Source organism: Leptodactylus fuscus, chromosome 1, assembly GCF_031893055.1.
Source record: "Leptodactylus fuscus isolate aLepFus1 chromosome 1, aLepFus1.hap2, whole genome shotgun sequence".
Taxonomy (NCBI): domain Eukaryota; kingdom Metazoa; phylum Chordata; class Amphibia; order Anura; family Leptodactylidae; genus Leptodactylus; species Leptodactylus fuscus.
The window spans coordinates 18,398,540-18,542,718 of record NC_134265.1 but is presented as its reverse complement, the minus strand read 5'-3'; the positions used below and the strand labels follow the sequence as shown (position 1 = coordinate 18,542,718).

The following is a 144,179-nucleotide window of genomic DNA, read 5'->3' as shown; positions in this document are numbered from 1 at the left end:
AATAGACGCTGAACAGAATGTTTTTCTCTTCGGACGTCCTCGCTTAAGAGTTCTCAGCTCTTCAGCCTTCGCCCCCGTATGTTAAACTGAAGGAAAATGCTCATAGTGCCCGACGTGGTGACAATGATATCCCAAAAAGTTGGTAAATACAGTTTATTCACTTGTATTCGATGACAGGGGTCACCATAGTAAAGATCAAAATGGGAGCCTTGTTGTCCCCTGGAAAAGAAGGGCCTGGGGTTGTACCCTTTCCATGTCCATTGGGCCAATTGCAAAATGGAAGTCCTGCACGGGTGCTTCTGCCCAATTGCAAAGGGAATGGGACTAACCTGGGTTCAGCCAATGGCTGCATAGATCAAAATGGAACCTCTGTTGCCACTTGAGAAAGAAGGTTCTGGTGTTTGTTCTTTCCCCTTCCATGTCCATTGGGTCAATTCCAGCCCCTATAGAAAGTGGAGTCCTACAGTGGTTTGCCTACCCAATGGGAATGGAACCAACCAGGGCTCAGCCAAGGGCCCCATTGCAGCCCCATAATTTGGCTCAATCATATTTGTATAACGCACCAGGTGTGGACACATTGCACCAATAAAAGGATATGATTTGGAGCTACTCCTAAGAGAGTTGCCTATGTTGTCTGGTTTTCAATTATATTCCAAAAAGTTGGTAAATACAGTTTATTCACTTGTATTCGATGACAGGAGTCACCATAGTAAAGATCAAAATGGGAGCCTTGTTGTCCCCTGGAAAAGAAGGGCCTGGGGTTGTTCCCTTTCCATGTCCAAAAGGCCAATTGCAAAATGGAAGTCCTGCACAGGTTCTTCTGCCCAATTGCAAAGGGAATGGGACTAACCTGGGTTCAGCCAATGGCTGCATAGATCAATATGGAACCTCTGTTGCCACTTGAGAAGAGGTTCTGGTGTTTGTTCCTCCCCCTTCCATGTTCATTGGGCCAATTCCAAAATTGAAGTCCTGCAGGGGTTCTTCTGCCCAATTGCAAAGGGAGTGGGACTAACCTGGGTTCAGCCAATGGCTGCATAGATCAATATGGAACCTCTGTTGCCACTTGAGAAAGAAGGTTCTGGTGTTTGTTCCTTCCCCTTCCATGTTCATTGTGCCAATTCGAAAATGGAAGTCTTGCACAGGTTCTCCTACACAGTAGGAAACAGAATGGGATTAATCAGGGTTCAGCCAAAGGGTGCATAGATTAAGATGGGACCTCTGTTGTCCACCGGGAAAGAAGAGCCTGGTGTTTGTTTCTTCCCCTTCCATGTCCATTGGGCCAATTCCAAAATTGAAGTTCTTCTACCCAGTTGCAAAGGGAATGGGACCAAGCTTGGTTCAGCCAGTAGCTGCATAGATCAGAATGGGACCTTTGTTGCCCCCTGTGAAAGAAGGGCCTGGTGTTTGTTCTTTCCCCTTCCATGTCCATTGGGTCAATTCCAGTCCCTATAGAAAGTGGAGTCCTACAGTGGTTTGCCTACCCAATGGGAATGGAACCAACCAGGGCTCAGCCAAGGGCCCCATTGTAGCCCCATAATTTGGCTCAATCATATTTGTATAACGCACCAGGTGTCGACCCATTGCACCAATAAAAGGATATGATTTGGAGCTACTTCTAAGAGAGTTGCCTATGTTGTCTGGTTTTCAATTATATTCCAAAAAGTTGGTAAATACAGTTTATTCATGTGCATTTGATGACAGGAGTCACCATAACAAAGATCAAAATGGGATTCCTGTTGCCCTTGGGAAAGCAGAGCCTAGTGTTGTTCCCCTTCCATGTCCATTGGGCCAAATCCAAAATGGAAGTCCTGCACAGGTTCTCTTATTCAGTAAAAAGGGAATAGGAGTAACCAGGGTTCAGTCGATGGCTGCCTAGATCAAAATGGAAGCTCTGTTGCCACTTGAGAAAGATGAGCCTTGTGTTTGTCATGCTTCCATGTCTATTGGGCCAATTCCAATTCTTCTGGAAAGGGAAGTCCTGTGCAGGTTCTCCTACTCAGTAACAAAGGGGATGGGACCAACCAGAGTTCAACCTTCTCTCTCCAAGGACTGCATAGATCAAAATGGGACCTCTGTTGCCCCCTAGGAAAGATGAGCCTGGTGTTTGTTTCTTCCCCTTCCATGTCCATTGGGCCAAGTCCAGGCCCAGTAGGGAATGGAGTCCTACACTGGGTAGGAAAACCAGGGAATGGGACTAACCAGGGCTCAGCCCCCTCTCTCCAAGGACCCCATAGTAGCTGCATAAGTTGGCTCTGTCATATCTGTATAATGCACCAGGTCTTGACCCATTGCACCAATAAATGGATATGACTTAGGGCTATTCTTGAGGGCATTGTCTAAGTGGTCCCTGGTTTCCAATAATATTCCAAAAAGTTGGTAAATACAGTTTATTCATGTGCAATCGATGATCATGAAAAGTCCTCTTTACCCTCCATAGTCCATTAATGTGTCTTTTTCTGGACTTGCAGGTATGGCTGCCCTGGACAGTAAGGCTTCTGGAAAGATGGGGATAAGAGCCGTCGTCTATTACATGACAACGACGGTCATTGCCGTAATCATAGGGATCATCATCGTCATCATCATCCACCCCGGAAAGGGCACCAAAGAAAATATGCATCGAGAGGGCAAAATCGAGACGGTCACGGCTGCCGACGCTTTTCTTGATTTAATCAGGTGTGTAATTGGATTTCCAAATTGATTGGTAATTTTTCTTTAAACCGGTATCAATGAAATTTTACCAAATTATCAGATATTTCGGCACAAAAAGGGGTGTAACATTGATGAAGGGGGGCATGGCATTCCCAAAATTTGCGCCTGGGTCACTAAACCACTCTTACATCTCTTCCTGCTCCAACACTCACCCCTGCCAGTTAATAGGCGCCAATACTCCTGCGCCTTGTGATGTTTTTGCTTATTTTCGGACTACAGTATATTATTACTTTTTGTATGTTCTTTTGTATACGGTTTGTAACGTTTGGCTATGTCGTCTTTCTTTTTCGACAGAAATATGTTCCCTCCGAATATGGTGGAAGCGTGCTTCAAACAGGTACTACAATATCCAAAACTTCTACTCTTACAACATTCGGAGTCATACACCCTATTTGATAAGTTGTCAGCTAAAAACATGGGGTGTATGTTACCCAATGCGTGTTGACCAAAAGTAGGGAGTGTAACGGGAGGATCAGACACATAGGTCTGAACAAGGTCACATGGGTCTGAATTGCTACTATGTAGCGATTAAACATTGACATATGTTATAATTCACAAGGTTAGAAGCTGCATTGTACAGTATGTACATTTATTTATATTACTGCATTTTTCTGTTTTGTTTTTTTTTGCTCCTTTAGTTCAAGACAAACTATGAGAAGAAACAGTTCAAGATTCCTGTGCCAGAAAATGAGAGCATGCTGGCCTCCGTCATGAACAACATATCAGATGCCATGCAGACATTGACCAAGTTTCGGGAGGAAATTGTGCCTGTCCCAGGAGCAGTGAATGGAGTTAATGCGCTGGGACTTGTGGTGTTCTCTATGTGCTTTGGTCTGGTGATAGGCAACATGAAAGAACAAGGCAAACCCTTGAAGGACTTCTTTGACAGCCTCAATGAGGCCATTATGAGATTGGTCGCAGTGATTATGTGGTGAGTATCAGTAGTGATTGTGGTGACACTAACCTATCTATCTGCAGGGCTGGGGTGTTATGCTGGTTCTGGTGACACTAACCTATCTATCTGCAGGGCTGGGGTGTTATGCTGGTTCTGGTGACACTAACCTATCTATCTGCAGGGCTGGGGTGATATGCTGGTTCTGGTGACACTAACCTATCTATCTGCAGGGCTGGGGTGTTATGCTGGTTCTGGTGACACTAACCTATCTATCTGCAGGGCTGGGGTGATATGCTGGTTCTGGTGATAACCTATCTATCTGCAGGACTGGGGTGATATGCTGGTTCTGGTGACACTAACCTATCTATCTGCAGGGCTGGGGTGATATGCTGGTTCTGGTGATAACCTATCTATCTGCAGGACTGGGGTGATATGCTGGTTCTGGTGACAGTAACCTATCTATCTGCAGGGCTGGGGTGATATGCTGGTTCTGGTGACAGTAACCTATCTATCTGCAGGGCTGGGGTGACATGCTGGGTCTGGTGACACTAACCTACCTATCTGCAGGGCTGGGTGATATGTTGCTTCTGGTGACAGTAACCTATCTATCTGCAGGGCTGGGGTGATATGCTGGGTCTGGTGACAGTAACCTATCTATCTGCAGGGCTGGGTGATATGTTGGTTCTGGTGACACTAACCTATCTATCTGCAGGGCTGGGGTGATATGCTGGGTCTGGTGACAGTAACCTATCTATCTGCAGGGCTGGGGTGATATACTGGTTCTGGTGACAGTAACCTATCTATCTGCAGGGCTGGGGTGATATGCTGGGTCTGGTGATAACCTATCTATCTGCAGGGCTGGGGTGATATACTGGTTCTGGTGACACTAACCTATCTATCTGCAGGGCTGGGGTGATATGCTGGTTCTGGTGATACTAACCTATCTATCTGCAGGGCTGGGGTGATATACTGGCTCTGGTGACACTAACCTATCTATCTGCAGGGCTGGGGTGATATACTGGTTCTGGTGACACTAACCTATCTATCTGCAGGGCTGGGGTGATATGCTGGTTCTGGTGATACTAACCTATCTATCTGCAGAGTGGGGTGATATACTGGCTCTGGTGACTGTAACCTATCTATCTGCAGGGCTGGGGTGATATGCTGGGTCTGGTGACAGTAACCTATCTATCTGCAGGGCTGGGGTGATATACTGGTTCTGGTGACTGTAACCTATCTATCTGCAGGACTGGGGTGATATGCTGGTTCTGGTGACACTAACCTATCTATCTGCAGGGCTGGGGTGATATGCTGGTTCTGGTGACAGTAACCTATCTATCTGTAGGGCTGGGGTGATATACTGGCTCTGGTGACTGTAACCTATCTATCTGCAGGGCTGGGGTGATATGCTGGTTCTGGTGACAGTAACCTATCTATCTGCAGGGCTGGGCTTATACGCTGGTTCTGGTGACTGTAACCTATCTATCTAGGGTTTGCTGTTATCCAGACCTCAGAATCCATGATTTAGTAATGTTCCCCGTGAGTTGAGTACTTTGTAACTGACGTGTGTGATTCCTTTGTTCCTAGGTACGCCCCACTGGGAATTCTCTTCTTGATTGCTGGGAAGATTGCTGAGATGGAAGATATGGGGGTGGTTGGCGGGCAGCTTGGCATGTACACCATCACTGTTATTATAGGACTGCTTATACACGCCATCTTTGTCCTTCCTCTGCTTTACTTTCTGGTCACCCGTAAAAATCCTTGGGTGTTCATTGGAGGATTGCTGCAAGCCCTGATCACAGCCTTGGGAACCTCCTCAAGGTAAGGGCTTACTTTTTTGTTGAAATTTTTTAAGTCTCCTTTCCTCCAAATAATGGCTCTGGGAGTAGATGGTGGAGCCTGGGCCTTATACAACCCCAGTTTTGAATTGTGCCATTGGGTGCATCCCTGCCATCCAAGGTCCTGAATATCAAATCTATGGGGTAAATGAGGGCACATCTACATCTATAGGCCACCTCCTCTCCGCTAAGCCCTACTCTATCATATCATGCAAGCACAAACATCCTAGAAGATACAAGTCTTGCTGAAAGTGTCCAAAAATGTGTGACTTTTATCATACTGGAATGAACTGGTGTAAAATGTATAATAAATTACGCCAATTTGTGGACGGGCCTCAGCAGTTAGTAGTTGGACTTGGCTCCATTTCCACCATATTACCCTGCCATGTGGCTTACATGTCCTATTTATTCCCAGCTCTGCAACTTTACCGATTACATTCAAGTGTCTGGAAGAAAACAATAAGGTGGATAAGAGGGTAACCCGATTTGTTCTACCCGTGGGTGCTACAATCAATATGGACGGCACAGCCCTCTATGAAGCCCTGGCTGCTATTTTCATTGCCCAAGTCAACAATTATGACCTTAATTTTGGACAGATTATAACAATCAGGTAAATAAGTCACAGGCTTTATCTATGAGTGGGGGGAGCAGGACTCACAGGCTTTCTCTATGAGTGGGGGGAGCAGGACTCACAGGCTTTCTCTATGAGTGTTGAGGGGAGCAGGACTCACAGGCTTTCTTTATGAGTGGGGGGGCAGGACTCACAGGCTTTCTCTATGAGTGGGGGCAGCAGCAGGACTCACAGGCTTTCTCTATGAGTGGGGGGAGCAGGACTCACAGGCTTTCTCTATGAGTGGGGGGAGCAGGACTCACAGGCTTTCTCTATGAGTGGGGGGAGCAGGACTCACAGGCTTTCTCTATGAGTGGAGGGGGGCAGGACTCACAGGCTTTCTCTATGAGTGGGGGGAGCAGGACTCACAGGCTTTCTCTATGAGTGGGGGGGGGGGCAGGACTCACAGGCTTTCTCTATGAGTGGGGGGAGCAGGACTCACAGGCTTTCTCTATGAGTGTTGGGGGGAGCAGGACTCACAGGCTTTCTCTATGAGTGGGGGGAGCAGGACTCACAGGCCTTCTCTATGAGTGGGGGGGAGCAGGACTCACAGGCTTTCTCTATGAGTGGGGGGGGGGAGCAGGACTCACAGGCTTTCTCTATGAGTGGGGGGGAGTAGGACTCACAGGCTTTATATATATATATATATATATATGAGTGGGGGGGGGCAGGACTCACAGGCTTTCTCTATGAGTGGGGGGAGCAGGACTCACAGGCTTTCTCTATGACGGGGGGGGGGGCAGGACTCACAGGCTTTCTCTATGAGTGGGGGGAGCAGGACTCACAGGCTTTCTCTATGAGTGGGGGGAGCAGGACTCACAGGCTTTCTCTATGAGTGGGGGGGCAGGACTCACAGGCTTTCTCTATGAGTGGGGGGGAGCAGGACTCACAGGCTCTATATGAATGATGGGGGGAGCAGGACTCACCGGCTTTCTCTATGAGTGGGGGGGGCAGGACTCACAGGCTTTCTCTATGAGTGGGGGGAGCAGGACTCACAGGCTTTCTCTATGAGTGGGGGGGGGGCAGGACTCACAGGCTCTATATGAATGGTGGGGGGAGCAGGACTCACAGGCTTTCTCTATGGGTGGGGGGATAGGACTCACAGGCTTTCTCTATGAGTGGGGGGGGGGGCAGGACTCACAGGCTCTATATGAATGGTGGGGGGAGCAGGACTCACAGGCTTTCTCTATGAGTGGGGGAAGCAGGACTCACAGGCTTTCTCTATGAGTGGGGGGGGGCAGGACTCACAGGCTCTATATGAATGGTGGGGGGAGCAGGACTCACAGGCTTTCGCTCTGAGTGGGGGGAGCAGGACTCACAGGCTTTCTCTATGAGTGGGGGGGCAGGACTCACAGGCTTTCTCTATGAGTGGGGGAAGCAGGACTCACAGGCTTTCTCTATGAGTGGGGGGGCAGGACTCACAGGCTTTCTCTATAAGTGGGGGGGCAGGACTCACAGGCTCTATATGAATGGTGGGGGGAGCAGGACTCACAGGCTTTCTCTATGAGTGGGGGGAGCAGGACTCACAGGCTTTCTCTATAAGTGGGGGGAGCAGGACTCACAGGCTTTCTCTATAAGTGGGGGGGGAAGGACTCACAGGTTCTATATGAATGGTGGGGGGAGCAGGACTCACAGGCTTTCTCTATGAGTGGGGGGCAGGACTCACAGGCTTTCTCTATGAGTGGGGGGCAGGACTCACAGGCTTTCTCTATGAGTGGGGGGGAGCAGGACTCACAGGCTTTCTCTATGAGTGGGGGGGCAGGACTCACAGGCTCTATATGAATGGTGGGGGGAGTGTAATGGGGAGCAGGTGATGATATACGCAGTAACTGCACAGAGCCACGGAATAACAATATATAACAGTTTAATAAAGAAAGGAGGGGAAGGGAATGGGAACGGGAGAGAAGGTAAGAAATAAGTATACAGTAGCTAAGCAAAACATATAACTTCAATATGACAGTGCGCACAACAAATAGTGGTAGTTACCCCTCTAGTGTCTTTAGTTAGAACCTGCATGCATTGGCTAGGAGAGGCCTCTCTTAAAGTAAGTCAGTAACAAGGTGCACCTTATTAATCTTCCAGGCAGGGCCTGCTTTGTCTTCCAGCACACAAAGCTGCTTTAATGCTTGACCGAGCTGTATGGCCCCTCACTCTACTCACACTCCAACATACCTCTGTTTACAAGCTCACACAAGGCAGGAATAGTGAAGTCTCTCAGGGTCCTTGTTCAGCAAAGGAAAGTCCTTAATGGGCAAAGCAGCCTGCAGCAGGTCCTCCTAGCATGACATGTGTCCCCCTTCTGCCTGCAGCTTCCTGTATGCACACGCTTTTCCTCTCTGGAACATACCATCTTTCTCTGAGCTGTAGGGGGGGTTCTTTTGTGAATATTTGCCCTGCAATTTAGTCTTTCAGCAGTAGATGGCAGCAGAAGATCAGACAAATGACACAGTTATTCCATAAGCCCCTTACAGGAGCAGGACTCACAGGCTTTCTCTATGAGTGGTGGGGGGAGCAGGACTCACAGGCTTTCCCTATGAGTGGGGGGCAGGACTCACAGGCTTTCTCTGAGTGGGGGGAGCAGGGCTCACAGGCTTTATATATGAGTGGGGGGAGCAGGGCTCACAGGCTTTCCCTATGAGTGGGGGGCAGGACTCACAGGCTTTCTCTGAGTGGGGGGAGCAGGACTCACTGGCTCTATATGAATGATGGGGGGAGCAGGACTCACAGGCTTTCTCTATAAGTGTGGGGGGGAAGGACTCACAGGTTCTATATGAATGGTGGGGGGAGCAGGACTCACAGGCTTTCTCTATGAGTGGGGGGCAGGACTCACAGGCTTTCTCTATGAGTGGGGGGGGGGGGAGCAGGACTCACAGGCTTTCTCTATGAGTGGGGGGGCAGGACTCACAGGCTTTCTCTATGAGTGGGGGGGCAGGACTCACAGGCTCTATATGAATGGTGGGGGGAGCAGGGCTCACAGGCTTTCCCTATGAGTGGGGGGCAGGACTCACAGGCTTTCTCTGAGTGGGGGGAGCAGGACTTACTGGCTCTATATGAATGATGGGGGGAGAAGGACTCACAGGCTTTCTCTATAAGTGGGGGGGGAAGGACTCACAGGTTCTATATGAATGGTGGGGGGAGCAGGACTCACAGTCTTTCTCTATGACTGGGGGGAGCAGGGCTCACAGGCTTTCCCTATGAGTGGGGGGCAGGACTCACAGGCTTTCTCTATGAGTGGGGGGAGCTGGACTCACAGGCTTTATCTATGAGTGGGGGGAGCAGGACTCACAGGCTTTCTCTATGAGTGGGGGGCAGGACTCACAGGCTTTCTCTATGAGTGGGGGGAGCAGGACTCACAGGCTTTCTCTATGAGTGGGGGGAGCAGGACTCACAGGCTTTCTCTATGAGTGGGGGGGAGCAGGACTCACAGGCTTCCTCTATGAGTGGGGGGAGCAGGACTCACAGGCTTTCTCTATGAGTGGGGGGGAGCAGGACTCACAGGCTTTCTCTATGAGTGTGGGGCAGGACTCACAGGCTTTCTCTATGAGTGGGGGGAGTAGGACTCACAGGCTTTCTCTATGAGTGGGGGGGGAGGACTCACAGGCTTTCTGTATGAGTGGGGGGAGCAGGACTCACAGGCTTTCTCTATGAGTGGGGGGAGTAGGACTCACAGGCTTTCTCTATGAGTGGGGGGGAGCAGGACTCACAGGCTTTTGCCTAAATTCCGTGATAAAACAATCAGGGCAAGATGGAAAAGAGTGTAGGGACTCAAATATTATGAACTTTTCAACTCCTAGATTTTTTGTTTGTTTTAGGGGGTTTATAATTTATGTCAATGTTCTGAGTGTGTAATATATTCTTTTCTCCATTTGTAGTATCACAGCCACAGCTGCAAGTATAGGAGCCGCCGGAATCCCACAAGCTGGCCTTGTCACCATGGTCATAGTGCTGACATCAGTGGGATTGCCAACAGAAGACATCACATTGATCATTGCAGTTGATTGGTTTTTGTAAGTATTTACAAGCTCTCAAAAATCCTCCATAAATTGTTAAAGAAAATAAGTAGAACTGACCGGCCCCCGGCCCATTTTGTGGCACAGAATGTTATTTTGTGACATGGTATGATATTTTGTCACAGAGAATTTCATTTTGTAACATTTTCATTTGGTGACATAATAGGAATTTATTTAGACTGGTGTTTCCTACACCATCTTAATAAAGTTCCTGGCCAGAGCAAGGCTTACCTAATTCGTAGGCTGAGCCTAACCATCAACACTGATGGACGTGTGAGCGTACAGCTCCGTCAGTCATTGGGCCAAAACCTGCCTTAATCTATTCCCTCATGAACAAAAATGGGCAAAACTGTTAGGGACAGAAATGGAAACCCTCTGGGCACCCCAGTCGTCAAACATTCCCCTACGGAAGTTCATAAATTCTTCTGAAAGAAGGCTCTACATTCCCTAGTTATGGAGAAGAAAATGTTGCCTGAAGAAGAGCATTCAGTGGGGTTGAGGGATCGGAAAAGATCAGATCCCGATTGGCGATCGAGCAGATTTCTCGATCAGGATCGGCTGGAAAATGATCGGAAATCGGATTTTGAAATCTCAAGATCGGCTCAACCCAAAAGGTGACTTTTCCCAAAGAGAAGAATAGGGTTGAGCATTCGGGATCGGGAAAGATCGGATCCCAATCGGCGATCAAGAAAATTTCACAATCGCGATTCGCTGGAAAATGATCGGACATCGGATTTTAAAATCGTTCCTGAAATCTCAAGATCGGCTCAACCCTAACATTCGGGAGATGCAGCAGTAGACTTTGATCTGGACAGAGCTTCGGGTACTAACCAGACCAACACCATCTCCATCTCCGCACGGCTTTTGGACAAGCCATAGCTCGAGTGTTCTCGGAGTTAGCTGACATACGCTACGATATGCAACATATTGGTAAGCGTGTGGATTCTCTGGAGTCATCATGTTCAGCTCTCACACTCTATTCCTCCTCTGGCGGTGCAGAATTTTACGAGGTTCACCTGAATTCTTAAGAAGCTCAGGCCGCCAGGATGGAAATCTACGACAATCAGAAACTGGCATAGATTTCCTGTAGAACTCATGCCAGTTTTCTGGAGTGAGTTACAATATCCTTGTCCCGTCTTGCTCTCCACTCTGCTCAGCCTATTTTTGCAAAAAAAGTGGCAAGCAAGGCGCAGAGCAAACTACGTGGCACATGTTTAATGTATAAGAGGGCCATGTGCCAAAGATGAGCCGCAATTACACCCATCTATGCCCAAAAACTGGCGTTCATGGGTTGACAAATTCCCTTTTGTCCGTTTTTCGATTATTTTTACAAAATGTATTATGTCGTACAAAGTAACTAGGTTACAAAATAAAATTATGTGAATAATATATGTTATTTGGCAAGCGTTGGAGCTATAAGTCACACCTAGATATGTGAGTCGGAGATGTGAGCTTGAATATGATTGGTTAACCAACACTCACGACCTGCTCCTATCCTTACAGGGACCGACTCCGTACCACCACAAACGTGCTTGGCGACTCTCTTGGCGCTGGAATAGTGGAGCATCTGTCCAGACACGAGCTTCAGAAAAGCGATGCCGAAATGGGCAACTCGGTGATCGAGGAGAATGAAATGAAGAAACCGTACCAGCTGATCTCCCAGGAAAACGAAACCGAGAAACCCATAGACAGCGAAACTAAGATGTAGACGAGCGTCAGTGTCTTGTGACCGGAAACACTTCCATTCCATTTTGTCTTAACTTTCAAACATATCGTCTGGGATCCAGTGTGATACTGGGCGTAACCAGACAACCACCAATCACCGGTGCCACAGTACCCGCTCCTTTAAGTAATATTTTGCCAATGTGGCTCTGACCAGTTTGTGCTAACCAGGTGATGATATTGCCATGTTTGTACAAGAGTTTTATTTTATTAATATTTTTTTATCTCTTTATATGAACTGGGAACCAAGGGTGTAGCTATAGGGGGTACAATGGCAGAGACCGCAGCCGAGCTCTGCCAATATTTTAAGTGGCAGGTGATAAGTGGGGGCCTGTTACAGATTATGCATTTAGGTTCCTCTACTCAGAACCTAAGGGGTGGGGCTTTACAAAAATTTGGTAAAAATTTTCTCTTTTACAAGCGGTTAGGTATAGACATAGAGGGGTAAATACAATACTTTGGGAGCAATTGGTGAGGGGGATCCCGTTACAGCTTTCTCCAATGGGTGGAGAGAATTTGAAAAGGGCTATCCTTCTATATAGGTTCTACAACACTAGCAAACTAGGGGTAGAAAACTAGACAGGGAGAGGCTTCAATCGATTCTCAACAAAGGATGGATAGTCTGGTAGGTCCTATTGGGGAGCATGTGATGGTATGAGTCAAGGCATGGAAAATTTGCTATAGGCCACCATCTTCCTTATCCACACCAATGCTATTTCCCATGTCCGGTTGAATTAACCTCTAGTTTTGTGCCACCTCAATTTAATACCACTTACCCCTAAATTTTAAAGAGGAATCTCATCACACCAATGGCCCATAAAACGAGCCACCATAAAGTTAAAAGTCTCTTTTAGTAATCCTTTTAAATTTACTCAAAGGGTACAAAATTTGAGGACCAATTGTACAAGTGTTACTTAGAGGAACTTTTACCATTTAGGTCCTCATTAATACCTCTAACCATGGAGGACCCAAGATGTCCCTACATTTCAGAACTACTCTATTGATTCAATACGTTATGTGTAATGCTTCATTTCTCCTGTGGTGGCACTGCAGGGAAATTCAACACTTCCTGCTGTGTTCTAGGAGAACACACTGTGATCAACTTATCCTTGGGAGATTCTTTCAGTAGACAGGGATTGTCCATGGACAACCACTTTAAATGTGAGTGCTCCTTTAAGATACTATTACTGTGAACTATATACATTCAAAAGGGATATAGACTTTTTTTAAAATAAAATAAATGCCCCCTATCAGATGCACATTTGTGGGTCCCCCCCCCAAAAAAAAATAGATTTTATTGTTATTATATGATGGGTTTTGCTGGAATTTTTTCCTATGTTTACTTGAAGGCTTCGGACTCATCTCCCTTTGCCTTATAAAGTACGGTAACACTTGGTGGCAGCTAAGGCTACTGCTATTTTTTTGTTTTGATGTTATATTGATGCTGCTCAAAATCATCTTACAAGGTATTCACCATAATCTTGATGGATCTTATTCATGTCTATGGCACTTAATACATTTCACCAGTTGAGTTTTTTTCAAGGATCCACCCAGAACTTCTAGGCCTCATCTAAATTGCCTCTTGGTCCCAAGTTGGGAAAATAATCAAAAAGTTTGATTCTAATGATCCAATTATGCCATGTAGAACAATTTTTGGGGGATATTCATAGGTGGCATTTTGTGTTTTTGCTGGTGTTGACTTCTTTGACCTGCCATTGACCACATCTGGTAGAACGCGGTGTCATAAAAGACCAGCGCATTATAGTCCTGTGTACACATAGCCTGTTACAATAACAAAAAGTTAGGGTTATTGTTGTAGTGTTTTCCATAGGCTGCATGTATATGGTAATGCCCCAAGGTGGTATGAAGCAAATGTTCCTCTCGGTTCGAGAAAAAGCATCTATGGGCCACTATCTAAAAGCAGACCTAATGGGCCAATAGCTCTATATGGGCACTGCACTGTGGAATAATGCAGAATGGACCCATATTATGACCGTGTACATGAGCCCATAACGGAATCCAATGCCCTTTGGGATTTTATGCAAGGCACCATATCATCAAGTGTCAATTTTGTAAAATTTCTTTCCATCACCAGTGACAAGCGCTAAACAGGATCCAAAAAACATGGCTGCTTTCTTCTACTCTACTGCATAACACAACTATGTGATCAGACACTATGTGGTCAGCTGTTTTTGGAAGAATGCAGCTGTGTTTTTGTAATCTTGGACAACCCCTTGTATTTTTTGAATGTCATACAAATACTCACCAGACATTGAACCCAAATGTATCTCAGCCTGTGTTCTGTAAAGGTTATAGAATACCTGTTCTGTATATATAATGTGTGAAAGAAGAGATCATTTTTTTAAGTGCAGAGTATGTACTATCTCAGAAATATCTCCGTACTCTAAAAAGTTTTAACTGGGTACCTTTTTGAAAAAGAACTACAGGCATTAAACAAGTCAGAGATATACAGTACAATATAAATGTTCTATTTTGCTAATATGAATAGAGAAATACAGATCTTATTGAAATGTAAGTAGAGATATTTTTTATAATAGATAAAAAAAAAATTCTATGTACAAAACTTAACTTTAGAAAGTAACTGTGCAGGTTGTTTTTGAATTCTGTGAACATTTCGATGAAGTCCTAATGTTAAAAAAATGTCATTTATTTGTTAAAAAGTTGTTAAAAAAATCATTTGTCTATGTGTCATATAACTAACTGTTTTCATGAATCAGGTACGATAGAAGTTTCTTTCCACATGTCCTTTACTGGTTCTGTTTTCATGTACCCAGTGTGGATTGAAGAACTGTACTTTGTAGGTGTATTTTCAATAAAAAATAGATTATAAAAGAAATTATTGTATGTTTTTCTCACATTGCTTTTGGTTCCAGTACTTGGGGGGAAAAAATCAGATGACAAGAAATTGAAAAAAATAACAGAATTCTATTAATTTAGTAGATTTTATAGAAAATCAAGCAAAAGCTAAAAAAAACAACTTTTAGGATTGATAGAACATTGAAACTAAATTTGAAAAAACATATGAAAAATATCAAAAATGGTAAGGTACAAAAAAGGGAATCTGGAATGTGTGTGTAAGAGTTAAAAGTGAAATTCAAGAAATAGAAAATATAGAAAGTATAATTGTATTATGTGAAAGAATAAAGGTTGAAAATATATAAATAATAAAGTATGTGTGAGAGTCTTAGAAGAGATTGTTCTAAACATAGAAGTGATAGCTAAAAAGTTTTATAGAAAATTTGCTATAAATTGTGAAAATGTAATAAAGCAAAATAAGAGTTAAAATACTAATAATGTTCACTCAATTAAAAGAGAAGTCCATAGCCAAGGTTTCATCTATTTATATTTGACTTTATTTTCAGCAACAATTATTGGTGTAACTAAAAAGTTCTGGGCCGCATACAATGCCCTTGCTCCCCAAGTTGTGAAAACTGGCAAAGTCAAAGTAAAAAAATAAATAACACAACTTCTGTAAATGTATTATACACTTCCCAATATGATCTAACATATCATCTTAGCATGCTGGTACGATGGTAACACAAAAATATACACAGACAACCAGTAGAAAATTCAGAATAAGGGCATGGAGGACATGGAAACCCATGATAGACCCAAAAATAAATTCACATTCCAAAATTAATTTAGGCCGCATTTCACATCGCTGAATTACAGTGGTCAATTCTAAGTTATCCTTTATATAACCGCTGGGCTCCCTATCAATCACAAGAACGTGGGTCCCATCTGAGTGGCGGGTTGAGCTTGTATGCTGCTGCTCCATTAATTCTCAATGGGACTTCCAGAGATATCCAAACTCTGTACTTAGATACCTCCAACAGTGCATAGAAGTGAATAGAGCATGCCCAGCCCTACTATTTATAAGGGGCTAGGGTACCATTGATTGGACCATTGATCTAATAGTCATTACCTAGCCAGTGCATAGGGGATAACTAGAAATTTCTGGAATGCCCCTTTAATTCAGACCCCAGAGTAGACCCCAAAAGAGATTCAGACACCAGACCAGACCCAAATATTGGTTTAGACTCCAAACTAGAACCCTTAAATAAATTAAGACCGAGCCACTCTGCTTATCACATGTTGTTCTTGAATAGTCATTGTGAGATGACATGAGTTTATGTGTTGGCCCTCTTGGGTCTTCAGACCAAGCAGAAGATACCCCACCCCATATGGCTTGATGCGGAGGGCGGAGGAACTGTAAACATAACCTTGGGAAGAAGCCAGGAGGGAGAGCACATTCCCATTACAGAGTTCTTAGAAGGTTATCTGGTAGTGGCGCACAATGACTGGGGGGAACCTGAGTCCAGGGACCTTCTTGTTGTAAAGAGTTTACCTTTTAGACTTGTATTACTGTAATAGAATAGCTACAAGTAGGAATGTATATATGGCAGCCACGTTTGTAGATCTTTATGCAAATATCTGTGGAATGGAATGAAGATGTCTGTTGGATTCCTTGACGAGATCGATTGCAATGATGGATTACAATATGGGAATTTTGGATGGCTCCCCAGATCGCCCACTAATTTAGATGTGGCCCTATGCAATTAGTAAGGAGAGGGGCCACCAGTCATGAGCTCCTATATCTCTGCATACTTACATAGGTGTATGCAGGAGCCAGCAATGGTCTTCACAGATCCCGAAGCCTTGCAGAATGTAGGACACAACCCATCCCATTATAAGTTTTGTTTGGCACCGCCGGTGAAGAATCTGTCGCAATGTTGTGGTTTCCCTTATAGCCACAAAAAAAAGCTATGAACAGGGATTTAGTCTATTACCACCTACTGATCACATACATGTCCATCACATGACAATGACAGGATGCTATTCACTCATAGTAAACAATGAAGGTTCCTGGAATGACAGTCCCTCAGAAATATTGCAGCCACAGGACAGAACACCACACTGCAGCCACAGGACACAGAACACCACACTGCAGCCACAGGTCATAGAACACCACACTGCAGCCACAGGTCACAGAACACCACACTGCAGCCACAGGTCACAGAACACCACACTTCAGCCACAGGACACAGAACACCACACTGCAGCCACAGGTCATAGAACACCACACTGCAGCCACAGGTCACAGACTACCATAGTGCAGCCACAGGTCATAGAACACCACACTGCAGCCACAGGACACAAAACACCACACTGCAGCCACAGGTCATAGAACACCACACTGCAGCCACAGGTCACAGAACACCACACTGCAGCCACAAGTCACAGAACACCACACTGCAGCCACAGGTCACAGAACACCACACTGCAGCCAAAGGTCATAGAACACCACACTGCAGCCACAGGTCACAGACTACCATAGTGCAGCCACAGGTCATAGAACACCACAGTGCAGCCACAGGGCACAGAATAAAACACTGCAGCCACAGGTCACAGACCACCATAGTGCAGCCACAGGTCATAGAACACCACAGTGCAGCCACAGGGCACAGAATAAAAACACTGCAGCCACAGGTCACAGACCACCATAGTGCAGCCAAAGGACACAGAACAGCACACTGCAGCCACAGGACACAAAACGCCACACTGCAGCCACAGGTCACAGAACAGCACAGTGCAGCCACAGGTCACAGACCACCATAGTGCAGCCAAAGGACACAGAACAGCACACTGCAGCCACAGGTCACAGAATGGACAGTGCAGCTGCAGGACATAAAACAACACAGTGCAGTGCAGACATCACTGTGTGTATTATCTCTGTACTGTGACATCACTGTGTGTATTATCTCTGTACTGTGACATCACTGTGTGTATTATCCCTGTACTGTGACATCACTGTGTGTATTATCTCTGTACTGTGACATCACTGTGTGTATTATCTCTGTACTGTGACATCACTGTGTGTATTATCCCTGTACTGTGACATCACTGTGTGTATTACCCCTGTACTGTGACATCACTGTGTGTATTATCCCTGTACTGTGACATCACTGTGTGTATTATCCCTGTACTGTGACATCACTGTGTGTATTATCTCTGTACTGTGACATCACTGTGTGTATTATCCTGTACTGTGACATCACTGTGTGTATTATCTCTGTACTGTGACATCACTGTGTGTATTATCTCTGTACTGTGACATCACTGTGTGTATTATCCCTGTACTGTGACATCACTGTGTGTATTATCTCTGTACTGTGACATCACTGTGTGTATTATCTCTGTACTGTGACATCACTGTGTGTATTATCCTGTACTGTGACATCACTGTGTGCATTATCTCTGTACTGTGACACCACTGTGTGTATTATCTCTGTACTGTGACATCACTGTGTGTATTATCCTGTACTGTGACATCACTGTGTGTATTATCCCTGTACTGTGACATCACTGTGTGTATTATCCTGTACTGTGACATCACTGTGTGTATTATCCCTGTACTGTGACATCACTGTGTGTATTACCCTGTACTGTGACATCACTGTGTATATTATCTCTGTACTGTGACATCACTGTGTGTATTATCCTGTACTGTGACATCACTGTGTGTATTATCCTGTACTGTGACATCACTGTGTGCATTATCCCTGTACTGTGACATCACTGTGTGTATTATCCCTGTACTGTGACATCACTGTGTGTATTATCTCTGTACTGTGACATCACTGTGTGTATTATCCCTGTACTGTGACATCACTGTGTGTATTATCCTGTACTGTGACATCACTGTGTGTATTATCCCTGTACTGTGACATCACTGTGTGTATTACCCTGTACTGTGACATCACTGTGTGTATTATCTCTGTACTGTGACATCACTGTGTGTATTATCCCTGTACTGTGACATCACTGTGTGTATTATCTCTGTACTGTGACATCACTGTGTGTATTATCCTGTACTGTGACATCACTGTGTGTATTATACCTGTACTGTGACATCACTGTGTGTATTATCCTGTACTGTGACATCACTGTGTGTATTATCCCTGTACTGTGACATCACTGTGTGTATTACCCTGTACTGTGACATCACTGTGTGTATTATCTCTGTACTGTGACATCACTGTGTGTATTATCCTGTACTGTGACATCACTGTGTGTATTATCCTGTACTGTGACATCACTGTGTGTATTATCTCTGTACTGTGACATCACTGTGTGTATTATCCCTGTACTGTGACATCACTGTGTGTATTATCCTGTACTGTGACATCACCGTGTGTATTATCTCTGTACTGTGACATCACTGTGTGTATTATCACTGTACTGTGACATCACTGTGTGTATTATCCTGTACTGTGACATCACTGTGTGTATTATCCTGTACTGTGACATCACTGTGTGTATTATCCTGTACTGTGACATCACTGTGTGCATTATCCCTGTACTGTGACATCACTGTGTGTATTATCCCTGTACTGTGACATCACTGTGTGTATTATCTCTGTACTGTGACATCACTGTGTGTATTATCCCTGTACTGTGACATCACTGTGTGTATTATCCTGTACTGTGACATCACTGTGTGTATTATCCCTGTACTGTGACATCACTGTGTGTATTACCCTGTACTGTGACATCACTGTGTGTATTATCTCTGTACTGTGACATCACTGTGTGTATTATCCCTGTACTGTGACATCACTGTGTGTATTATCTCTGTACTGTGACATCACTGTGTGTATTATCCTGTACTGTGACATCACTGTGTGTATTATACCTGTACTGTGACATCACTGTGTGTATTATCCTGTACTGTGACATCACTGTGTGTATTATCCCTGTACTGTGACATCACTGTGTGTATTACCCTGTACTGTGACATCACTGTGTGTATTATCTCTGTACTGTGACATCACTGTGTGTATTATCCTGTACTGTGACATCACTGTGTGTATTATCCTGTACTGTGACATCACTGTGTGTATTATCTCTGTACTGTGACATCACTGTGTGTATTATCCTGTACTGTGACATCACCGTGTGTATTATCTCTGTACTGTGACATCACTGTGTGTATTATCCTGTACTGTGACATCACTGTGTGTATTATCCCTGTACTGTGACATCACTGTGTGTATTATCCCTGTACTGTGACATCACTGTGTGTATTATCCTGTACTGTGACATCACTGTGTGTATTATCTCTGTACTGTGACATCACCGTGTGTATTATCTCTGTACTGTGACATCACTGTGTGTATTATCCTGTACTGTGACATCACTGTGTGTATTATCCCTGTACTGTGACATCACTGTGTGTATTATCCCTGTACTGTGACATCACTGTGTGTATTATCTCTGTACTGTGACATCATTGTGTGTATTATCCTGTACTGTGACATCACTGTGTGTATTATCCCTGTACTGTGACATCACTGTGTGTATTATCTCTGTACTGTGACATCATTGTGTGTATTATCCCTGTACTGTGACATCACTGTGTGTATTATCTCTGTACTGTGACATCACTGTGTGTATTATCCTGTACTGTGACATCACTGTGTGTATTATCCTGTACTGTGACATCACTTTGTGTATTATCCTGTACTGTGACATCACTGTGTGTATTATCCTGTACTGTGACATCACTGTGTGTATTATCCCTGTACTGTGACATCACTGTGTGTATTATCTCTGTACTGTGACATCACTGTGTTTATTATCTCTGTACTGTGACATCACTGTGTGTATTATCTCTGTACTGTGACATCACTGTGTATATTATCCCTGTACTGTGACATCACTGTGTGTATTATCCTGTACTGTGACATCACTGTGTGTATTATCTCTGTACTGTGACATCACTGTGTGTATTATCCTGTACTGTGACATCACTGTGTGTATTATCCCTGTACTGTGACATCACTGTGTGTATTATCTCTGTACTGTGACATCACTGTGTGTATTATCCCTGTACTGTGACATCACTGTGTGTATTATCCCTGTACTGTGACATCACTGTGTATATTATCCCTGTACTGTGACATCACTGTGTGTATTATCTCTGTACTGTGACATCACTGTGTGTATTATCTCTGTACTGTGACATCACTGTGTGTATTATCTCTGTACTGTGACATCACTGTGTGTATTATCTCTGTACTGTGACATCACTGTGACTTTCTACTATGAGATCCACCTCTGCAGGTTTATGTACAATGTGATGAATTTGTTTCTGAAAATGTAAAAAATAAAGATCCTGAAAACATTTAGAACAAGAAGTAATGTATAAAGTGCAGATGTTAGTGCGATATATCATGGCGTACTGTGAGCGTCACATGAATGAATGTCCCCGGGCACATTGTGATATAATGACCACCTGCTGAGACCATTACATGGACTTTGTCCTCACTTCCAATTTCTTCATAAAAGACCCTTTTTTCCCACAATAGGATGACCTCATGTGTTCCTGCATTGTGTGGTGGAACTGTGACTCCCTCTAGAGTTCAATCATGGGCATTGCATCTACTTCTTGCATCTACTCCTTGTTAGCCCCAACAGTTTAATGTACCTCTCCAGCTGCCAAAAAACGTCAAGTAGTGCAATGCCTAAGGGAGCCTTCACACGGAGTATACGCTCCACTCATTCTGAACTCTTAAACTCATTCAGAATGAGCGGTGTAAAATCCAGATCCCATTGACTTGAATGGGTGCCGGCATACACGTGTATCACATTGAAAGCAATAGGGAAAAACGCCTCCCATTGATTTCAATGGGTAGCGCTCGTATGCCGGCACCCATTCAAGTCAATGGGAGCCGGTTTTTATGCGCTCATTCTGAACGAGTTTTACGTTCAGAATGAGCGGAGCGTATACTCCGTGTGAAGGCTCCCTTAGACTAGGTATGCAACCATTAGATATTTCATGAAAACGTAAGCGTACTCATTGGTCGGGCTACATGGCGGCCTATATCAAGTGGCTGGAGATCGCAGTGTAGTGTTTTTGCCATTACCTTTATTGGAAGTGAATGTGGCTGCGTTACAACAAGCGAGTAAGAACATCTATAAATCTGCTAATATATTAGCTAATATTTGTTCCAGCAATGATTGCAACGGATGGTTGGGTACAAAACTTAAAATAACCTGAATCGTTGGGCGATCGCGCCCTTGTGAGTCATCAAAAGACAACCACATTGGTGTTTGCTGGCAGAAATAGTCCTTTAATAGTCCCACAGTGGGGATACTCAGCATGTTACAGCAGCCTAGTAATACAGATACAGGATAATACACAGTAATATATTACAGACATAGACACACATAAGCTGAGAAGAGAAGATATACTAGGAGTCCATAGCAGCTAAGGAACGGAAGAAGAAAGAAGGAAGACTTTATAGTCATAATCATTAGTTCTCTGTGCGGAGTGTCTTCACTTGGTCTGATGTAGATTATACAGCCTGGTCGCGGTTGGAAGGAAGGACCTGCGATAGCTCCTTCTCACACTTGGGGTGAAGCAGACGGTCCCTTACAGTGCTGCCAAGTCCCATCAGGGTCCCATACATGGGGTGGGATTTGTTCTCCCGCATGGAGGTCACCACGGACAGTGTCCTTCTGTCACCCACCACCTGTACTGGGTCCAGGGGGCTCCCCAGGACAGAGCTGGCCCTTCTGATCAGCCTGTCAAGTCTATTTCTGTCCCTGGTTGATATACTGCGCCCCCAGCAGGCCACACCGAAAAAGATGGCTGAGGCAACCACAGAGTTGAAAAAGGCCCTAAGAAGTGTCCCCTGGACTCCGAAGGCCCTCAGCCTCCTGAGCAGGTAGAGTCTGCTGTGGCCCTTTCTGTGCAGCGCCTCCAGGTGATCAGCCCAGTCTAGTTTATTATTGAGGAGCACACCCAGATACTTATAGGTCCTGACTATCTCAATGCATGTCCCCTGGATCTCCACTGGGGTTGGAGCACCTCTCCGTTTACTAAAGTCCACCACCATGACATGATCCAGGACTATCCAAATGGATAGATATGATCCAAATAGCACCCTCTATACTGATCTCTATATTAGTACTGTATATAGGGTAGAGTATACAGGAAACAGTATATAGACTATATACTAATCAATACCTACTTCCCCCTATATACTGAGCTCTTCTATAGTGATCAGTATATAGGGTCCAGAATATAGAGATTAGTATATAGGAATCAGCATATAGACTACATATACTTACTTATCTCTATACTGATTTCTCGTTACTGCCGAGGACCCCCGGGGGTGCAGGCACACAGACCTTAGAACCCCACTTCAGCATCCTTTGGGCAGATATTCCTCCAGCCAGAACTCAGCTCGGAGTGGAGGAAGCAACCTCCTCTGTGCAGCTATGGCCGACACTTAGGGGCAGGAGGAGGCCGGTCACAACATTTGAGTTCTATCACTCATGCATTGTAGTCAGTGCTTGCTGATCCCCACCTGTCCCTAAACAAACATGTTGTTACTTGTACAGACAGTCACTAGACCTGATGTGTATACAATGCATAGATTAGTCGTCTCCACTAATCCAACCGGAATCTGCCTCAAAATCCACCTCTCATTCAATTCAATGGTTGTCAATAGCAGTTTATTTTTAACTAGAGGAACTCTAAGGGTGCGTTCCACCTTGAAAACCCCAATGCAGTTTTGACACAGTTGTTGCCAAAACCTCATCAAAAACCATTAGCATTTCTTTAAAGTGAAGTTTCCAGGTCCATACACTGTGCTGCAGTAAAGAAAAAACACGCAAAAAGACTGCCTCATCTAAAAAATAAAAAAAAAATCCTAATTCCTAAAGTAGATTTTTTCATCCTGCACAAATCTCAGTGTGAATATGTCCTAATAGTCTCTGGATTTGGTGTAGTGTCCACAGTTTGTCAGGTCCTAGGACTGTTAACTTTATTTCTTGATCACCGCTGCCATCTGGTGGTCACATATAGGGAACACATGTGCACTTCTAAATTGGCTATTCTTGTAATCAAATATTTTCTTTTATATAAATAAAGTTTAATGTCTGTATAAATGAGAATTTCTCTGTTTCTATTCTTCACCATGTAAAAGATCTCTACTCTCAGCTGATACATTGTATCCAGTCTAGACAATGCTCTGTGAGCTCAACAGCCTGGACTCCACACTGATACATTGTATCCAATCTAGACAATGCTCTGTGAGCTCATTAGCCTGGATTCCAGACTGAAACATTGTACCAAACTAGCAGAGAGACTTGTGCGGCTGTTGCTGATGTATCCAGTCTAGACAATGCTCTGTGAGCTCAACAGCCTGGACTCCACACTGATACATTGTATCCAGTCTAGACAATGCTCTGTGAGCTGAACCACTTGGACTCCAGACTGATACATTTTAACAAACTAGCAGAGAGATTTGTGCAGTTGCTGCTGATGTATCCAGTCTAGACAATGCTCTGTGAGCTCAACAGCCTGGACTCCAGACTGAAACATTGTAGCAAACTAGCAGAGGGATTGGTGCAGCTGCTGCTGATGATGTATCCAGACAAACTAGACCTTCTTTAGAGATTCGGATTACCACAATGAAGTAAGTGATGAGGCAGGAAAGTAAACAGACAAAGGTACAGCGCACATGAGACACATTGTGGACACAACCGGCAGGTGTAAGACTCTGAGTCTGGTCTGGAGTCTAATTTTGGGGACCGGTCTGATATGGGTCTAATTCATTTACAGGTCTGGTTAGGGGCTCGGATTTTTTAACATTTTATTCAATTCTCCTTAGGGTACGTTGCCTATAACTAGTGATAGCTAGATCATGGGGACACAGGAACCTGTTAGGCCCTGTCTCTGGCTAGATGTGGACCAAGATGGCTGACTTGGGGGCCATTGTTAGGCCACTGGCTACCATAACAAACATCGGCTCCCAATATCATGGTTCAAGGAGGCTGATGGCATGAAAGATTAAGCTATGAACCTCTTAGATGTCGCAGTTGCTATTGACTGCAGCATCTAAGAGGTTACATCACCACACAAACATTGTTCTTACTGTCCATGGCTTAATGTCTATGACTGAAGGACTGGCCTTGAATTAATTCCTGCCTGTCATGACTTGGCATCTAAGTGGTTAAATAATGTTACGTTCACCATCTGCGGCTGTTAGCGGTGTCTGCCTGGTGCCCATCGCATATGGTGCAGGCTCCTGATGGCACTATGTTAATACAGCGCTGCTTTGGGGTTTGGGATTTTAAGAAAAAGGATGCAAACTCGAAACGTATCGGCAGACTGAGATGTTTTTAACTTGTTGGTCCTGAAACAAGGCCGCAGAGGAATTTTTTGATGGATCTGTTCTCTTATCTCTGTTTGTCTTGTCACTTATCATCCTGCTTTATTCGTATTCTACTTACATAGAGAAGAACATTTCTGTATTTATTTTGCATAAACGAAGATTTAAAAAGTTGGAATAATTCAGACAAGGTGCAAATAATGTAGACAAGGTTCACTCGGAGCATGGATAGGGTCTACCATTTTAGGGGTCCTTTCACATACCGAGAGACATTGAGAAATAAAATTGAGGCATGCACAATTTTTTTCTAATTTCTTCCTTTTTCACAGATACATTGTTATAGTTGTAGCAGGACCCATGACCGATAGAGCAATGCAGGCCTGACACCTGGACCCCTCCCCCTGTTAGTGCAGGAGAATTCAAATGAATTGCCAGGCAGCGCTTACTGTGAATGCAGGAGCCACCTGGCAACTCATATGAATAGCCAAAATCTATTCAACAGGATCCCGTTACTTTCGGTGACATTGACAGTAAGGGTGCATTCACACGATGTAACGCGGCACTGATTCTTGCACGATAACTCATGTAAGAATCAGCGCTGCAAAACAGAATCCCATTGACTTCAATGGGTTCTGTTTAGCACCTTTAACACATTGAAGTCAATGGGATTCTGTTGTCGTGCAAGAATCAGTGCCGCATTACATCATGTGAATGCACCCTAAGTCACTTCAGTGGCTTACTTTCAGTCTGACTGGGAATAACCCTGGTCATATACCTAGTGCAGGGGCTCATATGTAGCTTTTAGGAGTCCCTGCACTAGCTCATTCTGGTACCCAGACTTTAGAGATTAGATAAAATTCTGTCTCATCTCCAAGTCCCCTGATCCAGAATAGAAAACTGGCTTCATTGAATTTCTATTTGTTCTTTTTATAATGGTCACTGTCTTTTTTTTTTTTTGTTATGTAGATTGGGAGCCCCATATAGGGATCACATTGTACATTTTTTTTCCTATCAGTATGTCTTTGTAGAATGGGAGTAAATCCACGCAAACACAGGGAGAACATACAAACTCCTTGCGGATGTTGTTCCTGGAGGGATTCGAACCCAGGACTCCAGCACTACAAGGCTGCAGTGCTAACCACTGAGCCACCGTGTTGGCCCAGTCACTGTCTTATTGAGAGCGACAATACTAGGCTTAGTAAAATGTCTAGTGTTAATCCCCCATTATTACTCTGGTACCCACCACCATCAGAAGTGACAGGAAGAGCTGGGTATTGTCTAATACCCAACCATCTAAACTGATGACCAAGTATTATAGCAGCCACAGACTGGCATAACTGGGCCGGGAAGGGCCAAAAACCATGACCTGGTAATGTCAGGCTTCTGCTGCTTGTTGTATCTGGCTGGTTCTGAAAAATGGGAGGAGGGGGCAATGTCATTTTGTATAAAAATAAACAATTTAAATAAAATGACATGGTATCCCCGTAGTTTTGGAACAACCTTCCTAATGAGTGCTTTAAAAAACTGTGTGCAAGTGTACCTAAAAGAATTGATGGAAGGCAAAGTGTGGTAGACTATGTGGATATTGTATATTAGAATATAAGACAAATCACTGCCACACACTCCACAATTTAAGATATAATAAATCCAAAAAGTTCAGCAGCATTATAGCAGATATCAGAGAGAGTTCGGACACTTTATCCTTCGCAATCTTATGATCTTTTTGGATTTATTGAGCATTATGCAGATACTGTATACTATGGAGATACTGTATACTCTCTAGTTGTTGTATGTTACTGTTGATATTATATGCATGTGTGTATGTATATTATATTATATGTGCATGTATGTTATGAACATATGAATGTTATATTCTTATGTAGTCACTGTAGATACTCTCTAGGACTCAGTAGTTCTGCCAAGTGCACAGACACAGAATGTAGATTATAAGCAGCATGTCAATGGAGTGAAGGGTTTTGTTTAGTAGCGCCCCTCCCGCCACTTTGGTAATCTTCGGTCCCTTGTTGCCATCTCCATAGGAACTGTTGCATCAGATAGCTCGTACCGATGATTTATTTATCAGCAAAGGACAATGAGAAAAATATGTGATGTAACCTGCCGCTCCCCTAGTGATGGCCATGACTACCACTAAGCAGTTACCTTGTAGGTTCGTTCTTTTACAGACTATCCCATCTGGATTTACCTGCAGCCCTTGTATTCCTTCTGCTTATAGCGCATCAATTGTCATCGTGTAGAGGCTGTAATGTGTCATTTATTTACTTATGTGTAAGAAAGTGGTTGGTCAGTGGCGCAATATGTAATCCCTGGTGGTCTAGTGGTCAAATATGTAATCCCTGGTGGTCTAGTGGTCAGATCTGTAATCCCTGGTGGTCTAGTGGTCTGATCTGTATTCCATGATGGTCTAGTGGTCTGATCTGTAATCCCTGGTGGGGTAGTGGTCTAATCTGTAAACCCTGATGGTCTAGTAATCAGATCTGTAATCCCTGGTGGGGTAGTGGTCTAATCTGTAAACCCTGATGGTCTAGTAATCAGATCTGTAATCCCTGGTGGGGTAGTGGTCTAATCTGTAAACCCTGATGGTCTAGTAATCAGATCTGTAATCCCTGGTGGTCTAATGGTCTAATCTGTAAACCCTGGTGGTCTAGTGGTCTGATCTGTAATCCATGGTGGTGTAGTGGTCTAATCTGTAAACCTTGATGGTCTAGTAGTCTGATCTGTAATCCCTGGTGATCTAGTGGTCTGATCTGTAATCCCTGGTGGTCTAGTAGTCTGATCTCTAATTCCTGGTGGTCTAGTGGTCTGATCTGTAATCCCTGGTGGTCTAGTGGTCTGATCTGTGATCCATGTTGGTGTAGCAGTCTGAGCTGAAATGTTTTGATTTTGATCCCTATTGGTTTAGAGGTCTAAAATGTAATCCCTGGTCATCTAGTGGTCTTATATTTTATCTCTAGTGGTCTAATCTGTAATCCCTGGTGGTCTAAAGGTCTGATCACAATCCCTGGTGGTCAGATTTGTATTCTTCTTGGTTGTTTAGTAGTCTGACCTGGTAATCCCTGATGGCATAGTGGTTTGATCTGTAATCACTAGAGATTTAGTAGTCTGATGTCTAATCCCTCATGGTCCAATGGTCAGATCGAAAATCCTTGATTTAGTGGTCTGATATTTGACCTGTGGTGGTCTAACTGTCTAATCCTTAATCCTTAGCAGTCTGGTGTTCAATCCCTAGTAGTCTGATCTATAATCCCTGGTGTTCTGATCAGTAATCCCTGATGTTCTAGTAGTCTGATCTATGATCCCTGGTGATCTAGTGGTAAGAGCTGTAATCCCAGGTAATCAAGTGATTTAATCTGTAATCATTAGCAGTCTAGTAGTTTTATCTGTAATCTCTGGTGGTCTAGTGGTCTGTTCTGTAATTCCTGGAGGTCTAGTGGTTTGATATTTAATGTCTTGTGGTCACGTGGCTTTATCGGTATTGGGGTCTATTAGTTTCATCTTTAATGCCTGTCTACCTAGTGGACTGATTGGTAACCTTAGGCTGTCTAGTGGACTGATCGGTAATCCTTGGTAGTCTAGTGGACTGATAAGAGTCCAGAATATGTACCCACTCAGTGGATGGGGTTTCCATTTTTCGGGTCTACAAGTGAACCGAATAATGGAAACCCAAATACAGATGTGAACCTAGCGTAAGTGAATTATCATATTGGGTGCTAAACTTACAGTACCGATTGCTCAGGAATGGTGGGGGCTACAGGAAAAATTCCAACTGCATTGAAATTAGTAGAGGAGCGGAGATGGGAATAAAAGCTGACAGCTGGAAGGCTATAGAAAGTCGTCTGAAGAGATTTGGGCTCTGGACAACCCAGCAGGCCTGGGTTATGCATACTAGGGTTAATGGGAATCAGGAACACAATGTTAGCACAGATAGCCGTGGTGTATCTACCATAAATGGCCAAGCATACAATCGTTGGGTGACCAGTGTTGGAAACGCCTTTAGGCTGCATTCACACAGAGTAACGCCAGGCGTCATTTGTGTGTAATTTGTGTGTCTTTTACGGCCGTCATAAAACGTTTACATAGAGTTCTATAGGAAAAGACGGCTGTAATTTACTGCCGTCATTTACGGCCGTCATTACAATGACGGCCGTAAATGACGGCCGTAAATGACTGCCGTCTTTTCCTATAGAACTCTATGTAAACGTTTTATGACGGCCGTAAAAGACACACAAATTACACACAAATGACGCCTGGCGTTACTCTGTGTGAATGCAGCCTAACACTGAACTGTAGTTACCTACAGCAACCACTAGGTGGGGCTCACTACATGCAATGTAAAAATCTATATACAGTGAGCTCCCCCTAGTGGTAACTTTAACAGAAATTCAGCTCTTTGGCTTAAACGAATGAGTCCGTCGTGAATCTCGGACTATAAACAGCTTGCTGGACACCAGTACATTTGGCGCAGGCTGAGCTTTGTTGTGCGCTCCTATGCTCCTGGTGGACGGAGGTAATTTCTTCCTTACCATTATGACACTAGGTTAATTCTCATCTTCTTGCCTGACACTGATCTGAGCTACGAAATCTCATCTTCACAACATCTAAACAGAAATCCAGTATAATAATCGTGTTACGCAGAAGACGAAATGAGCGGAAAGTAATGAAACCTCTTATTTTAATAAATGAAACTCAATAAACTGGCGACAGCGAGGATCGGGCTGCGTCTACCACCGAAGGTTAGATGTCAGCGATACCGTCTACGAGAGGGCGATTAATGTCGTTACGGGCTGATGACTCGGTCTCAATTAAAATTTCCCATGTTCACTGACACCCAAGACATAAAATACTTGAGAGTGTGTGCAACGTCTCTGTGCAGGGGTAACCTTTGCAAAAAAAAAAATAAGACAGCAATATAAATAAGACCACCAGGTGGCGCAAAGTAGCAGCTCTAAATAAGACATTCTCAATACGGAGTTCGTGTTCTACTCTTTTTGGTTATAACTAGAGATGAGCGAACACTAAAATGTTCGAGGTTCGAAATTCGATTCGAACAGCCGCTCACTGTTCGAGTGTTCGAATGGGTTTCGAACCCCATTATAGTCTATGGGGAACATATACTCGTTAAGGGGGAAACCCAAATTCGTGTCTGGAGGGTCACCAAGTCCACTATGACACCCCAGGAAATGATACCAACACCCTGGAATGACACTGGGACAGCAGGGGAAGCATGTCTGGGGGCATAAAAGTCACTTTATTTCATGGAAATCCCTGTCAGTTTGCGATTTTCGCAAGCTAACTTTTCCCCATAGAAATGCATTGGCCAGTGCTGATTGGCCAGAGTACGGAACTCGACCAATCAGCGCTGGCTCTGCTGGAGGAGGCGGAGTCTAAGATCGCTCCACACCAGTCTCCATTCAGGTCCGACCTTAGACTCCGCCTCCTCCGGCAGAGCCAGCGCTGATTGGCCGAAGGCTGGCCAATGCATTCCTATGCGAATGCAGAGACTTAGCAGTGCTGAGTCAGTTTTGCTCAACTACACATCTGATGCACACTCGGCACTGCTACATCAGATGTAGCAATCTGATGTAGCAGAGCCGAGGGTGCACTAGAACCCCTGTGCAAACTCAGTTCACGCTAATAGAATGCATTGGCCAGCGCTGATTGGCCAATGCATTCTATTAGCCCGATGAAGTAGAGCTGAATGTGTGTGCTAAGCACACACATTCAGCACTGCTTCATCAAGCCAATACAATGCATTAGCCAGTGCTGATTGGCCAGAGTACGGAATTCGGCCAATCAGCGCTGGCTCTGCTGGAGGAGGCGGAGTCTAAGGTCGGACGACCTGAATGGAGACTGGTGTGGAGCGATCTTAGACTCCGCCTCCTCCAGCAGAGCCAGCGCTGATTGGTCGAGTTCCGTACTCTGGCCAATCAGCGCTGGCCAATGCATTCTATTAGCTTGATGAAGCAGAGTGTGCACAAGGGTTCAAGCGCACCCTCGGCTCTGATGTAGGAGAGTCGAGGGTGCACTTGAACCCTTGTGCACACTCTGCTTCATCAAGCTAATAGAATGCATTGGCCAGCGCTGATTGAAGCAGAGCTGAATCTGTGTGCTTAGCCAACTACTCCACCGGTGTAGTTGAGCTAAACACACACATTCAGCACTGCTTCATCACGCCAATAGAATGCATTGGCCAGCACTGATTGGCCAGAGTACGGAATTCGGCCAATCAGCGCTGGCCAATGCATCCCTATGGGAAAAAGTTTATCTCACAAAAATCACAATTACACACCCGATAGAGCCCCAAAAAGTTATTTTTAATAACATTCCCCCCTAAATAAAGGTTATCCCTAGCTATCCCTGCCTGTACAGCTATCCCTGTCTCATAGTCACAAAGTTCACATTCTCATATGACCCGGATTTGAAATCCTCTATTCGTCTAAAATGGAGGTCACCTGATTTCGGCAGCCAATGACTTTTTCCAATTTTTTTCAATGCCCCCGGTGTCGTAGTTCCTGTCCCACCTCCCCTGCGCTGTTATTGGTGCAAAAAAGGCGCCAGGGAAGGTGGGAGGGGAATCGAATTTTGGCGCACTTTACCACGCGGTGTTCGATTCGATTCGAACATGGCGAACACCCTGATATCCGATCGAACATGTGTTCGATAGAACACTGTTCGCTCATCTCTAGTTATAACCTGGTTTTCACATAGCACCAACATATTCTGCAGCGCTGTACAGAGAACCCTCATAATTGCCGTATTTTATCACGTGACGTCCTATTTCTTGCACTGACCAGTTTCATGGCTATCTATGAGATCACTTTGGGCAACACTAAAGGAAGAAGCATGACATGGGGGGGGGGTGTATTAAATATCTCCATCAGATACTGCAATAAACATAGCACAGGGAGGTATGCTGGGAGTTGTAGTTCTGCAAAAGGTGGAGAGAGCTGTGTCCTCCAGGGGTCGCCCATGTGCAGGCACTGATCCCTGAGATGGGGTGGCAATGTGGCATGGCCACCGCTGCCACTGCTCTTCTTATTCTCCATTTTGCCCTTGCCATCCAGACACTCTGCCCCCTGCAGGTTATTTTGACGAACAATAGACACACACTAGACAGCTGGGCTCGGTGCGGAGTCCTCTTTTCTGCAGATGGCTTGGTACAGCAGATCTTACGCATGGACAAGTCTCATAGTGACATAGCAATGTAACTCGTGCAGGTCTCCAGGCTGCGAGGACGAGCAATGTTTTTCCACTATCACGAGGGAGGCCCCGCCGGTCACAGCAGGTCTGGGGCTCCCATGTACCAGATGGACATACAGGTCATTCAGTTTACCTTCTTCTCCTACCTTTAGATGTCTTCTCCGCGCCACCGTTCGCTTGGAATGCCATTTTTTTGTTGGTATGCAAATTAGTTCTCTCGCAGCACTGAGGGCGTTCCTCAGTGCTCAAACAGCACTGGGGCGTCCCCAATGCTGCCAGAGAACTCTGCAGCACCACTTCCATCTTCTTCTGGACCAGCCTCTTCACGCGTCTTCTTCCAGCGCGGGGGGGTCAATATTTAACGCATGCGCAAGTCGGCTCTGCCAGCGGGCCTCGGGCAGAGCTGACTTCACATGCGGGCAGCCATTTTTTCGTGGCTGCTTACGCTAGCATGCACAATACGCTCCTGTAGTTCTATGGCCGACGTTCCGTAGAAATACTGGTTTTCATCTGTATGCAAATGAGCTCCCTCGCAGCACTGGGGGCGGTTCTCAGTGCTCAAACAGCACTGGGAGCGTCACCAATTCTGCGAAAGAACTCTCCAGTGCCACCTCCATCTTCTTCAGGTACGGCCTCTCCCTGCATCTGCTGGGTTCAAACTTCTAGGCCTCGGGCAGAGCCGATTCCGCATGCCTGCTGGCCACAAGAAAAATGGACGCTTACACAGTAAGTGAGCGGGCATTCGTGGGCATTTGCAGTCAGCTCTGCCTGAGGCCTAGAAGTTTGAACCTAGCTCTGGAAGAAGACACAGGGAGAGGCCATTCCTGAAGAAGATGGAGGCGTCGCTGGAGGTTTCTCTCGCAGCATTGGGCCTGCCTCCAGTGCTGTGAGAGAACTCATTTGCATACCGACAAAAACTGGGATTTCAAGTGATCGGTGGCATGGAGAAGACATCGAAAGGTAGGAGAACAATAGCCTTTCTTAAGGCTATTCCTACGTGTTAGTCAGAAAAAAAATGAGTTTGAATGATCAATCAACAACAACAAAAAAATCAAAAAGTTCTGGGTCTCAGAATATGGCGACGGAAAGGAATTTTAATATAATAATATAGAGTTGGAATCTCCGCAATTGTATAAAGTGAACGGGATTTCCACTACAGGGGGAAACTCCATAAAAAACAAAAAAATTAGTAGTAAATTTTCTTCTATTCCACCTGCAAATATTATTTTACAGTTCGTTGATACATTATACAGAACACTAAATGGCGCCATTAAAAAGTACAACTCATCCCACCAGCTCCGAGCCCTCCTATGGCCATTTTGGGACAAAAAAAAGAAGTTATGATTTTTAAGAAGCAGAGAAAGACTATAATTAAAGTGAAAAAAAAAAAATTAACTTGGCGCCTAAAGAGTTAATGAGTTCTGGTATTTTTGATTGGCCTTATACAAGTTCACGAAGGAAACGGCTCCAGCTGCGCCGCATCTGTCCACGCGTTTTGCACGGATATCCCAGTTGTGACCACTAGAGGGCACCAGTTGTAATAATAATAATTTACACATTCTATACGCGACGTTGCGATTATTAGGACGCTTCTCTCTCACACGCATTTGTGGTTTGGTTGCGACTTGTGCATGGGGTTGAGCGATCGGGATTGGATTCCGATCGGCGATCGAGTAAATTTCACGATCCATCACGATTTCATCCATTGATCTGATCTGCAGGGGTGTAGTTATGGAGGTGCAGAGATAGCAGACTCATACTCGTGTCCCGGGCTCGGGGGGTTGAATGGTTCCCTGCCATATAAGAAGTCACTACCATTACGCATGGTTGTTCTGACCAATAGTTGCAGCCATAGACTGTCAGGGCATGATGGGAGTTGTAGTTTTGCAACAGCTGGTAGGTTGCTTTACTGTATGTGCTAATGTAAATGACCAGTAGTCGTGTCCATAGAGCTGAGCCGATGTCTCCTGTCCATGGTACTGAATATAGCAAGTCCTTATTATTACAGTATTTGCCTTTAGATCTGTAGAACTTGTAGTTACTATCCTGGAAGTCACGCTCCCTTCTATAATACATGGCTTTGTTAGCATGAAGTAGATCAGGGGTCCCCAGACCAAGGTTTTTGTTGCCGATCCGCAGGACGGGGGTTGGTCTCAGTTCTAAGAGACTGTCTCCTAGTAACAGTATGCAGCACTTCACGATAGTGTATTTGGTTGCCAGAGTAACTGAGCAGAAGGAACGCCTCGCCTTCTGTGATTGGCTGATTACTTCTTGGACACGTGATGCCGCCTCTTTCTGGAAACCATCTCTTGGCAGCTAAGACTTAGCTGGATACTTCGCGCTAGGCCACGTTGCTGTGGTAATGTGTAAACTATCAGGTAGCGCGGCGTCCTGTAGTAGCTACAGGACGCAGTCGCTAGGACGCTACGCTACCTAATAGTTTACACGTTACCATAGCAACATGGCCTAGCGCAAACTATGCAGCCTTGGTGTTTAGCGATTCACCATGTCCCTCCCCCATATAACCCAAGTCCCGCCCCTTCCCCACTCCCGCACTGTCGGGCCATAGAAAAATGGTCTTCCTTGTGGTCCCTGGTGCGAAAAAGGTTGGAGGCCAGTGAAGTAGATGACAGAAAACATGGCTGCAGGATAGGCTACATTGGGGCAGATAAATTATGGCAGGGTTCACTTCCGCGTTGGTGTCTGCGATCATAAAAACTGATTAAAACGAGTTGTTGATTTCCTCCGATATGCATTTGGAGCATTTCCGTTGTGTATGCGCTCTTTTGGCCGGAGACTAAAGTCGGACGTGAAGCAATTTTACTCCATCCAAAAAGTAAGGATACAGGACGGACAGCAACGAATGAGGTCTATGGACGGCGACACAAAGATGGATAACAACCTATATGTGTCCGTTTTGGAATCCGTTTTTCTCTCTTCTTTAGGGTTGAGCGATCGGGTTCTGAAAAGATCGGATCCCGATCGGCGATCGAGCAAATTTCGCGATCAGCTGGAAAATGATCGGAAATCGGATTTTGAAATCTCAAGATCGGCTCAACCCGAAAAGTGACTTTTCCCATAGAGAAGCATTGACTAGGGTTGAGCGATCGGGTTCGGAAAAGATCGGATCCTGATCGGTGATCGAGTAAATTTTACGATCGCGGTCTTCTGGAAAATGATCGGAAATCGAATTTTAAAATCGATCCTGAAATCTCAAGATCGGCTCAACCCTACTCTTCTTTCTTCTTTGCGCAGGAGCGGGGGGAAAAAATGGATCCGCCAAAAACGGACACTTTACCATTGACTGATCCTCAAAGATGACGCCTAATGGTATGACTGTGTACCAATTTTTATGATGGATCCGTGGTTTTTTTTTTAGTCGCAGGCGCGGATGTGACCATGTCTTTAGTTTTAGAGTTGGATTAGACAGTCGTAAACGGACTGTCCAAGGTGTCTGGCAAATTTCTAGACTGTCTGGGCTAATTTTACACCACTTATTAGTTGGCAAAAATTTTGGCAAGGTTTTTGAGGCTCTACCCCCTCAGGGGCAGAAACTGTAAGTGTCCGAAACACATTGTCGCAACGTACACCAGAATTCTGGTGCGTTTTTATTTGTTTATCGGGTCCCGTCATTGGCACATGCACCCCCTACCTAGTATAACACATAGGTATTACGGAAACCTCCAAGCGCTCGATATCCCCCGAAGATCGCAGGTAACGCGATGATGAATATTTTGCTTGCTCGAAACAATGTGAAGCAGCGTCTGACACGCGGTAATGGTGTTTCTATACACTTCTATTAAGGTATTTAGCCCGTAATGCTCCCATTATTAGCGATAACTGCAGGCTCCCCCATCCCGCCACAGTTTGTCAGGAAGGATTGGATAATAGCTTGAGAGCGCGGTGACAGTTATAGCTTTATTTACACTTACAAATGTACAATTGACTCATTCTAAGTGCACTTACCGATCCGTTATTGCACCCACAATGCAGGTTAGGGTAATAAACGGCGGCAGGCGTCTTTCCCAAAGTAGCATGTCGTATATTTATTAGATGGCGGCGGGTGAGACAGGAAGTAAAATGGCAAGTGGAAAAGTGGAGGTAATTATCAAATAAATCTAAGAGGCTGATAGAAAAATAAAGGACGCCCTTCCAGGGTAAATTATATACACATAATAGCATGGGCAGACAATCAGGCTTCAAATGGGTGCGCTTTAACCCTTTCAGTTAAAGAGTCAAATTCAGTGCCCATTCATTTTTTAATATACTGTTTCTGATACAAAGCTCCGAACTAAAATTCTACCTCCTGCAGCCACCACTAGAGGGAGCTCAGCTCCGTTAAAGATCATGTGTGAATTTTACATGATGTGGGCGTACGTCGGCTCTGGCATCTGCGTGTTCAACTTTCTCATCTCAAAGATTACATGTACAATGATCCATAGATCCAGTGCAGAGCATGGCATGCAACCACGATGGAATGTTAGGTTCTGATATAACTATACATTGCAACCATTTGTATTGCTCCACTGCAGCTAAAGTAGTAAATAGGGAATCGTGACAAATAGTCTTGACTAGGGTTGAGCTGATCTTGACTTTTCAGGATCGATTTTGAAATCTGATTTCCGATCATTTTTCATTCAAACCCGATCTCGATCCCAATTCCGATCCCAATGCAGGTCAATGGGATTTTTTTACTAATTGGAGATTGGATTTTAAAAACAATCCTCTTGACTACACAGCATGGAGTCGAACAATTGAACGCTTTAATTGTTAGAATCCACGCTGTGTAGTGATTTTTTTAATCCTCTGGCTACTTAGTCCCTCCTGGTGTCCACTTACCTGCAGAGATGGCTGCTCCGGTGCCCGGTGTTCTTGTTCTTCTTCACCTTGTTGCCCCCAGGTTAGGAGAGTGTGGGCGGATTAGGAGAGTGTGGGTGGGTACTGGGAGGGGAGATGTCACATCTCCCCGCCCACACTTTCCTAAGCCACAAGCCCCGCCTTCTTCCTAGCTCTTTAACCCTAACCTGGGAGGCGGGGGCAGCAAGGCGTAGAAGAACGAGAACACTGAGCACCGGACCTGCAGGTGAGTAGCTACTAGAGATGCTAGCTAGTCTCCCATTAGAATGAATGGACGCAGCCGGCGCGCAGGGGGTTAAGGCTGTGTGCCGGCTGCTTCGATTCATTCCTATGAAACCGCAGCGGAGCCTTCACACTGAGTATACACTCTGCTCAGAATGAGCAGAGTGCATACTCAGTGTGAAGGCTAACATTGTTAGCTTTTCCCACAATGCTTGGCCAGTAGCAAAGCATTGTGGGAAATAATCACCGATCTCCATCCCACCTAAAAAGATCGTGTTTGGAACACGATCGCTCAACCCTAGTCTTGATTAAAAATCTCCCACCGTTATATGTCTGCAGCTCCTATACAGACTTTTGCGTCTCCATGGTTTCAGACTACAAACAAATCTTGTGTAGTCTGATCGGACAGCCATTGACCCTGTCATGAGTCCCCAACTTTGTGCTACCTTGGGGTTGTCTAGGATCTGGATATTTTTGATACCGATGATCTATCCGGACGCCATATACCACCTATTCAAGTGGACGGGTGCGGGGCTGCAGTTCCAGGCACAAACACTACAGTGCACAGACAGGAGGCTGTGACGCCCAGACCTGCAGCCCCACTCCCATCCACTTGAATAGGAGCAGGACTCCTTCAGGCTGTGCATGGCTATTTTGTATTATTTTTTAATGTAGATTGTGATCCCCATATTTTTCATTCAAGTACGTCTTGTAGAATGGGAGGAAATCCACGCAAACACAGGGAGAACATACAAACTCCTTGCAGATGTTGTTCCTTGCAGGATTCAAACCCAGGACTCCAGCGCTGCAAGGCTGGAGCGCTAACCACTGAGCCACCGCGTTGACCCCAGAGTCTGCTGTTTTTGATAGAAAAAGTAAAGCACATTTTATTCTGTTAAAATAACAGAGACCTCAAAGGAACCCAAGAGACACCTTTATAAGACTGTCTTACGTTACAACATTGACATCTGCCTAAAACTTTGACATGGTACTGTATGTTCTTGACATTGTCAGCAACAAGTCGTCCTCTGCATTGGACAATGTTGGCATACTAAAGGCAAACAAGGACTGGTTACTGACAAATCTGTTCATCTTGTGAAAGATAGGTTAGTGTGTACCATGCTCTGAGACAATCTACTTTCGGAAGACGTTACAAAGATGAAACAAGATGGAAAACTGGGAGCCCAATTAAGATCACAACAGGCAATCCTGAAAGAAATGAGAAAGATCCCAAGACTTGCAGAAGACTGCAAAAAACTCTCTACATGTGCCTACTATTAAAAAAACACTGAAGAATCGTGCACGTGGAAGGACATCACGAAGGAAGCAGCTGTTTGTCTAAAGCAAACATCGACACCTATCTCTAACATCACCTGGATGTCCCAAGGAAAAAAAGGGAAATTTTATAGCACAAATGCACAACGCTAAAGAACATTGCACAACAACACCAACACCTTCTCCAAACTATGAACCACGGTGGAGGGAGCGTCACAGCTTGGGTTCTCTTTGTTGCCTAAGCACCTGGACGCCTTGTGGACATTGGAGAAACAATGGGGTTGTCCAGGAATGTGAAAACTCATGCTAGAGGCCAGGGAAGGTGAAACATAAAAGTCATACACGCCAGCCCCTGATGCTCCAGTGTTTGCCACCAGGAGACCTCTGCGGGACTTCCAGCAATGACTTCACGGCCCACACAAGAATGGATAGTGGCCGCGGACAATGGAGGACCAGGTGAGTCTGATTTGTACCTGCATGAGTTTTCAAATTCCTGGACAACCCCTTTAAGCGAAAAGTCCTTATCCATGTCTTCGCTACCTGTCACCTCAGTACTCAGCATCACGTAGGAATTCTGTTCAGAAACCGGAGATATTTTATTTCTGCATTGGGGCTGCTTGATGAGGAACATTGATACCACAGAGCGAGCCGAAATAGGATTGTCTCTGTATCTGGAAAATTCCCTCTAGTAGCAGAGGAAACGTGATATAAAATCGTCTTTAGGTGGATTCACTGCGGGAAGGAGAATGGAGGATGGTGAGGCAGTTCCCTGTATTCTCACCGCCATGTGCAACCATTAAGTGCACCCGCTCCACATACACAGATGAATGGTCCTAAATCAGCAGGAAGTCTCGAGCTGCGGAATCTGCCGCAGCCTCGGACGTGCAGGACTTTGTATCCGGTTAAAAAGACTGGTTCCCCCGCGGAAAGGCAGAAGACACACACGGGCGGTCACCACTGCAAACCCATTCAAGTGACCGCTGGGCTTCCGCCTCCTGTCCAGTTTTGCAGGGCAGAAGACGGAAACCATCCAGATTGGCTAAACCGGAGACCAGGCGCAGATGTGAACCCGACCTAAAGGAGATCATTACAGAATTTCAGTCTTAAAGGGGTCTTACAGGCTAAATAATAGATGACCTATTCTTAGGACATTCGGACCATCAGCTGTTGAAGAGGCGGCAGTGTTCGGGTGAGTTCTCTTCATTACTTTCCAAGGAGAGCGCCGTACATAATAGAGTGGCCATACTTGGGACCACAGCTCAGCTCATTCACTTGAATGGGTCTGAGCCGTGACCAGGCCAAGTGACGGAGGAACGTGATGTACCAGTGAAGCAGAAGGGATGCTTAGGGAACGCTATTTTAAACAACTTATCCGTGTCGGTAAAAGTCCTGGGAAAAACCCCTTTAATAAATTCCTCCAAATTTGTGACGATTCTGCAGCAGGTGCACGGATTTCTGCAAAGGTGAATCAAATGAACTGGACAGTTGCAGAAATTTCTGGGACAAATCTGCTATGTGTGAAAGCGTACTTTTCACCTTTGTGATCCTCTCTTAGAGGACTGAAGCTTCTTATAGTGCACACCTATTCAATTCTATGGGCTCAGACACGCAGCAAAGTGAATGAAACGCTGGTTAATTTTATCCACGCACTGCGGAACAAAAGAGATGCGAAAAAGCGACTTTTTTTTTAACAAATAATAATCTTCATTTTACTTGTGGAAAAGCAAATCTTTAATAGATGAAGGAAGAAAAAAAAAGGAAAAAATGGAGCAAAAACACAAAGCTGGTTATCAGGAGGACACTACATGTATGAGAAGATAACCCGACCACAATAAGGACATCATGGCTGGTTATCAGGAGGACACTACATGTATGAGAAGATAACCCGACCACAATAAGGACATCATGGCTGGTTATCAGGAGGACACTACATGTATGAGAAGATAACCTGACCACAATAAGGACATCATGGCTGGTTATCAGGAGGACACTACATGTATGAGAAGATAACCTGACCACAATAAGGACATCATGGCTGGTTATCAGGAGGGGACACTACATATATGAGAAGATAACCCGACCACAATAAGGACATCATGGCTGGTTATCAGGAGGGGACACTACATGTATGAGAAGATAACCTGACCACAATAAGGACATCATGGCTGGTTATCAGGAGGACACTACATGTATGAGAAGATAACCTGACCACAATAAGGACATCATGGCTGGTTATCAGGAGGACACTACATGTATGAGAAGATAACCCGACCACAATAAGGACATCATGGCTGGTTATCAGGAGGACACTACATGTATGAGAAGATAACCCCACCACAATAAGGACATCATGGCTGGTTATCAGGAGGAAACTACATGTATGAGAAGATAATCTGACCACAATAAGGACATCATGGCTGGTTATCAGGAGGACACTACATGTATGAGAAGATAACCCGACCACAATAAGGACATCATGGCTGGTTATCAGGAGGGCACTGCATGTATGAGAAGATAACCTGACCACAATAGGGACATCATGGCTGGTTATCAGGAGGACACTACATGTATGAGAAGATAACCCGACCACAATAAGGACATCATGGCTGGTTATCAGGACACTACATGTATGAGAAGATAATCTGACCACAATAAGGACATCATGGCTGGTTATCAGGAGGACACTACATGTATGAGAAGATAACCCGACCACAATAAGGACATCATGGCTGGTTATCAGGAGGACACTACATGTATGAGAAGATAACCCGACCACAATAAGGACATCATGGCTGGTTATCAGGAGGACACTACATGTATGAGAAGATAACCTGACCACAATAAGGACATCATGGCTGGTGATCAGGATGACACTACATGTATGAGAAGATAACCTGACCACAATGAGAACATCATGGCTGGGTTTCTGACACGTTCCAGACCATAGAAAGTACCAGCATTTATGGTCGTATCCAATCGCAACCAATCAAGACAAAAGATGTCACTGCTATTGTTAAATAAAATATTTAAAACTCTGCAAAATCTTAAATAATTTATATTTGCTAAAGTGTTTCATTTTTAATTTCCACACATATAAAAATGGTTAATGCTCATGAGAAAAGCCCTTTAAAAAAATCCTTAAGAACATCCTTGTGTGAACCTGATCTTCTTAACAACACCCTTATTATGATATCTGTGAGGCCACCATTGGGACATAATGGACCTCATTACATGATGGAGATAACAAGGAGGCCAATGAAAACAAAGAACCTATTGGGATGTAGTCACTGCTAATTACTATTATGTAAATGGGTAGTTGTACCCCGGCCTGGGACGATACCAATGACCAAATAACGAGGAATTCCACTTCATTTTCCGTTGCCGTTTTCCTCCCGTCGCGGCTTTCACCTTCTGAATCAGCCTAGATTGAGTAAGATCAGAATGTGCTGCAAAATCGAGCAAGACGCTTACTTTTTCAGCTGCAATCTGCCTCCCATGGCAGATTCTGGGCAACCCCAAATTCGTGGCAAATTCCTCCATGCGAGCGAACCCTAAGAATCCATGCACATGTCCGAGTGCTCCATCTGAGAGGTCGTCCGATGGTCCATTGCGTTCCCATGAAATTAGAGCAGCGCCTATACTGCTTCATGTCATCAGATCAATGACTTTACTTGATCCTCCTAAGGAACTGGATCACTCAATACTCCTATCGGTTACCCAATGGGGTGACAGAGGGACCCCGCACTCTGATTAACCACTTACATGCTGTTATTGTTTATATCCTGTTGTTAAGATGGGGGATCACTTGCAGATAGGTGGGGTCTGGCAGCTTGGTACCCAACGATCAGGAGAGCTATGCCGGAGTAGTGGTCAAGTCGGCACTCACCGCTAAATTTTTGGAGTCAATTATAATATTCAGGCCTCTGACATGGCAGGGAAATCGGAAAAGTGGTGAATTTCTGGTACAAATTGTGCCATTGTTCTAAAAGAATTTGGGTGTACGGTCCGTGGAAGATCTGGTGCAACGGCGTCAATTAAGGCCTAATGCACCCCACCGAGTGTGCAGGCCGAACCTCCTCCGAGGGGGCATCACATGATCCTTTCCATACCAGTGATGAACAGGTCCTATCTTGCAACAATCAGATTGGAAGCCCCCCACAGATGTGAGATCACGGCGATATCTCCTGAATCCAATGGCCTCAGAGGTTGAAGAAAGGGACCGATGACATCACAGACATGACCGTTTCCTTACCAGTGACCACTGGTCGGCCTCAGCGGCCATTGGGAGCCTCTCCTCGCCCTGTCATGAGAGGAAAAGGGTACGGAGCCCGCACACCGAAGAGCCAGCCATAGAGGAGTACGTCTACTTTTTTGGTTTTACACCCATCCTGGCCACCCCGCGTTTGCTCCAAATCCTGAACAACCCCTTTAAGGGTTAGTTCGCACGTAAATAACGTGTGGCTTATTTTGGCCCCGGAAAAAAAAAAGCTTCCTAATTAGGAAGCTTTTTTTGGACCATGCCAAGCTTTTTTGGAGCTTTTTTTTTTTTGTAAAAACAGCTTAAAAAAAAACCCAGGCTGTTTTCCCCTCCTGTAAAGTGGTCTGAAAAAAACCGCATCGCGTTTTTTTCCAAAAAAAAATTGCGTCGCTTATTTTTGCAAAAAACCACGTGGAAAAAAACGTGCGGTTTTCGCCTCCCATTCACTTCTATTGCTTTCTTCAGGCGTGTGAACGAGCCCTAATAATTCTGGCGCACAGAATGAAGTCTTAAAGGGGTTACCCCGTTTCGAGTATTCGTTTTGCGGGGGTACAACAACCAGGACCCCCACAGATCACTTATAGTGACACAGCGTTGGGCTTCTCACAACCCGTAGCTGCGAGTGTAGGTACCACAGTACTGGCCCAATGAAGTCTCTCGCGGTGCTGCCCTGGTACCAGTGACCTCGGTAGAAAGTGGATATCCCTTTAAGGGTAAGGTCACACTGGGTTTTTTGGACCGGATTTTCAGGTGGAGGCCACCTTAGAATCCGGGCCAAAAAATGGCTAGCCACGACTGGATGCCGATGCAGTGCACCGGCATCCAGTCGCGGCATTACGCTCCGGATTAGGCCCAAATGAATGGTTATAGTCGGGAGGTTGTGTTCGCGCCTCGGACGTTGCGTCGGATTCTGCCACGAGAAAGGGCAAAAGTCGCTTCTTTTTTCCGCAAGCGGCACAAAACCTTTTAGAGCCGGATTCTGCATCAAAATCCGGCCCAAAAAACCCCTCGTGAACTTACCCTAATATGTTCTCTGCTATTTAGATATGCCAAAAAGAATGGGGGTGGGGGGGCATATTAAAGGGATTCTACCACTAAAACACATTTTTTTTCTAGTTACCACGTCGGAATAGCCTTTAAAAAGGCTATTCGTCTCTTACCTGTGGAAGTGCTCTCCGCCGCGCCGTTCGTTCAAAATACCGGTTTGTACCGGTATGCTAATTAGTTCTCTCGCAGCGATGGGGGCGTCCCCATTGCAGCTCGAAAACCGACCGCAGCGCCGCCTCTCTGGTCTTCGGTGTCCTCCCCTTGCCTCTTCAGCGTCTGTCGGACGCCTGCGCAGTATGCTCTGTTCGGCGAAGATTGCCGAATGTACTGCGCATGCGCGAAATGGCGGTGCTCGCACTATGGCTGGGACCGCAATTTCGCGCATGCGCAGTACGTTCGGCAATCTTCGCCGAACAGAGCATACTGCGCAGGCGTCCGACAGACGCTGAAGAAGCAAGAGGGGAGGACACCGAAGACCAGAGAGGCGGCGCTGCGGTCGGTTTTCGAGCTGCAATGGGGACGCCCCCATCGCTTCGAGAGAACTAATTAGCATACCGGTACAAACCGGTATTTTGAACGAACGGCGCGGCGGAGAGCACTTCCACAGGTAAGAGACGAATAGCCTTTTTAAAGGCTATTCCGACGTGGTAACTAGAAAAAAATGTGTTTTAGTGGTAACACTCTACAACATCAAAAATTCCCAAAATTGAGCAAAAAAATGTCCCCAGGCCTGGACAACTTTACCGTAATATGTAAAAAGTGGCCCATAAATCACATGGGGCGTCACCATAGCCAGATTTTTTCGGAGACTTTCTAGACCAGGTGACTTCCCTGACAACAAATCCTAGCTGTTACCTATATCTACCGAAAAAAGTGGCCCAGAGTAGGTCAGTTTGGCTAGTCTAAAGATTTAGGGGGTTGCCAACATACCCCAAACTAAATCTGGCTGTTGCCCCTGATGTTTTTGGGGGTCTTTTGAGACATGTAAACGTCCCTGACAATAAATTCTAATGGTGTAAGGTTTTATAGGGGTGGGGGGTGTGGAATTATTTTGGGGCAACTTTATGTGAATGTTCACATCCCCCCAAAACACAATGTGGCTGTTGCCCTCAGCAACCAATCAGCTGTCAGCTTTCTTTTTCCCTCAGCCGTGTTTGTGTCCATGAGCCCGCCCGGGAGCAGTGCGGACCCCGGGGGCCCCGGCCGGAAGTGTCCGTGTTGTGCAGCCGTAGCGCCCTCGGCAGCTCTGTGTCACACTCTCACACACACCGGAAGTGGCGCTGGCTGCGCGGCGGTTTGGCGCCGGTGGAGGGAGTCCTTCGTGCGGCTGCACTTCCGGTCGGCATTTTGTTCTGTGTGAGGGAGAAGCGGATTCCGATTAGCCCGGAGCGGCCGCCGCGCACTGACCGGACTCCTCCCCTCCGCCGCCGCCGCCAGCCCCCCAGCGTCCTCCTCTCCCTTGGAGCCCTCCTCAGCAGCCCGTGGGCCCGGGGCGGGAGAGAAGCGACGCCCGGTGTGAGGACGCACGGAGCGCTGCGGCCTGACGGGAAACCAGTCGTGTCCGGATAGAGAGCGCTCGGGCCGGGGAGTGTACGTGTGTGTGGCCGGTGCCCGGAGCCTCAATCTTTCCCCCCTTCCCTCTGTTGGTTCCCGGCGGCGGCTGCAGGCGGGAGGGAGGGGGGCAGGCCGGGGGAAGGAGGAGGAGGAGAAGGGATCGGCTCCTTCCCCGCTCCCCCTCTCTCTCACTCTACATGTCCGGATTATCCTCACCAGGCCCGGAGTGACGGAGGATCGGCTCCCCCCAGCGGCCCGGACTGGAGGCCGCACTTACAGCCTGCCACTCAGGTAAACACTCTGCTGGGGAGCTCGGGACACAGCGCGGACGGGCTGGACGGACAGGGGGGCGCCTGGGCCTCTGCTAGGCCGCTGCGGCTGCTGCTGCCCGAGCACGGATTACGGGACAAGCTGCGGGGGCGGCCGATGACAGGACCGGGCCCGGGGCCCCGCAGCCGCCTCCAGTGACCGGGGCCGGGGATAGAGGTGACCTCCAGCCGGTGGGACCGAGGGAAACTTCTCTGCATCCCCGAAGTGTCACTGAGAGGCGGCTGTACCGGACCAGTGGTGGAATATACAAGTGCTGGTAATAGTAGTGTAATACACAAGTACTGGTAATAATAGTGTAATACACAAGTACTGGCAGTGTCCTATAATAATAGTGTAATACACAAGTACTGGTAGTGCCCTATAATAATAGTCTAATACACAAGTACTGGTAATAATAGTGTAATACACAAGTACTGGTAATAATAGTGTAATACACAAGTACTGGTAGTGCCCTATAATAATAGTCTAATACACAAGTACTGGTAATAATAGTGTAATACACAAGTACTGGTAGTGTCCTATAATAATAGTGTAATACACAAGTACTGATAATAGTGTAATACACAAGTACTGGTAGTGCCCTATAATAATAGTGTAATACACAAGTACTGGTAATAGTGTAATACACAAGTACTGTTGGTGCCCTATAATTGTGTAATACACAAGTACTAGTAGTGCCCTGTAATAATAGTGTAATACACAAGTACTAGTAGTGCCCTGTAATAATAGTGTAATACACAAGTACTAGTAGTGCCCTGTAATAATAGTGTAATACACAAGTACTAGTAGTGCCCTGTAATAATAGTGTAATACACAAGTACTAGTAGTACCCTGTAATAATAGTGTAATACACAAGTACTAGTAGTGCCCTGTAATAATAGTGTAATACACAAGTACTGGTAGTGCCCTGTAATAATAGTGTAATACACAAGTACTGGTAGTGCCCTGTAATAATAGTGTAATACACAAGTACTGGTAGTGCCCTGTAATAATAGTGTAATACACAAGTACTGGTAGTGCCCTGTAATAATAGTGTAATACACAAGTACTGGTAGTGTCTTGTAATAATAGTGTAATACACAAATACTGGTAGTGCCCTATAATAATAGTGTAATACACAAATACTGGTAGTGCCCTATAATAGTATAATACACAAGGACTAGTAGTGTCCTGTAATAATAGTGTAATACACAAGTACTAGTAGTGTCCTATAATAATAGTGTAATACACAAGGACTAGTAGTGTCCTGTAAAAATAGTGTAATACACAAGTACTGGTAGTGTCCTATAATAATAGTGTAATACACAAATACTGGTAGTGCCCTATAATAATAGTGTAATACACAAGTACTAGTAGTGTCCTGTAATAATAGTGTAATACACAAGTACTAGTAGTGCCCTTTAATAATAATGTAATACACAAGTACTAGTAATAGTGTAATACACAAGTACTGGTAGTGTCCCATAATATTGTAATACACAAGTACTAGTAGTGTCCTGTAATAATAGTGTAATACACAAGTACTGGAAGTGTCCTATAATAATAGTGTGATACACAAGTACTAGTAATAGTGTAATACACAAGTACTGGTAGTGTCCCATAATAGTGTAATACACAAGTACCGGTAGTGTCCTGTAATAGTGTAATACACAAGTACTGGTAGTGTCCTATAATAGTGTAATACACAAGTACTGGTAGTGTCCTATAATAGTGTAATACACAAGTACTAGTAATGTCCTGTAAAATTAGTGTAATACACAAGTACTAGTAGTGTCCTGTAATATTGTAATACACAAATACTGGTAGTGCCCTATAATAATAGTGTAATACATAAGTACTAGTAGTGTCCTGTAATAATAGTGCAATACACAAGTACTGGTAGTGTCCTATAATAGTGTAATACACAAGTGCTGGTAGTGACCTGTAATAGTGTAATAGTAAAGTACCGGTAGTTCCCTTTAATAGTAGTGTAATACACAGGTACTGGTAGTGCCCTGTAATAATAGTGTAATAAACAAGTACTAGTAATAGTGTAATACACAAGTACTGGTAGTGTCCCATAATAGTGTAATACACAAGTACTAGTAGTGTCCTGTAAAAATAGTGTAATACACAAATACTGGTAGTGCCCTGTAATAATAGTGTAATACACAAATACTGGTAGTGCCCTGTAATAATAGTGTAATACACAAGTACTGGTAGTGCCCAGTAATAATAATGTAATACACAAGTACTAGTAGTGTCCTGTAATAATAGTGTAATAAACAAGTACTGGTAGTGTCCTATAATAATAGTGTAATACACAAGTACTAGTAATAGTGTAATACACAAGTACTGGTAGTGTCCCATAATAGTGTAATACACAAGTACTGGTAGTGCCCTATAATAATAGTGTAATACACAAGTACTAGTAGTGTCCTATAATAATAGTGTAATACACAAGTACTAGTAGTGTCCTATAATAGTGTAATAAACAAGTACTGGTAGTGTCCTATAATAATAGTGTAATAAACAAGTACTGGTAGTGTCCTATAATAATAGTGTAATACACAAGCACTGGTAGTGCCCTGTAATAATGTAATACACAAGCACTGGTAGTGCCCTGTAATAGTGTAATACACAAGTACTAGTAGTGTCCTGTAATAGTGTAATACACAAGTACTAGTAGTGTCCTGTAAAAATAGTGTAATACACAAGCACAGGTAGTGCCCTGTAATAGTGTAATACACAAATACCGGTAGTGCCCTTTAATTATAGTGTAATACACAGGTACTGGTAGTGCCCAGTAATAATAATGTAATACACAAGTACTAGTAGTGTCCTGTAATAATAGTGTAATAAACAAGTACTGGTAGTGTCCTATAATAATAGTGTAATACACAAGTACTAGTAATAGTGTAATACACAAGTACTGGTAGTGTCCCAGAATAGTGTTATACACAGGTACTGGTAGTGCCCTTTAATAATAGTGTAATACACAAGTACTAGTAGTGTCTGGTAAAAATAGTGTTATACACAAGTACTGGTGGTGTCCTATAATAATAGTGTAATACACAAATACGGCTAGTGTCCTATAAAACTGCAATACACAAGTACTGGTAGTGTCCTATAATAATAGTGTAATATACAAGTACTAGTAATAGTGTAATTCACAAGTACTGGTAGTGCTCTGTAATAATAGTGTAATACACAAGTACTGGTAGTGCCCTATAATAATAGTGTAATACACAAGTACTGGTAGTGCCCTATAATAATAGTGTAATACACAAGTACTGGTAGTGCCCTATAATAATAGTGTAATACACAAGTACTGGTAATAATAGTGTAATACACAAGTACTGTTAGTGCCCTATAATTGTGTAATACACAAGTACTAGTAGTGCCCTGTAATAATAGTGTAATACACAAGTACTAGTAGTGCCCTGTAATAATAGTGTAATACACAAGTACTAGTAGTGCCCTGTAATAATAGTGTAATACACAAGTACTGGTAGTGTCCTGTAATAATAGTGTTATACACAAGTACTGGTAGTGCCCTGTAATAATAGTGTAATACACAAGTACTGGTAGTGCCCTGTAATAATAGTGTAATACACAAGTACTGGTAGTGTCCTGTAATAGTGTAATACACAAGTACTGGTTGTGCCCTGTAATAGTGTAATACACAAGTACTGGTTGTGCCCTGTAATAATAGTGTAATACACAAGTACTAGTAGTGCCCTGTAAAAATAGTGTAATACACAAGTACTGGTAGTGTCCTATAATAGTGTAATACACAAATACTGGTAGTGCCCTATAATAGTGTAATACACAAATACTGGTAGTGCCCTATAATAGTATAATACACAAGGACTAGTAGTGTCCTGTAATAATAGTGTAATACACAAGTACTAGTAGTGTCCTGTAAAAATAGTGTAATACACAAGTACTGGTAGTGTCCCATAATAGTGTAATAAACAAGTACTGGTAGTGTCCTATAATAGTGTAATACACAAGTACTGGTGGTGCCCTGTAATAATAGTGTAATACACAAGTACTAGAAGTGTCCTGTAAAAATAGTGTAATACACAAATACTGGTAGTGCCCTGTAATAATAGTGTAATACATAAGTACTAGTAGTGTCCTGTAATAATAGTGTAATACACAAGTACTAGTAGTGCCCTGTAAAAATAGTGTAATACACAAGTACTGGTAGTGTCCTATAATAATAGTGTAATACACAAGCACTGGTAGTGCCCTGTAATAGTGTAATACACAAATACTGGTAGTGCCCTATAATAATAGTGTAATACACAAGTACTAGTAGTGTCCTGTAATAATAGTGTAATACACAAGTACTGGTAGTGTCCTATAATAATAGTGTAATACACAAGGACTAGTAGTGTCCTGTAAAAATAGTGTAATACACAAGTACAAGTAGTGCCCTTTAATAATAATGTAATACACAAGTACTAGTAATAGTGTAATACACAAGTACTGGTAGTGTCCCATAATAGTGTAATACACAAGTACTAGTAGTGTCCTGTAATAATAGTGTAATACACAAGTACTGGTAGTGTCCCATAATAGTGTAATACACAAGTACCGGTAGTGTCCTGTAATAGTGTAATACACAAGTACTGGTAGTGTCCTATAATAGTGTAATACACAAGTACTGGTAGTGTCCTATAATAGTGTAATACACAAGTACCGGTAGTGCCCTATAATAATAGTGTAATATACAAGTACTAGTAATAGTGTAATTCACAAGTACTGGTAGTGCTCTGTAATAGTGTAATACACAAGTACTGGTAGTGCTCTGTAATAATAGTGTAATACACAAGTACTGGTAGTGCTCTGTAATAATAGTGTAATACACAAGTACTGGTAGTGCCCTGTAATAATAGTGTTGTAATACACATGTACTGGTAGTGTCCTGTAATAATCGTGTAATATACAAGTACTAGTAGTGCCCTGTGATAATAGTGTAATACACAAGTACTAGTAGTGTCCTATAATAATAGTGTAATATACAAGTACTAGTAATAGTGTAATACACATGTACTGGTAGTGTCCTGTAATAATAGTGTAATACACAAGTACTGGTAGTGCCCTGTAATAGTAGTGTAATCCACAAGTACTAGTAGTGTCCTGTAGTGATAGTGTAATACACAAGTACTGTTAGTGTTCCATAATAATAGTGTAATACACAAGTGCTGGTAGTGTCCTATTATAGTGTAATACACAAGTGCTAGTAATAGTCTAATACACAAGTACTGGTAGTGTCCTATAGTAGTGTAATACACAAGTACTGGTAGTGTCCTGTAATAGTGTAATTAACAAGTACTGGTAGTGCCCTGTAATAGTGTAATACACTAGTACTGGTAGTGTCCTGTAATAATAGTGTAATTCACAAGTACTGGTAGTGTCCTGTAATAATAGTGTAATACACAAGTACTGGTAGTGTCCTATAATAGTGTAATAAACAAGTACTGGTAGTGTCCTATAATAATAGTGTAATAAACAAGTACTGGTAGTGTCCTATAATAATAGTGTAATACACAAGCACTGGTAGTGCCCTGTAATAATGTAATACACAAGCACTGGTAGTGCCCTGTAATAGTGTAATACACAAGTACCGGTAGTGCCTTTTAATAATAGTGCAATACACAAGTACTAGTAGTGTCCTGTAATAGTGTAATACACAAGTACTAGTAGTGTCCTGTAAAAATAGTGTAATACACAAGCACAGGTAGTGCCCTGTAATAGTGTAATACACAAATACCGGTAGTGCCCTTTAATTATAGTGTAATACACAGGTACTGGTAGTGCCCAGTAATAATAATGTAATACACAAGTACTAGTAGTGTCCTGTAATAATAGTGTAATAAACAAGTACTGGTAGTGTCCTATAATAATAGTGTAATACACAAGTACTAGTAATAGTGTAATACACAAGTACTGGTAGTGTCCCAGAATAGTGTTATACACAGGTACTGGTAGTGCCCTTTAATAATAGTGTAATACACAAGTACTAGTAGTGTCTGGTAAAAATAGTGTTATACACAAGTACTGGTGGTGTCCTATAATAATAGTGTAATACACAAATACGGCTAGTGTCCTATAAAACTGCAATACACAAGTACTGGTAGTGTCCTATAATAATAGTGTAATATACAAGTACTAGTAATAGTGTAATTCACAAGTACTGGTAGTGCTCTGTAATAATAGTGTAATACACAAGTACTGGTAGTGCCCTATAATAATAGTGTAATACACAAGTACTGGTAGTGCCCTATAATAATAGTGTAATACACAAGTACTGGTAGTGCCCTATAATAATAGTGTAATACACAAGTACTGGTAATAGTGTAATACACAAGTACTGTTAGTGCCCTATAATTGTGTAATACACAAGTACTAGTAGTGCCCTGTAATAATAGTGTAATACACAAGTACTAGTAGTGCCCTGTAATAATAGTGTAATACACAAGTACTAGTAGTGCCCTGTAATAATAGTGTAATACACAAGTACTGGTAGTGTCCTGTAATAATAGTGTTATACACAAGTACTGGAAGTGCCCTGTAATAATAGTGTAATACACAAGTACTGGTAGTGCCCTGTAATAATAGTGTAATACACAAGTACTGGTAGTGTCCTGTAATAGTGTAATACACAAGTACTGGTTGTGCCCTGTAATAGTGTAATACACAAGTACTGGTTGTGCCCTGTAATAATAGTGTAATACACAAGTACTAGTAGTGCCCTGTAAAAATAGTGTAATACACAAGTACTGGTAGTGTCCTATAATAGTGTAATACACAAATACTGGTAGTGCCCTATAATAGTGTAATACACAAATACTGGTAGTGCCCTATAATAGTATAATACACAAGGACTAGTAGTGTCCTGTAAAAATAGTGTAATACACAAGTACTGGTAGTGTCCCATAATAGTGTAATAAACAAGTACTGGTAGTGTCCTATAATAGTGTAATACACAAGTACTGGTGGTGCCCTGTAATAATAGTGTAATACACAAGTACTAGAAGTGTCCTGTAAAAATAGTGTAATACACAAATACTGGTAGTGCCCTGTAATAATAGTGTAATACATAAGTACTAGTAGTGTCCTGTAATAATAGTGTAATACACAAGTACTAGTAGTGCCCTGTAAAAATAGTGTAATACACAAGTACTGGTAGTGTCCTATAATAATAGTGTAATACACAAGCACTGGTAGTGCCCTGTAATAGTGTAATACACAAATACTGGTAGTGCCCTATAATAATAGTGTAATACACAAGTACTAGTAGTGTCCTGTAATAATAGTGTAATACACAAGTACTGGTAGTGTCCTATAATAATAGTGTAATACACAAGGACTAGTAGTGTCCTGTAAAAATAGTGTAATACACAAGTACAAGTAGTGCCCTTTAATAATAATGTAATACACAAGTACTAGTAATAGTGTAATACACAAGTACTGGTAGTGTCCCATAATAGTGTAATACACAAGTACTAGTAGTGTCCTGTAATAATAGTGTAATACACAAGTACTGGTAGTGTCCCATAATAGTGTAATACACAAGTACCGGTAGTGTCCTGTAATAGTGTAATACACAAGTACTGGTAGTGTCCTATAATAGTGTAATACACAAGTACTGGTAGTGTCCTATAATAGTGTAATACACAAGTACCGGTAGTGCCCTATAATAATAGTGTAATATACAAGTACTAGTAATAGTGTAATTCACAAGTACTGGTAGTGCTCTGTAATAGTGTAATACACAAGTACTGGTAGTGCTCTGTAATAATAGTGTAATACACAAGTACTGGTAGTGCTCTGTAATAATAGTGTAATACACAAGTACTGGTAGTGCCCTGTAATAATAGTGTTGTAATACACATGTACTGGTAGTGTCCTGTAATAATCGTGTAATATACAAGTACTAGTAGTGCCCTGTGATAATAGTGTAATACACAAGTACTAGTAGTGTCCTGTAGTGATAGTGTAATACACAAGTACTGTTAGTGTTCCATAATAATAGTGTAATACACAAGTGCTGGTAGTGTCCTATTATAGTGTAATACACAAGTACTAGTAATAGTCTAATACACAAGTACTGGTAGTGTCCTATAGTAGTGTAATACACAAGTACTGGTAGTGTCCTGTAATAGTGTAATTAACAAGTACTGGTAGTGCCCTGTAATAGTGTAATACACTAGTACTGGTAGTGTCCTGTAATAATAGTGTAATTCACAAGTACTGGTAGTGTCCTGTAATAATAGTGTAATACACAAGTACTGGTAGTGTCCTGTAATAGTGTAATACACAAGTGCTAGTAGTGTATTTGTGGTAGTATAATAGTAGGTCACTGTTAGTGGTAGTAGTATAATACACTAGTACTGGTCACTATTAGTGGTAGTAGTATAATACACTAGTACTGGAGGCTATTAGTGGTAGTAGTATAATACACTAGTACTGGACGCTATTAGTGGTAGTAGTGTAATACACTAGTACTGGACGCTATTAGTGGTCGTAGTATAATACACTAGTACTGGACGCTATTAGTGGTCGTAGTATAATACACTAGTTCTGGACGCTATTAGTGGTAGTAGTATAATACACTAGTACTGGACGCTATTAGTGGTCGTAGTATAATACACTTGTACTGGTCACTATTAGTGGTAGTAGTATATTACACTTGTACTGGATACTATTAGTGGTCGTAGTATAATACACTAGTACTGGACGCTATTAGTGGTAGTAGTATAATACACTAGTACTGGACACTTAGTGGTAGAAGTGTAATACACTAGTACTGGACGCTATTAGTGGTCGTAGTATAATACACTAGTACTGGACGCTATTAGTGGTCGTAGTATAATACACTAGTACTGGACGCTATTAGTGGTAGTACTATAATACACTAGTACTGGACGCTATCAGGGGTAGTAGTATAATACACTAGTACTGGTCGCTATCAGTGGTAGTATACACTAGTACTGGTCACTATTAGTGGTAGTAGTATAATACACTAGTACTGGTCGCTCTCAGTGGTAGTAGTATAATACACTAGTACTGGACACCATTAGTGGTAGTAGTATAATACACTAGTACTGGACACCATTAGTGGTAGTAGTATAATACACTAGTACTGGACACTATTAGTGGTAGTAGTATAATACACTAGTACTGGACACCATTAGTGGTAGTAGTATAATACACTAGTACTGGACACCATTAGTGGTAGTAGTATAATACACTAGTACTGGACACTATTAGTGGTAGTACTATAATACACTAGTACTGGACACTATTAGTGGTAGTAGTATAATACACTAGTACTGGTCGCTATCAGTGGTAGTAGTATAATACACTAGTACTGGACACCATTAGTGGTAGTAGTATAATACACTAGTCCTGGATGCTATTAGTGGTAGTAGTATAATACACTAGTACTGGTCACTATTAGTGGTAGTAGTATAATACACTAGTACTGGACGCTATTAGTGGTATTATAATACACTAGTACTGGTCACTATTAGTGGTAGTAGTATAATACACTAGTCCTGGACACCATTAGTGGTAGTAGTATAATACACTAGTACTGGTCACTATTAGTGGTAGTAATATAATACACTAGTACTGGTCACTATTAGTGGTAGTAGTATAATACACTAGTATTGGACGCTATTAGTGATATTATAATACACTAGTACTGGTCACTATTAGTGGTAGTAGTATAATACACTAGTCCTGGATGCTATTAGTGGTAGTAGTATAATACACTAGTACTGGTCACTATTAGTGGTAGTAGTATAATACACTAGTACTGGTCACTATTAGTGGTAGTAATATAATTCACTAGTACTGGACCACTAGTGCAGAACTGCGATGTAATAATAACCTATATAATAATATTACATTTTACTAGTGAGCCGGACACGTAATGGTAGCCGTGACCGCTATAGTGATACTAGTGAGCCGGACAAGTGATGGGAGCTGTGACTGCTATAGTGATACTAGTGAGCCGGACAAGTAATTGCAGCCGTGACAGCTATAGTGATACTAGTGAGCCAGACAAGTAATGGTAGCCGTGACCGCTATAGTGATACTAGTGAGCCGGACAAGTAATGGCAGCCGTGACCTCTATAGTGATCCTAGTGAGCCGGACAAGTAATGGCAGCCATGACCTCTATGGTGATACTAGTGATCTGGACAAGTAATGGCAGCCGTGACGCTATAGTGATACTAGTGAGCCGGACAAGTAATGGGAGCCGTGACCGCTATAGTGATACTAGTGAGCCGGACAAGTAATGACATCCGTGACCGCTATAGTGATACTAGTGATCCGGACAAGTAATGGCAGCCGTGACCGCTATAGTGATACTAGTGAGCCGGACAAGTAATGGGAGCCGTGACCGCTATAGTGATACTAGTGAGCCGGACAAGTAATGGGAGCCGTGACCGCTATAGTGATACTAGTGATCCGGACAAGTAATGGGAGCCGTGACCTCTATAGTGATACTAGTGAGCCGGACAAGTAATGGGAGCCGTGACCGCTATAGTGATACTAGTGAGCCGGACAAGTAATGGCAGCCGTGACCGCTATAGTGATACTAGTGATCCGGACAAGTAATGGGAGCCGTGACCTCTATAGTGATACTAGTGAGCCGGACAAGTAATGGGAGCCGTGACCTCTGTAGTGATACTAGTGAGCCGGACAAGTAATGGCAGCCGTGACCGCTATAGTGATACTAGTGAGCCGGACAAGTATTGGCAGCCGTGACCTCTATAGTGATACTAGTGATCCGGACAAGTAATGGCAGCCGTGACCGCTATAGTGATACTAGTGAGCCGGACAAGTAATGGGAGCCGTGACCTCTATAGTGATACTAGTGATCCGGACAAGTAATGGGAGCCGTGACCGCTATAGTGATACTAGTGATCCGGACAAGTAATGGGAGCCGTGACCTCTATAGTGATACTAGTGAGCCGGACAAGTAATGGGAGCCGTGACCGCTATAGTGATACTAGTGAGCCGGACAAGTAATGGCAGCCGTGACCTCTATAGGGATACTAGTGAGCCAGACAAGTAATGGCAGCCGTGACCTCTATAGGGATACTAGTGAGCCGGACAAGTAATGGCAGCCGTGACCTCTATAGGGATACTAGTGAGCCGGACAAGTAATGGGAGCCGTGACCGCTATAGTGATACTAGTGAGCCGGACAAGTAATGGCAGCCGTGACCGCTATAGTGATACTAGTGATCCGGACAAGTGATGGCAGCCGTGACCTCTATAGTGATACTAGTGATCCGGACAAGTAATGGGAGCCGTGACCTCTATAGGGATACTAGTGAGCCGGACAAGTAATGGCAGCCGTGACCGCTATAGTGATGCTAGTGAGCCGGACAAGTAATGGGAGCCGTGACCTCTATAGGGATACTAGTGATCCGGACAAGTGATGGCAGCCGTGACCTCTATAGTGAAATCAGAAGTGTTACTAGGGCAGCGCCGGACTTGCTTCTGTCCCTGAAGAATAGTAAACTATATAAGCCCACTGTACTACAAAGCTGACGTCACGCCCCCTGCCCTCCAGAGTAACAGTAACCTATATAATGATAGTACAGCCTTGTGAGGATCCAGACTGATATAGAGCGCCATAATATTCCACATATTGCTACCACTGAATAGTAATAACCCGCCTAATAATTCTCCAGGTTTATTAGTGCAGCGCTGATATCCAAGGGTCTGTAGTAAAGTCGTTTCACACGTGCAGAGTAATTCGGTCCATAGTACAACTACAAGATGTGCAGACGGCTGTATGACTGGTCAGTGTACGGTCTGGTTATTGCGGGATAGCACACTGACCCATTCATTTCTATTGGCCCGTACACATGACCGGGAGTTACACGGTCTCTTGTCCGGGCCGCAAGATATATATTTCCTACTTCTGTCTGATTTTGTGGCCTGTTCACTGAAAGGGGTCACGGAAGCGCAGGTAACATCACTATTATTACAGAGCACTACTGCCCCCTATAACATAATAGTACGGGGAATGATAGGAACACTTGATGCCACCTAATAATATGATGTCCCTGGTTCGGACATGTGATGTTACCCCAGGATGTGGGGGTTGGTACCACATTTACGTAGTTGTCCATATCTTCATGTGCACTGCTGTGGTTTTTGCTCGGTTTTCTTATCCGTTTTATAGACTAATAGAGAAAGTTGGTAACGGTGGAGCAAGTTATAAGACGACTTATTGTTTTCTGTAGGATTGGTACATACTGCTGGAACTGAATATTTGAGTCTGTGTGTAGTGTGGTGCGGGATCTGGTGTAGACTCAGACTTGCCCCTGGACTGGTCTAACTGGCTCATAAAGTCTGCAGTAATGTGGCCAGTAGGTACGGTCATGGCTGGACAAATTCAGCTGCTTCCTAACTTATCCCATAGATATCCTACAGCAACGTGTGATATGGGCGACTATATGTAGTCTATAGTCTATATACAGCTTTTCCTAGGCCGTATTATACCGCCAGATCGTGGCCTGTAGTGTGCTGACCAGCACTCCATTGGGCGAGGAGCGCTCTCTCCATATAGTCCGCATGGACTTATATGGAGCACATGAGCAATGTCCTGCCGACATGGGACAGGGCTACGAATGGAAATGAGTGTCCCTAAGAGCTCTCCGAATATCGGGCAATCTAATAGGGCCACAATATCAATAGCGGCAAATACAATTGTTATTGCAGGGCAGAAATATTTAAGTCTGTCAACCTATTTCGCTTGTCATTGTGGCCCCTGTGCTGGGCAGGATTGTGACAAGGTGTATGATATGTAGGACGCCATGATTCCAGGGCATGCGGACGTCCCTAATACTGTGATGGTAACCCCAGGAGTTGTCAGAATAGCCCCAATATCCGTGTATAGCGGAAATATTCCTATATACTGTCAGATCCTTCATTACCTGGGAAGCTGAATAGTGCTATAGATTTCTATCCATAGCTCCAACATATTCTGCAGAGATGTACTGTGCTATAAATAGAGATATCCTAATAACTATTACACAGGGGACAGATACTCAGCAGATTTTATGACGCGGTATTGTGGCCACGGAGAATCTGCAGGGAACGTGGCAGCATCAAAGGGGATGAGGTTTTAGTCTCAGCAAGTACGTGCGGCAAAACACGCGACACCTCCACGCGTAGCTCAGGCTTATTTTGCCACGGATCTGTTTACTTGGCGCGTGGTCGTAACTTTAGGGTCAGTTCACATCTCCTGGCAGAGGCCGCTGCCCATTACATGGGGATGAGGACATAATGGGCACCAGATAGAGTTTAGTTTTCCCGTTTGCGTTTATATTTTTCTGAGACAACTGCTTGCCGCGTTCTCTTTGTCGCGTCGCCAAACTTCTCACTGTCAGGAAATGGCAGGGGATGGTAGTCATGTGCGTACACGGAAGGGAACAGCTGTGTCGGCCATGGCCTTATGAAAGGAGCGCTGCCGCTAATACTGTTATGCCTAGTACAGGGCCTAAGGGGGGGGGAAGCCCGGCATATGGAGTCAAAGGACCTTTGTTACCTTTGTCATGCACCTCTCGAAGGTCGGGCTCGCTCGGGGGTTTCACATTTACCTGCAGTGCTATTTCGGTTGGTTGTCACGCCTGCTCTTTATATTAGTCTAGAGGCATTGTTCACATTGTACAGGATGGAAGGAATTGTATTATTGGCTGTTTGGACTAGGCCGTGGTAAACAATCCCGTCTTCCTGGGATACATCCAATGCAGGACTGTGGGTAGAAGAGGGTAGGAAGTATCTGAAGGAAAACCCACAGAGCAGCCGAAGTCTGCAGCGCCGAGTTCACACACAACAGACTTGTGGCGGGGATTTCTGTCACTGACTCATTACATCTGATAGTGATTTGTTTCTGCAGGCCCCGTTCGGGTGACTGGTCCTGCTCAAGAAACGTCTGCACCGTGCCAATTGACGCCAATGGCTTATTCGCATGTTATGCCCGGGCCCCGTTTTTGCAAGTGCATTGCAAAGACTTGTGTTTTTACTGTGATTTGCACCATTCTGGCAAGTTTGAGGAGTCTCTTCAGCGCTTTTTGGGAAGCCAGCGTTAGCGGGTGGGTCGGTGTCCACGCCGTGGGGTAGCGGAGACACTCGCCAGCAGGTAGTGGATGAGATTCCTCCAATCTCAGGGCTGTGGAGTCTGCAAAAAGTTACTAAATCCAACTTCAAAATAAGGCCCGGTTCACCTCTGCGTTCGGCCATGAAAAGCGCTGCAAACCAGACTTTTCTCTGTGTTTTTCGTGCGGGGTCTGCGGATTTCCTAAGGTAACCACTTACGCGGATTAGGTTTCTGTTCTGGATGGGAAACCCATGCGCAGATGTGAACCGAGCCAATCATGATTAATTATTGCTCATTATATTATACAGGTATCCGTATGGTATATATCATTAGATCTATATAATGTGTTGTAGATCTACTTAATGCTTCCTTCTGCCCATAGCTACCCGCCATTTATTTTGGAGTCAGAACGGGAGTTGCAGCCGGTGGGTCAGCCTCCAGCCCTGTACATGCTGTGGGGACCTTCTCTGATTTCAGGTGACCTTTGGTGTGCGGGCAGCGGTTGGAAACAGCGGTATGTCTGTTCTGTGTGACACGACCGTATTGAATGTACAGTCCGCAAGTTGCTGATCGGCAACATAGACTCCGCAGACGTCCGTGTCCTGCCGCACTCGCCCATAGAGTTGTATGGGCGAGTCCGTGCAGTGCCATTACGGACATGTTCTGTAAATTGCGGCCCGGCCACGCCACGGATAAAATATCGAGTGGTGCAAGAGGCCGCACTGGATATAATGTGAAAACCCTCAATTGCGGACTTACATTACGGCCGGGTAAGACCAGCCTAAGGCCCTGTCGCACACAAATAGATTTTCACTCAATGTGCTGTGTTTTTTCGGACAGCACTCTGCCCATTCTTTCCTATGGCCGCATACACACAACTGTCTCTTTGCGGTCTGGGCTTATTCATTGTACAAGTCCGTGTAAAGCATGGCCGATGTGTGGGGCGCCATCCACGTGCTGTCTGTGTGTATGGCTCGTGTGCACATAGCCTAAATCTCAGACTGTGTTTGCAAATTTCACCATACGGCAAAAATCGCAACCTTTGCAAACACACCTTGCAGAACTGTTACCCGGAGCAGAATAACCCCATAACCCGGGCAGCCATTGTTCCTGGAAATTTACCTTTAGCCCCCTTTGGATGCCTGATCAAAATATTGCCGACATTGTACACGTGGTAGGTGAACGTATGAGGGATAAGTATTAGATTGTCGTCAGATTTCACCCCCCCGTCCGTGGGTCACTTTTAGAGAGTTCGCCATGGCCCCTAGTCTTATATGGAAGGCTATGTGGAGCGCGCTGGATTTGTTCCTTGTATCTGGGGTGACCTCACATTGAAGGTGTTCAGTGATAATGGCCAAGTCTGTACAGTGTCTGTTCCTGATAGTTTCGGGTTATACGGCTGCACCGGGCTGCTACTGTTTATCCCGTGCAAAGTTTGTATGGGGTCTCGGATATTTCGGGCTTTTGTCGGCTTCATTGTTACACTTTGCAGCTCGCGTCTATGACGTACGTACGCTGCGATAGCCGGAGGAGGTGTCATCGCTATACGGGAATGGGTACAAAGTTACTAATACAGTCTCCATTGTATACAGCACTACAGGGCAGGAGTATAAAGCCTGTGGCTGAGCTATAATCTCTGTATTCTGTCACGCCATGTTGTCTTTGTTGTTTCCCGTGCTGTTATGACTTGTTAACCCTTTGCCGCCGATCCACGTTACACGTTTTTTTGCTGGGGTGACCTTTTGTTCTCCTGCCCGGAGAGCCCGGTCACTTGTATTGGGCACAATGCGCCTTTGGATGAAAGCTTCTAGAGAGCAGCAGGTCTCATTGTGCGCCCCGAGGAGGACTGATAAATAAATCATGGCTAGCACAGGGGACGGGGGATTGTTTGGCCATCACAGGGGCGCTCTCTTGGCTTGTGCTTTGGAAGTTTTCTCCGCCCACTCAGTTTGTTTTCCCGGGGAATGTCTTCCATGTCTTGTGCTACACAAAGCTCAGGACACGCAGTATCTAGTTTTACCTCTCTTTTTAGGTTTGGAATGGGCACAGGCTGACCTCCCCACTCCCGCCCCTGTAACCCGGCCCCCAGCTGGCTAATCTGCTTGTCTTTTGTGCTCCAGCTGGGGGCTTGCTCGGGTCGGGCCCGGGGCCTGAATGTGCACCTTTAACTGCAGCAGCTGCTGTTCGGCCCTCTTAACCTTTCCACTGCTGGAAGTCTGAGAGCATTACCGCCAGGCTCTTATTGCTTCTGGTAACGAAGGGGTTATGGCGCTATTCACACCCATGTCCTTAGATCTGTCCCCTCCCCCTGTGCATTCCCAGATCAGGTCCTGGCTGAGCTCCAAGTTGACGAAAACAGAATAAAAAAGGAAGCCCTGGGAAAGGAGACGGCTGCCCCCCTCCCCTTTACGTCGCTGCCTCCTCCTCCCCTGGAAACATAGCTGCTGTTTTCATCATCACACAGCGACTCAGGGATGTGATGTGTCGTGTGATGGGAGAAGCTCGCTTCCCTGTGCCCCCTTGTTATTTGCAATCACGTGATCCTCTCGCTGGTGACTACAATCCCCCCCCCCCCCCCCTTACACCCCTTGACGTCTTTTGTGCTCACTACACGGATGTAAATTGTGCGCCGCTTTCTACTTTCTATGTGCCTTCCAACTTTTTGCCTCTTGCTACTTGTCTAGATCGTAGGTACCGTCGCCGCTTTGATGGTTAACGTCTCGGAAAATGTGGGCACGCTGGAAACTCGGGGTTTATTATTTTGCAGCAGTGGGAAAGTGCGAATCAAGTCATCTAGATCCAAGTACTCTCTTTTATATAGCGAATACGCAATGTGGCTTGTGTTGTCAGATATCACTTTATTGTAATCCTCTTTCCGATTTCTGCCTTTGCCATATTTCCTTATGTTGTTTTATGGTGATCTATGGAGTCTGAGCGGCCTGAAGAGGCAAGGTTATATTACCTGTATACAGTAAGCTGGAGGCTATATACTCTAATCTATTATGCAGTGCCTGGTAAGTTATTGTTAAAGGGTTTCCCATATTTAAATTTGGCTTGGGCCTGGGTTGATTTAAGTTGGGAGATAGGGACCAGGTGGGGGTGGATTTCCTGGACCAATCTATAAGCCAGCACCATAGTCCTTGATGGTGCTAGTAGTCCCATCAGCTCTATTGGCCTGTAATCCTGTTATCAGTACTAGTCACAAATGGCGGGAAACAGAAACTCGTAACGCCATAGGTACATGTTGGAAATATAGCTTGCGTTCGATCCTTGTCTCCCAGATAAAATAAATCTTAAGGGTCCATTCACACGGACACCATTTTTCTCCGTGCGAATGGACCCTTTGGCTCAGTCCCCACGTTGCGGAAAAGCAGCTTTTTTTTTTTTCTTGCAGTTTTTTGAAGTACAAGCACCTCCTATATATTTCCCATTCCTTTTGTAGACATTTTTGGTTTTGCCTAAAAAAACTGCAACAGAAAAAACTGCATTTCCGCAACTCAGGGCCTCAGCCTAAAGAGGACTTTTCAGGTCACTACTTCACTGTTTCAGCACAGTTGGGATTTTTATTTTTTTTTTCTCTAGCCCCCACCATTTCTGAACAATCAGTGCTGTTAGTTTTGGTGCCTGATCTGGTTCTGTACTGTTAATAGAGTAGTGTCAGGCAGCAGCCGGCAAGGCGTGTGATTCTGAGCCGTGATTGGAGATGAACTTTATTTGCACCGCCCATTTGACAGTACAGCAGCAGATCGCACATCCAAACTAACTGCGCAAGGGGCTGCGGAAAAGACTCCGACTGTATCAGACTTGGCTGAGATGGGGAAAGCTCTTCTTTAAGAGATGGCGGGACAGTTAGTGACTACAAAAAAGCTTTTTATATGCATCACGGTTACGTTCACACTACCGTCGGTGTCTGGACACTGACGGTAGTGTGAATGCTCCCTTACTGGCAGAAAAGTAGCGCGTGTTACCGGACCTCTAAGGCCCAGACTTATTGTGGCGCCGGGCATTGATTGTCATCGAGTGATAACTGCAGTCCACAAGATTTTGTGCCCAATATCCGGTGGATGGGGCATTGGTATAATTTGGGAAAACTGCTTTGATGTTCTCCAGACAGAGAATGGCTTATACTGTGTACACGCGGTCATATGGGTGACGGTATATATTAGGCACAAGGTTGGCAGTATTGTGAAGTGTGATGGAAATAATGTAATATAGGAGTGCACATATATATATATATATATATATATATATATATATATATATATATAAGTATTTTCCACATCCCATTGATTTCAGCGGGAGGTCTCGGGCAGATTTTGCGTGACGTTTATTTTTCCATTAGCTGAAAAAAAAAATCACCTCCTATAGAAATGAATTGGAGGGTGATTTAGGGGGAACCCCTTAAATACAGTGTCAGATTCCTGGTTATATGGAGTATCTGGGCAGATGTTGGCATACCATGGCCGCGCATCCTAACACCAATGACCATGAATAAAGTTGTGACTTTTATTAGGAATTTGTTCATGGGACATTTGTTGTTTTTGTTTTTTTCCTGTGTCATTCGTCTGCGTTCACATCTGTGTCATTTGACTCGTACTTCTGGTTCCTCGTAGGACTAGGGAAACGGGTTAAACAGAAAAGCCGGTCTAATGGCGGACACCAGATCCTGAGGGATACTATTGACTTTAATGGGGTCGATCAGGTATCTGTTTTTGTTTCCCCTGACTTTGCTGTGGTTTCGGGCAGACAGAAACTGTTATAGGTGTGAGCGTACCGTTTCCGTATCCTGTAGAGCGGTATGTTTTGTCTTATGCGATAGTATGAACTGTGTTTGATATAGTCGTTACCTGATTGCTATTACTTACGGCTCGATCTAATGCAGGCGGCGATTGCACAGCATCTTGTCGCCTCCACGTGCCTTCGGTGTAGGGTTCGGCCTGTACCATTACCTCTTTGTTTCCTTATTGACAAGCCTTCACATGTCGCCTGTAAGGTGTGAGCGCTGTATATAATCTTTCCTCTGGCTTTCTCGTCCATCTATAATAAGAGCCCGTCTGACGTGGTTAGGAAAGTTACAGCTGTAGTGTTTTATTGGCCATTTAATGCGATGTACGAGGAGCCCTTACATTATATTCTCTTCCCAGACAGTCCTAGAGATTAAGAGCACAATCCCTAGAAGTGTAAATGTGCAAATGATCCGTTATGGGCAATAAACGCTGATGAAAATCATTCACGTGTATAAATGACATTCGCGCGGTGTGTTAACCTGTGCACTGTGGTTACTCGGCTAGATTACTGACGCTATAGAAAACCTATGTCTTGTATTGTAGGATTTGGACTACAATACAAGCATAAGATACTTGAACAAGTTAGAAAGTTATTATTTATCTATGAGAGCGGGGATAACGTCAAGATCGGTGAGGGTCTAACCATTGAGACCCCCATCAGTACTGAGGACTGACCAAGCATGCTTCCTGCATTTGTATGGGAGCGTCCGAAAGAGACGAGCCCTGTACTCTGCGGACACTTCCATAGAGAATAGGGTTGAGCTGGTCTTGAGATTACCGGATAGTTTTTAAAATCAGATTTCCGATCATTTTCCATCTGATCCTAATGCTAGTCAATGGAATTTTTTTTAATAATCGAAGATCGGATTTTAAAAACGATCCTATTCACTACGCAGTATGGAGTCCAAAAATTTAACGCTTTAATTTTTAGACTCCACGCTGTGTAGTGAAGACTTAGTTCCCCCTGGTGTCCACTTCCCTGCACAGATCCGCCGCCGCTCCCCGTTGTTCTCGCTCCTTTTCTCTCTCATTTCCAGGCCTTCAGAGTGCCGTGCGCGCCTCCACCTCCCTAGGCTAGTGTTAGATATGATGGGAGTAGGCGGGGCTTGTTGTGGCTTAGGAGAATGTGGGCGGGGAGATGAGTGCATCACTTACGTCTCCCCTTCCAGTACCCGCCCACACTCTCCTAAGCCACAAGCCCCGCCTTCTTCCTAGGTCTGCAACACTAACCTGGGAGCCAGGCTTGCGCGCGGTGCTCTGAATGCCTGTATATGAGAGAGAACCGGACCGGGGTGCGACAGCGATTCTGTGCAGGTAAGTGGACTATTCTGTTTCTAGTGGACTATACTATTCTGTTTCCTCCCTGCTGTACCATGTGCTGGACTCTGCTACATCTGCAATACTGTACATTGATTTGTCTATCTACTCTTCTGCTTCGTCCCTGCTTTACCTTATACTCAGCTCTGCTACATCTGAGATCTACATCCGATCTTTTCCGATCCCGCTCAACCCTAATAGAGAATGAATGAAGCGACGGGGCACGTGTACGGTATGTGGCTCCATCGGGATAGGAGAACCGGTGTCCTAGCCATCGGACTTCATGAAGTGATCCCCTATCTTGTAGGTAGATAATGTCAGAACTTTGTAAACACCCTTTTGCCGTGATTTGGGGCACTCATTTAGTGTTCCAAATACCCTGTTTAAGGCCATCTGCGCCCAGCAACCTTTATAGTCGCCCTGTAGCCGCTCACCCGGCCGTATTCTGCCACTTCGGTCTCCTCACATGATAGGAACAGAAAGGAAGCAATGAAAACGGAGGATCCCTTGATGGTCAGCTCCTGGGTAACAGCTTAAAAATGGAGTAAAGCTTTTTCACAAGGCCCCATGTACGCAACCCTAGTTTTCATCCATGTGCTATCCCTTGTTACAGATCAGTAATAACGTATGATACATGGACCCATTGACTTCTAGGGCTCTATGCACACATCCCTGCAGGGCCATAGATCAAGCCCAACTCCTGACGCTGTGGACTGTACGCTGATGCCGCCTCTGTGCGATCTGTCGTGTACATGGAGCCTAAGGCAGAGGAGTGATAGGCTGGGAATATTTGTCGCTCACGGCTCTGACGCCTGGTCAGACGGCACATTTGGCCACAAGTAGCTCTCGTCTATTGCGCCATTCCTTCATCCATCCATTTGCCTTTGCCATGAATCCACTGAAGCTTGTATGACGGGATGTATAGATGTTGAGCCACCGTGTTGCCCCCCCCCCCAAAAATAAATAAATAAATAAATAAAAAATCCTGCAGTTCTGACACTCTCCACTAAGAAATGTAGTATGCTGAGACTTCCTGTTTTGTGTAGGAGATTTCTTTGCAGCAGTCGCCTCACTTACAGCACGCTGATGGACACAGATGTGTATTAGGCACAGTCCCTACGTGATGTCACATGGTATCTCCTCGCCTCTCTGCACAATGACCTTTTCACAGGTCACGGAGCATGCCCAGAAAACTCTTCCATACAAGTGAATAGGGTCTGATCCAGTCCATTGTGTCTATGGCCGACGGTCCTTCTAGAGGTAGAGTCACAGACTATTTTAGGCTTAGTGGAAAAAAGTAAATGCATGTTCACATGGAGGAATTTGGAGCTGATTTTGAGGCAGATTCTGCTTGCAATCTGTTTCCAATTCATCTCAATCAGAGGCAGATTTTTTTTTTTTTTTTTTTTCCCCCCTGCCTGGCTGTTCAGGTGGATTGTTGTACCAGGCGTTGACTTTCCCGGGACTCTTTGTATCAGTCATTTAATTCTTTAATACGTGTCTAGAACACAAACAATGGTTAAAATGGGAAGCGTCTGAATCATGTTGTCATGAACATAGTGTATGTAGGTGTGGCGGGGCTTTGTTCTTGTGTTTCGACATGACATAAGACCAGACGTGAGGTCTTCTGGATTTCTATTGTTTATGGGATGCCATTGTAATATTACGCTTACCAAATGTGTAACCGGTGCGGGGACGAGTTTGCAGCGGGATGCAGTCACATGACATTCGGATTTCATGATACCTCTATGGGGGTGTCAGAAGAAAGTTGGGGGATGCATTGGTCCATTTTTCTTGGCTGATATACATCTGGGTTTTGAGTATGAGATCTGTGAAAAAAGGGTCCGACCAGGACGTGCTCTAATTCTTTTCACATCAGACCTACAAAGATGCCATCGCCTTCAGCTTGACCTTGTGGACGGCACGTGGCTGTTGTGCATTTACAGATCCACAATTGGTAGGGTCTGTATGCTATATACTAAGTCCGTGTAGGGGGCTGTGATATATGGGGCAGGTCTTATTTCTATTGATTATGCTTGAATTGGACTTGGGGGGGGGGGGGGGGGGACGACTTCAAAATAAAATGAATTTTATCTAATTACCGTATATACTCGAGTATAAGCCGACCCGAATATAAGCCGAGGCCCCTAATTTACCACAAAAAACTGGGAAAACTTATTGACTCGAGTATAAGCCGAGGGGGGGAAATGCAGCAGCTACTGGAAAATTTCAAGAATTAAAATGGTCGGAGTTTTTGGGTGCAGTAGTTGCTGGGGAAGGGGAAGGGGTGTTTTTGTTGTCTCTCTGCCCCTTCCCTGAGCTTGAGGACTGTTTTTTTTTTCCCCACCTGGAATTCAGCCTGGCTGACTATAGGGTATCTACAATGCTCCTATTAACCCCTTCCTGACCCCCCTCAGCTTATACTATAGTCAAGCAAAAAAAAAAAAACCTGCTGAAAATCTCGGCTTATACTCGAATATATACGGTAATCAATGATTATATTATAGAATTATTGGTGTTTTATATAATTACTGTCATAGGAATCCATCACCGGCTGTTTAATGATTTAGAGGATTTTTTCCATGGTTGTCTGATCTTGTCGCGGCGGTCTGATCTTGTCGCGGCGGTCTGATCTTGTCGCGGCGGTCTGATCTTGTCGCGGCGGTCTGATCTTGTCGCGGCGGTCTGATCTTGTCGCGGCGGTCTGATCTTGTCGCGGCGGTCTGATCTTGTCGCGGCGGTCTGATCTTGTCGCGGCGGTCTGATCTTGTCGCGGCGGTCTGATCTTGTCGCGGCGGTCTGATCTTGTCGCGGCGGTCTGATCTTGTCGCGGCGGTCTGATCTTGTCGCGGCTGTCTGATCTTGTCGCGGCTGTCTGATCTTGTCGCGGCTGTCTGATCTTGTCGCGGCTGTCTGATCTTGTCGCGGCTGTCTGATCTTGTCGCGGCTGTCTGATCTTGTCGCGGCTGTCTGATCTTGTCGCGGCTGTCTGATCTTGTCGCGGCTGTCTGATCTTGTCGCGGCTGTCTGATCTTGTCGCGGCTGTCTGATCTTGTCGCGGCTGTCTGATCTTGTCGCGGCTGTCTGATCTTGTCGCGGCTGTCTGATCTTGTCGCGGCTGTCTGATCTTGTCGTGGTTGTCCTTTTGTGAAGGAGTCAGAGCCAGGCCGTGGAGTCGTTGGTTTGACCCTGGTTTTGTGGTCCGCATTCATGTATGCGTCCGTGAAAAACAGATGTGGGACATGGATGCCATCTGTTGTACAGACACTGTGTGTGTATGAGGACATAGAAATGAATGGCTTTAGGACATGTCCACAAGGGATGTAAATTGCAAGAGGAAAAAAAATCCTTGACATTATTTGTCTGCTTTGCAAAGGGTAAAATAAAATGGTATCTACTTTGCTGCTACTGTATTGTACACCAGATTTCGTCTTATGATATATGACATGTACATTACTTGTTTACTTGTCACCACCAATTGGTCTATTCTGTGCTTTCATAGTATAGAAACCAAGCCCTGATCTCCATTGTGTCCACGTTTCTCGGCGTATCTGACTCCTATATACAGGTGATGTCGCTCTCTGCACATGAATACATCATACTATAAAGGATGCGAGAAAACAACACATTGTACAAGGTCAAAATTTGATCCCCGATGTCTTGTGGCCGTGCATGTGTGACCACCTCCGTTTGAGTCGGAGACTTGGAGACCTCCAGCGGCGTCCCTGCTGGTGCCCGAGGTGTAATGTCGCCCTCCAGCTGTTTTATGGGATATGGGTAGTTAGCCGGACTTGCCCTGACAAATCATCTGCAGTAGATCATCATTAGGACTGTCTGCCTGGTCCTTTGGGTAAATGCCTTGTTACAGATCCACATAATCCCGCCACGTGGACTGTAGTTCTTCCAATGGTCTGTAATGGCAGTGATGTGATGAGTAATGGTCTTAGGTTTACATGGGAGTATAGCGGAGATTAGTGAAGACAATGAAGACGTGCGCTGTCTAATGTGTTTGTCGGGCGCCAATATGGAAGATTAGATCAGTACTTAGAAGGTGTGTGTGTGCAAGCGAGATACCAACCTTTATCTGTCAAATGTAGGAAATTTTGGTTGTCTGTCTCTTCCCAAAGGGACTCGGGTTTTTTTCCCCCCCACTTGGAATTCAGCCTGGCCGAATATAGGGGATCTGCAGTGCTCCTATTAACCCCTTCCTGACGGAACAGGAGCACTGCAGATCCCCTATATTCAGTAGATCGGGCACACTCAGACACAGGGATACCTAATGTGTTTGTGTATTCTAGGGAAACTTTATTTTATTTTTTTATTATATTTTTTTCAAGCGTCTTTTTTTTCACTATTTTATGGGAGATTCTATACATTACTATTGCAGCTGGTCGTAGAAAAAAAAAGTACTGCAAGCCCTTCATATAACCAATTGGTAAAGTTCATCTTCCTCTTCTCAGACCAGTGACATCACATTCATCGGTCACATGACCAAGCAGCAATACCAGGCCCAGCCTCTATATAATATATGGCACTGTAATAAGTTACTGTATATACTCGAGTATAAGCCGACCCGAATATAAGCCGACCCCCCTAATTTTACAAAAAAAAACTGGGAAAACTTATTAACTAGAGTATAAGTCGAGGGGGGGAAATGCAGCAGCTACTGGAAAATTTCAAAAATTTAAATGGTCGGAGTTTTTGGGTGCAGTAGGTGCTGGGGAAGGGGAGGGGGTGTTTTGGTTGTCTGTCTGCCCCTTCCCTGAGCTTGAGGACTGGGTTTTTTCTTCCCCCACTTGGAATTCAGTCTGGCTGTATATAGGGGATCTGCAGTGCTCCTATTAACCCCTTCCCGACGGAACAGGAGCACTGCAGATCCCCTATATTCAGTAGACCGGGCACTGACAGACACAGGATACCTAATGTGTATAATGTGTGTCACAGTCATTTTCTACTTTTATATGTATTCTAGGGAAAGGAGGGAATTAGAACTTTTTTTTTTTTTTGCACTATTTTATGGGAGATTCTATACATTGATATTATGGCTGGTCATAGACACCCCCCCCCCTAAAAATAAATAAATAAATTATTGCTGACTCAAGTATAAGCCGAGGGGGGCTTTTTCAGCACAAAAACTGTGCTGAAAAATTCTGCTTATACTTGAGTATACAATCGCTGAAGCCATCAATATTAACCCCTTCCCGTCATGCGCCGTAATAGTACGGCGCATGTCGGGTCTGTAACTATGGCTATGCTTTAAGCAGTAGACAACCGGCTCTAATGCCTCCGATCGGTCCCCGGACCGATTGGAGGCATTAACCCCTCTGGCGCAGCGGTCAAAGGCGCCGGAGGCGCCATTTTCCCGGCGGCGCATGGGCGCTGCCATTTTGCCCGGGATCGTCGGCTCCTGGAGCATGCTGCAGGGCCGACGTCATGTTGCCATGACAGCCGGGAGCCTGTACAAGGCTCCCAGGCTTGTCTTCAAATTGTCTCTTTTGCAGGCTGGTCTATGCAACCTGCAAAAGAGAGGATGATTTTTTGCAATGCATTAGCATTGTAATGCATTGCATTAGTGATCAGACCCCCTGGGGTTCAACACCCCTAGGGGGTCTAATAAATGCAAAAAAATAAAAAATAAAAAAAAAGTAAAAAAATATATAAAAAAATATAAAAAGTATTTAAAAGTTCAAATCACCCCCCATTCCCTAGAACACATATAAAAGTAGTTAAAAACTGTGAAACACATACATGTTAGGTATCCCCGCGTCCGAAATCGCCCGCTCTACAAATCTATAAAAATATTTTTACCGTTCGGTAAACGCCGTAGCAGGAAAAATAGTCAAAGTGCCAAACCGCCGTTTTTTTCACTGTTTTGATTCTGATAAAAATTTGAATAAAAAGTGATCAAAGCAATAACATTTCCCGAAAATGGTAGAACTAAAAAGTACACCCGGCCCCGCAAAAAAAGACGCCCTATGCATCCCCGTACACTTACGTATAAAAAAGTTACGGCCGTCGGAATATGGCGACTTTTAGAAAAAAATTTTAACACAGTTTTGGATTTTTTTTTAAGGGGTCAAAATGTAAATAAAATCATATAAATTTGGTATCCCCGGAACCGTACCGAAACACAGAATACAGGGGACAGGTCATTTTGGCTGCACAGTGAACGCCGTAAAACCAAAGCCCGTAAGAAAGTCGCAGAAATGCATTTTTTCTTCAAATCCACCCCATTCTGAATTTTTCCCCTGCTTCCCAGTACATTATATAGAATAATTAATGGTGGCATCATGAAGAAAAATTTGTCCCGCAAAAATTAAGACCTCATATGGCTCTGGGAGCGGAGAAATAAAAAAGTTATGGGGTTTAGAAGGAGGGGAGTCAAAAACGAAAATCAAAAAATGCCATCGGCGGGAAAGGGTTAAAGGGGTTATGTGGTTTTGTAGCTTCTAGCGTCTCAATACAAGTGATCTGTCAATACTAGAAACCGGACAAGCCCTTTTATGTCTTGGTCAACCCCTTTAATAAACTACTGTAAGGGTTAGTTCACACCTAAATAACGTGTGGCTTATTTTGGCACCGGAAAAAAAAGCTTCCTAATTACGCTGGGTTCACACTAGCGTTCTACTTTCCGTTCTGTGCTTTCCGTCTTCTACATGCCAGAAGACACAAAACACAGACCGGGTCCGGCCATGAGCGACAGTGAGCGTTTTATGCTCTCCGCTGCGAAACCGGATTTTTTAATCTGGACACAGAGTACTGCCTGTCCGACTCTGTGTCCGGATTATAAAACCCGGTTTCGCGGCGGAGAGCGCAAAACGCTCACCGCCGCTCACTGCCGGACATCTCTCTCACCCATTCAAATGAATGGGTGAGAGAGACTCCTGCAGGTTTCCGTATCCTGCTCTGTTTTATGCAGGAAACGGAAACCTGCAGTACGGAGAGGAGAATGCAGATGTGAATGAGCCCTGAGGAAGCTTTTTTGTAAAAACAGCTTGGAAAAAAAAAAGCCAGGCTGTTTTCCCTTCCCGTAAAGCAAATGGGCTGAAAAAACCGCGTCACGTTTTTTTCCACGTGTTTTTTTTGCAAAAAAAAAAAGTTCCTTAATTTTGCAAAAAAAAACAACCCGCGGTTTTCGCCTCCCATTCACTTCTATTGCTTTCTATTGCTTTACTGTCTTTTTCTCTGCTAGCAGTCCACATAGTTGTATGGAGGAGGATTATGATGTGGATTCCACTGTCAAAATCCTCCTCCATGTCCCCGTGTGAACTAGCCCTAACTGATTGTCGTGTCACTGTATAACGGATAGAAGAGAGATTCTTCTCGTATACTGCTCCTCGCTGTGAAGGTGGATGCCTTGTGTGTATACAGACCTGTAGGCTATACACTTAAGCATATAGAAGCTCAGGCAACAATCCGATCATTACGAGCGTGTGTATGTAACTATTACTATCGGCAAACATGGCGTAACCTCCAGCCTAGAGGCCTGTTCACACAGACGTTATCATTCAGGATACAGCACAATTGTTTGTAGTTGTAATTGTCGTGTAAATAACACAAGTTCTTAGATTGATCTTATGTATAGCTTGCTGTGTCTCGTGTATAGGTGAGCAGAGTAGTAATGGCTTTGTTGCTTTTGCTCGCCAGGGGAGGATATGACACAAGTGCACGGCGGGGACTTCTATTTCTTACTCTGTTCACACTTGTAACGTTTATTTCTTGCCCTCAGTTGCAGTTTCTACAGCATCTAAGGGAATCTATCATAATACCTTGTTGTAAAGCCATACGTGGCGGCATTAAAGGCAAGACCCTGACGCAGTACTGACCCCATCATAGCTGTATGCAGATTTATCTACAGCGTGTGAATGGGCCCCAGTGTGTTAACCCGACACGTGTCCTAAATCTCCACCACTTCTGCGGTTTCTGCCGGTACTTGATACTTATGTCATCATGACGTTCAGCGATTTGTTGCGCCTTCTCCCTTTACGACTGTTTAGGGACTCGCGTGGTCTGGGGGCTCCTCCAACAATGATGTAGCACTGATAACGTTACAAGAATGTGGGGCATTTATTATGCATTGTATAGGCCTTGATGACGGAGATGTGGAGATTCTTTGCTGCAGATTTTGCCTCTGATCTTGGCGTCGCCATTGATGAATTCGGAAATAAAAAATCCACGACACTAAGGGCATGGCATTGGCTTTGGGGGGGGGGGGGGGAGTTGCTGATTCTGTCTTAAAAATAAGTTCTTTTACATTGTATTATAGATATTGTATAATGAATGGATTCTCACACTGGTCAGGACTTGGAAGAGCTTTAGGAGATGTTCACAGATAGGAATGTGATGCTGAATTTGAAGCAGTCTTTTTCAGCTTGACAAAAAAGGACACAGATTTTGACACCGAATTTGAAGTGGAATTTTGAGAGAAATGCTGTGGTGCTTTTGGCGTTCCTGGAGCTCTTGGTGTTCCTGGAGCTCTTGGCGTTCCTGGAGCTCTTGGCGTTCCTGGAGCTCTTGGCGTTCCTGGAGCTCTTGGCGTTCCTGGTGCTCTTGGTGTTCCTGGTGCTCTTGGTGTTCCTGGTGCTCTTGGTGTTCCTGGTGCTCTTGGTGTTCCTGGGGCTCTTGGTGTTCCTGGTGCTCTTGGTGTTCCCGGGGCTCTTGGTGTTCCCGGTGCTCTTGGTGTTCCCGGAGCTCTTGGTGTTCCCGGAGCTCTTGGTGTTCCCGGAGCTCTTGGTGTTCCCGGAGCTCTTGGTGTTCCCGGAGCTCTTGGTGTTCCCGGAGCTCTTGGTGTTCCCGGAGCTCTTGGTGTTCCCGGAGCTCTTGGTGTTCCCGGAGCTCTTGGTGTTCCCGGAGCTCTTGGTGTTCCCGGAGCTCTTGGTGTTCCCGGAGCTCTTGGTGTTCCCGGAGCTCTTGGTGTTCCCGGAGCTCTTGGTGTTCCCGGAGCTCTTGGTGATCATGAAGCAAGAACTTAAAAAAGATTTTAAAGGGGATGTTCACCTCAATTGGAAATGGGGTCAAAGGTTGGAAATGGTGTACATAAATCAAACACTCCTCTGGGCAGGTCTGTCTGTGGCCAGATGACTGCTGCAACCAATCACTTGTCAAAAAATACAGTGTATAGCCATACAGGTCATTGGGGCGTCAGCAATTGGTTGTAGCCTTCACCTGGCTTAAAACAGGTAGGAGTAATAGCAGAACATAGACTGCCGCTGGTGGAACCAGAGGTCCTGGATTGTGATGATATATTTTTTGACCCCAGCAGAGGTCATATACATCACCGTGATCCGCAGATATCGCTGCAGCTGGACTCCGCTATTGGCATTAATGGGAAGCGACTACAATGTGTACATGTGTGAATTATCCTGTACTTACATGACTGTGTATTGTCTATCTGGACACAAGGCTCAGTATTCTCAGCAATGTATTGTGGGAACAGATTAAGATTTTAGATTACATGACTGAGGTATCGATATGACAGGTATCAAGTTTTTGCTTTCACGTTGTGGTTTTTGTTATATTTTGTCTTCTTCCCGGCCCATTTCACGTCTGCGTTTGGTGTGCTGGGAGGTTTTTTTTTCTATCCTTCAAAGTATTCTCTGTTGGTCATTTTTAGTATTTTTGTTCCTTGAAAGTGTATTTCTCATTTTCTATTTATTTTGGCTATGGTGTCAGGGTTGTTTGCTGGTAAAATACTTTATTAACCTAAGGCCTGGTTCACATCTGCGTTCGATGTCACTTCAAATGGCTGTATCTCTGGTTCTATATCACCTTGAAAAGTGGTTGTGGTATCACGAGAGATGTGACGAAGCGCTTTGTTGATTTTAGGAGGATTCCTTGTGGTTGCATCTCTAGTAAAGAAGAAGGGAGTGCTGTTCTCTGTTTCATTGGAAATGACTTTTTGAACTTCACCCTATGGTCTGTCCTCTTCTGTATAGTCCGTATATCACATAGGGGGCAGTATAGCGGCGCACGTAGCAGTTGCTGAATATTGCATGATGTTTTTTTGCTTATGTCATAATATTGTGTGAATGAAGTTTAAGCTTCCCTGGGGTGCTACTATAACAGGAGTGATGGCCGTCGCTCCTCTATAACCTTGACCGTTGGCAGTGTGGTCAATTCCTGAAGATTTCACTTGGTCTCCTTTGGTACTTAAAGGGATCCTATCATTGGATACCCTTTTTTCCTGCCTACCCCGTCAGAATAGCCTTAAGAAAGGCTATTCTTCTACTTTTAGATCTCCTACCTTTAGATGTCTTCTCTGCACCGCCGTTTGGTAGAAATCCCGGTTTTCTTCGGTATGCAAATGAGGTCTCTCGCAGCACTGGGGGCATCCCCAATGCTGCGAGAGAACGTCACCATCTTCTTCTGGAACAGCCTCTCCCTGTGTCGTCTTCCGTCCTGTGTTTCAATCTTCTAGGCCTTGGGCAAAGCCGACTGCACATGCCCAGGCCACAAGAAAATGGCCGCTTACTCAGTAAGCTGGTGTAAGTGGCCATTTTCTTGTGGCCCCGGCATGCGCAGTTGGCTCTGCCCAAGGCCTAGAAGATTGAAACCCAGGACGGAAGACGACGCATGAAGAGGGCGTTCCAGAAGAAGATGGAGGCATCGCTGGAGAGTTCTCTCACAGCATTGGGGACACCCCCAGTGCTGTTTGAGCACTGAGGACCGCCCCCAGTGCTGCTAGAGAACTCATTTGCATACCGAAGAAAACCCGGATTTCTACGGAACGGTGGCGCGGAGAAGACATCTAAAAGTAGAATAGCCTTTCTTAAGGCTATTCCTACGTGTTAGTCAGAAAAAAATCGTATCCAATGATAGGATCCCTTTAAAAGTAATAGGTCGCCTCCTTATTTATTTAGACCACATTCTGAAATCTTTCAGAGTACTTTTTCTTTTTCTAATGTGTTGTATTTTCTGATCATAGATGCTTTTTTGCTAAATTCGGTCTTCTGTCCATGATTATGGGGGCGACCATCTAGTCTGAGCTTTTCTTTTGCTCTGTTCACAGCATTGTGACATGCTTTATAGCATAGTCATGGCCTTAGGCAGCAATAGTCTTGGAGATGAGCTGTGACATCATCTATTGTCATTAGTGATGCAATGATATGGGAATGGTGTTATCTATAGAGGTGTTATCTTCTGTTGTATTGCTTATAGAGTTGTTCTCTTCTATTGTTACATTATCTGTTTTGTCTGGGATGTAAATGAGGTGAAAACTCCTGCAGAATTGGCACATGGCAGTTTATTACTGAAACTCGCATGATGGTTTGTGGTAAAAAAAAAAATAAATTTTTTTTTTTAAAAAACTAAGTAAAATAAATAAGTACAAAAAAAAAATTCTCTAACATAACATGGCCTATTTTTTATTTATTTTTTTTAACTATTTTCTGATGATAGATTTAATTTTCATGACTATTCCCGTAATCATAGCCATTAGAGATGAACGAGTACTATTCGAAACGGCAGTTTCGAATAGCACGCTTTCATAGCAATGAATGGACACAGCCGGGGCCGGCGTCCAGCTGCTTTAACCCCCCCCCGCGCGCCGGCCGCTCCCATTCATTCCCATGGGAGCATGCTGCTGTTTCAGATAGTACCCGCTCATCTCTAATAGCCATGTCTAAAATTGCAGATAATTTAAAAAAAAAAAAAAAAAAAAAATTCTTGCAAATATAATTTTTGCCGAGTTGTAAAGATTTCCTGTAACCATCTAAGGCCCAGATTCACATCTGCGTTCCAGCCATTCCATTCCCCTCTCTGAATTTTTGATGTGGAAACCACCCGGACCTCATTATAGTCTATGGGGTCTACGGGTTTCCTTAGGTCAGTGATGGCGAACCTTTTAGAGACCGAGTGCCCAAACTGCAACCCAAAAACCCACTAATTTATCACAGAGTGCCAACAGGGGAATTTAACTTTAATAATGTGCGGATCCACAATTGCACACAATTACAGACCTGCAAAATATGGTCATACGAATGGGGATTTATAGAGTTTTCTGCTCCACAGTGGCCTCCACACAGTATAATCTGCTGCACAGTGGCTCCCACACAGTATAATCTGCTGCACAGTGGCCCCCACACAGTATAATCTGCTGCACAGTGGCCCCCACACAGTATAATCTGCTGTACAGTGGTCCCCACACAGTATAATCTGCTGCACAGTGGCCCCCACACAGTATAATCTGCTGCACAGTGGCCCCCACACAGTATAATCTGCTGCACAGTGGCCCCCACACAGTATAATCTGCTGCACAGTGGCCCCCACACAGTATAATCTGCTGCACAGTGGTCCCCACACAGTATAATCTGCTGCACAGTGGTGCCTACACAGTATAATCTGCTGCACAGTGGCCCCCACACAGTATAATCTGCTGTACAGTGGTCCCCACACAGTATAATCTGCTGTACAGTGGCCCACACACAGTATAATCTGCTGCACAGTGGCCCCCACACAGTATAATCTGCTGCACAGTGGCCCCCACACAGTATAATCTGCTGCACAGTGGCCCCCACACAGTATAATCTGCTGCACAGTATCTCCCATACAGTATAATCTGCTGCACAGTAGCTCCCACACAGTATAATCTGCTGCACAGTAGCTCCCACACAGTATAATCTGCTGCACAGTGGTCCCCACACAGTATAATGTGCTGCACAGTGGCCCCCACACAGTACAATCTGCTGCACAGTGGCCCCCACACAGTATAATCTGCTGCACAGTGGCCCCCACACAGTATAATCTGCTGCACAGTGGCCCCCACACAGTATAATCTGCTGCACAGTGGTCCCCACACAGTATAATCTGCTGCACAGTGGTGCCTACACAGTATAATCTGCTGCACAGTGGCCCCCACACAGTATAATCTGCTGCACAGTGGCCCCCACACAGTATAATCTGCTGCACAGTGGTCCCCACACAGTATAATCTGCTGCACAGTGGTGCCTACACAGTATAATCTGCTGCACAGTGGCCCCCACACAGTATAATCTGCTGTACAGTGGTCCCCACACAGTATAATCTGCTGTACAGTGGCCCACACACAGTATAATCTGCTGCACAGTGGCCCCCACACAGTATAATCTGCTGCACAGTGGCCCCCACACAGTACAATCTGCTGCACAGTGGCCCCCACACAGTATAATCTGCTGCACAGTATCTCCCATACAGTATAATCTGCTGCACAGTAGCTCCCACACAGTATAATCTGCTGCACAGTAGCTCCCACACAGTATAATCTGCTGCACAGTGGTCCCCACACAGTATAATGTGCTGCACAGTGGCCCCCACACAGTACAATCTGCTGCACAGTGGCCCCCACACAGTATAATCTGCTGCACAGTGGCCCCCACACAGTATAATCTGCTGCACAGTGGCCCCCACACAGTATAATCTGCTGCACAGTGGTCCCCACACAGTATAATCTGCTGCACAGTGGTGCCTACACAGTATAATCTGCTGCACAGTGGCCCCCACACAGTATAATCTGCTGTACAGTGGCCCCCACACAGTATAATCTGCTGTACAGTGGCCCCCACACAGTATAATCTGCTGCACAGTGGCCCCCACACAGTATAATCTGCTGCACAGTAGCTCCCACACAGTATAATTTGCTGCACAGTGGTCCCCACACAGTATAATCTGCTGCACAGTGGTCCCCACACAGTATAATGTGCTGCACAGTGGCCCCCACACAGTACAATCTGCTGCACAGTGGCCCCCACACAGTATAATCTGCTGCACAGTGGCCCCCACACAGTATAATCTGCTGCACAGTGGCCCCCACACAGTATAATCTGCTGCACAGTGGTCCCCACACAGTATAATCTGCTGCACAGTGGTGCCTACACAGTATAATCTGCTGCACAGTGGCCCCCACACAGTATAATCTGCTGCACAGTGGCCCCCACACAGTATAATCTGCTGCACAGTGGTCCCCACACAGTATAATCTGCTGCACAGTGGTGCCTACACAGTATAATCTGCTGCACAGTGGCCCCCACACAGTATAATCTGCTGTACAGTGGTCCCCACACAGTATAATCTGCTGTACAGTGGCCCACACACAGTATAATCTGCTGCACAGTGGCCCCCACACAGTATAATCTGCTGCACAGTGGCCCCCACACAGTACAATCTGCTGCACAGTGGCCCCCACACAGTATAATCTGCTGCACAGTATCTCCCATACAGTATAATCTGCTGCACAGTAGCTCCCACACAGTATAATCTGCTGCACAGTAGCTCCCACACAGTATAATCTGCTGCACAGTGGTCCCCACACAGTATAATGTGCTGCACAGTGGCGCCCCCACAGTACAATCTGCTGCACAGTGGCCCCCACACAGTATAATCTGCTGCACAGTGGCCCCCACACAGTATAATCTGCTGCACAGTGGCCCCCACACAGTATAATCTGCTGCACAGTGGTCCCCACACAGTATAATCTGCTGCACAGTGGTGCCTACACAGTATAATCTGCTGCACAGTGGCCCCCACACAGTATAATCTGCTGTACAGTGGCCCCCACACAGTATAATCTGCTGTACAGTGGCCCCCACACAGTATAATCTGCTGCACAGTGGCCCCCACACAGTATAATCTGCTGCACAGTAGCTCCCACACAGTATAATTTGCTGCACAGTGGTCCCCACACAGTATAATCTGCTGCACAGTGGTCCCCACACAGTATAATGTGCTGCACAGTGGCCCCCACACAGTACAATCTGCTGCACAGTGGCCCCCACACAGTATAATCTGCTGCACAGTGGCCCCCACACAGTATAATCTGCTGCACAGTGGCCCCCACACAGTATAATCTGCTGCACAGTGGTCCCCACACAGTATAATCTGCTGCACAGTGGTGCCTACACAGTATAATCTGCTGCACAGTGGCCCCCACACAGTATAATCTGCTGTACAGTGGTCCCCACACAGTATAATCTGCTGTACAGTGGCCCCCACACAGTATAATCTGCTGCACAGTGGCCCCCACACAGTATAATCTGCTGCACAGTAGCTCCCACACAGTATAATTTGCTGCACAGTAGCTCCCACACAGTATAATCTGCTGCACAGTTGGGGGGCCTTAGAGGAAATCGATAAAACTCTGCCAAGTTTCCATTATTTAAATTTGTAACAGTGTTTCACTTTTGGGGGCAACACAGTGGCTCGGTGATTAGCCCTGCAGCCTTGCAACTCTGGAGTCCTGGGTTCAAATCCCGCCAGGAACCACATCTACATGGAGTTTGTATGTTCTCCCCTTGTTTGCGTGGATTTCCTCCCATTCTAGAAAGACATACTGATAGGGAAATAAATTGTTTCACTTTTAATTGTCCACAGATGTAAATCTGGTTACATTCTCAGGAAAACCCCTTTAAGGACTTTGCATTGGCAGCAATTCCTTGAGCGTTTCTTACAGGGTACAGAGCAGACATTGATATTTGTGAGTCTGTGGGATCCTCTCGGAGTTACAGCTTCTGTATTGCATCGCCGGACGATGAATCTGCCTTGATATGACATAAAGCTAGTCTTACAGAATATGGGTGTCCCCAGCCCGCAGCTCTTCAGGTTTTAGTAGCTTTGTCCCGCTGCTTTCCTTCCATTAATACCTGCTCAGTTGTTTGTCGGTCGCCTTGTCACAATAATGAGTGTGTGAACAAGCTCCAGATAGTGACAGTAAGAATGCAATGCCATTCCTTGTTCTTAGCCGTGTCCTCATGTGACTGCAGGCAGATACGGCCACGCTCTGACACTCGCTGCTTGTCCGGAGTCGCTCCTGGGTTAGGAGTGACCCCTGCCCGTGGCATTGTCTCTCCCCTTGCAGGTAGATTTTGCTGCTTTGGAAGGTTTCCCAGCTTGTCCCTGTTGTCACACGCGCTCTCCTCCGTCCTCCCCAGCCCTGTGTGTACTGTGCCGAGCGGGCTTTTACATGTTGTGCTCTGGTTGGCGCACCCTGGTGTAACACGAAGCCAAAGCACGGCCGCTTGTTATTCATTAGATTTCAGAGGCGGCGTTTGATGACAGCGTTACTCAAGCCACCAAAACAGTAGACGTTATAACCTTCACGAAAACACGACGCGGGAACCGCAAGGAAAGCTGGAGTCTGTTCATACGGTGCAGGCATTCTGCAAGACTTTCCCTAGCAATGTTACGTGTTATTGTGGATACGGTCACATTAGTACACGCAATGGTGATACGTCAGCCATATAAAAAAAAGGTTGGATATTTATAAGCAAATCACAAGTGAGTTCTCCAGCAAGGAGCGACTGCGGCATGGGAGATTTAGGCCATTTTTTTTTGCCGTAGTCCCAGCACCGTCAGGTGATACTTAAGTTAGAGGAGATCATATAGTCCTAGAATTCGTAGCCATCTTGTATCCTGAAATAGTCATGTGAATTCCTTCGGGTACAGGCCTCTGAACTTGTTCCTCATACCCTGCCTGTGATTGTTCCGGCATCTCAGCAGCTCACTGCGATGCCATATAATGAGTGTGTTGTTGGTGTCGATGATCCACCTCAGGTTCGCTTGAAGAGAACTGTGTTGACTTTTGGCTACTTTGATAGCTAACCTTGTTTGGCACAAATTAGATTCTCTCTTTCCAGGCATGTTGAGAATTGGCACACTGCCAATTTGGATTAAAGGTGTTTGCGCATGTCAGTTTGTCAGCACTGCCTGGAGCAGATCAGATAATATGCAGATATGTGTAGACAATCCACTGAGGGTTAGTGTGTGTTTACTCAGAGAGATAACAGCCCTGGCTGAGATAAGCTGCTGCAGGAGCAACATAAATTCATAACAGTCGTGAAGTGTTATTTACCAGGATAAAAAGTACCCGATGTGTTAATCGAGGTTACAGTCTATCGATGTGCCAGATTTCATTCAAATCCGTTCAGCCGTTTTTGCGAGATTGAGGAACAAACATCCAGACATTCACATTTATAATATTGGAGCAGTGTAATGTAATACAGTATCCTATTAATATTATAAATGTGAAAGTTTGTGGGTTTGTGTGTTTGGATGTTTGCATGTTCGGATGTTTGTTCCTCAATCACGGAAAAACCGCTCCACCGTTTTGGCTCAAATTTTCCACAAACATAGTTAATACACCCGATTAAACAATAGGCTACTTTTCGTCACAATAGCGCACATACGTTTGTGCCAGGACCCCCACAAAACTCAAACTCACACCACCATCTCTGCAATCTCACACACTTTGGACCATAGCAAGCCACAAAATTCATATTGCCCTCTACAGCCTCGCCCCTAACCCCACACAATCTCATATACATATACTTTACCACTTTGCCCCTCACCTTACCGATACTCCAGGAGGCGCTCTATAACGCTCCGGAGCAGCCATGTTTGCCGACCCCCACCGCTCTGACAATCCGCGACACCGCCCACCCATGTCAATACCCCTAGGAAGTCTAATAAATGCAAAAAAAAAGTTAAAAAAAAGTAAAAAAAAATATAAAAACAAATAAAAAGGATTAAAAATTCAAATCACCCTCCTTTCCCTAGAACACATATAAAAGTAGTTAAAAACTGTGAAACACATACATGTTAGGTATCCCCGCGTCCGAAATTGCCCGCTCTACAAAGCTATACAAATATTTTTCCTGTTCGGTAAACGCCGTAGTGGGAAAAATGGTCAAAAGTGCCAAACCGCCGTTTTTTCACTGTTTTGATTCTGATAAAAATTTGAATAAAAAGTGATCAAAGCAATAACATTTCCCGAAAATGGTAGAACTACATAGTACACCCGGTCCCGCAAAAAAAGACGCCCTATACATCCCCGTACACGCACGTATAAAAAAGTTACGGCTGTCGGAATATGGTGACTTTTCAAAAAATAATTTAACAATTTTGGATTTTTTTAAGGGGTCAAAATGTAAATAAAACCATATAAATTTGGTGTCCCCAGAATCGTAACGAAACACAGAATACGGGGGACATGTCATTTTGGTTGCACAGTGAATGCCGTAAAACCAAAGCCCGTAAGAAAGTCGCAGAAATGCATTTTTTCTTCAAATCCACCCCATTCAGAATTTTTTCCCTGCTTCCCAGTACATTATATAGAATAATTAATGGCGGCATCAGGAAAAAAAAATCTGTCCCGCAAAAATTAAGACCTCATATGGCTCTGGGAGCGGAGAAATAAAAAAGTTATGGGGTTTAGAAGGAGGGGAGTCAAAAACGAAAATCAAAAAATGCCATCGGTGGGAAAGGGTTAACTTCAAATACCTCTGTCCCAAAGTCACTATGTAAAGTTTCTCACAACACCGTATATATAGCAGCTCAAATACAAATTACATCCAACACAAAAGTCTCACGTATTCTCTGAATTACAGCAAAAAAAGATAAAGTTACCTTTCATATCCCATCCCTTATACACAGTACGAAAACCTTACCCGCGCCTGTATATACCCACTGCTACAATCACCGCAGACGAAGTCGCGGGTACCAGCTAGTGTGAACATAAATTCATAACAGTCGTGAAGCCATGTCATTTAGTAGGAGGAAGGATTGCGACTGCAAGTCAGAAAAACATGACTTGGTGGACTGAAAGTGGCGAATAAAAATGTGTCAAATTCAATTGCGGAGACGGTCACATGTGAACGTAGACTTACTACAATTGTCACAAACCTTTCCAACGATTTTTTCTGCTGGACATTTGAACCCTAAAATCTGCATTCTGGTAATATTTCTAATCCTCCACTACATTAGGAGATGGCGTCCTAGCGGCCCCCTGCTCGTCGTCCTTTCTATTCACATAGATGCAGAGCACTTGGGGCAGACTTTCTCCTCCTTTGATATTCGGTATTTGCAGCTGCAGGTCAGCTCTTTAGAAGCCGCGGCTCGGGTTTGACCCCGTTACATCTAGCGTGCTTTCTGGATTTCCTTTCATAGAGCCGAATAAAAGGCTTTTCTTTATTAAAGTAGCAGAGCCCCAAAAATAACTGGTTAAGCTTGCAAACCAAACTCCCGAAAAGGAGGCTTCCTTCCGTTTAGCTTGAGATTGTTGGGGGGGTTTCTGGGCGCTGCTGGTGCCTTTTAGGGTTACATCCACATCTAGCTCTATTATTTCCCGAGAGATCTCCAGCTGAAAAGAGTCAGCACTGGCATGTCTATAGGCAGCTGAAAACCGACTGTGCTGCAACTGTATACAAGCGGGATTAATTCATTTATACAGCAGTACCCTATAGCTGGCCATATGCTGTTTCAGACCGCCGTCATGTGGCCATCCAGTCGATCATGGGATCCAACATGGCGAAACTTCCTGTTGCCATAAACATTGCCTTGAATTTAGTCCTGCGTCAATGAGTTTACATTTTAAGTGACTATTCTGTGGAATTCTGCGGTTCACCCCCACACCAGAAAACTTCTGCAGCCGAGTCGGCTGCAGAGGTTTTCTGGTGTGGGGGTGAACCACAGATTTTCTGCAGCATTAGATTTGATACGGCGGCTTTGGACATACCCGCCATGTCTATTTACACTAGTGATGTTGCCGTGTACACCGGGAACCCGTCATATCCAATGTCAGAAGGCAATGCTACATGTTTCTTACAGTCAAGCCCATGTTGACAACCACCCCATTCATGTCACCGCCATCTCCATGACCACCTAGTGTTACACGGCCAGCAGCAACGTTTACAGGCTCGGGTTGGCCGGGTATATTTGTAACCGCACGAACCAGCATCGTCTCTATCGAATTCCGCCATGTTTTGTGTGAATACATCTATATTGTGAGGCCGGGGTCGTCTCAGGAGGCGGCTGGTTTTGTACATTTTTTTTTTTCTTCTTCTAAAAGTGTTTGTACAGGGAAACAATGAATGTAAAGTTACGTAAGCGATGGACTTGGAAGCGAGACAGGTTTAGGTAATGGAAAAACGTAATGTATGTACAGTATAAGGACAATGTGTGCAGGGTGGATGGCTATAAATACAGCGAGCGGGGAGTATACAGACGGAGGCCATACTCGCTGCTTGTGCAATGGATTTTGTAGCAGCTCTTGCCAAAAGTGTCATTCATACATCTTACTATCCCACACCCCACGTCTTACGAATATTACATGTGACTTTTTGACTCTCGTTGTTTTCCTATGGGCTTAGAGTTCCATAGGCTGACTCTTAGGATGCACAGTCATTATACCGTCCTATAAATCAGGAAGGCTCCGTCCTGGTTATACGTGACTGGATGACATACAAGATAATGTATATGTTATATTGGAGCTACTTCTGCAATAATCCTTAAAGGGATTCTATCATTAAAATAGTATTTTTTTTCCTGCCTACCACGTCGGAATAGCCTTTAAGAAAGGCTATTCTTCTACTACCTTTCGTTGTCTTCTCCGGGCCGCCGGTTTTGTCACTATGCAAATGAGTTCTCTCGCAGCACTGGGGGCGGTCCCCATCGCTCAAACAGCACTGGGGGCGTCCCCAATGCTGCGACAGAACTCTCCAGCACCGCCTCCATCTTCGTCTGGAACGGCCTCTCTGCACATCTTCGTCCGGCACTGGGTTCAAACTGCGCATGCCCACTGGCCACAAGAAAATGGCCGCTTACACTTAGTGTGTAAGCGGCCATTTTCTTGTGGCCACGCGCAGTCGGCTTTGCCCGAGGCCTAGAAGTTTGAACCCAGCTTCAGAAGAAGATGTGAAGAGGCCGTTCCTGAAGAAGATGGAAGCGGCGCTGGAGAGTTCTCTTGCAGCATTGGGGACGCCCCCAGTGCTGTTTGAGTGCTGAGGACCGCCCCCAGTGCTGCAAGAGAACTTATTTGCATACAGACGAAAGCCAGGATTTCTACCGAACGGCGGCCCGGAGAGGACATCTAAAGGTAGGAGAAGAATAGCCTTTCTTAAGGCTATTCCGACATAGTAGGCAGAAAAAATACTATTTTAGTGATAGAATCCCTTTAAAGGGGTGTTCCAGGACTATTTATGGGATAGGTCATCAACATGTGATCGGTGCGGCCACAGATCCTCAGCCACTTCTGTGCAGAGGACGTCATGATCATCCTTCACATGATAGCAGCTCAGTCAAACTCAAGTCAATGGAGAGGGGCTGCAATACCAAGCACAGCCTCTAAACGATGGGCGGCACTGTGCTTGCTGCTCATTGAAAAGATCAAAGTGCTCAATCAGCTGATCTGTGTGGGTGCCAGTTGTCAGATCCCCACCCACCACATATTGATGACTTATCCTAAATATAGATCATCAGAGGAAACCCCTTTTGGCTGAGACCTTAGACTGTAGAAATGCGACTTCATTAACCTCATTTGCACATGGCGGAAATGTTGCGTTTTTACAACGACAGCAATGGTAACGTTGCAAGCTTTTTCCTATCTATTTAATAGACAAGCCAAAAAATCAATGAAATCCGCTGCAGGGAAGAAAAACCTGACCTGTTTTCTGGAGCCTTAGCCCGTAAAGGTTACTTATTAATAATGCTGCAGACAGACACAGTCCGTCCATTATATGGGAATAGGTCACATGACCCGGGCCGTGACGTTGGTGTAGACCAAATCTCCTTTGTAAATGGCTGACAACCGCGGTCCGACAGAAGCGGAAAATATCCTCTAATTCAGGGAGCAAAGCCAGAGATTGATTCCTATGGAAGTAAATGTAGAGTAAACCTTGTATCTCATTGTAGGATATCGGGAATTCTATAATGTAGGTTCAAATAACTGATAGTTTTATTTATTGGCTTCTATAGCACGGACATATTGTGCAGTACTGTAGTCAGTGTCACGGGTGCGGCAGTCAGTCTGAAATCCCTATCCGTATGTATATGGAGTGTGTAGGAAACCTAACAAAATATCACGGGGAACATACAAACTCTTTGCACATGTTGTCCTTGGTCGGATTTGAACCCAGGACCCCAAGCGCTGCAAGGGGAAAAGTGACAACCACTGAGGCGCCAGCAGGACCCAGTTGGGTTGAGGTTTGCAGCCTGAAGTGCTAAGTCTCTGTGTAGTATCTGTATTGTGTTCACAAGTGGTTCCTACCGCCCCCTCACCTCTCAAAGGTTTTGGGGTGGGCTACTCATGTTATGTGGTGGCCATGACCTTCTTCTTTTCTGCTTAAAAGTCAGCATGTCAAGGATTAGAAAACCTGCAGTACACCACCATAGGGCTACATTGGCATGTAATGCCTGGTTCACATCTTCGTTTGGTAATCCGTTAGCGGAGTCCGCATGTGGACCCCCCAAATGAACTACCAAACGCATTAGCAAGTGGTGTGCAGTGAAAGCAAAAGAACCCCATAGACTATAATGGGGGACCGTGTGTTTTCTGTGCGCTGCCTGCACGAGTCATGCAGAGAGGAAAGTAGATCATGACGTGCTTGTCTGTCTGCATGTTCTGTGCAGAAAGCACATGGACCCCATTATAGTCTATAAGCTCTCTGCTTGCCAATGCGTTCAGTATTCCGTTCAGGGGGTCCCCATGTGGTTTACGGTCATTTTCCCAAACCCAAATGCACTCATTACCTGAGGTGTTTGTTTTTTTTAACCAATTTCACCCTTTTCATGGAATTTTTTTTGCAAAAAAAAAAAAAAAAAAAAAAATTGCCATTCTGTACCAAATGTGACTGTCCGCCCTGAAAGAAATCTTTGTTGTGTGACTGAGGATAGGAGAATCTTACTTCCATTACACGCGGCTGCATCGTGCTGTGGTTGGTTTTTTCCCTGTGTTTTCCTGCCCTCTTTCTGCCTGGTGTTTGGGGTGTACGTGGTATTTTGACGCCCTCTCCACATCTATTGTCCTATAAATTACTGTGGTTGTGTATTACAGCCAATCCTCCGCCACCTTATTGTGCGTTTGTCCATCTTATAGATCGGGGGCAATACACACTGTAACAGTTGTAAAGAAAAGCGGGCAATGTCGTCGTTGACTTTTCCTTAGAATAGGACATGAATGTGATCAGTGGGGCCTGGTACCCGGGACCCGTACAGATCAGCTGGATAAACAGGCCTCAGCATGGGGGCGAGCGCTACAAGCACAGCACCATCCATACTGTTAGTATTGTAGGTCGATCTCATGCTTTTACGTGGGACAGAGCTGCTGCAGTACCCATGAATGTTACACTCTGTGGGGGTCCCGGGTCCTCACCGATCACACAAACCATTTAAGGTCTCAGAGACTTGGGAGTCTTATACTATAGAATTGTAGGCCATGTAAGGACAGAGGATTATATAGTGTGGTGTCCAGGGGACGTGCCTGGAGTTTTGTTTCTTTTCTCAGAAATTGACATAGAAATCATTGGTGTAAAATCTGGGGTACGTGAGGTCACCATCAGACCGCTGCGGGTACATGAGGTTACTATCAGACCGCTGCGGGTACATGAAGTTACTATCAGACCGCTGCAGGTACATGAGGTTACTATCAGACCGCTGCAGGTACATGAGGTTACTATCAGACCGCTGCAGGTACATGAGGTCACCATCAGACCGCTGCGGGTACATGAGGTCACCATCAGACCACTGCGGGTACATGAGGTCACCATCAGACCGCTGCGGGTACATGAGGTCACCATCAGACCGCTGCGGGTACATGAGGTCACCATCAGACCGCTGCAGGTACATGAGGTCACCATCAGACCGCTGCTGGTACATGAGGTCACTATCAGACCGCTGCTGGTACATGAGGTCACCATCAGATCGCTGCGGGTACATGAGGTTACTATCAGACCGCTGCGGGTACATGAGGTCACTATCAGATCGCTGCGGGTACATGAGGTCACGATCAGACCGCTGCGGGTACATGAGGTCACCATCAGACCGCTGCGGGTACATGAGGTCACCATCAGACCGCTGCAGGTACATGAGGTTACTATCAGACCGCTGCAGGTACATGAGGTCACCATCAGACCGCTGCTGGTACATGAGGTCACTATCAGACCGCTGCAGGTACATGAGGTCACCATCAGACCGCTGGGGGTACATGAGGTCACCATCAGACCGCTGCTGGTACATGAGGTCACTATCAGACCGCTGCTGGTACATGAGGTCACTATCAGATCGCTGCGGGTACATGAGGTCACGATCAGACCGCTGCTGGTACATGAAGTTACTATCAGACCGCTGCAGGTACATGAGGTTACTATCAGACCGCTGCAGGTACATGAGGTTACTATCAGACCGCTGCAGGTACATGAGGTCACGATCAGACCGCTGCAGGTACATGAGGTCACCATCAGACCGCTGCGGGTACATGAGGTCACTATCAGATCGCTGCGGGTACATGAGGTCACCATCAGACCGCTGCGGGTACATGAGGTCACCATCAGACCGCTGCTGGTACATGAGGTCACTATCAGATCGCTGCGGGTACATGAGGTCACCATCAGACCGCTGCGGGTACATGAGGTCACCATCAGACCGCTGCGGGTACATGAGGTCACCATCAGACCGCTGCGGGTACATGAGGTTACTATCAGACCGCTGGGGGTACATGAGGTCACCATCAGACCGCTGCGGGTACATAAGGTCACCATCAGACCGCTGTGTGTACATGAGGTCACCATTGCTGCGAGTGACTATAAATCTTTCTATATCGCTATCAGTGTCTGTAGCGCTGTACAATATCGGGGCATCACATTGTAACCTTACAAGATAGTGCGGTATTATACATGCCTGTACACATATATGGACTTTATAGCGACATCTCTACTATGATGATTTTTTTTGTTACAGATTTGTGTGACTTCTGACATCTCTCATTCTGTGTGTTTAGGAGACAGTATATAATATGTATATATTACTATAGGTTTTGTACTTGTATGCTGCGAGATATTCTGAATAACACCTTTTTTTTTTCTTCTTTCTAGTGTATAGGAGATGGGAAGTAATGACAGGTGGCACCTCCATTAAAATACCTGCATAGATTCCACCATCCTACAGCTTCAGGATGAATGGGGATATGCCTCATGTTCCCATTACGACTCTAGCGGGAATTGCTAGTCTCACAGACTGTAAGTACTTTGTGCATTGTGTTCTTCCAAAGTGACTTGTATTGTAATACAGATATACAGATCGCAGGTTCCCTCCAGTTAGGTAGGAGAAAACTGACCTGATAGCGATAAACCTCCCACCATGACATGGGTGTAGCATTCACCTGCCTGGCTATGCATGGGTGTCCTCCTCTGTAGAAATTTAGAAATCCACTTTAGGCTCAGGCCCCATGTTGTGGACACGCGCCATTTTGGCACTATGGCGGTCTCTGGTATGCAATTTCTTTTACTATAGCTCATCTGTTGCTGATCAGATGGGGTTTGATACCTGGGACTGCTGCAGATCAGCTGTTCCATAGGCCATGTACTGTTCATTGATGAATGATCTGACCTTCGATAACAAGCATGGGCCAAATACGATACAAATACAGTGCTGCGGAATATGTTGGCGCTATATAAATAAAATTTATTATTTATTACGACGTATGGTCCTGTGATTGGTGCAGAATTGTATAGTCTCTAAGAGCTGATGGGTCGCCTACCTTGCAAACCCCAATATACACTTTGCAATATCGAATCTGACGGAAGATGGAAAGGAAGGGGGGGGGGGGGGGGAGTGTGACCTGTTGGATTGCACGTTGCAAAGTCCACTGAAATGAGTCAGAAAAAAAATGCTGTTTTTTTTTTTCCTCCCATATCCAAATTATTTCAATGGGGTTTGCAAGGCAGAATCCGCCTGGGTTCATGATGCTTTTTTTCCCCTGCCTGGTTCCCATTGCTGTGAATAGGAGAGGATTCATCCTGCAAAATACGCCATGATCTTAAAGGGAATCTGCTAGACACTAAACCACCCACAGGTTCTTGTGGCCGGGGGGGTTTAATGTCCCAAAACTTGCATCTTTATAAAGACATATGAGCGAGTTATTGATGTACGTCCTTGGCTTCACTGAAGACCTGAGCATGTGCTGTGAGCACCAGAGAGGAGTCCGATGAGTCTCCTCTCTGGGTATATAAAGGATTGTGGGCACGGATGGCTTTATAACAAGGGCAGTTTGGGACACTAAACCCTTTAAGGACCTGTGAGGGGTGGTATAAAGTCCCGAATTGAGCTGACAGGTTCTCTGCAAAGCTTCTTTAGTACTTTCCTGGCGCAGTCCTAGTGTCAGGCTCTCCTCAGGAGTTCCTCAAGAATAAAAAACAAACCCATCCTACCTGCTTCTAAACTTAAAAAGTCACCCCCACTTATGCTTCCGGGACCCAGGCAATGCCGCCAACCGAATCCACGAGACCTGATTTAAACCACTCCATTCTAGACTCAACCCTGGTCATAGTGGTCACTGTGTACTACTAGCATCATGGCTGCCATTACTGAGTCACAATGTATAACTCGGATCCCTGGCTGACTGTAGCATTTACATATTCATGAGACCTGGAGTACTAGTCAGCATCAGGTCGCTGGGGGATATGAGACCTGAGTATTGTTTTTTGCTTGATTCCATTTGTAACCGGTTTTAGATCCACCTCCCTCCAAATTAAATAACCTCAAGAACAAAGTCAGAAATGGAGAGAAATTGTCTGAATTCTAGCTAAGATGCTTCCTATTGTTGCCACCCGGGCGATATGGATAAATCCTTACAGACCATAGACCTGCACTTTGTATGTTTTCATTCATAACCAAGCTATAATACCAAAGTATATCACACGTTAACACACCCAAAGTGCATTGCAGATCACCCCCGAGCTGGATTTGTTCAAGAACATGGTCACAGATCGTCTGTAACCTGCCTAGGTTTTGAGATATCACTGGTTGAAGTTGAGGTGTATATGCTCTCAGCTTTCACTTTAAGCAGTATATAGGAGAACACGAGCAGCTGATAGGGAGAGAAGGGGGGAAAAAGACTTTCAGAAGGGTTTTTGCAATTTTAATGTGACTGTAAAAGGGATTTCCCCATCTAGGCAAGTTATCCCCTATCAACAAGATTGCCAGGAAAGTGGAGGATCTCCATCCCTGTTATGAATGGAGTGGTAGTCGGGAAGCTCAGGGACCGCTCCTTTCATTTCAGGAGGAGAGAAGCTCAGCGCTCGGCAATCTCCTGCTATCCTATTGAAATGAATGGAGTGTTAACCGGACTGCCGAGTCACCACTGCATTCATTTCAGGAGGAGAGAAGCTCGGTAATCTCCTACTATCCTATTGAAATGAATGGAGTGGTAACTGGACTGCCCAGCCTCCACACCATTCATTTTAGGAGGAGAGAAGCTCAGCGCTCGGCAATCTCTTGCTATCCTATTAAAATGAATGGAGTGGCCGACTGCCAAGCCACCTCTCCATTCATTTCAAGAGGAGAGAAGCTCAGCGCTCGGCAATCTCCTGCTATCCTATTGAAATGAATGGAGCCGTGCCCGCACTGCCCAGCCACTGCTCCATTCCTAACAGGAGGTGTCAGTGCCCCTTTCCCCTGGTCTGTGGGCTTTTGAGTGGTCGGACCTCCACCCATCTGCCAGTTAATCCCTATCTGCTTCTTCCAATGGAAGAGCTAAAATAAAGGAAGGTCTTTCCTCTGCTCTGTCCTAGTATGTAACCAAAATATAGATGCAACTAAGTGTTTAAGGACACAGAAGGGCCTTATATTCTCATCTGAACAGGGGATTTTGCTTGTCCAGGTGAGAAATCTTCTATGCTCATCCTTTTGTCTCGGTATACAAAGAGGAAATGTCTTCCCCTTATCTTATCCTAGCCTTTGGGGCTGCAGACACTGTTATTATGTTGTAATAGAAGCTTTTTGTTGCCCAGATCTGTATTTTACCCGTTCCGTGTCGGCCATCTATGCCAGTAGGCTGCATGGAAAGCCTGCATTTTTCTGTTATTATCTGTGCCTGGATATAATACAATTGCCTGCTATGGTGTTCCGCCTCCATGTGATTTTTGTCTTTCTCTCCCCCCTCAGTACTGAACCAGCTGCCTCTTCCATCCCCTTTACCTGCTACAACTACAAAGAGCCTCCTGTTTAATGGGCGGATAGCAGAAGAGGTGAACTGCCTTCTGGCGTGCAGGGATGAACCTCTGGTGTCACAGCTTGTCCATAGCCTCAATCAGGTGTCAACAGACCACATGTGAGTACAAAGGGGGGCGCCGCAAATCATGGTTTTCTGGCATCTTATTTTTTATCGTAAGATACCTATTTCTAGGGGTTTACTGGCTTCACAAGGAACGTCCGGGATTAGAAGGAAGGACGTACGTCTCACTCAAGACTCGTAGGCCTGGTCTTGTAGTGTGATGTAATAAATTAATAATGTGTATAAGGAATGTGGTTGAAGGCGCTTTCCATCCCCCCGTGTGTGCTATACGAGTGACCTTATAGGTCCTCAGTATGATCACGGACCTCTCGTCCATCAGATTCTTAAGCTGGTGAGGACAGTATTGTTCAGCTGATCACTGCACTTCTTTACCCCCCTGTTCACACGGAGGAATTTTAAGTTGGACATCTGCCATAGATTCCTTTTTATTTTCCGGTCCCAGCTCCCCACCATGGCTGATTTGGCCCAGATGAATGATCCTTAAAGGGATTCTACCATTAAAATATTTTTTTTTTTTTTAACACACAGGAATAGCCTTAAGAAAGGCTATTCTTCTCCTACCTTTAGATGTCTTCTCCGCGCCGCCGTTCCATAGAAATCCAGGTTTTTGTCTGTATGCAAATGAGTTCTCTCGCAGCACTGGGGGCGGTCCTCAACGCTCAGACAGCACTGGGGGCGTCCCAATGCTGCGAGAGAACTCTCCAGCGCCGCCTCCATCTTCTTCAGGAACGCCCTCTCCCTGTGTCCTCTTCCGGAGCTGGGTTCAAACTTCTAGGCCTCGGGCAGAGCTGACTGCGCATGCCCGCAGGCCACAAGAAAATGACCGGTTACTTACTGTGTAAGCAGCCATTTTTCTTGTGGCCGCGGGCATGCGCAGTCAGCTCTGCCTGAGGCCTAGAAGTTTGAACCCAGCTCTGGAAGAGGACGCGCGGAGAGGCCGTTCCTGAGGAAGATGGAGGCAGCGCTGAAGAGTTCTCTCGCAGCATTGGGGACGCCCCCAGTGCTGTCTAAGCGCTGAGGACCGCCCCCAGTGCTGCAAGAGAACTCATTTGAATACAGACGAAAACCTGGATTTCTACGGAACGGCGGCGCGGAGAAGACATCTAAAGGCAGGAGAAAAATAGCCTTTCTTAAGGCTATTCCGACGTGTCAACCAGAAAAAAAAAGTTTTTAATGATAGAATCCCTTTAATAATGGGCAGTTTCAATCTGAGAAATCAGCAAGATGGAGCAGGACACTTATTGTTTCAGCATCCGGCTGTGATCTCTGCCTCCCATTGAGAACAACGTAGGAGGAATCCGCTGTTAATTTTGGGGTCGAATCCAGCAATTGTGAACGGGGCGGAGAGCAAATTGGAGCTGATATTTGTGGCAGATTCCATGTCCTAAATCGACTCCAAATTCCGGCTACAATCCTGCCATTCTTTACATACTCGCACATCAGTAGCGTAAATGTTACGTCCCCTTTTGTGACGCCAGCGCCAGGGTTGTGCTCAACCAGGACGCTAAATTTACCATAGTGTAATTGGGAGTTGTCATGCGGGATTCAATGCAGCGGGATTCATTGTTTAGGCCCCGTGCACACGACAGAGGGTAAGTCTGAAGTGGGGCCGAGTTTGCAGGGGAATGCGGTCATATGACGCTCGGAGCGATGCATTCACATCTTTTGCCTCCATAGTTGTGAATGCATCTCAGAATGCACTTGGATTTCCCTTGGTCATGGGGTCTTCTCTTATGGCAGCATATATGTACAGGCACTAGATCAGAAAATATAAAGCAAAAATGGAGATTTCATTGAAATTTTTTTGGTTAAAGCTTTTGCAGATTGACACGCCAGTCTCCCCCTATATAGAGTTTTATTTAGTGACGCTGGTTAATCCCTCGTTTGGCAGGGGTACTAATAGGCCTTCCCTTTACATCCTAAAGTGGATTGCCAAGCGATTTATTACGTTGAGACAATGTGCGCTTTCTTAACTCTTCATCTCTCCTCCTATTCACAGAGAACTGAAAGATAACCTGGGAAGCGATGATCCCGAAGGCGACATCCCGGTCCTGCTGCAGGCCACCCTGGCCAGAAATCCCAATGTTTTCAGGGAAAAAAGTATGCAGAACAGATATGCGGTGCAAAGTGGTAAGACCTAAAGGGGGGGGATTAGTGTGATCTGATTTGTAACCTCACCTCGCCGAGAGAGTTATCAGATTAGCGCTCCTTCTTTCTGACCTACAGGCGTCTAGTCATCTTTTAGGATTTGGGGTTTAGCTCATGGCGGTCACATTTAGGTCTAATCGGGAATGATTTCAGTTCATGGCAATTTACCGGGAATTAAAAAAAAAAAAAAAAAGATAGGGGAAAAAAAACTTTTTTTTTTTTTTTTCTCACTCATCAAATCAGTGCAAGTCTATTATGGTTTCCTTGTGGGATCTGTTTTTAAACTTTGAGAAGTACGGGAAATACATAATAGTTGATCGGTTCCATATATATATAAGCTGATATGGATCAGGGGCATCATATCTGAGAAAAGCGAACATGTGCATCTGGCCTTGGACTACATGCACACAACTGTAGGGACTTGTACTGTCCCTATTGCACTTGTATACCATCTGCTAACACAGCATTTCCAAAAAAAAACAAAAAACACTTGCATGCGGACAAGATTGCAGGACCTGCTCCCTATTTTCTACTCGCCAGGTTTGGTTACTCACGTGCCTGGGTCCTTAGGCTGTAACCTATGCTCATGTGCAGGCCCAGTCTCTCCCAATGGGAAAGGAGGGGGGGGGGGGGGGGTACCAATGCTCTGCGATGATTTGGCATTGCAGGCCAAGGCTCTCCTATGCTCCATTTTGATTATAGAGCAGGTTGTACAGCTTTAGAAGCCTGCACAAAGCTGAGTGCATCATGGAAGTCACTTGGAAGACAGTGTCCGCTGCAAAATTGCCCCTTCTCTTCCTAGTATGGCACAAGCCGTTCATGTGCATTGAGCCTTACTCTTGGTAACCCCTCTGGAAAGTATTTGCCCCCTCTTTTCTAGTACTGGATGTTTGCACGGTGACTCCATATATTCAGATTCTTTACAAAGAATAGATCTCCTATTACATTTGCATGTCACATGGTGTTTGTGGCTTCTTATTTAGGAAGCATTTAGTAATGTTGCTGGTATTGTATGTGACTCCCCGCTGATCGTCTTCTGTGTTTCCTCCTCAGGGATGATGATGCCTCAGTATAAGCTTCCCCAGAATTCCATGCATGGCAGCCCAGCATCTTCCAATTATCAACCAACCACTATCTCTCATAGCCCTTCCAGGTAACGCTCAGCCCAGCATTTCTATTTATGGCTCACGTTCCCAAGTGCATTACGCACAGAACTGCATCTCGGATGAATAGTTGGAGCGACTCTCCAGAAGCGGACACTCGGTGGGGAAAAAAGCGACTTATGTCGGGTCTTCAAGACTCTCTATGGTTATGGGAGGAAATAGTGCTGCAGAACCGTCCAATTTCCTACAAGATATAAAAACCACTTGGCTGTTTTCATGTTCACTTTAAGAGTATATTCACATACGGCCGGATTTGCCGTGCGTGCATTTATTTTCTGCAAGCTCTGTTCAGTCAAAGACATTTCTGTTGCAAATCGGCCATGTGGGAATAAAGATTCATTTATTTATTTTTTAACATGTTTTATACATTGCAAGATGCACGAATGTCAGGCGTAACCAAGTACACAAATATTTGCAGACTTGGTGCCAGCCTTTTGCAGGATCAGGAAAACAGGGCTGCCGCATTCGTTTCTTGGTTGCGTCCAAGAAGGAAATGTCTTCAGGTTGCAATTTAATACACAACCAGTAGAACGGGTGCGGTGTTAGTTTTTAGAAGCTAGCAACCATGTTTACAGGTACCACGCCTCTACAACCCCTTAGGGTAAGTTCACACTGGGTTTTTTTTTTTGGTTCGGAACGGTTCCGGACCCACAAACGCGTAGCTGCGACTGCATCGGCATCGTCGCACACTCCGCTCCGGATTAGGCCCAAATGAATGGGCCTGGTCGACAGTAGGGAGTGTCTTCGGGCGGAAGTCGCGAGGGGAATCCACCTGAAAGAATGAGCCGGAACAAACGGCTCCCGGAAAAAAGAACCGATCGGCTCCCATTGATTTCAATAAGAGCCGTCTTTTTGGTCAGGATTTTGAGGCGGATACGGCGGTACCTGCGGTTGCATATTTTATTCAGCAGTCCTCACTATATACCAGTTTCTTGGGTAAAATATAATAGGGGGCGTGATGTAATAAGACTGGCGTTGTGTACGCCATGCTTAATCCATTCCCGTCGTTGCGAAATGCAGCAGATTTATGAAGAGGTTGTGGCCTTTTGATATTTCTGACACACCGCCCTCTGCCATAATTGAAATCTGTGATAATAAATTTGATAGTCCGAGGCGTCCTGGCCCACTTTGACCCTAAAATAGTAAGATGGATGCAGAAAAAGGAAAGTGGTGCAAGAAGGGCCAACATGGCACAGCTGCGCCAGTTTCCTGAGCTTGGTCATATATGGGCTTTGAGATTTTGCAAAAGTAAGAAATTGGACCCCATTATTTGTAACGCTTTTAAAACCTTTCCTCTTCCATTTCAGTCGATTTGTGCCACCTCAGACCAGTTCAACAAATCGATTTATCGGCCAGCAAAACAGTCCTGTTCCAAGCCCTTACGCTCCCCAAAGTCCTGCAGGATATATGCCATACCCTCACCCCGGAAGTTACACACATCAACAAATGCAACAAGGTAATGTGGAGGGTAGTGTGCGCTCACGGTAGTCATCGCGGTCTGACTACTCCTTACTGACATACTTCATATCTTTACTTCCACAGCTTCAGTTTCCAGTCCAATCGTGGCCGGCGGTCTGAGAAACCTTCACGAAAACAAAGTCTCTGGACAGCTGGCGGGAAACTCTGCAAACCACCACGCTGATAATTCCAGACACAGCACTAGTGAGGACTACCTGCAGATGGTACATAGACTGGGCAGTGAGGTACGTACACGAGCATCCATTACTAGGGGGCGATCAGGAGCAGGCGCATTGCGAGACGTTGCTTAGCTAGTATCCAATCTGTTTTCTCCTAGTGTTGCGCGAATAGTATTCAAAACTATTCGGCGAATACCTCGCGCCCATAGGATTGGGTGTAAGCAGCCGAACACCAAGGGGTTAAGCGCAGTGAATATTTGCTGGCCGCTAACACGCATTCCTATGGGAACGAGGTATTCGCCGAATACTATATGCTCAACACGATTTTCTACCTTTGTCATTGTATTGTAAGAGGTTATTGCTTTATCCTATAGGAGGGAACCTACTGTATATGATAAAGACCTTCGCTTCTTTGGACAGATATTTCTTTGTTTATAGCTTCCTTTACAGATTTGTCTTTCGTTCACAGGATAGTGACTCTTCGATACGAAACACTGCCTCATTTCCCCTTCGGTCCCCACAGTCCGTGTGCTCTCCTGCCGGAAGCGAAGGGACACCAAAAGGTAAATGTTCCTATCATTACGTCCTATTCTATGGCCTGGATGTTGTATAAGAACACGCGGAACCGAGGGAAAAAGAGTATTGTGATGTGTAGGTTTTTAAAGGGATCCTATCATTAAAATTGTATTTTCTCTACCTACTACGTCGTAATAGTCTTAAAGTCTATTCTTCTCCTACCTTTAGAAGTCTTCTCTGCGATGCCGTTCGGTAGAAATCCTGGTTTTCGTCGGTATGCAAATGAGATTTCTCGCAGCACTGGGGGCGGTCCTCAGTTCTCAAACAGCACTGGGAGCGTCCCCAATGCTGCGAGAGAATTCTCCAGCGACGCCTCCATCTTCGTCTGGAACGGCATCTCTTGGCGTCTTCTTCCACGGCTGGGTTCAAACTGTGCATGCCCGCCGGCCACAAGAAGATGGCCACTTACACTTACTGTGTAAGGCCTAGAAGTTTAAACCCAGCTCCGGAAGAAGTCGTGAAGAGAGGTCATTCCAGATGAAGATTAAGGCGGCGCTGGAGAGTTCTCTCGCAGCATTGAGGACACCCCCAGTGCTGTTTGAGTGAGAGAACTCATTTGCATACTAACAAAAAACGGAATATCTACAGAACGGTGACGCGGAGAAGACATCTAAAAGTAGGAGAAGAATAGCCTTTCTTAAGGCTATTCCAACATAGTAGGCAGAAAAAAAATACAATTTTAATGATAGAATCCCTTTAACATTTGGAGCAGAATTTTTGAGCAAAAAAGCAGAGGAAATTCGTGCAGGACTCCTAGGAGATGACAGTAAGAGTCCTGCTCACCCCGCCCTGCCTTCTTTATAGACTTACTATACTTTAAGGTGCTATGCACGTAAACTGTTCCTTACACGGGTCCATGAAACAATGGAAAGGACGGCACACAGACGCCATGCGACAGTGAACAGCTTCAAACAATTCGCCTGGAAAATTCACCCTTAAAATGAAAGTCATGAAACTGAACCATCTCAGGATGGTTTATTATTGTGGAAAAACCGAGGCGTCTGTACCTGATACAGAATACTTTATTATTAGATGGCCGTTAAAGAACGTGACTGGGGCCTAGTGGTAAGGGAGAACGACACGAAACTAAAATATGTCATAATCCAAGTCTCTGCTGGCTCATAGATGGAGGAGATTTACTTGTTGCGACAATTTATTTAATACGTATGTGCTAAATCCATGCATTTCTTTTTAAGACTGGCATCTGATAGGCCAGTCTTAAAGGGGCTCTTCAGGAACTTTTATTTTGCTTCCTGTTTTTTTTTGTTTTTTTTCCATGCTGGACTTTGGGGGGCCTGGGATGGTTCCAACCCAGGTCGTGTGATCAGAACCAGCCTTTACTGTACTATAGTACAGGTCACTAAAAAAAAAAAATCTGTGAAAACTGGAGAGGTCGGAGGAGGCGGAAAAACAACCCAGGTGCTGGTACTGGTTCTATAACCCAGGGTCGGATCCAACCCTCCACCCCCCGGGTCCAGCATGAAAATAAAAAAACACCCAGAGGAAGTCAAATAAAAGTCCCTGGACAACCCCTTTAACAAATTCCCCACAATGTATTTTGCATTGTACAATGTGTTCTTATAATTACTTAAGACCATTTCTTTTTTCGTTTACCCCTCCTTTAAGGATCAAGGTCATTAATTCTTCAATCCCAACCTCCTCCCTACACCTCTCCGAGAGACGCTCCTCCCGATATTTTGCTGGACTCCCCCGACAGAAAGCTAAAAAGACAGAAAAAGTTAAAGACGAGCAAAGACGAAAAGGAGTCGAGCGAAAAGTCAGCGATGTACGACATCATTAGCTCTCCCTCCAAGGACTCTACCAAACTCACATTAAGACTGTCACGTGTAAGATCTTCGGAAATGGACCAGCAAGGAGACATCCTCTCCAGCATGGAGAACAGCAATGTCTCCGAGGGCGACCCCTCTTTCAATGTGCAGTATCCCGGGCACACATCAAAAACGCCAGTCACTCCACAGGACGCCAATCGCCCTCTGAACGCCGCCGCTTGTTTCCAAGAGCAGAATGAATTCCTGCAAGTGCCCGTCCTACAGCCCAACACGTCTGCAACTGCAAAACCGTCTCAACCTCCCGTGGCTCAGTCACAAACCCAACAAACAGGAAGCATAACGCCATACGATGAAGTGGAACTGGATGCTCTGGCAGAAATAGAGAGGATAGAACGGGAATCTGCCATCGAGAGGGAACGCTTTTCTAAAGAAGTTCAGGATAAAGGTAACCTTGAAATAAGTTTTCTCTTGACGCTTGGCGGCGCGTACACAAATATCTGCAGGAGATGGAAGACCAGTAAACAAAGGCAAAGTCTTAGGCAGGCTATGCACCATAGATCGCTGTCAGAAAACCCTGATTTGGGTTAGGCTAAGGACTTGCGTAGTGGGCCAAAGCAAAAAAAAAAATATCGCTGCGGGAGGAAACACATTGCAGTATTTCCCGCAGCGCTTTTTACATAGTTTTCCTCTGCGGACTTTCTGCTTTCGGAGCAGCCTTTAAAAGGGCTTTCCCATCCCAGGGTGTCACCTGCCTCCTTTCTTACCTCCATTTTCTGATTTCAGTGATTGGTTAGGGGGCCGGCGTTTCCATCTGTATATTTGACATGCTGCTATCTCCAGAACTGCAGCGGTTTTGGAAATCACAGCATATCCACTGGGGGTATTTTTCTGCAATGCCAGGGTGGGATCCATTTACGCCCCGGCCTGTTGTCCCATATAGCTGAGGCCGCTCCAGTTGAGGGAATAAGGGTTATTCACATCTGCTTTTGTATTCCGTCCGGGGAGAGTCCGCATGGGGAACCCCCGAACAGAATACAAACGCAAGTGCAAAGCGCTATGCTGTAAAACCACACGGACCCCATAGACTATAATGGGTACCGTGTGCTTGCCAGGTGCTGCCCGCTCGAATCATGCGGGCCAGAAAGGAGATTGGGACTACTTTCCTTTCCGCATGATCCCTGCGGACATCTGCCGGTAAGTACATGGATCCCATTATAGTCTATGGGGTCCATGCGGTTTTACAGCACAGCGCTTTGCACTTGCGTTCGGTATTCCGTTCAGAGGGGGGGTCCTCATGCGGACTTCGCCGGACGGAATCCAAACGCTGATGTGAACAGGGCATAAGTTGTTTACATCATGATATATATTTTTTAAACCTTTTGTAGGACCTAGTTAAAAAGCCATAAAACAAGTCCCCATAGTAATTGTACTCCGACTGTCGGAGGCTCAGATGTCTAAAATCGCCCACGACAATGTTTTCTGCCCATCTTGACTTCTTTGTCCAGCGATGTCCCAGAGAGAACAATGAACGTCTGGCGGACCCCATAGTTAACGGGATCCCTCGGGACCCGCTGTTGTCTGTCGTAGAATGGATCCGTCCTTTGTTCTATTCCTACAACGGTTCAGAAGATCGGATTAAACACAGACGTGAACGCAGCCTAACTAGGTCATTGTGTGTCCGAATAACTATTCTTATGGGTTATATGCGGAAATTGAAAACAAATCAAATGGCTATTGTTGTTTGGCACTTGCACCCAATAATTAGAAAAAAAAATAAAAAAAATCTGGTTCTGTGTGTCAGAAATGAATGTATACCCATTGAACCAGCAAAATAATATAAAGTATGCATAGTCACGTCTCCTTTTGGCTGGGGAACCAGCAGAGAGTCCCGATTGGGGTCGCTGGTCTTTGGTCTTTAAGACAGGTCGCTCTTATATACGAGCGACTCCGGGCCCCGGAACATATTGAATGACTTTAAGCCTCTACATGGAACATAAATATATTGAAACACCCCTTTAAGGCCCAGGGCATGTGCAGTGTTAAGGGGTTAAACCGTTTTGCACGAATGTATTCAGACAGATCAGTATGGTCTCGGTTATCCCAATCCCGGCCATGACGCTTGAGAGCCTGTGCCGGACAGCATAGCCATCCTATAATGTTGTGGTGTTCCTATAAAGCCTTGCCTGTTGTAGGTGTCACATCCAGAAATGAGATTTTTAGATGGTGGTTTGTGGTGTTGATGGTGTTTGATGTGTCGGACTCCGGTTCTCAGTTTTTAAGGTCTTTACCAAGTTCTAACCCGATTTTTTTGTCAATTCCCAGATAAACCTTTGAAAAAGAGGAAGCAAGATTCCTATCCATTAGAAGCTGGAGGTGCTACTGGAGGAAACAGACCGGCTTCCCAGGAGACGAGCGCTACGGGAAATGGGTCACGGCCAGCTTTAATGGTTAGCATTGATCTTCTGCACGCTGGCAGAGCGGACTCTCAGGCAACTGCAACTCAGGACTCAGACTGTGTAAGGAAATCCGAAGAAGCGAAACATTGTAATGATGGATTTGTTTCCGCACCTCCTGAGGACCCGATGGGAGTTCTTAGAAATATCTCTGAAAACCATCCAGAGACTCCAAGAAAGAGGTCAGAGTCAGAAACCGAATCTCCTGATAAATCCATCATGAGCACACCTGCTAAACATCCAGCCGACCTTCTACAGGAGGAGGCGCTGAAGGAAGGCAAACCGTGCGACATCAAAGCGGAGCCCCCGGAGAACGTCGAGGAAGCCATGCTTTGTGGGGACGGCAAAAGCGAAGCGAAACCCGAAGTAAGCGAACAGAGCTGTGAGGTCAACAAGATGGAGAGTAGGACGGGAGATGAAGTGATGGAGGACGTAAAGACGGAGTCCAATGACTCAAAGCCTTGTGACATCCCAGAGGGAGCCAACGTCAATGAGAGTGTCAATGACTCTAATACAGAGGATACGAAACAGGAGCAGAAACCGCAGCCGAGTACTCCAAAGCAGCAGCCGCGCGGCGAAAGCAAATCTGACACTCCCAAACAAAAGCCCGAGGTAAAGCCAGAGACCCCAAAACAGAAGGGTGACTGTAAACCGGAACAAGCCAAACCGAAGGCTGAGCATCCAAAACAGAAAGGCGACGGGAGGCCCGAAACCCCCAAGCAACGGACTGATAACCCTAAACAAAAAAGTGACGGCCGCCCGGAAACACCCAAACATAAAAATGATGGTAAACCTGAAACGCCTAAACAAAGAGGTGAAGGTCGACCCGAAACGCCCAGACAGAAAAGCGATACCCGACAAGAAAGTCAGAGGCGACAAAGCGACGAGCGTCCCATACTGACCAGACAGAAAAGCGACAGTCGTCCCGAGACGCCCAAACACAAGCACGATAACCGAAGAGACCCCATCAGACTCTCCTCAGACAAGAAACCCGACTCCTCCAAACATAAAACAGATTCTAAACCCGACTCGCCCAGGGTCAGGTCCGAGAGTCGCTCTGACGGGTCGAAGCAAAGAGTCGACGGGCGAGCGGGTCACGAATCGTCGAAGCGAGATCCTGAGAATCCAAAACAGAAATCCGAAGACAAGAACGAGAAGGGAGATCCATCCAAGGTCAGGAAGCCGGAGTCTCTCAGGTCCTTCAACAAGAACGAACAGGATTCCAAGCACGGAAACAAATCCGATCCTTCCCGAAAGGACAACCCTGAGCGGAAACATAGACACGATTCTGACGAGTCGCGGGACAGGATTTCTCCCGGAGAGCAGAGACTGAGACCAGGAAGCCCAAGGATTAAATCTGATGGTAAACAAGACCTGAGCAAATCCAAGACGGATAAACCTACTTTAAGATCGCCAACGAGTAAGGATGACAAAAGGACCGATGGGAATAAATCTAAGGTGGATGGGAATAAGTCGCACGGGGACAACAAGGCCGGGTTCCCCAGTTATTTGTTGGGTGGGAGTCAGGGCACGCTGAAAAACTTTGTCATTCCAAAACTCAAGAGGGATAAGGATGGCAACGTCACCCAGGAGCCGAAGCGAACGGACCCGAGAGGGGAGCAGAAGGGGGATAAGGTGGGCTTGGTGGAAGATCTTAACAAAGGAGCTAAACCTGTGGTGGTCCTGCACAAGATGTCACTGGACGAGGTGCAGAAACTCATCAAGGAAAGAGAAGACAAGTCCAAGGGCTCGCTGAAGTCTAACAAGAACAAGCCGGCGAAATCCAGCAAAGGTAACGTTGCATTGAAGTATTTGCCTCGATATTGTTGGGTTGTGCTTTGTGCACGACGCACATTTACTGCAGACGTTTCTATAGGACGGGCTGTGCTGCGTGTGAATATGTAAGACGAGCGTCCGAATCCTGCACGGATAAGAAATCCTATGTATTTTAGGTCTCCAGCTCCACAGCCCCCTGAGTATACCCCTACGTACTAATATATGACCCCTGTAAAGGTTTATCCGGTTTGTAAGATTGAAGCAGTATCCTTAGTGTACAATATGGCGGTACCTGCATGTAGACTGTGCAGTCAGCCCCCCTCCCCCATTCCTATAATTTGGCTTGCCTGTAATCCTCTTTACAATTGCTATCCCCCCTCCGCCATCAGTAGTTTATCCGGTTTTTACACCTCGTACGGCCGGTTGGGTAGAGCCGGTGTAGTCTTATGGTTGTAGCCGTCACAATATTCAGTATAGATGATGAAATGTCTTATTCTGAAGCTTGTATTGTCTGGACAGATTATGTAGATTGGTACATGTATGTTATGTATGTATAGATCATGGGTTATATAGACTGTTATATGTGTATGCGGTGTACCATGTGCCTTGGGGTCATGTGACCGGCCCAGCTCTTCTCCTCCATGGACTATAGAGTAGAGCTGGGTCTGTCACATGACCCCGAGTTACATCTCCAGCCGAGGCCGAGCGAGGGGCCGCACACATGGTGGTCTATGTATGGCGGGAAGTGTAAAGAGAATCTGATTCCCACATAAGCCCCTTACAGACTCCATGCACAGCACAACCATAGCCGTCAGCCATTGTGGATAACGCCCAAACCCATACAGGTCACACACAGCTGGGCCGTAGCGAGGAGTCATCCTAGACTGGGGTGTCAGTGAAAACCGACGGCCCAGATACCGACCCATGTGCCATCTTTACCGGCCCGAGCACTGCACACAGGCCGAGAGTCTGTCACACCTCCGACATATTGGTTTCATGTTGGCACAGTAAGAAGCGGCAAGTCAGAGTGTGAACAGACGTCTATTACCTCATATTAGTAACCTCTTGAGGTCGCCGGGGTTATAGGGGTCACCATTGGGGTGACAGAATAGTAAGGACAGCACAAAAAGAGAGATTGTACTCTTACATATGGGAAGTTTAGGAGGCCCCCCTGACTGGCCTGTATCCATGCCTCAGTGTATGATCTGTATCCTGCTGTACAACTACAACTCCCAGCATGCCCTGTTCCGTGTACACACCGTGCTGGGCGCCTCCTATAAATCTCCTGCTGTCCTCTAGGCGGCGCTGGCCCGCCCGTACACCGCCTGTAACACGTCCTGGTCCTCATACAGTTAAACCAAAACCGAAAGCGCGGCTCGTGCTGTGTTGTTTAGATCCCGCTCTTCCCCACAAGAGGGCGACATCCTGGGAAAGCCGCAGCACGTGTAGTGAGAGTGGGCGGGAACACGTGTGTCTGTGTATATTCACACCGGCCTGCACTCTGCCGCATGGCAGGCAGGGGATTAACCCTTCATGGGCGCAGCAAAGCAGAGACGTAGGAGGGTTATATATATATATTTTTGTTTTGTCAGACTAGGCCTGTGAGTATTCATCCTGTGATCTGATCATAGACCATACTGTAAGATTAGTGCCTGGGTTTTGTTTTTGTTTTAACCACTTCAGGACAGGATTGGTTTCCTCGGTTATGTACCATAGATAGATAGATAGATAGATAGGAGGGAGATAGATAGATAGGAGATAGATAGATAGGATATAGATAGATAGATAGATAGATAGATAGATAGATAGATAGATAGATAGGAGATAGATAGATAGGAGATAGATTTGTGTCTCTCAGTGATACATAGGGTTTTATTTAAGCTATTTTTGCATGTTTTTATTTTTTTAAGATCACTAGCAGTACCCGCGACTTCGTCTGCGGAACCCTGACCCCCTGCACGACCCACCTGTAGCGCCGTGCAGGCTTCTTCCTTTGCCGTGTGTCCACAGCGGCTCCCTTTTCCTCATCTCCCCCCTGGCGCCCGCCAACCCCATTTTTCCTACCCACTCCCTCATGTGCTCGTTTCTTTCTCCTACCCCGTGCCCCTTTTCCCCCCTAGCCCCCGTGTCCCCTTCTCCCCCCCAACTCCATGCCCCCTTCCCGCGTGATACCTACCCCGTGCCCCTTTTTTCCCACCACCCCATGCCCCCTTCCCCCGTGTTACCTACCCCGTGCCCCCTTTTTCCCACCACCCCATGCCCCCTTCCCTGCCTTACCTACCCAGTGACACCTTCCCCCCCAGACCCTGTGTCACCTTTCCCCCCACCAACCTGTGCCCACGGCCTCACCAAACCCCGGGCTCCCCGTGCACAGATGTGGGCACTGTGGCGGCCCTGTCCCCGTCCCCCTTCCAGGGGCCCCTGGGTTTACCTGCCCAGGCCCCCCCATTCCCACGTCACCCACTGGACCGGCAACCTCCTCACTCCCAACACACCACCCCTCTCCCTTCTCACGGTTCCCCCCCCCCCTCAAAGGCCTGTCGTCACAACCCTTCTCCTGCGGCCGAATGACACTGTAGGTAGCCCTGAGCAGACATCAGCGACATCCCCGATGGACATGCAGAGGCCGCAGCCGCCACGGGACAGCAGGCCGAACTGGTGTTCCAGACTGCGGCGCAGGCAACCCCCTGTCCGGCCGGGGCAGAGCACTGCGGTCCTGTGGTAAGCCCACACAGGCGGGGCAGCGTACGCACTTCTCGCTGCCCCATAGTACGGATGCTGGTTCAGGACGCTCTGGACCTCTGAGAGCCGCCATGTTCTTGTGGACGCCGGCCGATAGCTCCGCCCACATAAAGTGGCACCCATCCAGGTGAGCTGCTGATGGGGCTGGGATGACTTCGTCCCAGGTCCTGCAGCGAATTCAAAAGTGAAAAGCATCGGTCACGGGAGTGAATTGCGGTGGTGTACGGGAATTCCATGTAGCCTATCGTTCAATCCGGGACCCAAGGTATGTGTGTGCGCAATTTCAGCCAAATCCGTTTGCCCGTCTAGGTGCCATTGCGTCCCCTTTCACACCTGCGCTCGGATTCTTTTGAATGGTTACCCAAGTGCAGCTGTAAACTTGGTATAATACGTACTGATCTTGGTCAGCCATTCCTGGTTTCCGGTGGAAGACTTGATCACCAGGCCAGAGGAGAGCCCAGGTGATGGCGGCCCCCATAGCTGTGTACACATTGATGGTGATAACCTGTCCCTGTCTCCCTATAGGAGCTCCCATTGTAGTATCAGCAGACTCCCCAGTTCTGCAGTTATACAATTTCATGTACAGGAAAGGGTTAAGAGTGGACTGCCCGGACGTATAAAGCCAGCGGGTGGTCTGAAAATAGAGGTTGTCTGGGATAATTCTTTTTTTTTTTTTTTTTTTTTTAAATTTATATATTAACTAGCAATACCTGCGACTTTGACCCACCTGCAGCGCGGCTGTGGCCCCTCCCCTATTGCCTTGCGGCTGCCGCTACCCTGGCCTCTGTTTTCTCCCCCTGCCGCGAAATGGATGGGTGGAGTCAATTTAGAAGTGTGTGGAGCTAAGTTTGCCAAGACCTGTCCACATTTTGTCCCTCTTTCTGGTAATGCCTATTACTATAATAGTGAGTGAATAGTCCCCTCCCCATCATACCAGTACATCTACTATTGCTCTGTATAGTTAGTGTACTTGCAGAGCAGTGACGGGTGGGCGGCGCCTCCTTCTGCACAGCTCGTGCGCATCTTCTATTTTCTTCCCACTGGAAACATAGTAGTCAAGGTTCTGGGTGTTCTCTCTTCCTGCACACAGCCTGTGCGCATCTTCTACTTTCCTCCTGGAACACAGACCCCTATTCTATGGACCACTGGGAAGAAAATAGATGATGTACACGGGCTGTGCAGGAGGGGGCGCCGCTCACCTCACCACTGCTCTGTATGTACAGAATATAGGACGGCAGATCAAGAAACGGATAGCTTTCTGCTCTGACATGTATTTCAACTGCATCGGTGTCCTGTAGATGCCGATAGAGTTGAAATTGTGTGTGTACTTGTGTTGGCCCCGAATGAGCCCCACAAAGTCAGTTTGGGGGCCAATAGGGGACTATTATACTGTTTGGGGGCAGTAAGGGGGTATTATACTATGTGAGTTACCAGAGTTAGTGGCAGGCTGGAAACCAGTAACTTTCTGACCCCCCCCCCATTCCCTCCCTCCCCCACACACTGTTTTTAATGATATTGGGTCCAAAAGATAGGGCTGTACAGCGCCCCCTTCAGGCCATAACCCTATAAAGTAAGTAACAGGGAAAGAAGACGTCTTACAAATCAGAGGGTTTTTTTTTTTTAACTTTAAGACAGATTTGTATTGTATTACAAATTTTGGGGTTTTGATGCCCTCAGAGATGAAGGGATGTGAAGATTCTGGATCTTAGAGGTCTGGGGCACCTGCGGAGAGCTGGTCAGGCAGTTTTTGGATTCGTGTCTTCCTTGTATTGAGTCCAAGCTAAAAAAAACCAAACAAAAAAAAAACCCCGAATCAGTACAACGAAAACTCATGATGGAGGGGGTCGAGTCACGTACCTAGTAGATGCGCAGGATGGGGTTCAGTCGCCAGCCATAGTAGCAGGCTGCTGTAGTCATTGCTTCAGTTGATGATGGTGCTGATAGTGATGCCCAAGCTGAGAAGTTCTGGGTTGTAGATGATATTGGAGATAAGGCTGCAGCCGCTGATCTTCACCATGAGGTCGCTGTAGTTGTGTGTTTAGGGTGAGCCAGCAGATAATACAGCTTGAGGGGCTGACAAGGCCCAGTAGGAAGCTGCCCAAGATAATACACAGTCCAGTCGGTGCGGTTGATAATATACATCAGTGGTTGGATGTTGTCAGTCCAAGCAGATCGGAGACTGCCATCGTCCACCCCAGCATGTCGCAGGTCAAGATCAGGCTTGGGGTTTGGCATACAGGCGATGATGTTGTGGGCAACTGTGATCCAGGTCAGATGACTGGCCGTCTCCATGATCCAGGCTAGTTGTTCAGGGATAGTAGCAATCCACGTGAACATTGCCCATCACAAAGATGAAGTCGGTGCTGAGCACCATGTTCAGAGCGATGAGCACGAAGTGTAGAGAACCAACGTTGCAGAATCACACAGGTAGTGGGCAGGTTAGTTTGGAGTCTGTGAAGCCGGAGACTCTGGGCCTGGGCACCTGCGTTTCATAAGAGGGTTAGATTATGTCACAAGAGGGTTAGAGTGGCAGCTAGGCCAGGTTGTGTCTCGCCGTCTGTCCGACGCAGATGAGTTGAATACACTGGTGAATGAAACCTGGGGGGGGGGTATGGACCTTAAATTGGGGCAGATGAAGGGGGGACATGAAACTTATGGGGGGGGTTGTTTAAGGGGGACATTAATCTGGGAACACCTGAAGGGGGACATTAAACAATGGGGGTCACTGCAGGAGGACATTAAACCGTGGGAGTAGCTTGAGGGGATCGGTCTCCCTCTAGATGCTTCCAGTTTAATGTCCCCCTCTAGTTGTTCCCGGTTTAATGTCCAGATCCAACTACCCCCACTGCTAATGTCCCCCTCCATCTGCCCCAGTTTCATGTCCTCCTCTAGTTTCCCTCAAGTTAAACTGGGGCACCAGGAGAGGGACCTAATACTGTGGGGCATTATAATGTGGGGGCATATAGTGTACGGGTGACTGTAGGAGGATTATACTATGTGGGGGCACAAAAAAAAAACCCGGAAAATGGGCGGAGTCAATGTAAAAGTGGGTGGAGCTAAATGTGCGGCAGCACACTTGGCTCCTGCACATTTTGTCCCTCTTTCTGTTCTTCGAACGCTAGGAGGGATGTGACAGTAAGCTCATGGCTTCCCGCTCTTTCACTTCCACTCTTCTCCATGCGAGTATGGCAATAGATGAAGGTGCGTAAATGGATTGTGACATCCCCGGTAGTCAGTACACCCGGGTGCTATGGGATGGTTTTGGTTTCCTTGCACACTGTGGGGACAGGTTCTCTTCAAAATATTAGGCCTGGATGAATGGGCCTAGTCGGGAGAGACTTCCAAACTGTGGAATTTGCGGCAAGATCGAGCAGGATGCTGATTTTTTTTTTCCGGTGTCCTTCAATTTCTGCCTCCCATCGAAAACACTTACCGACATTTTATCATCAGAAGCGATAGAAACCTCATAAGAGTTGTCTAGTGGCTGCACCAGCCATACTAACCTGTCGCTTTGTTTGTGTAGACAATTCACTATAAACTTTAGGAACCTAGGAGGGATGTCAGTATCTATCTACACATACACACATGGACAAAATTGTTGTTCCCCTCGTTTAATGAAAGAAAACCCCACAATGGTCACAGAAATAACCTGAATCTGACAAAAGTAATAATAACCAAACTATATGCTGACAAGCCACAAAGCTTCTGGGAGAATGTCCTATGGACAGAAGAGATAAAAATCGAACTTTTTGGCAAGGCACACGAGCTCTATGGTCACAGATGGAACAATGAAGCCTATCCTGAAAATAACACCGTCCCTACTGTGACACATGGAGGAGGCTCTGTTATGTTCTGGGGCTGCTTTGCGGCATCTGGCTCAGGGTGTCTTGTATCTGTGCAGGGTACAAGGAAATCTCAAGACTATCAAGGGATTCTAGAGAAAGGTCCTGGGTCTTCTTGTGACAGGATAATGACCCAAAACACACAGCTAAAGACACCCAAGAATGGCGAAGAGGAAAACATTGGACTATTCTGAAGTGGCTTCTATGATCTCAGACCTAAATCCTATGGAGCATTTTTGGAAGGAGCTGAAACATGGCGTCTGGAAAAGGCCAAACCTGAGACACCTGGAGCAGTTTGCTCAGGAGACCAAAATCCCTGCTGAGAGGGGCAGAAGTCTCACTGACTGTTACAGGAATCTTCTGATCGCAGCGATCGCCTCAAAAGGTTGTGCAACAAAATATTAAGGGAACCATCATTTCTGTCCAGGCCGTGTCATGAGGTATATTCTTAAAAAAAATTCTGGTGAAGCAAAAAGCAAAGTCTGACTTTCATGTGTTCATTTTCATAGAATTTTTATATATTATTTTGTCAGATACAAGTTATTTCTGTGACCTTTGTGGGGTTTTCTTTCATTAAACTAGGGGAACAACAATTTTATCCACGTGTGTGTGTGTCTGTCTATCTATTTATCTATCTATCTCAGCCTATTTCAGGTGGTTTGGGGTATAACAGTCCGTGGAGTCTCATCTTCCTCTTAGTTGGTGACCGCTGTATGGGGAGGTGGGGCGGGTGTATTGGGATAAATATAACAGTCCGTGGAGTCTCATCTTCCTCTTAGTTGGTGACAGCTGGACACGTATTGGGCAGCGATCTCCACAGTGGCCTCTTCTTCTCCCAGTAGGATGTAGAGTTTCCTCTTCTCATCTGCAGATATGAAGTCTGGGATGTGGGCAGAGAGTCTTTGGTAGTAGACGGCCCTCACAGCTGAGTATTTGGTGCAGTGTAGCAGGAAGTGGGTCTTGTCTTCTAGGGCCCCCTGGTCACAGTGCTGGCACAGTCTCTTCTCCCGTGGCTTGTACATCTGCCTGTGTCGCCCCGTCTCCATCTCCAGGTTGTGGGCGCTCAGTCTGTACCAGCTCAGGGTCTGTCTGTGTTTGGGGTGGCGTATTCTTCTATCTATCTATCTATCTATCTATCTATCTAACTCCTATCTATCTATCTATCTATCTATCTATCTATCTATCTATCTATCTATCTATCTATCTATCTATCTCCTATCTGTCTATCTATCTATCATCTATATCCTATCTATCTATCTCCTATCTATCTATCTCCCTCCTATCTATCTATCTATCTTATCTATCTATCTCCTATCTATATCCATCTATCTGTCTATCTATATACACACACTTGTTATCCCCACCTTTTGCTTCGTTCTGGCGATAATAAAATGTGTATTTACACTTAACCCTTGGTGTGCTATGCATTATTGATGGGGTTGGTGTGTTTTTTTGGTTTGTCAGCTCTCCGGGCAGCAGACAACGGGCACTTCATCCCATCTATAATTCATTAACAAGCCTCACTTATGGGTTGGACGACGTTACATCTCGGCCTGCCCTTCCAGCTGGTTTGAGTTGTGGATAAAAAATGATTTAATAAGCTTGTTCAGAGAGAAAAGTCTAAAAGTATGTTACTGTGTGATGTGGTGTGGATGTGTCTTGTGTGTGTGTGGGGGGGCAGAGTGTTACTATCCATTGCTATCCTCGCACTGTAGTGGTCTTGTAACACTTTCAGGGTCCTGGCACCCCCACCATTCACATGTTTATGGAAGCCGGGACACTCAGGTGAGTGTCGTCCCCTCTGATGATATTGATGGTCTGTTCTAAACTACCCTATATCTTGTGACCTCTGTGTCAGACTGGGTATACATTAGGACACTTATTTGTTCGTCCTGTGAAATATTGCCGTCTGCTGCACCGCTCTGTGACCAGGTATTCTTTGGGAAATCCTCTTGATGTATGTATAAATCTATGGCCCACTTCACACCTGCATCCCCCATCCACACCCCTTCCCGCCCCCACCGGGCCATAGAAAAATTGTCTTGCTGAAACTGGTCCCTTGTGGAAAGAAGGTTGGGGACCACTGCCTTAGGAAATCCATGTAATGGGGTCCGTGTGGTTTCTGCATGAAAAATGCAGAGGGGAATAGAATGGCCCGAACACAGATGTGAACCCGGGTCTATCATACATTGCAAAACAAATGCTATGTATGATAGTCCTAACACTTAGAAAAGCTGGTGAAAGGGATGATATAGAAGATATACCGTAAGTTCCTCACATTCCTATCACCCACTATATGATCCGTCTCTGGGTTTCGTGCTACTTGCCGAACAATAGGTGGATTTGTCACCGGAGGCCTCTCTACAAGTCTTGTGCTCGGCTCATGTGGTGGATGGAGATATTCTTGGAAGCGTTTAGTTTCGGGTGTGTAGTATTGGTTGTCTAATGTGTTATCAGAGTCTGTGATAGAGGACCTTGTGCCGCCAGTGGGGCTGATCCTTGTACAAACATGATCAAATGGATTAAAAAGTGATTTTGCCATTGGACACCCCTCTACTCAGAAGGAGCAATTGTACAACAGGTGTCGGGACTTGTGTATATTGAGAGATGCTCAGGTGGGTTCCACATGTATGGGATATTTATGGCACGTCTTGTAGATAGGCCCATAAGTGTCAGAAGGGAATACCCTTTAAAGCTTAGTCCCCATCTAGCGAGCCACTGTCAAAAAGCTCTTTGGGAAAGAGGCAGAAACGCGTTGTGGTTTTTCACAGTAATGCCAGAATCCCATCCACTTTGCAGGTGCTGTAAAATGCTGTGGTAAAATCACAAAGTTTACGCTATGGGGCCCCCAGCCTAAAGGAGTAGTCCCATCTTATAAAGAGGCATATTGCTTCTATACACCATCATCCATAGGCCCCATTCACACGGGGCACTGGATGCTGTATTTTGGTCCTGATTTTGACGTGGGAAGAATAGGACCAAAATGCGCCTGTAGGCCCAAATGAATAGGTGCTGCCGCAAGGCGGACACCGGGGCTGACTCAGCCGCAGAATCCGCCTGAAGAAGGGGCAGTTCACTACTTTTTCCCGCTAGCGATCTACATAGACCTCTATTGTGAGGGGGCAGATTTTGAGGAGGATTCAGCACCAAAATCCGCTCCCTCTTGCCCCATGTGAACGAGGTCTGACCTCAGAAATCCCGACAATGACCCTAGTGCAGGAGTTGCACCTTTTTAGTGCACAGTGGCTCCTGTCCAGGGTACGGCCTCATTCACATGCGTCATGTTCATCATGGCTCATTGTCAGGTTGTGCGCTGTCCGTGGTAGATTACACTAGATCTCGGAGGTGGATACAATGGCGCAGGTCTTCAGTCTCTTCCAGTTTCCTGTAAGCTCACCATCTCCATTGTACAGATCTGTCTGCTAGGCTGTCTATAGAATAAAGCTGTGTCCGGCCGCCATCTGCCATGGGTGTGGTGATAACTACTCTGTCCGTCTGTGCAGGAGGCATTGACCAGTCTGTCCTGAAAGAGCTGCCCCCTGAGCTGGTGGCTGAAATCGAGTCATCCATGCCGATATGTGAACGCGTGAAAATGAACAAACGGAAGCGGACCACCGTCAACGAGAAACCTAAGTACGCGGAGATCAGCTCAGACGACAACGAGAGCGAGGAAGACTTTGAGCGTAAGGGAGCAAAATTGTCTCGGGATGTGTGATCTGTCGTTTGCCCGATGTGTAATAAATCTAAAATTTCTCGGCAGCTTCGAGGAAACGAAACAAAAAGGACAAGGCCGACGATGAGTGGAAATACGAAGAAAGAGAGCGGCGAAGTTCAGGGGATCACCGGCGGAGCGGGAACGATAACAGGCGGAGCAGTCGGTACCGGGAGCGAAGCCCTGACGACTCTGATATGGAGGATTCTCCCCCTCCAAGCCTCAGCGAAGGCAAGACCAAATAGCGGACTGTGGGGATTCCTTAAGAGCCATTTCTTACATATGCCTCAGAGTTGTTACCGGTAAAGCGGACTGTAATGTTTATGGCCGGCATTTTTTTTTCTTTCTCCCTTCAGTTGCTCGGCGAATGAAGAAGAAAGAACGTCAGAAGAAGAGGAAAGCCTATGAACCCAAGCTGACTCCGGAAGGTGAGACGTCATGGCCGCCGCTATGGCAAACTTATTATTCCACTTTATGGATGGTTTTGCAGATAAACGACCTCTTGATCTTATTACTAGAGATGAGCGAGTAGTATTCAATCGAGTAGGTATTCGATCGAATACTACAGTATTTGAAATACTCGTACTCGATCGAATACTACTAGATATTCGCAGTAAATATTCGATAGAGAACCAGCGTTGATTGGCCAAATGCTATACAGTGTATAGCATTCGGCAAATCAACGCTGGTTCTGCAGCAGGCTCGTCCTTGCTAGTCAGGCGAGCTGGCAGCTTGCTGTTACGAGGGAGCTTACTTTTTCTCATAGGAATGTATTGACCAGCGTTGATTGGCCAGTGTACAGCATTCAGCCAATCAATGCTGGTTCTGCCGGAGGCTTGTCTGTGATGAGGAGGAGTCTAAGATCGGACCACAGCAGTTTCCATTGTGGTCCGATATTAGGCTCCACCTCCTCACAGACGAGCCTCCGGCAGACAAGGGAGGCAGTGTATATGTCAGCCTTAGGGAGGCAGGGACTTGGTTCTTGAAAGTATAGCTATTTAGTACAACGATATGCACTGTCTCCCAATATAGACAATATACATAGAGACAATATACACTGTCTGCTGGAGGCTCGTCTGTGAGGAGGCGGAGTCTAAGATCGGACCACAGCAGTCTCCATTGTGGTCTGATATTATACTCCGCCTCCTCACAGACGAGCCTCCGGCAGAACCAGCGTTGATTGGCCGAATGCTGTACACTGGCCAATCAACGCTGGTCAATTCATTCCTATGACAAAAAGTAAGCTCCCTCGTAACAGCAAGCTGCCAGCTCTCCCGACTAGCAAGGATGAGCCTGCTGCAGAACCAGCGTTGATTTGCCACAGGCTCGTCCTTGCTAGTCGGGAGAGCTGGCAGCTTGCTGTTACGAGGGAGCTTACTCTTTATCCGCGCAACTGCAAGCGCTGTGCAGTTAAAGCACACGGACCCCATAGACTATAATGGGGTCCGTGGGCTTTAACTGTACAGCGCTCCTCCTAAACACTCTCCTCCTGCTACTCATGGCCTCGGTGACTCTCCTTTAGTGGAATAGTGGTTTCCTCTGAAACGAGCATTTTCCCCATAGACTATAATGGGATTCGGTATTCGATCGAGTAGTCTAATATTGAGGCTCTACTCAAAACGAATATCGAATCTCTAATATTTCACTGCTCGCTCATCTCTACTTATTACCTGTAATGTCAGACGTCTGCGAAACCATTAACAAGTCCCTGTTTGTTTTCTTTTACAGAAATGATGGATTCCTCCACGTTTAAGAGGTTTTCAGCAGCGGTGGAGAATATCTTAGAAAATTTAGAAGATATGGACTTCAGCAATTTTGGTAAGGTTGCCAAGGGAATCGAAAGTGTTGGTGGATTACTGTTCTTCTCCCTTGTCTCCTGCATGACGCTCCTTGACGCTCTCTTTGGCGTGTTTTGGATATATAAAATATATTATTTTGTTATAGGTGACGACGAAGAGATCCCCGCAGACCTTCTCTTAGGGAAGCACCAGCTGAACGAGCTCGGCAGTGAATCTGCGAAAATAAAAGCAATGGGCATCATGAATAAGGTTAGTCAGCGTTTTCACCCGTATAGTTAGTCTTTTGGCCCGTCACGTTAGAATATAAAATTTATCCATTTTATTTTATTTTTTTTTATATATTTCAGATTTCTTCAGAGAAAATGGTCAAATTACTTGGAATTCTGGAGAAGAATATCCAGGATGGTTCCAAGCTTTCCACCATGCTGAACCACGTAAGTGGCCATGTAATGTAACGAATCAGGAACCAAATTCTCTTAAATTCAGAGAACCGGGTTTTGGTTCTCGCTTGCACCAAACGACGGAGACCCGTCCCCTAAAACAGCGGTTACCCGCGAACTCCATAGACCGCAATAGAGTCTGACGGTTTATAGTGCAGAAGATAGTCGCTTTTCTAAAGATAGGATACCATGTCAGTAGATTCATTGTCATGTGTTATCTTGTTACTTTACGTTTTCTTTAGAATAACGACACCGAGGACGAGGAGAAGCTCTGGCGCGACCTCATCATGGAGCGAGTTACCAAATCTGCCGACGCCTGTTTGACAGCGATCAACATCATGACGTCCCCCAGTATGCCTAAGGCGGTTTACATTGAGGACGTCATAGAGCGTATTCTTCAGTACACTAAATTTCATTTGCAAAACACACTTTATCCCCAGTATGATCCCGTCTATAGGCTCGACCCTCACGGAGGTGAGTCTGCCATGCACCGTCTGTGTTGTATTGTGCGCCGTAGGTATCTTGTACATATTGTTTGGGGTTTGTGTTGCGGTAGTGATCGCTTTGGCTACCCTCCGGTATTTGGTAACGCTTCCATTTTTTTGTGGTCATGTTCACTTTTGATTTATTGCTGGAATGAGTTTTGGGCTGTTTTTTTTTTTTTTTCGGCAGGCGGACTCATGAGCTCCAAAGCAAAACGTGCAAAATGTTCAACCCACAAGCAGAGGGTCATTGTTATGCTGTACAACAAAGTGTGCGACATTGTGGCCAGTCTGTCCGAGCTCCTGGAGATACAACTGCTCACGGACACCACCATCCTGCAAGTACGGGGCGTTCTGTTCTCCAAGAATCTGCATCCTTCCTCCGTCTTACCGTGGCATCTCGTGTACTTACCGTCTTCGTTTTATTTCCACAGGTGTCTTCTATGGGGATTACGCCTTTCTTTGTGGAAAACGTCAGCGAGTTGCAGCTGTGCGCCATCAAGCTGGTCACTGCGGTGAGATTTTCAGCTCCATTGTGAAGCAGTTTTATGGCTCTAAATAATAGATTTCATGCACTTAAAAAAAAAAAAGATGCAAAAAATGTAAAATTATAGACCTCATCAGTGTTCTCATTTAGTTTTTGTAGCTGATGAGTGGGACCGTAAGGGACCTGACCACTACTCATGTCAAATGTTAAAGGGATCCTATCATTGGATACCCTTTTTTTCTCCCGAACGCGTAGGAATAGTCTTAAGAAAGGCTATTCGTCTCCTACCTTTAGATGTCTTCTCTGCGCCGTCATTCGGTAGAAGTCCTGGTTTTCTTCGGTGTACAAATGAGTTCTCTCGCAGCACTGGGGGCGGTCCTCAGCGCTCAAACAGCACAGTGGGCATCCAAAATGCTGTGAGAGAACTTTCCAGCAATGCCTCCATCTTCTTCTGGAACAGCCTCTCCCTGTGTCGTCTTCCGTCCTGGGTTTCAGTCTACTAGGCCTCGGGCAGAGCTGACTGAGCATGCCCGGGCTACAAGAAAATGGCTGCTCACACAAGTTTACTGTGTAAGCAGCCATTTTCTTGTGGCCCAGGCATGCAAAGTAGTCTCTGCCAGAGACCTGTTTGAGCGCTGGGCCCGCCCCCAGTGCTGCTAGAGAACTCATTTGCATACAGACGAAAACCAGGATTTCTACCTATCGGCGGTGCGGAGATGACATTTAAGGGTAGGAGAAGAATAGCCTTTTCATAAGGCTATTCCTATGTGTCACCGAGAAAAAAAGGGTATCCAATGATAGGATCCCTTTAAAATTCAGAACCATAGTGAATAGCTATAAAGCGGCCACAGAGCATCCAGATTAATAGTATTAAACCCCATCCAGAATTAGTGCTGGGAAGATTATTCTCATCCCTAGTGGTCTGGGGTCCCAAGGGGGTTAATTTCAGTTTCCCTGGTGGTCTAGGGCAGTGAAGGGATTAATGCCAACGTCTATGATAGGTAAGTTGGTAATGTCGTCATCTCAGGGATACCTACAGGTATAGTGCAGTAAATTGTAAGGATCCCTGGTGGTCTAGGGCAGGGAGGGTTTTAAAGGGGATTTCTGGTCACACATTGACTTTTCATACACATGGCTTATCTACAGGACAAGTCATCAGTATGGGATCTATAGGGGGCAGATGCCCCGACCCTGCATTTATCCGACTGTCCCCGCAGTGGATGTGGAGCTCGTGCAGCACCTATCCTGTTCAAGTCTGACTCCCCCCCTCGTTGTTTTTACAATGGTGGTGTGAATAAGGCCTAATACTGGGCGCCATCTTGTTTCATATGTAGTCCTAGACATGACTACTGTTTTACAGGACCCATCTGCTTCAGGTCGCATTATCATGGCCATTTGATCAAAACGTGCGCTTAGATGTTCCGCTCTATATTCACACAGATAATACGTCACCTACGAATGCTGCATCCGGCTTAGTCTGCCTGCCATTCATCTGACCAATCTTAATTTGCCGACTGCATTTCTTACAGGTATTTTCCAGGTACGAAAAACACCGGCAGCTGATTCTGGAGGAGCTCTTCACCTCTCTGGCAAGACTGCCAACAAGTAAAAGAAGCCTAAGGAATTTTAGGTACTGGCCTCTTACCTTTATACCAACCCCTTGTTCCTTGTAACGTGTCTATCATTGTACTTATACATGGGACTTCTGGTGTTGCGACAGGTTAAACAGCAGCGATGATGACGGGGAAGCCATGTACATCCAGATGGTAACCGCGCTGGTCTTACAGCTCATACAGTGCGTGGTGCATCTGCCGTCTGATAGAGAGAATGAGGAGGAGGTATCCAATAAGAAGGTAAGACATCTTGGCTTTTGCTGACACCACTTTAGTAGGGCATCGCCTCCATTCGTCTCCAATCCAACTTTGTGTTTCCAGATCGACCAAGACGTCTTTATCACAAACTCCTACGAGACCGCCATGCGGACTGCACAGAACTTTCTATCTATTTTTCTTAAAAAGTGAGTATGAGCTTCATCATTGTCATTGGATCTGTGTCTGCCATTTGGGCGTATTCTGATGACTCTGTTGTCCTCATAGGTGCGGCAGTAAGCAGGGTGAGGAGGACTACAGGCCGCTGTTTGAGAACTTCGTCCAGGACCTTCTGTCTACTGTGAACAAGCCCGAGTGGCCGGCGGCGGAGCTCTTGCTTAGTTTGCTCGGTCGGCTCTTGGTAGGTCCTAAGTTACTATATTGGGGCGTTAAAGAGTTTCAAGGTCCATGGTGTGAACGTACTGTAATGGGCGGTGATTCATGGACGCAGCATTTATAAAGGTGTCGGTTGTGTCCATCAGGTTCATCAGTTTAGTAACAAGTCAACAGAGATGGCGCTACGCGTGGCCTCGTTGGACTACTTGGGTACAGTAGCAGCACGACTCAGGAAGGACGCAGTTACCAGCAAGATGGATCAAGGATCAATAGACAGAATACTGAAGCAGGTGAGGATATGAGTGCAAGCCCGGTAATGGTGAGGCCCTTGGGGGGGGGGGGGGATATATGTGATCTGAAATCTGCAAGCTAATGTTTACAGTATCCAGTGACAAAGGGGACTTTTAATCTCTATGTGAATGAGCTGTTTGGCATACCCGGGGCATGGCGGCCTCTGCCATAGCACCATTTTCACTTTTGGTCATTCCACATTTGTTACCTCTCTATCTATGGATAGGAGATGACTTGCAGATCAGCAGGGGTCTATCTGTTTCAGCCCCCACTGATCCGGAAAATGCAGTCATTTTTTGCTTCCAGGACCCCTGCAATTCTTCAGTGAAGCCCAGAACGTACAAGTCTGCTTCACTGCGCTTGTGCAGGTCTGGTGCATGCACACTGAAGCCGAGCTATACTCATCTAGCATCACTTAAAGGGATTCTATCATTAAAATCACATTTTTTCTTGATCACACGTAGGAATAGCCTTAAGAAAGGTTATTCGTCTCCTACCATTAGATGACTTCTCCGCGCCGCCGTTCGGTAGAAATCCTGGTTTTCATCTGTATGCAAATGAGTTCTCTTGCAACACTGGAGGCGTCCCCAATGCTGTGTGAGAAATCTCCAGCACCGCCTCCATCATCTTCAGGAAGGGCCCCTCCCTTCGTCTTCTTCCAGCGCTGGGTTCAAACTTCTACACTTGCGCAGTCGGCTCTGCCTTCAGGCCTCGGGCAGAGCCGACTGCGCCCGCCCGCCTGATGTAAGCAGCCATTTTCTTGTGGCTGCTTGCACAGTAAGCTGGAGTAAGGGGCCACAAAAAAATGGCCGGGCTCATGTGCAGTCAGCTCTGCCCGAGGCCTGATGGCAGAGCCAACCGTACTAGTACGTTGCATGTCAGGTGTTTAACTATGGCGGCCGCCATAGCCGCCGGGTGTCTGTTTTACACAGTAGATAGCCAGCGCTAGTGCCTCTGATTGGTCCCCGGACCGATTGGAGGCATTAACCCCTCTGGCGCCTCGGTCACAGGCACCATTTTCCTGGCGGCACATGGGCGTCGCCATTTTGCCCGTGATCACCGGCGCCTGGAGCAAGCTCCAGGGCCGACGTCTCGTTTCCACGACAGCCGGGAGCCTTGTAAAGGTTCCCAGCTGGTCTGCTTTCACTTTCTTTTGCAGGCTGGTCTAGGCAGCCTGCAAAAGAAATGATTTTTTTGCAATGCATTAGCATTGTAATTCATTGCATTAGTGATCAGACCCCCTGGGGGTCCAATAGATGCAAAAAAAAAAAAAAAAAAAAAAAAAAGTAAAAAACTATATATATATATATATATATATATATATATATATATATATATATATATATACATATATATATATATATATATATATATTGTTCGGTAAACGCCGCAGCGAGAAAAATATTCAAAAGCGCCAAACCACCGTTTTTTTCACTGTTTTGATTCTGATAAAAATTGAAATAAAAAGTGATCTAAGCAATAACATTTCCCAAAAATGGTAGAACTAAAGTACACCCGGCCGCGCAAAAAAAAGACGCCCTATGCATCTCCGTACACTTACTTATAAAAAAGTTACGGCTGTCAGAATATGGCGACTTTTAGAAAAAAAATTTTTTTTAACAGTTTTGGATTTTTTTTTAAAGGGGTTAAAATGTAAATAAAACCATAAAAATTTGGTATCCCTGGAACCGTACTGAAACACAGAATACAGGGGACAGGTCATTTTGGCTGCACAGTGAACTCCGTAAAACCGAAGCCCGTAAGAAAGTCGCAGAAATGCATTTTTTCCTGCTTCCCAGTACATTATACAGAACAATTAATGGCGGCATCATGAAGAAAAATTTGTCCCGCAAAGATGAAGACCTCATATGGCTCTGGGAGCGGAGAAATAAAAAAGTTATGGGGTTTAGAAGGAGGGGGGTCAAAAATGAAAATCAAAAAATGCCATCGGTGGGAAGGGGTTAAAGAATTGCGCTGGCACTGTGAATACAAAGGCTTTAAAACAGCGCGATCTGGGATAGTAAACTTAAAGTCCATAAGTACCTGTGAGTAGTTTTGTGTCCCAAATCATCCGCCCTGACAGGTTTCCTCTAAGGGAGATGAAACAAAACAAATCCCACAGTATTGTGTGTATTAAGATTCAATGACTTTAGAATGACTCCCCCTAGTGTTCAAGCGTATAATTGCAGCGGATCCAGCTCGTGTGGAATTGAATTCTGCCTTATTTCTATGATCAATAAAACTTTCCACCTCTGACCAATGGGTTATATAAACTCAGAATTTTTGTCCTTCGGTAAAGGTGTAAAATATTTGCCGTATACGTTTCCTACAGAATTGTAAATTGGCGAGTTGCCCTAACTTTTTTTTTTTTTTTGTCTGTCTTTGCAGGCCCCTGAAGGTGAGGATGAGATTCAGCAGCTCCAGAAGGCTCTACTAGATTACCTGGAGGAGAACACGGAGACGGATCCGTCTCTAGTGGTAAGTCTTGCTCAGTTCTGTCACCTTTTGAAGGCTCCAGGTTATCGCTTTCCATGCCGTAACACATCCCCCTCCACTCTCTCCTCTTTCCCCAAGTTTTCTCGGAAGTTTTATATAGCCCAGTGGTTTCGTGACACTACAATGGAGACCGAGAAAGCCATGAAATCCCAAAAGGATGAGGACTCGGAAGGAGGACACCACGCAAAAGAGGTCGAGTCCACGGGAGAGATCATGCAGCGAGCAGAAAAACGCAAAAAATTCCTCCGCAGCATCATTAAGACCGCACCGTCACAGTTTAGCACTTTGAAGTAAGCCGCCAAAGTCACATGACACCACCGGGGGAGCGATAGGCGACCGAGTCGTAACCGTTCTTAATCTTTCTCCTTCCTAGGTCAAGTTCTGACACAGTTGACTATGACGATGCGTGTCTGATCGTGCGATACTTGGCCTCTATGAGGCCGTTTGCCCAGAGTTTTGATATTTATTTGACCCAGGTAATGATAAAATAACGCCGGCAAAGCTACGGCAGCCGCCTCGGGCGCTTTGGGGGCATCACTGAGCGTTTTGTTTTACATTGCAGATACTGCGGGTACTAGGGGAGAATGCAATTGCTGTCCGAACGAAAGCCATGAAGTGTTTGTCTGAAGTTGTCGCTGTGGACCCCAGCATTCTGGCCAGGGTAAGATCCTGAGATGTGTTGCTGGGATTTGTCGCTCGTTCGTATTCACTTGATGACCTTCGTGCTTTCTCCTCCTACAGCTGGATATGCAGCGAGGCGTTCACGGGAGACTCATGGACAACTCGACCAGCGTGCGAGAGGCGGCCGTGGAGTTGCTGGGACGTTTTGTGCTCTGCAGACCTCAGCTTGCTGAGCAGTATTATGAAATGCTTGTAGAGAGGATATTGGTAAGAAGACAAGGCGACGCTCTAGTCACATGGTATCTGAATGGCCACTGTATCAGAGACACCTTCCCTATGACCATGGCCACCTCTCCTCTACGGACATTAGACCCTGGAGACAAGCATAATATCCAGTGACAAGTTTTGCATTGAATCCACATTAGATGGGAAGTTCCAGTGATCTGACTTAGAATTAGGCCTGAGGCTAGGATTTCATTACACCGCCATCTTGTGGCGCTTTCTGGTGTTGCAGGGTGGAAAGTGTACTGAGAATAGTGTGATCAAGGAGAGGCGATCCTGTGGATAGAGGGGGTCAGGAAAACTTCACCTAAATACAATCCCGGGGTCCGAATATACAACTCGCCATGGATGAACGATAACAGCAGCAGTCTAGTACAAATGCCATTAATGTCTAAGGGAAACGGACGAGACTCCAGGAGGCAGAAGGGCAAAAATAACAATGGGAGTAGAGTAACATGGCCTGGTCAGAGGGGCAGGAATCCATGAGCCCTTCCTGTGGTGTTCTTATAAAGACTTCTTCAATTCAACCAGAATCTTCACAAATAATTTTCTCAATATTTTAACCTGTGTGTGGTTTTCATTGCAGGACACCGGTATAAGTGTCAGGAAGAGGGTGATAAAGATCTTGCGAGATATCTGCTTGGAGCAACCAACCTTTCCAAAAATTACAGAGATGTGCGTCAAGATGATCCGCAGAGTGAACGACGAGGAAGGCATTAAGGTAAGAACACGTACCGGAGCCTACGGTATATTCGGCCTTTTACTTACACACATTCACCCACACCCTAAGACATTTTGGTGGATCTTCCAATTACTGGCCTGAAGCTACTTGTGCTAATAGGAAAGATTGGCTTCATATATCATCATGTAAGTCCTTTTAATGGCACTTGTCAGACTAAAGTAACATTATTGCACTGCCCTGGTCGATTTTCTCTAATTTTTATGGCACAAGTCACAGTAGAAATCTACCCAAGCTCCTGGAGGATGCTCCTGACTCCTCATGAGACACTTGCGCCTCCTCAATATTCACTGTACCTTCCACTGTTAGGGCTAGTTCACACGGCAGCGGATTTTGACACGTAATCCGCCTGAATGACTTCAATGGGAGCCACTCGCTTCTTTTTTACCTCTAGCGGGAAAAAGAAGCGAGCTGCCCTATCTTGCCGCAGATTCCGGTGTCTGCAGCGCCAGGCTCCGGCCTAATCCATCGCGGAATGTGTACACGTGGAACTAGCCCTTACTTCAAGACCGGCATACAATACGCCAGGCTTGAGTTCCCAACATTATCTTGAAAACTTCTGCTCATTGCACTGAAAATCTATGACACTAATTTCGATCTCCGTCAGGCCTAAGCACATTACACGTCTCTTGTTTTTTTCCTCACTTAGAAATTGGTGAATGAGACATTCCAGAAACTCTGGTTCACACCAACCCCCCAAAATGATAAAGCAGCGATGACCAGAAAAATCCTCAACATCACCGATGTGGTAAGCGAGCGTGGAAATATACAATGTGCCCATGACTAGAAGCCAATGGTCAGTAACCTGGACTCTGGTGCGTTTCCTTTAGGTTGCCGCTTGCAGGGACACAGGATACGACTGGTTTGAGCAACTACTTCAGAATGTGAGTGTAAAAGCTGTTCAGATCTTCACGACTGTGGGACTGACTTCTTTAGAGAAAAAAAAAAATAAAATGACATGCTTTATTCTTCTATCTCCCAGCTTTTAAAATCCGAAGAAGATGCCTCCTACAAACCTGTGAAGAAAGCCTGCACGCAGCTAGTGGACAACCTGGTGGAGCACATCCTGAAGTACGAGGAGTCCATGGCTGGTAGGTGAACCTCGCCACCTGGATTATAGTTGTGTTCTGTCCGTAATAATGTGTATAATACAAACCTGTGAAATTCTTCGGCCCCTTACACACATCTGTAGTATTGACAGGTCTGTGCGGGGGCTGTAGGACCTACCAAAATATAGAGCAGGTCCTATTCTTGTCTATTGTTGCAGCTCAGTTCTTAAAAAAACATGGACCTGCACATGACAATGACTACGTGTGCATGAAGCCTTATACTGACGCTAAAAAGGGTCTTCAAGACTCCGATACTCTGTTCCGATACTCATATAAGATTCCGATACTCTGATCCGATATTCATATAAGATTCCGATGCTTATAAGATTCCAATACTCATATAAGATTCTGATACTCCTATAAGATTCCGATACTCTGATCTGATATTCATATAAGATTCCGATACTCTGATCCGATATTCATATAAGATTCCGATGCTTATAAGATTCCAATACTCATATAAGATTCTGATACTCCTATAAGATTCCGATACTCTGATCTGATATTCATATAAGATTCTGATACTCTGATCCGATACTCATATAAGATTCCGATGCTTATAAGATTCCGATACTCATATAAGATTCCGATACTCTGATCCGATATTCATATAAGATTCCGATACTCTGATCCGATATTCATATAAGATTCCGATACTCTGATCCGATACTCATATAAGATTCCGATACTCTGATCCGTTATTCATATAAGATTCCGATGCTTATAAGATTCCGATGCTTATAAGATTCCGATGCTTATAAGATTCCGATACTTATAAGATTCCGATACTCATATAAGATTCCGATATAGTTGACATCCCCTAGTATAGTGCGTGTGTGGAGTTGGGTGTCCGCTCCATACATTGTGTCTTACCTAAATCCTGCACATCCCCTTTAAACAACAACAACAAAACCTGAACATTTGGAAAGAAATCGATCTTGAGGAACGTGACTTCCATTTAGTAAATGTTTCCTGTTTTTTCTCTCTCCCCTCCTAGATTCAGACAATAGAGGTGTGAACTCGGGCCGGCTGGTTGCTTGCATCACCACGCTGTTCTTATTCAGTAAAATCAGGCCTCAGCTGATGGTAAAACACGCCATGACCATGCAGCCGTACCTCACCACTAAATGTAGTGTAAGTATGGCGCCTGTATGCGAGGACTCCGCACCCACCAGGGAAGTCGTAGTTTTACCTTTAGCTCGGTCTCTCTCTCACAGACCCAGAACGATTTCATGGTAATATGCAACGTGGCTAAAATCCTGGAGCTGGTGGTGCCGCTGATGGAGCATCCGAGCGAGACCTTCCTGGCCACCATAGAGGAGGATCTCATGAAACTGATCATCAAATACGGCATGACGGTACGGAGCTGGGAATCAGTGAGGACGGATATTTTCTTTACGGTATTACTTTTAGACTGACCCGCTGACCTCTCTATTCCAGGTGGTGCAGCACTGCGTGAGCTGTCTCGGGGCCGTCGTCAACAAAGTCACCCAGAATTATAAGTTTGTTTGGGCCTGTTTTAATAGATATTACGGTAAGTTTTCCTGGGTATTCGTCTCGTCATACTGATGAGTTATTTACGGGATAGGTCATCAGTATCTGATATATGGGGGCTAACCCCAAACAGGTCAGCCTCACCTAAGCACTGTAGCTGATCAGTGGGGAACCTGAGTGTCAGTCCGCGCCCTTCCCCAATTTGATATTGATCATTCCATGAATAGGTCATTCATAGAAAGCGCATATAAGGTAGGCCTTCAATTTCAGACAAGTAGAGGCCCTTCTCCTGACACCCCCCCACCCATCAGCTGCTTGAAGGTGTTGCGGACTCTACATTACCAGGTGCAGCGCTATACATTCGGTAGTGGCTGGGGCTGGTATTGCAGTATTTGTCCCTTTTACTTGAATGGCCCAAAGCTGCAGTAAATGGCAGGGCTGCACACATCTGCTATAAAATGCACAATGAAGACCCTCGCCGAAACACTGAGACCCCTTCAAATAGCTAAAGGCAAAAGTTGGACCCCCACCAGTATGATATTGATGGCATTATCTAAGGATAAGTCATCCATGTAACGTCACACAAATCCCTGACTGACAACATAACCAGCCACTGTACTAATATGTATTGTGTGAAGACACCCTTAATATTCTCCCGCTACCATCTATTTCTAATTGTATTTCCATTGTGCATTTTGTTTTCTCAGGTGCGCTTATAAAATTAAAAACCGAGCATCAAGAAGACCCGAACAGCACGGTCCTGACCACCAACAAGCCGGCGCTCCTGCGCTCGCTCTTCACCGTTGGAGCTTTGTGTCGACATTTCGATTTCGATCAAGAAGATTTCAAGGGCGGCAGCAAAGTAAGTGTCTGAGGTCCAGGTATCAATGCTGAGCCTCAGGGGGCGCCACGTCTAACGCGGTCTTCTCTTGCATCTGCCTTACAGGTGAACATTAAGGACAAAGTGTTGGAGTTGCTGTTGTATTTCACCAAACATTCGGACGAGGAAGTGCAAACTAAAGCCATTATTGGTCTTGGTGAGTGTTTTTGTAACCACCTCCCTTTGATACAACCTTTTTGGTATTTTACTATATTCACTACTTCTGGTTTGGCGGCGTCATCTGAATCTGATGGGGTTCAGTGTCAATGATCACACCCATACTGGACGACAAGGGTTTCTTGCACAGTTGGACAGCTGTCACCTCTACCTGATACAGAGAGGGGTCCAGTACTGTGGGTTAGGCCAGGTAATAGGACCGATCGTGTCCAATCCGGCTCCAATCATGGTATCGCAACCTCCTTAATTTGATAAATTCCACGCTGAAAGCCGCACAGTCGTTGTCCTTGTCGTTTTTATAACCTTTTGCCCGTTTTTCTTTTTCAGGGTTTTCATTCATTCAACATCCAATTCTCATGTTTGAAGTGGAGGTGAAAAATTTGTATAACAATATTTTGTCGGACAAGAGCAGCTCGGTGAACCTAAAAATTCAAGTTCTGAAAAACCTGCAGACCTACCTGCAAGAGGAAGACACCCGGATGCAGCAAGCCGACAGAGATTGTAAGTGCAGGAGGTGCTAAGGGGGTCACGTTTAGTTTGGGGTCCTGCACTTAACTTTCATAACAACCTTATTCTCCTTGACAGGGAAAAAAGTCTCCAAGCAGGAAGACCTTAAAGAGATGGGAGATATTTCCTCAGGGATGAGCAGCTCCATTATGCAGCTATACCTCAAACAGGTTTTGGAGTCGTTCTTTCACAAGCAGTCGAGTGTCCGGCACTTTGCTCTCAACGTCATCGCATTAACGCTAAACCAGGGTCTCATCCATCCTGTGCAGGTGCGTCCTCAGTAGGACGGAGTGTTTTGTGAATTCAGACAGTGATTAGGGTCGAGCGATCATGTTCGGTAAAGATCGGATTCCGATCGGCGATCGAGAAAATTTCACGATCAGAATTCCGAGCACGATATTTTTAGGTGGGATCGAGATCGGTGATTATTTTCTACAATGCTTTGCTACTGGCCAAGAATTGTGGGAAAAGCTAACAATGTTAGCCTTCACACTGAGTATACGCTCCGCTCATTCTGAGCGGAGTGTATACTCAGTGTGAAGGCTCCGCTGTGGTTCCATAGGAATGAATGGAAGCAGCTGGCACACAGCCTTAACCCCCTGCGCTCCGGCTGCGTCCATTCATTCTTATGGGAGACTAGCTAACATCTCTAGTAGCTACTTACCTGCAGAGATGGCTGGTCCGGTGCCTGGTGTTCTCGTTCTTCTTCGCCTCGCTGCCCCCTTGTGGCTTAGGAGAGTGTGGGCGGGTACAGGGCGGGGAGACGTGACGTCTCCCCTTCCAGTACTCGCACACACTCTCCTAATCCCGCCCACACTCTCCTAACCTGGGAGGCAGGGGGCAGCGAGGCAAAGAAGAACGAGAACACCGGGCACCGGACCAGCCATCTTTGCAGGTAAGTGGACACCAAGGGGGACTAAGTAGCCAGAACAATAATAAAAAAAAAAATCGCAACACAGCGTGGATTCTAACAATTAAAGCGTTCAATTGTTAGATCCCATGCTGTATAGTGAATAGGATTGTTTTTAATATCCGATCTCCAATTAGTAAAAAAAAATCTCATTGACTTGCATTGGGATCGGAATTGGGATCGAGAACGGGTTAGAATGAAAAATGATCGGAAATCGGATTTCAAAATTGATCCTGAAAAGTCAAGATCGGCTCAATCCTATCAGTGATCTGTTTTGCAATCCTGTAATGTTCTGAATTTTATTCTCCCCCCCCCCCAATTTCAGTGTGTGCCATATCTGATCGCAATGGGGACAGATCCTGAACCATCCATGCGCAACAAAGCAGATCAGCAACTGGTTGAGATCGACAAGAAATACACTGGATTCATCCATGTGAGTGCAAACCCCCTGACATGAAGCTTTTATCTCGCCCATGGCCAACTTAAAGGGACTTATATGGTGTCTTGTCCTTCCCAGATGAAAGCGGTAGCCGGCATCAAGATGTCCTACCTGGTGCAGCAAGCAATTATTTCCGATGCCAAGCGCATGGTGCGTGGGTTCCGGCAAGATGAGTCCACCAGCGCTCTCTGCTCTCACCTCTACTCTATGATCCGAGGGAACCGTCAGCACAGACGCGCTTTCCTCATCGCATTGCTCAACCTGTTTGATGATGCTGCGGTAAGACCATACTCACAAGCTATAGGTGACCTTGGCCTTGTAATTTAAGGCCGAAAGGAAAATTTCCTGCAATATTCAACCAAATTTTTTTTTTTTTTTCTTCCTTGTTTTCCAGAAAACGGAAGTGACCATGCTCTTGTATATAGCGGACAATCTAGCCGGTTTTCCATATCAAAGTCAGGAGGAGCCATTGTTCATTATGCATCACATAGACATTACATTATCTGTCTCGGGGAGTAATCTCTTACAGTCATTTAGAGAGGTAAGTGTCTATTTGGTGGTTCTGGATTCTCTCTGTAGCCCCTTAAGGCCTGCTTTGGATGTTAAATGGGATCATTTGTTCTTAAGGGGGTAACGCCCACAGTTGCTATATTAAAGGGGATGTAAAGACTGTAGAGACTGTTCCAACCCTGTCTCACATGAATAAAACCAGGACTCAAGTCGATCTGCTGCAACTCAGGTCCTGGTTCTGATCATGTAACCCATGGATGGAGCAAGCCCAGATCCTTGAGGTTCGCTTCGTATAGAACCACAGTGGTAGTAACTGTCCCCATATGTCCCTTTTAACCCTCCTCTCCCATAATGGTAAGGGGTGACAAGGGAAGAATCACCCTCCTTCTGTCAAGCACCTTCAGACCCATGGCTGTCTATGGGCAGGGCCCCGCTCCCCTTTCCCCATGTTCATATGTTCTTGTACTAACTGCAGCTTGTTCACTTTTCAGTCAATGGTAAAAGGAGGGAAACGCAAGAAAAACGCCAAGTCAGATTCAGCGGAAGAAGACAGCGAAAGTGAGGAGGAGGTGGTGAAGCCCCGAAGAACGAGACGGCGAGCCCACTCCGAGTCCGATTCTGACGGCGAGGACGATATCGACCAAGTCCTGAACAGCCTGCCAGACGACGCTGCGCCTCTCATCGAGTTTGCAAACGCTTCGCAAGGAATCCTCTTACTTCTGATGCTCAAGCAACATCTGAAAACCCTCTGCGGATTCTCTGATAGGTAAGTGCCAAGACAGCCGCAACGTGTTCCTCCAAGTACAGACACTGATAAATCCGGGAAGAGCAAAGAAAAAAAACCTCTTTTTATTCCCCTCTTTCCAGTAAAATTCAGAAGTATTCACCGTCTGAGTCTGCAAAGGTGTACGATAAGGCGATCAACAGGAAGTCAGGAGTCCATTTTCATCCTAAGCAAACCCTGGAATTCCTCAAGAGGGATATGTCCAGCAAAAAGATCAACGATGACATCAAGAGGACGATCGCAAGACAATATTTGGATGTAAGAGTCTTATATATCATCATGACCCAATCACAGCTCAGACCAGTTAAAATGAATTGGCTAAGCTGCGATTCCTAACACGGCCACTATACCTTGTATGGCACTGTGCAACATACAGATGCAGAGTTCACCGAAATGCCACAGGCCCTTCAAACAGCTGATCAGCCGAGGCCTGGATGCCAGACCTCTGCAGATCTCTAATCAATGACCAGGGGTCTGCAGCCTTCGGCACTCCCAACTGCTGTGAAACTACAACTCCCAACATGATCCATTGAAGTTCCAAGAACAGCAGAGCATGCTGCCTGCTGGGAGTTGTAGTTTTTCAACAGCTGGAGTGCCAAAGGTTGCCTACCCCTGACCTATCCTAAGGCTAAGTCATCAATAAGTCCCTGAAAATCCCTTTAAGATATTCAAATGATCCTCCATTTTTATTGAATTCCTCCCAGCGCCTACAAAATATTACACACACGTCCCATTGATGTGAATGGACACTGTGTAATTCCGAATTTCTCCTCTAGAGGTGCTGCAGGGAAATGAAACACCCCCTGTCTAGCTTTCCCACAGGTTTCAGCTAATCGCTGGACGTCCCAGGGTCGAGGAAACTGTGATAATCAGACAAGTAGAGATTGTCCAAAGTGGAGAACCCCTTTAAATTCCTCCTTTAACAAGTGTGTGACAATTTGACCATGTATTATATATATATTTTTGGTTTTTTTTTTAGTTCAAGTTACTCATGGAACATTTAGACCCTGATGAGGAAGAAGAGGAGGGCGAGGTGTCTGCCAGCACAGACGCTCGAAACAAAGCCATTACTAACCTGCTCGGAGGTAACAGCCCCAAAAATAATGTGGCTGAGACGGAGGAAGAGGAAAGTGATGGGGAGGAGAAAGCTGGGGGGACGTCAGGGGTAAGTATCACTGTACTAACATCTGTGAGCGCTCCCTGTATTGTATATTAGTGATAAACCAATGTCTCCTGCACCCAGTGGCAGCGCCCGGGCCTCTGACTACTGACACGTGACCTCAGCGGTCGCCACTGTGTGCAGGCCTTTATGTTGCTGCAGTCCGGGACGCCCCGTGTGTCCTCTGCAGCACCCCATAATCCTGTGCATGTAGATTACTAATCCCGTATAGTAGTATTGTCACAGTATAGTATGTGTGTTGTGTATAATAGGTCGGGGTGGGGGGTGGCGGCCATTTTTGCATGCGATATAATGTGTTTAGGTTAATCCAAGCCTTTGGGATGCCGTGATCCTCTGTTTCCTGAGTGTGTGAGTTTTGGTCTTTAAAATGAACCCCCTGCTCTTTCCGCTTTGTCCTTCACACCTCTCAGTCTGTTGCTAGCTTCTTACCTCCTAAGCCTCCAAGCTTTTTCCTTTTTTTTTTTTTGCTTCTTCGCCAGCAACTTGCTTGAAAAGCTCCTCCGTGTTATTTTCCTACTAATTTATGTTGTATGCATGGTCAGCGGACAAGGCTTTTTTTTTATTTACCTCCAAATTACCTCTTACCTGGGTCTCTATGATCAGTTTTAACCCTTTGTTGTTAGAAAGTTAAAAAAAAAAAAAAAAAAAAATTGTAAAAAAAGTTGGCACGCAGACCCACCCGTGTCAGGCTGGCTACTCTAACAACAGAGGTAGTTGTGAGAAAAATTTACTTACCACAGCACTGATCAGAATCCAGACTGGGGATGTTATCTTATTTTTTTTTTCCCCCTCTTGGCTTTTTTTTTTTTTTCCTTTTTTTTTTAAATTTTTTTTTTTTTCTCGGACTTTCGGTCTGTGACAGGCTTTTCCCTTTTTTTTTTTTTTTTCTTTTTTTTTAAAAAATTGATTTGCAGCACAAAGCGAACAGCCTGTTTCATGCCCCCACTTTAGAGTGATCATGTTGGCGTGTATGAGAGAATTTATTATTGTGAAAAAAAAAAAAAATCTTATAATTGGCTATTATCAGATCCGTATTCTCCCCCTTCCCCCGTTCTGAAGGGATGTACATTGTGCAAAACGTCATGTACTTTCCTGCAGCAACCAGTCCTTGTCTGAAATGCATCAGGCGTTTTGTCATGCAAAAAAAAAAAATTCTAAAAATTTTTTTTCAAAAATTTTAGTCTTTAAAAAAAAAAAAAAAAAAACACCCCTGTAAAGCCTGATGTTTGTCCTTGTGCTTGTGTTCTCTAAGGGATGAGATGTGAATATGGTTGTTTGGTCCCTTGTGCTGTGGTCTTTTTGAGTCAGGGCAATTTTATGAAGTCATTTTGCTGTGGGGGTAAGAAGCTAATTTTGTAGCTAGACTTAACCTTTTATACATCTTTTTTTGTAGAAAGGGTTTAGCGGAAAAGGCAAAAAAAAACGTAGAAATTGAGATTTATCCAAAGTAAAAGGTAATTTTAATTTAGATTTCCTCTTCTATTCTGTCCCTATTTTCTTGCTATGATTTTGTAACACATTATAGATTTTAATTTTTTTTTTTTTTGGAATGCGGTAGAAATTTAAAAAAAAAATAAAAAATTTTTTGGTGGTACACGTTAAAGACCTGACACTCCCCCCTAGGCACTGCTGGTTAAAATGCATCCCACAGATTGGATTGTGTGTGTGCGCGCTGAAAAAAAAAATTCACCACGGTGCCTGGGGTTTAAATTTTCTGTGTTTATATCCGGAACTGCTGACAACGACTACACGTTAAGCTTTTTTTTATTATTATTTTTTTTTTTATGTTCCCCCTTCACCCGCTGCAGTTAAGAAAATCAAAAAGGTTATCAGACTCTTCCGATCTATCAGGCCACATGAATGAGACGGTCGACGTCCAGGATGTTATTGCAATTTGTTGTCCAAAGTACAAGGACCGGCCACAGATTGCAAAAGTAGTTCAGAAAACCAGCCATGGGTTCAGTGTTCAGTGGATGGCGGGCTCCTACAGTGGCACTTGGGTTGAGGCCAAACGCCGTGACGGACGAAAGCTTGTGCCTTGGGTCGATACAATTAAAGAGTCGGACATCATTTACAAAAAAATTGCGCTAACGAGCGGCAATAAGCTGACTAATAAAGTTGTTCAGACTTTACGATCGCTGTATGCAGCCAAGGACGGGACTTCCAGCTAATAATACATTTGTATATTTGCAGCCAAAATTTACAGGAAAAAAAAAAAATAAATACAAAAAAAAAAAGGAAAAAAAAAAAAATTCACACAGTCATAAACTTGAAATCTCAGCATTCTGGCAAAAAATAAAATAAGACGAAAAAAAAAAACACACCACAAAAAAAAAAATCAATTAAAAACAAAAAAAAATCAGTTTTATGAAGCGTAAGAGTGGAACTTTGGCCGCCTGAAGGAAATGTTTGGAAAACATTGTCGTGGGAGCTTCCTTCGCTGTTGTACAGCAGAAACTTCTCAGTTCATTTTTACTCCCACTGTATTATAGTTTAACAAAAAAAAAAAAAAAATTTGTTTATATCTTGAAGAATACTTTCTGTTTAAAAAAAAAAACGAGCGAAAAAAAAATTACAAAAAATAAACAAGTGAATGTTGAAAATTAGTCTGTTAATGTTCTTAATAAAGTGTTCTTGGAGTTTAACCTTAGCAGCGGATGGCTTTCTTTAGCTTAGCCCTTTTTCCAGAGAAGCATCAAATTTTTTAAATTTTTTTTTTTTTTTTTTTTTTTTTTTCCAGGCTGTAAAATGGCAGAATGTTCTGAACACACATAATTTATTCTGTTGGGGAGGGGAGAGGGGAGCATGCAGTATCTATGACCTTATCTGCAGGAGATTATTATTATTATTTTTTATTATTATTAGTTCTATTTTATTTTTGTTTCAAAAATTTTTTTTTTTTTTTCCGGTTTGTAAATGTAGATTTTGATGTATTAAGTCACCCTGAAATTGAAACTCGAAAAAAAAAAAAAAAAAAAAAAGGGATCCCGAGAATACCTGCTGGAGAAAATACTGCAATAAATTTTTTTACTTCTTTGTTACTTGTCTGTTTCCATTTGAATTTCTTAATGTAAATCTGTTTTTTTAAGAAAGAAAAAAATCCAATTATATAACTTTGCAGTCTTCTATGTAAAAGTTACAATTTTTTTTTCTTTTTACGCAAGGCATAAATATTGTTAATACGGTTTGTATAGGCTGATATAACGCTATCTTTTTATTTCCCTCCCTTTTTTTTTCTTAAAGGGGCATAGACACGATTTTAACGCCCGATTTTATTGTATCTTGAAATATCTAGTGTTTATCTATATGAACTAGCACTGTGCCAAACACATTTTCAAGAATGTTTGATAAAAAAAAAAAAAAATTAGTTTATTCCTTGTATGTTTCTTTCTTTAATTTTTTGTTTTTTTATGTTTTTTTGATTTGCATTTCGATGTTGAAAATTTTTGAAAAGAAAAAGTTTACAGAAAATTTCATCAGTTGGACTTCTGCAACTTTCGCCATGGGCTCTACATCTGGATTCTTATTTTTGGTTTCCATTTTTGACTAAGAACATTTTGGTAAATTACGATTTGTTTAATTTTGGGGATGTGAATATTATTGAATAGGGTGTTAAAAACAAAAACGCAAGACTTGAGTTAAAAAAAAAAATTTGCAAGCTGGTCAACCCCAATTCATATATCAAGGGATGGTTTGAGACAACAGAATCAAGAAGATTTAGACCAAGTGTGAAAGGGTGTCAATTTTTGGAAGCCGCAAAAATGAATAACTTTCGAGCCGGATTGCATGTTTTTTAAGAAGCAGAATGGGTTTAAAACTAGGTACTGATTTCCAGTTATTCTGGGTTGTTCTTGGGTCCTTTGCTTTCTACTTTCTGATTCCTCATGACTCACTAGAGAACCCTCTGAGCCTAACAATGTCTGCAGCGGTCTCACCTTAAAGGGGTTATCCAGTATAAACTAAAAATTAACACCTAAACTAATCCCCTCCCCCTTCTAATTTACTTCAATTTAAAAAAATTACCCATATGGAACATCACCATTATTCTTCCACCTCCCCTTTCCCCTGCAATACTTACCAGCCTTTCTGTGTCTGGGGAAAGGCTCCTCCCCTCTTCCTGTATTCTGGTAGTGGGTGGAATAGGTTAGTCAGGGAGACGTGGGAGGGGCTAGTAATGGGTGGGATCGCTAGGCTAAAGAGACTGGGAGGGGGCTAGTAATGGGTGGGATCGCTATTCTGAAGAGAGACGGTAGGCGGGGCTAGTAATGGTCAGGATCACTAGGTTACTGAGACAGGGAGGGGAATGTAGGAGTGAGAGGGAGTTAGTGTAGCAGCTACACAGGAAGCTGCACAGCAGTAAGACAACACCAAGTAAACAAAGGCAGAGAATGCAGCAGCCAGAGACACTCAGAAATCACTCCAAACCCTGCTAAAGGTATATGGGTGTACGTCTTAACCCATTTCTAGCACTAACACTCCTTTATATAAAAAAAAAAATAATTTTTGGCCGGAAATCACTTTTAATTGATTTTCCAGCATTTTAAGACGGACCAGGGAGCAGAGGGCAGTAAGGGATTGATGAGGGGGGGAGTTGTTTTTCTATGGCTTTAAACCTGAATCTAGGATTTAAAAAAAAAAAACTGCACTTTATTCCGAAAGCCTGTCCACAGTTTGTAGTGAAGCCTCATTCATTTTAATGGCGTTACGATGCCCCGGCTCATGACGGGTTTTGTATCGGCAAGAAAGAAGCCTTAGGTTTAGAGTCCTGAATTTGAAGTATAGAATAGTCAACCACTGTAAAATTTTCAACTTTCTAGCTGTTCCCTACTGTATTACATTATCAAAAAGTAAACACCAAATGGTAATGCCTTCACATTGGGCCTGCTATTCCATTACTTGTAACATAAGTCCAGCCACAAGACCAAAAACTGCCACAGACTTGGCGCCCAACAAGTACGTTCTACCTGTAACTCCACAGGCTCAGTTTATGGTCCTACCCTGATATCTACTCTTATCCTGTATGGGAGCTTCCAATCTATAAGTTCTTCAATTTACCTTTGTTTCTCTTAACCCCATCTTGGCAACACTACGGAATAGTTGGTGTTCCTGGTAGGTAGCTCCACACTGGTCACTGGTTTTGGGATGGGTAAGCCATAGTTAAGAGAGTCCGGGAGCTTCTCGTGCATTTGCTTTGGAGACATTTTAGCCTATGTTATACCTAATTTAGTGATTTCTTTAAAGATTTGACCCGATTGTTACTTTGAAGATGAAGTTGATGAAGAAGGTCTTAATATGGGATAGAAATTGTGGAGGGGGTGTCACAAAGGAATTATTTTCGGTGATGTAAAACTACAGCTTTTAATACAAGTCCTAAGAGCAAAGAGAGTCAAAACAAATGTCAAAAATATTAGACCTGGTAACTTTATCACACATCTGTGAATGGTAAAAGCATGTGAAACTTTAGGATTAGCAGATAACATGAGGTTCTATTAGAACTGTGTGTTCTTGTTCAGTGGGTTGTCAATTAGGTTTGGTGTTTTAATTAAAGAACAAGGATCCATCAAAGTCTGATCTTCACAACACTTGAGAGATTTCCGAGGACCTCAGAAGAAGAGTTGTTGATGCTCATCAGGATGGAAAAAGGTTATAAAACAATCTCCAAAGAGTGTGAATTCCACCAATCCACAGACGCTGTACACGTGGAGGAAATTCCAGGCCAGAAGTTGTTGACCAATAACAAAAAGCAAAGCGTATAAATAGTCCACAAGATCACAAAGAAACCGAAGATAAACAACCCCCCCCAACAACATTTGGTTCGGACTTCCTTTACTTATTGCTCCATCATCAGAAGGACACTGATTAACAATGGTGTCTACCGATGTGCAGTTTGTTATAGATCACCTGGACAAGGCAGAAGTCTACTGGAACCATGTTCTCTGGACGGATTAGACCAAAATTGTGAAGCATTTTGTTTGGAGAAAGGAAAACTCTGCATTCCAGCATAAAATTCCTCATACTATTTATGGAACTTGGTGGCAGTTTCATGGCTTGGGCCTGTCTTGTTGCATCTGGATCTAACCAACCAGCTCGCCTGTCTGACATTATTGGTGGAAAAATGAATTCTAAAATATACTTGCAAATTCTAAAGGAAAACACCAGGATATCTGACCATAAGTTGAATCTTAAAAGTTGTTCTCTTTTTTTTTTTAAAAGTTTTAGTTTCACAGTTGGAAAAAAAAAAAAAAACATGGGTCATGCATCAAGGTGACAACCCTAGGCACTCAAGTCATTCTACCAAAGCATTGTTGAAGGCTAACGTTTTGGAATGGCCATGTTAAAGTCCTAACCTTAGTCCGATAGGAATTTTGTAGAAGGACCTGGAGTGAGCTGTTCATGGGAGGTAATCTACCAAAATAAGAGAGTTGAAGCGAGTAATTCGTGAGAGGTAAGCCACCAACATAATAGAGTTGAAGCGAGTAATTCATGGGAGGTAAGCCACCAACATAAGAGAGTTGAACCGATTAATTTGTTGGGCAGTAAGCCACCAACATAAGAGAGTTGAAGCGAGTAATTCGTGGAAGGTAAGCCACCAACACGAGAATTGAAGCGAGTAATTTGTGGGACTTAAGCCACCAACACAAGAGAGTTGAAGCGAGTAATTTGTGGGAGGTAAGCCTCCAACACGAGAGTTGAAGCGAGTAATTTGTGGGAGGTAAGCCACCAACATAAGAGAGTTGAAGCGAGTAATTTGTTGGGAGGTAAGCCACCAACACAATAGAGTTGAAGCGAGTAATTTGTGGGAGGTAAGCCACCAACACGAGAGTTGAAGCGAGTAATTTGTGGGAGGTAAGCCACCAACACAAGAGAGTTGAAGCGAGTAATTTGTGGGAGGTAAGCCACCAACATAAGAGAGTTGAAGCGAGTAATTCGTAGGAGGTAAGCCACCAACATGAGAGTTGTAGCCGGTTTGTTCCGAAGAATGTGCAAAAAAACCTCCCTCAAACCAATGTGCAGGTCTAGTCAACAATTACTGGAAACTTTTAGACAAATATTTCTGTAGAAAGGGGTCACACCTGATACTGAATGGTTCACATAATTTTACCACCCATGAATGTGTTATTGGATCCTTTCTTCTACAAATAAACGAGTCAAAAATATTGATTTTGTTTACTTTTAGGATTTATATCTAGGACTGAAAATCGGGGGAATTTTAGGTCAAATTTATGCAGAAATTAGAAAATTCTGAAGGGTTTGCAAACTTTCAAGTGCCACTGTAAAACACTTTGAAGGTGATGATCATTTTGTGTTTGTATTTTGTTTTTTGTTCTTTTTTCCTCCCCACTTAATTTTTCTCTGAACGAGAGTAAAGGTAAGCGACCACTGTTGGCAAAATTGTGGAAATCTCCAGATTTCGAGGGTTGTAAATGTGGCAAATACAGATTGCTGATAAGATATAATTTTTAATGTTTGAGTATTCTAACTTTATGAAACAGTGATGGTTTTTCTAGGACAGTTAGTACAATGGCATCAAGAACGATTATCAACAAAACTCTAAAGGGAGTGTTTCTGAATTTTACCAAATTGTTGCATTTGGCCCCCGAATAAGACTGTTAGCAATTGCAGCAATAGAAAAACTCCAAGATGGAAATCCAACCTAGCGTGAAGTCAAAGATGTTAGATATTCTTAGCAAACGGTGAGTAAAATTTGGTATAGCAAAATAAACAAAAACAGCTCATTTTGTGAACATTTGTGACAAAAAATACCCCAAAAACACAATTTGGAATGTACATTTAGAAATGCCGAACAAAAACTCGAACTTCTCTCTAGATCCAAGAAAACAAGGCTATAGGGCAAAAGAGAAGCAATTTTGGAGAGTGCATGAAAGTCCGTTCCGAATCCAGATTGGCGATGATATTGAAACTTTTTTGGGGGGCCGTTCTACTGAAGCACAGAATCACATCTCCCCCTATGATATCAGGTAAAGGACCAGAATTGATGCCAGTCATTACCCCAACAGTCAACATATAGGTGTACATGGACACATTGACATTGATACTGCTCTGGTAACGTGTGCCCGTACGAACTCTGGTACTGGAAGGTCCTGGGAGCGAAGCGAGCACGACATGGCCTCTTTGATCCACCTAGACAAGGTGGTCTTGGATGCTTTAGCTCCTTTGTTATGGCCATAAACATTGACCAGCAGGTTTTCTGACCTTCGGAAAGGTTCTGTACACTCCAAGTAGATGCGAAGTGCTCTGACCAAATCCAACTTGTGCATCCTTTCCTCTATCTCGGAAGTAGGAGAGGGAAATAAGGCTGGTAGAGAAATCACCTGATTTATGTTGGAGAAGGTGGGAACCTTTGGTAAGAAAGTTGGGACGAACCTCAACTGTACTCTGTCCGGAAAAAAAGAGATGAATGGCTCAGCAACCGACAAGGCCTGTAGTTCGCCAATCCTCTTAGCGGAGGTTATTGCCAGTAAAAAGGTTACCAAGGTATCTCCATTCCACTTCAGACAAGGGTTCAAAGGGGGATCACATAGCCCCTGTAGAACGGCAGCCAGGTCCCAAGAGGGAACCGGGCGATAGACCTGAGGGCGGAGCCTCGACTCCCCTCTGAGAAATTGCTTTATTAGAGGATCTTGAGACAATCTGGTCCCCAGAAGAGTGGAAAGGGTTGACACCTTAACCTTCAGGGTGGCCGGAGTTAAACTTCTTTCTAGACCATCTTGTAAAAACTCCAAGACCGATTCGATGGCAGAATCGCTGACTTGTTTCCTCGTACACCAGTGTTGATATATCCGGGAGATCTGCTGATGGCTCCGGTTAGTTGAATCCGCTCTAGAGTGGGCTAAAGTTCTTAGAACGCCCTGGGACAATCCTCTGTCCAGGCCCTGGCAGAGCTGATTGTTCAGAGTTACCAGGTTTTGGACTGATGGAAGCCTCCAGTAGGTCCCTCGACTCATTAGAATGAGGTGGGTAAACCATGCCTTTTTTGGCCAGAACGGCATGATCACTATTGCCGAAGTCTGGCACTGCCTGAGTTTCGCCAATACCTATGGGGGTCGGAGGAAACACATATGCCAGGTTGAACCACCAAGGTATTGACAGGGCATCCACCGCCAAAGGATTGTCCTTGCGGTAGAGGGAACAATGCTTCTCCACTTTGGCGTTGTATTGGGTGGCCATCAGATCCACCTCGGGGAGACCTCACATCTCGGTGAGATGGCGAAAGATGTCCGGATTCAGAGACCATTCGCCTGATGTCACCAGGCCTCTGCTGAGTTGATCTGTAAGGATATTCAGTTGACCTCGAATATGAACCGCTGACAGCTGGGATAGGTTCCTTTCGGCCCAGGAAAAAAATCAAATCCGCTACCTGCAGGAGAGAGGGGGACCTGGTTCCCCCCTGCTTGTTGATGTAATGAACTGCTGTAAGGTTGTCCGTCCTCACTCTTACAGCTCTCCCCTGTAGGTGCGGTGCAAACGCTAGAAGTGCACGATGTACTGCGGTAAGCTCGCGCCAATTGGACGATTGCGCTTTCTCCAGCTAGTTCCAGGTCCCTTGTGCCGGGGACTCGCCTAGATGCGATCCCCAGCCTGTGAGGGAGGCATCTGTAGTCAACAGGGTCCAGGAGGTCTGGACCGTGGACTTCCCGTCTTGAAGATGAGACAACCAAACCAGTGATCGACGGGTTCTGATGGTTAACTGGATAGGCTTCTGTAGTCCAGAAGGACTGTGGTTCCAGACTCTCAGGATCTCGCATTGTAACGGGCGCATATGCCATAGGGCCCACGGAACTGCCTCGAAGGCCGTGGACATGAGACCTAGGACCTTCATGGCTGTCCTGATGGTAACCTTCCGGGTAATGGATAGTTGATGAGCCGCTCGACCAATCTTCTCCTTCCGAGGAGGAGTCAGGGAGATCATCATGCTGAGAGAATCCAGAATAAATCTCAGGAACTGAATCCGGGTAGATGGAACCACTACTGACTTCTGCCAGTTTACTAGCCAGCCCAGCTCTTTTAAAAAGGCCACAGTGGTCTCCAGCTGTGTGGTGAGGACCTCCTTTGACTGGGCTTTCAGGAGCCAATCGTCTAGATATGGGACTATGAAGATTCCTTGGAGGCGCAGGGCGGCTGCGACCGGAGCTACTACCTTTGTAAAGGTGTAAGGGGCTGTGGTTATGCCGAATGGAAGGGCCATAAACTGAAAATGACGCAGACTTCCGTCTAGGTATTCCGCAATTCTCAGAAACTTCCTGTGTGGAGGATAAATGGCAGAGCACACAGGAGGTAAGCATCCCTTAGATCTAGGGTGACGAAGTAGTCTCCGGTGTGTAGAAAAGGTAGGACCGATCTGATGGTTTCCATACAAAACCGTACCTTGTGGATGAATTGATTCAGATACCTGAGGTCGATAATCATGCGCCATCCGCCTGATGATTTTGGTGCCAGGAACACCGGAGAGTAGACGCCTTGACCGTATTCTGAAGGG

The 144,179-nt window shown here is 45.2% G+C and overlaps 2 protein-coding genes across 4 annotated transcripts in view; both read left to right on the top strand.

Annotated features, from left to right (window-relative positions):
* Positions 1–12,202, top strand: part of SLC1A3 (solute carrier family 1 member 3) — a 41,333-nt gene extending 29,131 nt beyond the window's left edge. Inside the window, exons 4-10 of the mRNA XM_075268040.1 lie at positions 2,469–2,673; positions 3,004–3,046; positions 3,348–3,640; positions 5,192–5,425; positions 5,858–6,052; positions 9,925–10,059; positions 11,566–12,202. Of these exons, the coding sequence (XP_075124141.1) occupies positions 2,469–2,673; positions 3,004–3,046; positions 3,348–3,640; positions 5,192–5,425; positions 5,858–6,052; positions 9,925–10,059; positions 11,566–11,770 (1,310 nt within the window). The 3' untranslated portion in view covers positions 11,771–12,202. The remainder of the gene's footprint in view (positions 1–2,468; positions 2,674–3,003; positions 3,047–3,347; positions 3,641–5,191; positions 5,426–5,857; positions 6,053–9,924; positions 10,060–11,565) is intronic.
* A 33,000-nt stretch (positions 12,203–45,202) lies between these two features.
* On the top strand, positions 45,203–136,326 carry NIPBL (NIPBL cohesin loading factor). 3 transcript variants are annotated; one of them, XM_075267668.1, is made up of 48 exons: positions 45,203–45,714; positions 90,812–90,955; positions 93,882–94,047; positions 96,011–96,141; positions 97,213–97,312; positions 98,630–98,778; positions 98,865–99,025; positions 99,429–99,522; positions 101,162–101,770; positions 103,648–105,570; positions 115,642–115,821; positions 115,899–116,081; positions 116,207–116,278; positions 117,579–117,668; positions 117,795–117,898; positions 117,997–118,083; positions 118,332–118,563; positions 118,762–118,913; positions 119,006–119,086; positions 120,588–120,688; positions 120,779–120,911; positions 120,993–121,075; positions 121,155–121,287; positions 121,409–121,552; positions 123,942–124,031; positions 124,128–124,339; positions 124,423–124,525; positions 124,612–124,710; positions 124,791–124,937; positions 125,539–125,673; positions 126,341–126,439; positions 126,522–126,575; positions 126,674–126,782; positions 127,798–127,934; positions 128,018–128,158; positions 128,241–128,334; positions 129,002–129,156; positions 129,241–129,331; positions 129,679–129,852; positions 129,937–130,127; positions 131,094–131,201; positions 131,286–131,486; positions 131,602–131,748; positions 132,209–132,483; positions 132,585–132,759; positions 133,481–133,666; positions 135,075–135,135; positions 135,490–135,626. In XM_075267668.1, exons 2-47 carry the CDS (start codon positions 90,892–90,894, stop codon positions 135,114–135,116), a joined length of 8,337 nt encoding a protein of 2,778 aa, XP_075123769.1. In that variant the 5' UTR covers positions 45,203–45,714; positions 90,812–90,891; the 3' UTR covers positions 135,117–135,135; positions 135,490–135,626. The 3 variants fall into 3 exon arrangements, with proteins under 3 accessions (XP_075123769.1, XP_075123760.1, XP_075123779.1); XM_075267659.1 differs by lacking the exon at positions 135,075–135,135 and having other exon boundaries at positions 135,490–136,326; XM_075267678.1 differs by lacking the exon at positions 135,490–135,626 and having other exon boundaries at positions 135,075–135,139.
* Positions 136,327–144,179: the final 7,853 nt, after the last annotated feature.

What these genes read in the sequence shown, in the direction of transcription:
- NIPBL (XM_075267659.1), top strand. Translation starts at nt 90,892, where the DNA reads ATGAATGGGGATATGCCTCATGTTCCCATTACGACTCTAGCGGGAATT. An exon ending in AGACGGATCCGTCTCTAGTG is followed by an intron (nt 124,032 to 124,127) that starts GTAAGTCTTGCT and finishes TCTTTCCCCAAG; the next exon opens with TTTTCTCGGAAGTTTTATAT. An exon ending in TCGCAAGACAATATTTGGAT is followed by an intron (nt 132,760 to 133,480) that starts GTAAGAGTCTTA and finishes TTTTTTTTTTAG; the next exon opens with TTCAAGTTACTCATGGAACA.